The sequence below is a fragment of the Scyliorhinus canicula genome, chromosome 1 (genome assembly GCF_902713615.1).
Source record: "Scyliorhinus canicula chromosome 1, sScyCan1.1, whole genome shotgun sequence".
Taxonomy (NCBI): domain Eukaryota; kingdom Metazoa; phylum Chordata; class Chondrichthyes; order Carcharhiniformes; family Scyliorhinidae; genus Scyliorhinus; species Scyliorhinus canicula.
Window position 1 is genome coordinate 48,072,482 of NC_052146.1, and position 116,493 is coordinate 48,188,974.

The 116,493-nt window shown below is 45.7% G+C and overlaps 2 protein-coding genes, 1 long non-coding RNA gene and 2 other non-coding genes across 7 annotated transcripts; 2 read left to right on the forward strand and 3 right to left on the reverse strand.

The window, feature by feature from the left end:
- Positions 1–761: 761 nt before the first annotated feature.
- On the reverse strand, positions 762–30,803 carry LOC119962317 (bri3 binding protein). Its single transcript, XM_038790302.1, has 3 exons — positions 30,569–30,803; positions 4,221–4,323; positions 762–3,383 (listed from the first exon to the last, which is right to left on the reverse strand). The coding sequence occupies exons 1-3, from the start codon at positions 30,764–30,766 to the stop codon at positions 2,971–2,973; spliced, it is 714 nt and encodes a 237-aa protein (XP_038646230.1). The 5' UTR covers positions 30,767–30,803; the 3' UTR covers positions 762–2,970.
- A 6,432-nt stretch (positions 30,804–37,235) lies between these two features.
- Positions 37,236–38,164, forward strand: LOC119977328. Its single transcript, XR_005463171.1, has 3 exons — positions 37,236–37,589; positions 37,682–37,757; positions 37,912–38,164. It is a non-coding gene; the product is annotated as an uncharacterized LOC119977328 (long non-coding RNA).
- Positions 38,165–47,963: 9,799 nt separating this feature from the next.
- Positions 47,964–102,575, forward strand: dhx37 (DEAH (Asp-Glu-Ala-His) box polypeptide 37). Of its 3 annotated transcripts, none has more exons than XM_038790309.1 (28): positions 47,964–48,109; positions 48,445–48,571; positions 55,492–55,661; positions 60,411–60,523; positions 61,554–61,926; positions 63,074–63,222; positions 64,383–64,475; positions 65,240–65,336; positions 67,908–68,021; positions 69,727–69,828; positions 69,974–70,088; positions 70,871–70,969; positions 74,243–74,310; positions 76,123–76,264; positions 76,533–76,609; positions 81,539–81,771; positions 82,737–82,848; positions 83,027–83,133; positions 83,271–83,459; positions 85,099–85,223; positions 86,817–86,933; positions 87,294–87,466; positions 88,289–88,403; positions 97,148–97,285; positions 97,536–97,630; positions 99,050–99,123; positions 99,751–99,848; positions 101,795–102,575. In XM_038790309.1, exons 2-28 carry the CDS (start codon positions 48,460–48,462, stop codon positions 101,875–101,877), a joined length of 3,483 nt encoding a protein of 1,160 aa, XP_038646237.1. In that variant the 5' UTR covers positions 47,964–48,109; positions 48,445–48,459; the 3' UTR covers positions 101,878–102,575. The 3 variants fall into 3 exon arrangements, with proteins under 3 accessions (XP_038646237.1, XP_038646246.1, XP_038646254.1); XM_038790318.1 differs by having other exon boundaries at positions 47,991–48,135; XM_038790326.1 differs by lacking the exon at positions 47,964–48,109 and adding an exon at positions 48,240–48,263.
- Positions 102,576–109,829: 7,254 nt separating this feature from the next.
- trnaa-ugc lies at positions 109,830–109,901 on the reverse strand. The gene has a single exon. It is a non-coding gene; the product is annotated as a tRNA-Ala (tRNA).
- A 412-nt stretch (positions 109,902–110,313) lies between these two features.
- Positions 110,314–110,385, reverse strand: trnad-guc. Its single transcript has one exon. It is a non-coding gene; the product is annotated as a tRNA-Asp (tRNA).
- Between the last annotated feature and the right edge of the window lie 6,108 nt (positions 110,386–116,493).

Sequence of the window (116,493 nt, forward strand, 5' to 3'; positions counted from 1 at the left end):
GGGCATCTGAAACGTTGCCTGACAGGGATGTGAAACAGAGCATGTGGTGACTATTTGGCCCCATAATGTCTGCCAGCTGAAAAAGTTATCCAGGCGCATCCCATTTTCCAGCTCTTCGACTGTAGCCTTGGTTATGCGCTTCAATGCCACGAACAAGCATTTCTATTTTAAACTGTAATGAGGGTTTCTGCCTTTTGGTGAATTCCAGACTTATGTTAAGCTGGGTGAAATCAAAATCCTCAACTCTCCTCCGAGCACTTTAGCTTTTCCTCACCTGAGGTTCACCCTCAGACTCTTTGCAAACACTCCCACCTAAAACATGTCACTACACAATTATAAACGTGAGAGCATTCAAAAAAGTTCATGTCATGCGGACATTGTTGTCAAGGCTGGTATTTATTTCCCCATCCCCAATTACTCTCAAGAAGGTGGGAGTGAACAGCCTTTTGAATTGCGATTGTCTGTATAGTGTAGTTCCTTCTACAACAGGTAGAATTTGATTCAGTGGAAGAAGCAGAGATGTTGTGTGACTTGAAGAGAAACTTAAGGTAGTGGTGTTTCCATGCGCCTGTTCATGTCATTCTAGGTGGTCACAGTAACAGGTTTTTGAAAAAGGTCCTGAAGAAGCCTTGGCAAATTGTTGCAAGTGGATCTTGCCAATGCTACAATGTGTTTGTGGTTGGGGGGGGGGGGGTGAATTCATGCTCAAAATGATGTTCGTCAAGTTTGTGTTGTATGAAATTTTAAAACCAAAATGCTAATTAGTATTGCATGGTTTTATCTTTATTAACATATACAGTAACATTGTGCTTAACATATTCTACTATCCATTTCTTAGTTAAAACTTACATCTTGAGTTTGAACATAGAATCCAAATAATACTTAGCAGCAGCAATATGTAAATATACAAACAGAAAAATTACCAATGCATAAAATTACTTAATGCAAATTTGGAAATATCAAAAATTGCAGTCAAAAGGGGCAGCACGGTGGCACAGTGGTTAGCACTGCTGCCTCATGACACCAAGGTCCCAGGTTCGATCCCGGCTTTGGGTCACTGTCCATGTGGAGTTTGCACATTCTCCCCGTGTTTGCGTGGGTCTCACCCCCACAACCCAAAGATGTGTAGGGTAGGTGGATTGGCCATGCTAAATTGCCTCTTAATTGGAAAAAATGAATTGGGTACTTTAAATTTTTTTTTTTTTAAATTGCAATCAAAAAGGCAGTTCAAATAAGTGCATTTTGTAACATTAACAAAAAGGTACAACAAAAATAATTTCTTCTTAATGCCGAACTGTCAAAAGTAGTGTGATCACAATGTCCTTGCAGAAATACTTAAAGTCAGCAGAAATTATACTTTTAAATCATTAAAAGTTTTATCATTGCAATCCATAAATTTCATTGTTAATTAGGTTCAAATGAGCTCAAATGCAGTTATCAGCACAATTTAAATCATATCAAAGGTAAAATATAATCCAATAGGCTGTTTATTCTGTACCTGTCATAAGAAGAATTCCCATTATTTACACTCTTCTTAGGGTAGAGAAATCAAAAACATGGTCTGAGAGAACAAACATTTTCAGCTTTTATTTTGCCTTCAGGCATTCATTTCCAAACAAGTTCCATCACATATAGCATCATATACTCCCAAAAGGCACATCATCTGGAACCAAAGCTAATGAACACAATCTGTTGTTACTTTATAGTAATGGAGTTAGTTCCACGTGTCATTGATTGTAGAGCTGCAACAATTCCAACATTTAAAAATCCCCATCTCATTGTTTTCTTACATGATCAGGGTAAAGAGAGAGCCAAGAAACTTCATCACAAAATTGATTGAGTTGGATCCATCAGCTCGAAGACTCACTTAACTACCCCCATTCATTCACAATACCATTCTTGTAAGCGCTATAACCCACTCAGGTCTAATACTTTCATACTAAAATCTACCTTGTTTGTAGATTACCTCTCGGAAAGCAGAATCATAGAAACACAAATTTGTGGGAGCAACATTACAGATGATGTTATCTACTAATTTCATTGAGCTCTATTAGAAACTAAAGGTGGGACAGAAAATCTTTCAGTCATTAATCTTTTGTAGATTGGAACATATTTTCACATTTATTTTTCAGGATGTTTCTTATGAATTTGGCTCACCATCACATGCCATAATTAAACTATAGAAATAACCTAATAATTAATTATTTCATTACATTTACAAACATGCCATATTAATGGTCCATGGTCTACAAACCATTGGCAAATCTGCAGTTTGCAAAAGATTTACACATACACATTTCTATATTTTTTTGTCACATGAAATTTGCCCACAAAACTAAGGGGGGAAACACCAAGTGGGGGTGCACAATAGATATGTATTTTTATTTCACTACAGCACATTGCAAATAGAATACCAACACAAATTGATCTCTACATACATAATTTGGAGTCCAATAAAGTTGCTGCACTGAAAGGGACAAAGGGGAAACTGGTGCAAAGGTTATAAAGAAGTTTAATTTAGAACTTACCTCATGATTGTTTCACAAACTATACTAAAGCTAAAAATAAAACTATTCTTCTCATTCAGAGTACTAACACCATCACAATAGTGCAAAATTACCGAACACAAATATATTCTTTTCCTCCAATAAGGTAAAATTTGAGAACAAAAATGTTCCTTTGTTTGGTGTTTTTATGGAGTGTAACAGATTCCGTTTGCGCTAATGAACATTTGACCAAACACATTTAGGACAAAAGAAAGGGAATTAATAAGATAAAAATTATTCCCATTTATAGTATTGACTGATGAATACAAAGTAGGCAAGTATAAAAATAAAAAGTGGTTAAGATGATTGAGAGAAACTTAGGAAATTAAATCCTTGAAAAGGGGTTACTCACACTTGTTAAACAAGTGCTTCACTATCCATTAACAGTGCTGGTGATGAACAATAAATAGCATTCCTTCCAACACTAAACAGTGCTTTGGTCTAGTTTTTCCAATACCCTACTGAGACGAATGTTCATGAGCCTGATTTGGCCATCAAGATGATCGAGCTTTTCCTCTACATGACTAACACTCCTCCTCCAATAAAAGCCAACTGGACCAGTAGTAATGTATGTTAAAACTACAATGCAAAGTGGGAGCACAGCACCTTCAGGGTCACCTTCAGATTTCTGCAAAATGTATATGCAAGCAAGGGCATAAAAAACAATCCTAGCGATCCAGAAAAAGCAACCAAATAACGTGCGTAAAGTATAAAATATAAACCCTATAAACATTGACAAAGAACAATAGGCTATAAGCACAGCAACGACTAACAGGAGAACTTGAGTTGGGTGGTTTATAGCTGTCGACGGGTTCAGGTACTGATTCAGGTTTGATCCTGCAAGAAAAAATGGAGAATTAAATTTTGCTTGTCATAACAAAATCAACACAACTTTAATTAGCTGGTCACTATGGAGATTTTTTTTGAGTTGCAGAAATGAACAGTGGAAATTGTTCAGCTTTTCAAGCCAAACATTAGTGCCTAGATGCAGAATAAAGTGTGCTTCAGCCTGAAAAGCAAATATCCACCATTGACTCCTGTTAGAGAGCATCACACAGAACAATGGGGTTTGTCTTCTTTTCAAGATGCACCACGATGTTCTTTGGTCTGGAACACAGTTGTAATATACAGCTGCCAAACTGGCATAGTTTTTACGGCTACTGCTCTAAGTTGGTAAACCCAAGTAATCTGAGTAACTTAAAACTGCTGAGCTGTTAAAACCACACTTTCAAGTCATAAATGACAGCCTTGTATTTTCTAACAAAGTACAATCTGGAGTGAAATTGACCGTTCTAGATCCCCTACAAAAAAAAACAATGCAAGTCCTGTGGCTGAAAGCTATTAGGTGCCACTACCAAAGCTATTCTTGACCATACAAATAGGATAATGAAAATGCCTCCGAGAGATGGCATAGTCCATTGATAAAATGTAGAACACTATGTAGAGCACTATGGTTCGCTACAAATAAAATCACAAACTCAAGGAAGTGCAGTTCTTTTCTAACACCCATGTGGTGCCTAAAGAACAGCTTCTCATGGTGAATTATCCTAAAATGTAGATATTTGACAACAGTGAAGCAGGCTGTGAAAAGCATAAAGACCCAAGCACTTTACATTAGAAAGCTCCTTTACACAACATTCTCCTTAAAATCAGCATATATAAAAATACATTTACCATCAATCCCAAGAACATCCAGGAGGTCTGTCCATATTTTCCATACTGTGTGCACCAACACATCCATGCCAAACACAAACTGCTCCGTAATCCTGGAGAAGAACTGAAAGAATTTTTCCCATTAGACAATGAATTTTAACTGAAAATTAGAAAAAGGCCTCTCAAGCCTGCTTCCCAGATCAATATGATTATGAATGACCTCGACACCACTTTCCTGCTCAATATCCCTCGATTTCCCCCGAGTGCAAAATCTATACCTCAGTCTTCAACATATGCAGCAACTGAACATAATAATAATAGTAATCTTTATTGTCACAAGTAGGCTTACATGAACACTGCAATGAAGTTACTGTGAAAAACCCCTAGTTGCCACATTCCGGTGCCTGTTCAGGTACACGGAGGGAGAATTCACAATGTCCAAATTACCTAACAGCACATCAGGACTTGTGTGAGGAACCCGGAGGAAAATCAAGCAGACACGGGGAGAACGTGCAGACTCCGCACAGACAGTGCCCAAGCCGGGAATCGAACACCGGTCCCTGAAGCTGTTAAGCAACAGTGCTACCCTCTGGGGAGGAGAATTCCAAAGATTGACAAACCTATGAGCATAGAAATTTCTCATGTCAGTTCTAAACTTTAATTTAATATAGACCTGATGGTTGGAGCACAGCTGTCAAATTTAGCTCCAAGGCAAGAAATCCTGACAAGTGTCTCTGGAAAATCTGTATTAAAAAATCAAAATGGGCTTCTTTCCCCTCCCTCCCATTATTTTCCCTCTCCAAAGAAAAGACAGACATGCTACTTTATATATATATATATATATATATATAAATAAAACAGACCAAAATCAAATATCAAGACAATTGCTCATTTTTTATATTTCATTCAATAGAGCTTCAAAGTTTACTAAAACTAAGCCATTAACCTTTAAATTAAAAGGGTACACTTCCTATACAGAACACCACATTGTAGCTTTTCCTGCAGCCATGCAAACCATAACCACTAGGTGATGCTTTTCACAAGAGGAAAAGGAGTGCCATCTCATGAAAATAAGGCAAGCATACTCTGCAAACACTAAAAGACAGTTCTTGTTACAATCCCAGCTTAAGTTACTGCTGACAGTCAGGTCGCAGAATAGACCCCTGGCTCAACAGACCATAATTTTTTTTTTGTTTAGAGAAGTGGATGAACAGTCACAGGACTGCCAACTAACTTCTAAAAAGGAATTTTTAAAAAAACATTCAAACATGAAAAGATGGACTATAATACAATACTCCTTCACCCCACCTATATCTTCACAGATGTACACAGATTTTTAGGATAACAAGCCATAAATATATCTTACACTAAAATGTTCTCGATAAGTACACAGTCCACGTAAATTAACAGCCACTGGAATCTGACTTCCACAATGTTTCCAAACTCATCTTGGGAAAAACACAACTTAGAATCTTCTCACAAACGTTTTCACTTGTGTCCCTTCCCCAAGGATCCATTTCCAGGAATTCCATCTCCCCTGTCAATGTTCCTCCACTTTGGATTGCCATGTGTATTGAAGCTTCCACACAATTTCTTAAGTATGCAGCCATGCCAACCGAACACTACTGCTCCTCAGCCTGCAGGGGCTGGTTTAGCTCACTGGGCTAAATCGCTGGCTTTTAAAGCAGACCAAGCAGGCCAGCAGCACGGTTCGATTCCCATACCAGCCTCCCCGGACGGCGCCGGAATGTGGCGACTAGGGACTTTTCACAGTAACTTCATTGAAACCTACTCGTGACAATAAGCGATTTTCATTTCATTTTCATTATCACCAACAAACCTTTGATTTACTTTGGATATCTGGCTTCTCACTTTTAAATCTTTGTCCAGCTGGCTCTTTAACTCCGAGCACTTTCTTTGCTTTTTACTTTACCCAATAGGAACTTCTTGTTCTTTGTTCCTTCAACTGAACTGTCTTCCAGGGTAGCACGGTGGCGCAGTGGGTTAGCCCTGCTGCCTCTCGGCGCCAAAGTCCCAGGTTCAATCCCGGGTCTGGGTCACTGTCCGTGTGGAGTTTGCACATTCTCCCCCGTGTCTGCGTGGGTTTCACCCCACAACCCAAAAATGTGCAGGGTAGGTGGATTGGCTATGCTAAATTGCCCCTTAATTGGAAAAAAATAATTGGGTACTCTAAATTTTTTTTAAAAACTTAACTGTCTTCCTAAGACAGTTTCTGGATTTTATTCTTTTGGGTAATCTGGTCCGTTGCCCTGTTCAGCCTCTACAGGGTCCAGCTTAAAACTAAACTAATTATTTTTTAAACCTAGGGTGACCCCTGGTTGCTAAGCGACAGCTAAGTCTTTCTTTAAAACTGGTTTGTTTTTACGCCTCACGCTGCAAACTCATTGGTATGCATGTATCTAAACAAATGGAAGGCATCAATCTTTTCAAATACAGAACCACAAAATTAGATTGTGCCGTCTTTCAAGACCCACAAATACAAACATCGATTACTTAAAACTACCTCAGTTTCCTGACATTGTGTAAATAATGCCACACAAAAGCAGATTTCCCAAACTACCAGAACGCTTTCATTTTGAAATTTGACTTTCAATATCACCAGATCAACTTTAGCTGCTGAGATTGTGGAACTCGTTACGACAGGGGATTTATGACGGCAACAGTTGGTTAGACAAGCAGGACGGAGAAGCAAATGAAGGGTAATGCTAAAAGAACTAGTTGAGGAATCACACTGGCATAAACAAATTGGAACAAATGCTCCATTTTGGTGTTGTATATCTAACATTACACAGCACATCTTGAAAGTCCACTTTTGGGGGCGTTTCTCGGTGGTTGTGGTGCTGAGAAACACCCTGTTATTCAACGGGAATTTGCCTTTTTTTGGTCTCGGCGAGGAACACCCTGTTGAGGCCACACTTATATAATTTCCTGCACTGACAAGCTCAGCTTCCCAGTGTAAGAAGAGTACCCGCGGATCAGCGGCGCCATTTCCAAAAACAGCCCTAATCTTTCAAGTCCCCTCAGCGACCCCAATGTGGCCTCGGAACCCCACCACACCCAAATTACCTCTTCCGGGGTTCTCAAGCACTCTCCCCGCCCCCCTCCCCCCCACTGCCTCGTAAGGGAAAAGCACCCCGGGCCTGACACCTGCCATGGGCAACCTTGGCACTGCCAGGGTACCTAGGTGGCAGTGCCATGGTTTCCAGGTGCCAGCGGGAGTCCCAGGGTGCCATGCTGCCCTGTCCCTGACCACCTGGGTCTCAAACGGCCTGGGGGACCCCCACCCCTAGGTGCAGTTACAACTGGTTCAAGTTTTTGTGAACCAGTACTAAATTGTGCCCAGTCGAGGACTCGCTGTTTCCAAGTCCCAGCAGAAGACAGCGCAGACGGCCTCGTCGCATCACAGAGTTGGGCGCAACAAGTAAATCACATCCAGGATCGAGGTGGGGTTACTGGTTTATGGGGATAGCGTGGAGGTCTGGGCTTAAGTGGGTGCTCTTTCCAAGAGCTGGTGCAGACTCGATAGGCCGAATGGCCTCCTTCTGCACTGTAAATTCTATGATTCTATATATTTATTTGTGGGAGACACTTTCGTGGTGACGACGATGTGCTGAGCAGTTGTATGTCAGGTGGCTCTCCTTCCGCGGACCTGTAAAATAACTACTTTTTATCAAAAAATCATCAGAAAACTCAGCAACGGGCGGCACGGTGGCACAGTGGTTAGCATTGCTGCCTACGGCGCTGAGGACCCGGGTTCGAATCCCGGCCCTGGGTCACTGTCTGTGAGGAGTTTGCACATTCTCCCCGTGTCTGCGTGGGTTTCACCCCCACAACCCAAAGATGTGCAGGTTAGGTGGATTGGCCACGTTAAATTGCCCCTTAATTGGAAAAAATGAATTGGATATTCTAAATTTAAAAAAGAAAAAAAAAGAAAACTCAGCAACTCGTTCCCCCAACCTTAGTAAAAGAGGGGGAGAAAGAAAGGAGAAAAATGCCTGAAAAAAGTGTCCAGGGACCGAGCAGAGACCAGGAGTGGAAGGAGCCTGGAACAGAGACAATCGGACGAGCTGATCAGCGCACGAGGTGGAGCAACGCAAGCTTCGCTAAGGGAACACAGCCAAGAGACGAAAATGGATATCCAGGATGCGGTGAAGGACGCAGTGGCCGAAGCCCTGGCACAGATAAAGCTCACCCTGGACAAAGTGGAAAAGAGTCTAGAGGCCCAAGAAGCAACGATCAAAGACCTGGAGAGGAGCACAACTGACCAGAGCAACTGGATCATGGCACTGAAGAGAGTGGCATGGTTGGTTGTGACACAGGGTAGTCCGAGGGGAAAAGTTGAGGACCAGGAGAACCGTTCGAGAAGGCAAAACCTGCTGATTGTGGGCCTACCGGAGGGAAGTGAGGGTAGGGACCCCACAAACTATAAGGCCCAGATGCTGGGGAACCTAGTGGGAAGGGAGACTTTCCCCAACACACCACAAATAGACAGGGCACACCGGTCACTGTGACAGAAGCCCAAGGCCAGGGACCAAACAAGGACAGTAATAGCAAAATTGTACCTGTACCAGGACCGGGAGAGAATCTCGTGCTGGGTCCGCCAGTCCAAGAACTGCAGTTGGGAAGGACACAAAATAAGAATATACCAGGGTATTGGGTACCCAGTCAAGCTCTGGGTCACGTACCAGGGCAAGGAACAATCCTTCACAGTCCTGGCCCGGGCAGACAGGTTCGGCGCAGAGTGTGGGCTGGAGCAGTGAAACAGAAAGCCCCACCTGAGAGACCGCTTTACGTGGAGGAACATGACCTTGGTCGATACAACAAAGTTAGTGACAGGGGAAGGCGGAGTGGCAATCATGAGAAGTGCAGGGTAAGACGGGGAAAAGAGTGGGCAGGAACTCCAGGGAACAGGCGAGGAAAAAAAAGGACAGTAATTCCCAGGAGGGAGGTCACCATACTTGCCGGATAGCTTGCGCCGGGAGCATGTAACAGACAGTGGCCTGGCGCTCCCCCAACAGGAGTGACAAGCAACAGGGATGGGAGGGGCAAATGAGAAAAGCAGCTGGAAAGGGGATGGGAAGGGAACACGGGGAAAGAGAAACAGATAAGGGCTGAAAGAGAACTGCATCATGGGTACAATGGGCCACAGCTGGGGGCCTGGAACAAAGAAGCACGGTAAGGAACCACCTAGAATGGTCACTGAACAAAGGGAGACATCAGAGTGCAGGGGCATGTCCACATGATGGATGCACAGTTGTTGGCCATGTTGGGTGCCCCTGGACAAAGGGAAACCCCGTAGCGCAGGGGCCCGGCCGCATGGGGAGAACAGTGACTGCGGCCAGTTTGGACAGCCCCCTAACAAAGGGAAACCATGGAATGCAGGGGCGTATTCACAGAGAAGTATGTTTTTTTTATAAATACATTTTAGAGTGCCCAATTTTCTTTCCAATTATGGGGCAATTTATCGTGGTCAATCCACCTAACCGGCACATCTTTGGGTTGTGGAGGTGAAACACATGTAGGCACAGGGAGAATGTACAAACTCCACACGGACAGTGATCCTGGGCCAGGATTCGAACCTGGGTCTTCAGCGCCATAGTCGCCATGCTAACCACTGCACCACGTGCGCCCTCAGGTAACTATGGTTAATGGGCACCAAAACCCCCCATCAGGATAGTCACCTGGAATGTCAGAAGACTTAACAGCCCAGTGAAAAGATCCCGGATCCTCGACGCCGTGACCTTTGTGACCCGCTGCAGTGTTTCTACAAAATAATAATAATTGCTTATTGTCACAAGTAGGCTTCAATGAAGTTACAGTGAAAAGCCCCGAGTCACCACATTCCGGCGCCTGTTCGGGGAGGTCGGTACGGGAATCGAACCTGCGCTGCTGGCATTGTTCTGCATTACAAGCCAGCTGTTTAGCCCACTGTGCTAAACCAGCCCATTATAGGACATACTGCAGCCATAATACACTGATGGCAATGAGTTGATGGAGAGTGAATCAAACACACTGCTTTCCCCTGAATCTTGTTGAAACTCATGACTATTGTTGCATCCACCTGAGCAAGTAGGGAATATTCAACATCTGTTGGCTGTTAGACAGTACAGAAGCTTTGGAAATCAGGAGATAAACCTCTTTCTGCCGAATACCCAGCCTCTACCAGCTCTAGTAGCCACAGGATTTATGTGATTGGCTCAGTTCACTTTCTGGTCAAATGGTGAGCCATTCTCAGGATGTGAATGACGTTGGATTCAGCAATGGTAATGCCATTGAACAAAGGAAGGCGATTAGACTCTTATCGGAGGTTACTACCTGCCACTCATGAAATGAATCTTGCCATTTATCAGCCCACGTCTAGATGTTTTGCTGCTTGTAAGGATGGACTAGCATGACAGGAGCTACTGGATCACACTACACCCCCTCTTCCTTCCCCCTTCCCCCCCCCCCCCCCCCCCTTCCCCAAAAAGGGCCATGAGTCTGTGGAATTAGCTTCCCCAGGAAGCAATGAAGGCTGGGTAAATTCAGAATTAGATTTTTGATAGACATGGGAATCAAGGGTTACGAGTGGACAGACAGTAAAGTGGAGAGAGACCACAATCAGACCAGCCATGATCTGGTTGAATGAAGGAATGGGCTCAAAGAGTCATGCTCCTTCATCTTATATTCCGACAATAAACCAGGAAACTGCAGGTCATTCAGTAAATCAGTAATGGGAACACAATGAACCATTATCATGGACAAAAACCTTCATCTCAATGGCTGTGCATTAATCAAGAGACAACATGGATTTCTTTCAGCAAAAATTGATTTGGACCAACTTGATTCAATTATTTTGAGGCAAGAGAGAAGATTGATCCAAAAAAGGTAAACCGGGGCAGCATGTGGCACAATGGTTAGCATTGCTGCCTCCGGCGCTCAGGACCCGGGTTCAAATCCTGACCTTGGGACACTGTCCATGTGGAGTTTGAACATTCTCCCCGTGTCTGTGGAGGTTTCACCCCCACAACCCAAAAGATGTGCATGTTAGGTGGATTGACCATGCTAAATTGCCCCTTAATTGGAAAAAATAATTAGGTACTCTAAATTATCAAAACAAAAGGTAAACCGCTAAGTGTGGTATCATGTTTTCCACACTGGCAAGTTGTCCCAGTGATGTTACTTCAAGGGCCAATATTGGGTCCATATTCTTATTAGTTTGTATAATAACAGGCATAGGGAGCAGCAATATATTTTTTTGATACGATACAGTAATGAGAATAGTTACAGCATCTCAGATAGGATAGTAAAGTGGGCAGGAGCATCACAGAAGGAATTCAAAGTGCAGAAGTGATGTATTTTGGGAGAACTAATATTGAAAGTTATCGGTTGTGGGTAAAATGTTGGAAAAGGTTATAAGAGATAGGGTTTATAATCATCTTGAAAAGAACAAATTGATTAGCGATAGTCAACACGGTTTTGTGAAGGGTAGGTCATGCCTCACAAACCTTATTGAGTTTTTTGAGAAGGTGACCAAACAGATGGATCAGGGTAAAGCGGTTGATGTGGTGTATATGGATTTCAGTAAGGCGTTTGATAAGGTTCCCCACGGTAGGCTATTGCAGAAAATAAGGAAGTATGGGATTGAAGGTGATTTAGCGGTTTGGATCAGTAATTGGCTAGCTGAAAGAAGAGAGGGTGGTGGTTGATGGCAAATGTTCATCCTGGAGTTCAGTTATTAGTGGTGTACCGCAAGGATCTGTTTTGGGGCCACTGCGGTTTGTCATTTTTATAAATGACCTGGAAGAGGGTGTAGAAGGATGGGTTAGTAAATTTGCAGATGACACGAAGGTCGGTGGAGTTGTGGATAGTGCTGAAGGATGTTATAGGATACAGAGGGACATAGATAAGCTGCAGAGCTGGGCTGAGAGGTGGCAGATGGAGTTTAATGCGGAAAAGTGTGAGGTGGTTCATTTTGGAAGGAGTAACAGGAGTGCAGAGTACTGGGCTAATGGCAAGATTCTTGGTAGTGTAGATGAACAGAGAGATCTCGGCATCCAGGTACATAAATCCCTGAAAGTTGCCACCCAGGTTAATAGGGCTGTTAAGAAGGCATATGGTGTGCTAGCCTTTATCAGCAGGGGGATCGAGTTTCGGAGCCACAAGGTCATGCTGCAGCTGTACATAACTCTGGTGCGGCCGCACCTGGAGTACTGCGTGCAGTTCTGGTCACCACATTATAGGAAGGATGTGGAAGCTTTGGAAAGGGTTCAGAGGAGATTTACTAGGATGTTGCCTGGTATGGAGGGAAGGTCTTATGAGGAAAGGCTCAGGGACTTAAGGTTGTTTTCATTAGAGAGGAGAAGGCGGAGAGGTGACTTAATAGAGACATATAAGATAGCCAGAGGGTTAGATAGGGTGGACAGTGAGAGTCTTTTTCCTCGGATGGTGATGACCAACACGAGGGGACATAGCTTTAAATTGAGGGGTGATAGATATAGGACAGATGTCAGAGGCAGTTTCTTTACTCAGAGAGTAGTAGGGGTGTGGAACGCCCTGCCTGCAACAGTAGTAGACTCGCCAACTTTAAGGGCATTTAAGTGGTCACTGGATAGACATATGGATGAAAATGGAATAGTGTAGGTCAGATAAGCTTCAGATGGTTTCACAGGTCGGCACAACATCGAGGGCCGAAGGGCCCGTACTGCGCTGTAGTGTTCTATGTTCTATGAAAGGCAGTACACTTTAAATGGCATCTTTTCGAAAGGTGTAGGTGAGCAGAGACACCTTGGTGCCCATGCACACAAACTTTAAATGTGGCAGGACAAGTTGATGACGATGGTTAATAAAAATATATGGGTTACTTGAGAAAATATAAAATCAATTAGATCATTTTAAAACTTATAAATCACCTACCGGTATTTAACCTCAGTTTAAGGACAAAACAGCACAGAGGTGTTTTACCGGGTGGGAGGGAGAGGTTGAAAAGGTTTGGAAGATTAAAAGGTGACATAATGCAGGCTTTCATGATGAGACATTATGATAGAAATAAACTTCTCTCTCATACAAGTGGATCAAATATCAAGTTGCAGTTAAAAGTATTATTGGCAAGAGGTCTAAAGGGAATTGAAGAGTCCACCCCCCCCCCCCCCCCCCCCCCCCCCCCGAACCAACCCAAGTTATCAGGATCTGGAACCCTACTCAATAGTTATGGAGCTTAATCAGGCAATCAAGATTGCCTGCATATTATTTATAATAATATTTATTAGTGTCACAAGTAGGCTTATATTAACATTGGAATGAAGTTACTGTGGAAAGCCTAGTCATCACATTCCTGCGCCTGTTCGGGTACACGGAGGGAGAATTCCGAACGTCCAATTCACCTAACAAGCACGTCTTTCGGGACTTGTGGAAGGAGACCGGAGCACCCGGCGGAAACCCACACAGGCACAGGGAGAACGTGCAGACGCCGCACAGTGACCCAAGCGGACATTGAACCTGGGACCCTGGCACTGTGAAGCAACAGTGCTAACCACTGTGCTACCGTGCCACCCAGGAACGTTTTACACAGGAACACAGAATTTACACACGAACATCAGCCAGCAATAATCATGTTATATGCTGGGATCTGGTTTGAAGTCAATTGCACCATTTTATGTCACAGTCATATTCACTGAAGATCCTTCAGCAATACAAAAAAGTGGAAGTGCACTAATTATACAAGGCCCACACGCTGGATGTTAGTACAGCAGGAAGTTACATAAAAATGCATTTGGGCCTTTTTCAAAATAAAAAGGGAAGTTAAAGAAGCAATTCAAACATTTTAAGAAAATAGCAGACAAGACTCAGGCACAGAAATGTTGGTGGCATACATTTGCCATCACCACCACACACCCAGCTCCATGCGCAAGGGCATACATAACCCTTCTCAAGCATGCTCAGTGTGTTCAAACATGGGATGGCAAAAACGCATCTAAAGTTTATAAGTAATGTTCATAACAAGGCTCAACAGAAATGAAATGAAAAAGATAAAGGAGCTATAAATCAAATAAAATGATATGCACAAACTTATATAAAAGGAAGTACAGAGCAAGATTGTCAGCAGCTTAAAGACAAATTAACATTCCCGGTTGCATCAATGATCAGCCTAAGTTGAAATATTGACACCCACTCCTACTGCACTAAAACAGCCCAATCAAAAGCTACAAACAAATATTCTCTGTGACTGTGAGCCCTAATGCATTATCCCTCCTGATCTTCCTTGCAGTTTTCAGCTGGATCAACACACCATCTTTCCCAGAACTAAAGTGCTGTCCAGTTCAAAGAAACTGAAGGAATAGGAATAGAGCATTAGCCCCTCAAGCTTGTTCCACCACTCAGTGACACCATGGATCTGTGGCTTAATACAATTGAGTTCAGGGAGACTACCATTTGAATCCTCTCTTGGGTACATAACCATTGCATCTCCAATAATGACGATCTCCTCATTTCTGCAGCTACACCTGAACGCTCTCCAGGCCATCTGTGACCACTGCCGTTTCCTTACCAAACCATCACCTGAGGGCACACAATCAGCTTCTACACATGGACCACATTCAGCTGTACTACTGCCCTAATTTCCGCCCCTTCGTTGCCGCTATGTTGTTGTACTGCTTATCTGACACCCACTCTTGGACAAGTTTTTTCCTTAAGTTAGACACTGGAAAACCCAAAGCCATCACCACCCACAGAGCTATGGTTAGCAACTTAATTCTTGATCGTCATCACTGTCTCAGGCAGAACTAAGTCATTCACAACTCAGCAAGTCAAACACAGTTCTCAACTCCATAATATCTCCATCATAAAACAATTATCTATACTTTCATCACCACCAGACCAGACTATTCCAATACTCCCCTCTATTAGCCAGTCTTGCATCCTCCATAACTTTCAGTTTACACACTGCTGAATGAATCCTATCCTAAGCCCCACTTGCTCATCAACCCTGTTCTCACCTACATGGAAGATCTTGGTCCCTACAACACCTAATTTAAAAACTCAACATTTAAGTTCTTCAAGGTTTCACTCCGCCACTCTACAAACTATGCAAGCCCCACAACTACAATAAAACAATGAAGAAAGATTGACTACACTGGGTCTCACTCCTTAAATAGATTAACCTGAGGGGATGATAAAAGTATTCATAATTATATGGTTTGGATAAATTGCAAATAAATTTTGCGCACAGCAGAGAAGTTAAAATACAATTGTCATATTGGCAAATTGTGAACAGGCCATTCAAGAAGACTTTTTTAAACTAAAGGATGGTCATACGTGGAATAGATTGCTGATATGGGAAGTCGAACATGAATGGAAAAGAGACCATGCAGACAAGTCAACTCTCTCCAACATAATCCCCTTATGTTACATCCTGTAGCCAATGATTTGCCCTAAAAACAGGGATGACAGTGGGTGAAGACAAAAAGGTCTACATTCTTTTTTTGTAATACTTTAATCACACACACGTTATAAATACAAAGCAGCAGTCACTGCAGCATAAAGGGCCATAAAATTATAGCACTTATGTTCCGCAGTGAGATGCAAATGCTTCCAGACCACTTCAAAGGATAGTAAGAAGTCTTACAACACCAGGTTAAAGTCCAAGAGGTTTGTTTCAAACACGAGCTTTCGGAGCGCAGCTCCTTCCTCAGGTGAAAGGAGCTGCGCTCCGAAAGCTCGTGTTTGAAACAAACCTGTTGGACTTTAACCTGGTTGTAAGACTTCTTACTGTGCTCACCCCAGTCCAACGCCGGCATCTCCACATCATGACTTCAAAGGATGGAGTTATTAGACTTCAACTGTGTAGAAACATTACTTTTCCCATTATCACCTTTGCCTTTAATTACCATAAAGACTGTGGGCCAATGCATTTGTATGTAATTGCCAAAGTGCTCTTAGCATTTCAATATTCAGTGTTTAATGAAGTCAGTACAAGTGAAACAAGACAAAGGAAATACTAAAACCAGAATGTGACCTTGCTGGATTATGTACATGTGAAGCAAAGCAAATGGTTACAAGAGAAGGGAAGGCGGAGGTTGAAAAAACATGAAGGCAGAATTCCATTAAAAAAGGTAGAAATTTTCCATCCCTGTAAACCAAAAGGGATATGGTAGCACACCTCAGTCCAGAGATGCCTTGAAATGTAACTTGTACCACTTGTTTCACAGCACGAACATTCAGCCTGCTCCACCATTCAATAGGCTCGCAGCTAATCATCACAGCCATGTTTTTTCCCCCACACTATCCCTATATCCCTTCTGCTGTTGACAGATTTCCAAATACCAATCTCTGCTTTAAACATACTCCATGACAGCTTCCACAGACCCTGGTGTAAAGAATTCCAAAGATTCACAATCCCGAGTAAAACAATTCTTCTAACCAGTATTCTACAGATTAAGTGAATCTATGGACGAACAAATGGCCCCATTAATCACTGGTTTGAAAGAATATTGCTGACATGCAGGCAGGCTTTGGACAAACCTGCTCATTTCAAATCATAAAAAATCCACAGGGAGGAGCACCCTCAGCTGTAAGACAAAACAAATGAGGGCACAAATCGATTATACAGGGTCCCCTCCTCCCAAAAATAATTATGGGATCTGTGGGCGTTGCCCTGCATTGGAATAATAACATTCTGACTATAGCTGGTGCAGGTCTGGTTTCAATGTTACAAAACATGAACGGGTGGTAACTAGGTGCTGGGATTTTGTGAAGACCCCCCCCCCCCCCCCCCAAAGATCACACTGCAGGGATTTTGAAAATAATCCAGCAAAAAAGAGCTGTGCATATTTTGATTTCTCCCAACAGAAAATCATCAAGCCTCAGGTGCAGGAAAGTTTCTTCCAGAAGATCATGGCTACCTCTCTCCTTATAGCTCCGTGTATCTCTGGTATGCTGTGTACAGTATAGTTGCACCACCTCTCCTACTCTGCATCCAACCTATCCGACAGCCCCACAAAAATCAAATCTGCATGGGATGTCGGTATCAAGATAACATCTATGCCACAAAAGTGCAACGGAATGACAATGTTCAACAAGTGAGAAGCTAACCATTACCCCTTACCATCCATAGAACATAGAACAGTACAGCACAGAACAGGCCCTTCGGCCCTCAATGTTGTGCCGAGCCATGATCACCCTACTCAAAACCACGTATCCACCCTATACCCGTAACCCAACAACCCCCCCCACTTAACCTTACTTTTATTAGGACACTACGGGCAATTTAGCATGGCCAATCCACCTAACCCACACATCTTTGGACTGTGGGAGGAAACCGGAGCACCCGGAGGAAACCCACGCACACAGGGGGAGGACGTGCAGACTCCACACAGACAGTGACCCAGCCGGGAATCGAACCTGGGACCCTGGAGCTGTGAAGCATTTATGCTAACCACCATGCTACCCTGCTGCCCACTGGCTAATCCACTGGCATTACTATAGCTAAATCCCCCCATCAACATCCAGTGGGTTACCATTGGCCAGAATTTGAACCGGAGTAGCCATATAAATCCTGTGGCTACAAGAACAGGTCGGAAGCTGGGGATTCTGTGTAGTAACTCATCTCCAGACTCCCAAAAGCTTGACAACCATCTACTACAAGGCACAGGTCAGTAAATAGTGTGATGGAATACACTCCACTTGCCCAGATGAGTGAAGCTCCAACAACATTAAGATGCTCAACACCATCCACGACAAGGCAGCACGCTTGAATGGCTCCCAATCCACCACCGACGCAGAGTGACAGCAGTGTATACGATCTACAAGATACACTGCAGTAACTCACCAAGGCCCCTTCAGTAGATAGCTCCTTCCAAATCTGCATCTGCACCATCCAGAAGGAAAAGGGCAGCAGATGCATGGAAATACCTTCAACTGGAAGTTCACCTCCAAGCCACCCAACGTCTGGACTTGGAATTATAATCACCATTTCTTCAGTCACTGGGTCAAAATCCTGGAACTCACTTCCAAACAGCACAATGGCTGTACCTACATCACATGGAGTGCAGAAATTCAAGAGGGTAGCTTACCACCACCCTTTCAAGGGAAATTAGGGAAGGGAAATAAATGCTGGCCTCCAACATCACCTACATTCTGTCAACAATTTATTTTTAAATGAGCCAAATGACAGCCACCTTTACTTGATCACATTTATTTGGAAACCATCAAACATTTAGCTGTAATTAACCAAGTAAAATAAGATGCATCTATATTTCTAAAAAGTACCTCTGGTGAGGTATCACAACTGGACTAATAAACAATGCCAGAGCATGCAGTCAGGGGATGAGTGGCATAAATTGGCAACAAGACAGGAAGCAGAAAGCAGAGGTGAAGTGTATTTGTTCAGAGTCGCAGAAGGTGGAAAATTAGGGCCCGTCAAAGATGAGTGCTGGGACTATTGTTGTTAACAATTTATATTCACTAGATTTCAGAATCAAAAAAACAATTTCTAAATTTGCAAACAACACCAAGTTGGGAGGCATAGTCAACACGGAGGAGCACTAATGAAATACAAGACCAGCATGGATAAACTTGCAGATGATTGACACATTAGTGTCAATGTGCAAGAGAGAGACATTGCATTTTAGCAAGAACATTACTTGGAAAACAATCTAAATGGGTGCAGGAGCAAAGAGATTGGAGAGTAAAATATAGCAACACAGTTGATAAATAAACACTGGGTATATTTCACAAGAGACATGATGCACGATCAATCACTACTGAAGCGAGATTGTAGTCCAATTGAAGGCTTTAATGAACAAGTAGTTACCCCAGCACCTCCGGTAGAGAATTACTGCTGTGGGTGAAACACAGACTCTTATGCTCCGCCTGCTGGGCCGAACCAGCAGGCAGGTTCTACCACTTATACTACAGTATAAGGTACATCCCACCTAGGTGCCGCGATACCCCTAATATAGCCTACCGCAGGGGTCTGGCAGGGGTGGTGGCCTTGCTTTTACAATGGTAGAGGTTATAGCGGTACCCTTCGGTGCCTTTACATGCAATACACATATTTACAGACAATTATTTACAAGTTCATTTTACAATGAGACTATCAGCCGATCGGGGGCCCTGGTCATCCTCTGCGATCGTTGTGGGCCCGTACGTGTTTGCGGAGTAGGACAGGTCCGGGGGCTGTCAGCCATGTTGGGAGCGAGGTCCCCGAGGAGGACTTCCTAAGAATGGCAAGGAGACGTTCATGAGGTGTTTTGTTGGTCGTAGTGCGCAGTAGTGATCGGGTGGAGTGAAGTGCATCGGGGGGGACCTCCTGCCATCGGGACACTGGGACATTCTTAGACCGTAGGGCCAGTAGGACGGCCTTCCAGACCGTTCCGTTCTCCTTCTCTACCTGCCTGTTTCCCAGGGGGTTGTAACTGGTCATCCTGCTGGAGGCAATGCCCTTGCTGAGCAGGAATTGACGCAGCTCGTCGCTCATGAAGGAGGACCCCCTATCGCTATGGATGTAGGCGGGGAAACCAAACAAGATAAAGATGCTGTGGAGGGCTTTAATTACGGTGGCAGCCGTCATGTCGGGATAGGGGATGACAAAAGGGAACCGGGAGTACTCATCAATCACGTTTAAGAAATACGTGTTGCGGTCAGCGGAGGGAAGGGGCCCTATGAAATCCACACTGAGGCGTTCAAAGGGGCGGGAAGCCTTCACCAGATGCGCTTTCTCTGGCCTGTAGAAGTGCGGCTTGCACTCTGCGCAGATTTGGCAGTTTCTGGTTACGGCCCTGACCTCGATGGAGTAGGGCAGATTGCGGGTTTTAACAAAGTGGAAGAACCGGGTGACCCCCGGGTGGCAGGGTTGTCGTGGAGGGTCCAGAGTTGGTCTACTTGTACACTGGCACAAATGCCGCGGGACAGGGCATCAGGAGGCTCATTGAGCTTCCCGAGACGATACAAGATCTCGTAATTATAGGTGGAGAGCTCGATCCTCCACCGCAATATCATATCATTCTTAATTTTGCCCCGCTGTGCATTGTCAAACATGAAGGCTACCGACCGTTGGTCAGTGAGGAGAGTGAATCTCCTGCCGGCCTGGTAATGCCTCCAATGCCGCACAGCTTTGACGATGGCTTAGGCCTCCTTCTCGACGGAGGAATGGCGGATTTCTGATACATGGAGGGTGCGTGAAAAGAAGGCCACGGGTCTGCCCGCCTGATTGAGGGTGGCAGCCAGAGCTACGTCTAATGCGTCGCTCTCGACCTGGAAGGGGAGGGACTCATCGATTGTGCGCATCGCCGCCCTGGAGATGTCTGCTTTGACGCGACTGAAAGCCTGGCGGGTCTCTGCCGATAGGGGAAAAACCGTGGACTGGATTAGTGGATGGGCCTTGTCCGCATAATTGGGGACCCACTGGGTGCAAAAGAAAAGAAGCCCAGGCAACGTTTCAGGGCCTTGGGGCAGTGGGGGAGGGGAACTCCATGAGGGGGTGCATGCGTTCGGGATCTGGGCCTATCATGACTCCATCATGCACTACGTAGCCGAGGATGGCTAGGCGATCGGTGCTAAACACGCATTTGTCCTTGTTATAGGTTAAGTTAAGGATTTTTGCGGCATGGAGGAATTTGCGGAGGTTGGTGTCGTGGTCCTGCTGGTCATGGCCGCAGGTGGTGACATTGTCGAGGTATGGGAACGTGGGCCACAGACCGTACCGGTTCATCTCCCGTTGGAAGACCGAGACCCCATTTGTGACACCAAAGGGAATCCTTATAAAGTGGTAGAGCTGCCCTTCTGCTTCAAATGCAGTGTACTTGCGGTCGTCCGGGCGAATGGGGAGCTGGTAGTAGGCTGATTTAAGGTCTACTGTGGAGAAAACCTTGTATTGCGCTATCTGGTTGACCATTTCAAACATGCGGGGAGGGGGTACGCGTCAAGCTGCATATACCCGTTGATGGTCTGGCTGTAGTCTATGACCATCCTATGTTTCTCCCCGGTCTTTACAACCACCACCTGAGCTCTCCAGGGGCTGTTGCTGGCCTCGATAATGCCTTCCTTTAGTACCGTTGGACTTCCGACCTAATGAAGGTCCTGTCCTGGGCACTGTACCGTCTACTCCTGGTGGCGACGGGTTTACAAAGCGGGGGAAAGGTTTGCAAACAGGGAAGGCGGGTCGACCTCGAGGGTCGCGAGGCTGCAGACAGTGAGAGGGGGGTATGGGGCCGCCGAATTTGAACATTAAACTTTGCAGGTTACACTTGGCAGGTTACACTGGAAGTCCAGTCCCAGGAGTGTGGCAGCACAGAGATGGGGAAGGACGTAGAGTCGGAAGTTATTAAACTCCACGCCCTGGACCGTGAGGTTGGCTATGCAGTACCCCCCGGATCTCCACAGAGTGGGATCCAGAGGCCAGGGAGATCTTTTGTTTAATCGGGTGTACAGCGAGGGAGCAGTGTCTTACTGGATGGATGAAGTTCTCCATGCTCCCAGAGTCGATCAAGTAGGATATCTTGTGCCCATTGATGAGTACCGACGTTGTAGCGGTTGAAAGTGTTCGGGGCGGTGTCACTGAGGTGAGTCGTGGCAGATGCTGAGAGATCTCGTCGGGCGATACATGGCCACCCAAGTCGGGGTCCTGAGACGTCATCCAAGATGGCTGCCCCCATAAAATGCACATGGCCGGCTGGGAGATCTCATCAGGCGAGACATGGCTAGCCGAGTCGGGGTCCTGAGACGTCATGCAAGTTGGCTGCCCCCATGAATCCCACATGGCCTGTGAGGAGAGTAATGGCAGCGGACCCGGTTCGCCTGTGGAGACAACGGCAGCCGACCGTGCCCAGCATATTGCCACGAGGTGCCCCATCTTCCCGCAGCCCTTGCAGATTGGGCCAGGCAGCATTGCCGGGGGTGTTTGTTTTGCCCACAAAAATAGCATTTGCCCCCCCCCCCCCCCCCCCCGGGGTTTCCTGGCTGCCGCACTGCACAAGCTTGTGGGGAATTTAGGGGTGCTTTGGAATCGGCCACGGTCCACCCTGTCCATGCAGGTACTGCGCGTCGGGAACGTAGGCCTGGGCGTTGCAGGATTGCGCAAGTTTCCGTGCCTCTTTAAGCCCTAGCGTGTCGTTTTCCAGCAGTCGCTGGCGGACTTTAGAGGATAGCATGCCTGCAACAAAAGCATCCCGTATTAGGAGTTCGGTGTGGTCATTGGCTGAGACTTGTGGACAGTTACAGTTCCTAACACTAACAATGCGCGGTAAAAATCGTCTCATGATTCCCCTGGGATATGCCGTCTGGTAGCTAAAAGATGCCGAGCGTATACCTGATTCACAGTGCGGACGTAGTGTTATTTTAACAAAGTCATTGCGTCCTCGAAACCTTCCGCATCTTCAATAGGCGTGTAGATTTCTGGGCTCACCCTTGAGTGGAGGACTTGTATTTTACTGTTCCTCCGTGGGGGTAGTCGGGGCCGTCCTGATGTACCCGTTGAAACATGCCAGCCAATGTTTAAAAGTTGCTGCTGCATTTGCCGCATGGAGGTTGATTTGTAGACACTCTGGCTTGATGCGGAGAGCAGCCATTCTTCAATTATGTTCAATAAATTGATGCACGATCAATCACTACTGAAGCAAGATTGTAGTCCAATTGAAGGCTTTAATGAACAAGTAGTTACCCCAGTAGCTGCGGTACAGAATGACTGCTGTGGGTGAAACACAGACTCTTATGCTCCGCCTGCTGGGCCGAACCAGCAGGCAGGTTCTACCACTCAAACTACAGTATAAGGTACATCCCACCTAGGTACCACGATACCCCTAATATAGCCTACCACAAGACAAAATTAAAATGTAGAGAAGTGATGCAAATATACCAAACGTTGGTTAGATCATGCTTGAGAGTTCTGTGTACAATTAAGACATCTACAAGGATCATACCAATCAAGGTTACATTTATGATGGAAAGGCAAGGATGAACAAGTTAGATCTCTCTTCATTTGAAGCGAGAAGATTGAGAGGCGAGAGATCTTTATAAAGATGTACTCATTCAAAACCACAGGGAGTGTTTTCACCTGGGGAAGAGCCAAATCAGAGACAGCAATCCAAGATAGGCATCATTAAAAAAAACAGGAATGGGGGGGGATTGGGCTATTTTCTATTTAGGGTAGGTGGGATTTGTTAGGGCTGGAGATGGTTTATGCTCTGTTTATATTTGTATTTGTACTATTTAGTGTTATTATTATAAAATTATAAATATCTTAAAACATTTTACAAAAAAAAAAACAGGAATGCAGGAGAAACGTTTTCACCCAAGAGGGAAGTGGTGAGAAAGTGAAACAACTGTGGAGAGCAGTGTAAAATGCATTTTAGGGAAGGCTTGATAAACATGAGAGAAGGGAATAGATGATTATATAGATAGCATTAGATGGTGAAGGATGGGGTGAGGAAACACAGCACAGATCAGTTGGGCCAAGTGACCTTTCTCTGTGCTGTATATTCAGTGTAAAAAACGATATGAGGGAAAGCCACTTAAAAGATGAACAGCTTCTACCTAGAAGGATCTCTTATGAACTATCAGACAAAGTTTGCCCAGACAGGCACTAAGATTTCAAGTACACTACGAGGATTGGTTTAAAACACAACAAGTCTAGATAATGGTGGATACAGTCCCAGGAAAGCAAATAACATACTTAATTAAAATACATACAGTATTACCAAACGTTGGAATGAACAAAGCACAATTATATACATGCAAATTCAGGGACTGAACCAAGAGCAACCAATTCTTTGCTGTATAAATTTAGTCCCACCAATCAGATCAATGTCTCAAATATGCAAAATGGTGCAACCCATTTCTTAACGGAGGCACAGTCTACAGTACAGCACATAAGTGGCAGACTCAGTTAAGGATTATTAAAACTGTCACTGATTTACAAGATGTTTTTTAAGATCAGGGTAAATCACACTGGTCGATATCATGTAATTTTCTCGTGTTACACTTTGCTGTGTTTTCCAACCCTCCCCCTTCCAAAAATTATTCATTTAAGTCCTAAATTATTTCAACACGTGATCAGTGACACCATTAACATATTTATCTTGCACCTTTAACATAATGTCAGAAGACATTTCACGGGTGCATTGTGAACCAAAATATGACATCGAACCACATACGGGGATATTAGCTCAGATGACCAAAAAGCTCAGTCAAATAAATTCACATGACTGCACTGTATTGAAAACCCTCGATTCAAATCATAGCTAAAACCATGACTAATAGAGACATTAATCCGTTAATAAAAGCACATCCAACACAACCCCCCCCCCAACACACACTCATGCAGTGTGCAATCCCAAATGTACCCAGCCCCCTCAGAGCCCCTACTCCTCTCTCCCCACCCCATTCCCCTCACACATGCCATCAATTTCCCCATTGCCCTCAAATATCCCACCCCATTCACCCTCAGGCATCCCACCCCATTCACCCTCAGGCGCCCCACCCCATTCGCCCTAACATGTCCCGCCTCATTCGCCCGCACACGTCCCACCCCATCCGCCCGCACACGTCCCACCCCATCCCCCCTCACGCGTCCCGCCCCATCCCCCCTCACACGTCCCGCCCCATCCCCCTCACGCGTCCCGCCCCATCCCCCCTCACGCGACCCGCCCCATCCCCCCTCACGCGACCCGCCCCATCCCCCCTCACGCGACCCGCCCCATCCCCCCTCACGCGACCCGCCCCATCCCCCCTCAGGCGACCCGCCCCATCCCCTCACGCGTCCCGCCCCATCCCCCCTCACGCGTTCCGCCCCATCCCCCCTCACGCGTCCCGCCCCATCCCCCCTCACGCGTCCCGCCCCATCCCCCCTCACGCATTCCGCCCCATCCCTCCTCACGCGTCCCGCCCCATCCCCCCTCACGCGTCCCGCCCCAACTCCCCTCACGCGTCCCGCCCCATCCCCCTCACGCGTCCCGCCCCATCCCCCTCACGCGTTCCGCCCCATCCCCCTCACGCGTCCCGCCCCATCCCCCTCACGCGTCCCGCCCCATCCCCCTCACGCGTCCCGCCCCATCTCCCTCACGCGTCCCGCCCCATCTCCCTCACGCGTCCCGCCCCATCCTCCCTCACACGTCCCACCCCATTCCCCCTCTCAGGTCCCGCCCCATCCCCCCTCACACGTCCCGCCCCATCACCCATCAAACATCTCGCCCCATCACCCCTCAAACGTCCCACCCCATTCCCCCGCAAAACACACCGCCCCATCACCCCTCAAACGTCCCGCCCCATCACCCCTCAAACGTCCCGCCCCATCACCCCTCAAACGTCCCGCTCCATTACCCCTCACACGTCCCGCCCCACCCCCCCTCACACATTCCGCCCCATCCCCCCTCACACATCCCGCCCCATCCCCCTCACACATCCCACCCCATGCCCCTCACACGTTCCGCCCCATTCCCCTCACACGTTCCGCACCATTCCCCTCACACGTTCCGCCCCATTCCCCACACGTTCCGCCCCATTCCCCTCACACGTTCCGCCCCATCCCCCTCAAACGTCCCCCTCCATCCCCCCGCAAAACACACCGCCCCATCACCCCTCAAACGTCCCGCCCCATCACCCCTCAAACGTCCCGCTCCATCACCCCTCAAACGTCCCGCCCCATCACCCCTCAAACGTCCCGCCCCATTACACCTCAAACGTCCCGCTCCATTACCCCTCAAGCGTCCCGCCCCATCCCTCCTCACACGTCCCGCCCCACCCCCCCTCACACGTTCCGCCCCATCCCCCCCTCACACATCCCGCCCCATCCCCCACACACATCCCACCCCATGCCCCCTCACACATCCCAGCCCATCCCCCTCACACATCCCAGCCCATCCCCCTCACACATCACACCCCATTCCCCTCACACATCCCAGCCCCATTCCCCTCACACGTCCCGCCCCATTCCCCTCAAACGTCCCGCCCCATTACCCCTCAAACGTCCCGCCCCATTACCCCTCAAAAGTCCCGCCCCATTACCCCTCAAACGTCCCGCCCCATTACCCCTCAAACGTCCCTCCCCATTACGCCTCAAATGTCCGCCCCATTACCCCTCAAACGTCCCGCCCCATCCCTCCTCACAAGTCCCGCCCCATCCCCCTCACACGTTCCGCCCCATTCCCCTCACACGTTCCCCTCCATCCCCCTCACACGTTCCCCTCCACCCCCCCTCACACGTCCCGCCCCATTCCCCTCACACATTCCATCAATTTCCCCATTCGCCCTCACACATTCCGCCCCATTCGCCCTCACACATTCCGCCCCATTCGCCCTCACACGTTCCGCCCCATTCCCCTCACAGGTTCCGCCCCATTCCCCTCACAGGTTCCGCCCCATTCCCCTCACACGTCCCGCCCCATCCCCCTCAAACGCCCCGCTCCATTCCCCTCACACATCCCGCACCATTCCCCTCACACATTCCATCAATTTCACCATTCGCACTCACACGTCCCGCCCCATTCCCCTCACACGTTCCGCCCCATTCCCCTCACACGTTTCGCCCCATTCCCCTCACACGTTCCGCCCCATTCCCCTCACATGTTCCGCCCCATTCCCCTCACACGTTCCGCCCCATTCCCCACACGTTCCGCCCCATTCCCCACACGTTCCGCCCCATCCCCCTCAAACGTCCCGCTCCATCCCCCTCACACATCCCATCAATTTCCCCATTCTCCCTCACACGTCCCGCCCCATTCCCCCTCACACGTTCCGCCCCATTCCCCCTCACACGTTCCGCCCCATCCTCCTCACACATCCCATCAATTTCCCCATTCCCCCTCACACGTTCCGCCCCATGCCACTCACACGTTCCGTCCCATGCCACTCACACGTTCCGCCCCATGCCACTCACACGTTCCGCCCCATGCCACTCACACGTTCCGCCCCATTCCCCACACGTTCCGCCCCATTCCCCACACGTTCCGCCCCATCCCCCTCAAACGTCCCGCTCCATCCCCCTCACACATCCCATCAATTTCCCCATTCTCCCTCACACGTCCCGCCCCATTCCCCCTCACACGTTCCGCCCCATTCCCCCTCACACGTTCCGCCCCATCCTCCTCACACATCCCATCAATTTCCCCATTCTCCCTCACACGTCCCGCCCCATTCCCCCTCACACGTTCCGCCCCATTCCCCTCACACGTTCCACCCCATTCCCCCTCACACATCCCAGCCCATTCCCCTCGCACATCCCAGCCCATTCCCCTCACACATCCCAGCCCATTCCCCTCGCACATCCCAGAACATCCCCCTCGCACATCCCAGACATCCCCCTCGCACATCCCAGACATCCCCCTCGCACATCCCAGCCCCATCCCCCTCACACATCCCAGCTTATTCCCCTCACACATCCCAGCCCATTCCCCTCACACATCCCAGCCCATTCCCCCTACACATCCCAGCCCATTCCCCCTACACATCCCAGCCCATTCCCCTCACACATCCCATCCCCCCTCACACATCCCAGCCCATTTCCCTCACACATCCCAGCCCCATTCCCCTCACACATCCCAACCCATCCCCCTCGCACATCCCAGCCCATTCCCCTCACACATCCCAGCCCAATCCCCTCGCACATCCCAGAACACCCCCCTCGCACATCCCAGACATCCCCCTCGCACATCCCAGACATCCCCCTCGCACATCCCAGCCCCATCGCCCTCGCACATCCCAGCCCCATCCCCCTCACACATCCCAGCTTATTCCCCTCACACATCCCAGCCCCATTCCCCTCACACATCCCAGCCCCATTCCCCTCACACATCCCAGCCCATTCCCCCTACACATCCCAGCCCATTCCCCTCACACATCCCATCCCCCCTCACACATCCCATTTCCCTCACACATCCCAGCCCCATTCCCCTCACACATCCCAGCCCCATTCCCCTCACACATCCCAGCCCCATTCCCCTCACACATCCCAGCCCCATTCCCCTCACACATCCCAGCCCCATTCCCCTCACACATCCCAGCCCCATTCCCCTCACACATCCCAGCCCCATTCCCCTCACACATCCCAGCCCCATTCCCCTCGCACATCCCAACCCATCCCCCTCGCACATCCCAGCCCATTCCCCTCACACATCCCAGCCCCATTCCCCTCACACATCCCAGCCCCATTCCCCCTCGCAAATCCCAGCCCCATTCCCCTCACACATCCCAGCCCATTCCCCTCACACATCCCAGCCCCATTCCCCTCACACATCCCAGCCCCATTCCCCTCACACATCCCAGCCCCATTCCCCTCACACATCCCAGCCCCATTCCCCTCACACATCCCAGCTTATTCCCCTCACACATCCCAGCCCATTCCCCCTACACATCCCAGCCCATTCCCCTCACACATCCCATCCCCATTCCCCTCACACATCCCAGCCCATTTCCCTCACACATCCCAGCCCATTCCCCTCACACATCCCAGCCCATTCCCCCTACACATCCCAGCCCATTCCCCTCACACATCCCATCCCCATTCCCCTCACACATCCCAGCCCATTTCCCTCACACATCCCAGCCCCATTCCCCTCACACATCCCAACCCATCCCCCTCGCACATCCCAGCCCATTCCCCTCACACATCCCAGCCCCATTCCCCTCACACATCCCAGCCCCATTCCCCTCACACATCCCAGCCCCATTCCCCTCACACATCCCAGCCCCATTCCCCTCACACATCCCAGCCCCATTCCCGTCACACATCCCAGCCCCATTCCCCTCACACATCCCAGCCCCATTCCCCTCACACATCCCAGCCCCATTCCCCTCACACATCCCAGCCCCATTCCCCTCACACATCCCAGCCCCATTCCCCTCACACATCCCAGCCCATTCCCCCTACACATCCCAGCCCATTCCCCTCACACATCCCATCCCCCCTCACACATCCCATTTCCCTCACACATCCCAGCCCCATTCCCCTCACACATCCCAGCCCCATTCCCCTCACACATCCCAGCCCCATTCCCCTCACACATCCCAGCCCCATTCCCCTCACACATCCCAGCCCCATTCCACTCACACATCCCAGCCCCATTCCCCTCACACATCCCAGCCCCATTCCCCTCACACATCCCAGCTTATTCCCCTCACACATCCCAGCCCATTCCCCTCACACATCCCAGCCCATTCCCCCTACACATCCCAGCCCATTCCCCTCACACATCCCATCCCCCCTCACACATCCCAGCCCATTTCCCTCACACATCCCAGCCCCATTCCCCTCACACATCCCAGCCCCATTCCCCTCACACATCCCAGCCCCATTCCCCTCACACATCCCAGCCCCATTCCCCTCACACATCCCAGCCCCATTCCCCTCACACATCCCAACCCACCCCCCCTCGCACATCCCAGCCCATTCCCCTCACACATCCCAGCCCATTCCCCCTCACACATCCCAGCCCCATTCCCCGCACACATCCCAGCCCCATTCCCCTCACACATCCCAGCCCATTCCCCCTCACATATCCCAGCCCCATTCCCCCTCACACATCCCAGCCCCATTCCCCCTCACACATCCCAGCCCCATTCCCGTCACACATCCCAGCCCCATTCCCCTCACACATCCCAGCCCCATTCCCCTCACACATCCCAGCCCCATTCCCCTCACACATCCCAGCCCATTCCCCCTCACACATCCCAGCCCCATTCCCCTCACACATCCCAGCCCCATTCCCCTCGCACATCCCAGCCCCATTCCCCTCGCACATCCCAGCCCATTCCCCCTACACATCCCAGCCCATTCCCCCTCACACATCCCAGCCCCATTCCCCTCACACATCCCAGCCCATTCCCCCTCACACATCCCAGCCCATTCCCCTCACACATCCCAGCCCCATTCCCGTCACACATCCCAGCCCCATTCCCCTCACACATCCCAGCCCATTCCCCCTCACACATCCCAGCCCCATTCCCCTCACACATCCCAGCCCCATTCCCCTCACACATCCCAGCCCCATTCCCCTCACACATCCCAGCCCCATTCCCCTCACACATCCCAGCCCATTCCCCCTCACACATCCCAGCCCCATTCCCCTCACACATCCCAGCCCCATTCCCCTCACACATCCCAGCCCCATTCCCCTCACACATCCCAGCGCCATTCCCCTCACACATCCCAGCGCCATTCCCCTCACACATCCCAGCTTATTCCCCTCACACATCCCAGCCCATTCCCCTCACACATCCCAGCCCATTCCCCCTACACATCCCAGCCCATTCCCCTCACACATCCCATCCCCCCTCACACATCCCAGCCCATTCCCCTCACACATCCCAGCCCATTCCCCCTACACATCCCAGCCCATTCCCCTCACACATCCCATCCCCCCTCACACATCCCAGCACGCCACCTTTTGCACCGCCTCCACATTCTCCTCTCCGAACACGGCAGCGAGGCTCCAGTAAACGTTGATCGCCGTCTGCCTGAAAAAGTTATGTTGCTTTTCGTATCCGGTCTGCCGGCGAGATTTCACCGAGTCCACAGACACGAAGCCAGCCAGCAGCAGCAGCCCCGCGGCCGCCAGCACCATCACCCTAACCGCCGCCATCGCCAAACAGCTGCAGCCCAACTGATACCCAGCCCCGCCCCCCCGGCTGGTGCAGCTCAGAAACGCCTCCGGTCCCAGCGCCCGGAACCAACCTGCCTGTGCAACCGGAAAGCCCGTCCCTCCCCCACTCAGCAGCCTCCAGAGGAAGAGTGTGCTACCTGAGTCTCAGAAAGGCTGCCCTGGCTGGCATCTGTGACTTTGTGCAGTCACAACTGCAACCTCACAGCAAGCCCAACGGCTGCCTGCTTTGGGGGAAATTAATGTGTTGTGAACAGCACGATCCCCATGGCTGTTCTTTTGAGGGTAGCCATGATGTGGAGATGTCGGCGTTGGACTGGGGTGAGCACAAGAAGAAGTCTTACAACACCAGGTTAAAGTCCAACAGGTTTATACTGAGGAAGGAGCAGTGCTCCGAAAGCTAGTGTCTGAAACAAACATGTTGGACTTTAAGACTTACTGTTCTTTTGATGAGCAGGGGTTAGCAGACTTTGCGGCCTTCATGTTTAAGTCCCCATTGCCTTACAATTCAAACTTCTACTGAAATGTGTATTCACAGGAATTACTCCATGGTGCACAGCTTTTCCATTTCAAAATATGGAGATTTATCAGACCTTGTCCATCCCACAATGAGCGTGAGTGCTCTACCTATGTTGTGCTTGAAATTTTCCCTTCCTTTACTCTGGAAAGCAGCTAGTTTCTCTCTGACAGCCCCACACCTCAATTACTTGACATGTTTCCTGTACTGACCATGTAAGGAGTTGTAAAGTCACGTTGACTATAATGGCTGAGAAGATTGAAGTGCCAAATTTAGTATTTTATTCCTTTCTTATTCCTTTGCCTGTCGGCAGACTTCATCATGCCACTAAAACTGTCCTGTCACATAATCTGTTACTCTGAACGAGTTAACAGCAGTAGTACAAATGTGCAATGAACAATTTCTTTTAAGTATAAACTAAACTTACTTAATACCAGGTTTTGGTTACTTCACAGTCCCTGGATACTCATCCTGCAAATCTCTCTTGTACTTTTCCACCAGGATACATCTGTCAATCTGCAACAATATATATTTCATAAACACGTTTGTTAGCCTTTGCGGAGTACCAAGCTTCAACTGATTCTGTTCTAGAGATGAATGGATATTGAAAAATAATTAGAAGCAGCAATTTAGCATAAGGATTCAAACAATGCCATGCATGGTTTGAGCCAGTACTGTATCCTAAATGTAGCCTCTCAAGTACTAGCTGATCTTCCATGGTATTGCTCATTGGCTGAGAAGGAGCTGAGCCTGTCGGCCTAGATGTGAAGGACATAGGTTACATTGCAGAGTGGAGACCAGGGCTGAGGCCAAGGGCGAGTGTGGATACTGTGCTGAACTTTCAGGTGAAGGTGGGTTGACATTTGGTTGATTAGAGATCTGGGTACATTTACAATGAAAATGAAATTAAACAAAAAATTAAGATCTGGGATAGAGCAACAGATGAGTCCAGAAAAGGGGCACAGCGAAGTCTGGACAGTACAAGTGGAGGGACTTAACTCTTTAAATCGAATCTGAGAAAGGCAAAAGACAAGGGGCGGGATTCTCCGTGGGCCGACTCCAAAATCGGAAAAAGCGATTGGGTGGAGTATCGGTTGTGAACCCAAAATCGTGGCGGGCACCGGCCGCTGTTGGCCTGGTCAGCACGCATGGTCAGCACCACCTCCTGCTCCTGCAGGCAGTTCAACTCCTCCAACTAACATGCCAACCAAGGTGAGTGTCTCAGGATGTTGCAGGGTGTTGGAGATAGTTGTGACAGAAAGTCTGTGTCATCTCCAGACTGGTGATCCGGGCGTCTCCAGCTGCGGGTCAAGGGCTCCTGTTCGTGTCCTCCTGCTCCTCGCTGCTCTCCTGCGGTTGTGGTTGGGGTCAGTGTCGGGGGACACTAGAAGGGCCCGCCTCATTGCCAGGTGATCTTGCAAGACACAAGACAAGACGCATGATTGGACCATGGGTGGTGGTGAACAGGACAGTGTGGAGGGGATGTGGGGGTGGAGGGGGCAGTGTGCGGGACACAGGTGCCATGGGGAACCGCAATTCAGCGGGGTCCCACTTGCTTGCAGTCCAGTGGTGAGGGCCTTCCGGTTTTCTCTTGCTCCCGGCAGTTGTGTGCCATCTTCTCCTGGGGAACGGGGGTGGGAGACAGAAAACACACAGTGTTAGACAGTCAGATGCATGCAGCACAGGGGGTGGGTAGCTGGTGGCCTTTGTGGCCAGGGCACCCTGGATACTAGTAGGGGGTCTGGTCGCCTCCCAGGGAGGGGGGTTACGGGTGTGTGGGATGGGATTGGTGCCAGGGGCACCGTGCTGCCTACTCACCTTGGCTGCCCTGAGGAAGTCATGTAGTTTCGTGCTGCACTACTGGCCGGTCCTGGTGGTGTTGCGCATGACCTCTCCCACCTCTGCCCTACCTCCCCACCCCGGGGTACAGGGTGGCCCGCCTCTCCTCCACTGCATCTAGTAGGGTCTCCTGCTCAGTGTTGGTGAACCGTAGTGCCGCTGTTCTTGCTGCCATCTTGTTGGCTGAGGAGTGGAGTGCTAATATGCGGCTGCAGCTTGTCAGCCTCTCGAGTGCCAGTCCCGCATCTGACGAATCAGACACCGTTTTTCATTGGAATCAGTCGTGTTCCACGTGGCACCGTTGCTAGCCCCTGAACGGTCGGTGGATTGATCTGTGAAAGGCGCCAATTTTGTTGTCGTGGAACACCACAGATTCATTCCCAGATTCAGCACTTAGTTTCTGGTGTGGAGAATTCCGCTGCCAGTATTTCAACAACAATGTGCCCTGGATGGTGTTGCCATTTTGAGCAGTTAGTCTTGAAGCCACTTTATTCCTATGTGCACACATGATAATGCACTCTCTTCAGATTTCAAAATATTTAAAGCAACATTATTAGCAAAACCATTTCACTCAGTCATGGCTTGGATGGGCAATGACATTTTGGTTCGGAAACATTTTATTTTGCTGCTAGTTAAGTGGGTATATCTTTTGCTAATGTGGTAATTTGAGAGAAAACTGAAACTGGAAATGTTTTGGGTAATAACATGAGAATGACTAAAGTAGAAACTAACCAAAATAACCTTCAGAGAAAGGAATAACATGTATAACCAATAATAATCCAGAAAAGCACCTAACCAATGAGGAAGAAGTAATGAGAAGTACAGACTGGGAAATCATGAAGGAGGAGACTGACGTTTTCATCACTTCTGGGAGTGCCCTGACAGCTTCACTAAATGTTATAATAATACGAAAGTTAGTGCAGGTGCAGACTTCTATTTTTCACACTAGGAATCTGACTGCTTGTCATCTAAATCAGATATTTCAGGTTGCTGGTTGCTAGGTTGTCTCTTGACCGTAAATCAGCACTCAAGGGACAGCTGCCATTTCATGGAATTTGAGTTTTGAAGGTTATAGAAACAGATTGTTTGCGATTTTTTTTTGTTTGTTTGACCTTTTCTGTCCTCACTTCATTTCAGACTGTTTTGAAGGAATTTTAACTACATCCGTGTGGCAGAAACCTGTCTAAATGGAAATTAAAATCCAAAGACTACTCAAAGGGATTATTTTTGCCTGTTTTAACACTGCTGAATTGGCTTGGGCAGGCAAGGCGTTGTCCCTACCAGCAAAATAGCTTAATAGTAACTTCATCTCAACAGATGTGCATTTCGGGGTCCCATCTGGATCCCAATGCAATTTTAACTGCGGAGCAGAGTGTCTGCTGTGGACTCTCCATTCAGTAAAATCAGGCAGAAACCCAGTGCATGTTCTCTCAATGTGAAATCTATGCTTGCAGGGCCCAGAGGAGCAACAGTGTAGCTTTGAGTCGCACAACAGCAAAACCCTCTAAATATCCTTCCCCCAGCTAAACTTGACCATGATCATCGCACACACACCGGCACTGTCAGTGGTGGTCACCACTGCTGTTAACATTTATACTTTAACTCATTGAAGTTGCCACAAGGGACATCAGATTTATCACGTACTGCAAGCAGTGACCATTAACCTCATACAATGCTCGTTTCTCTACATTAACTTGCTAATCACTGTCAAACAGTATTCAATCCATCAATTAAAATGCTTTAACTTGCTCTCATACACTTAGCCTCACATCCCCCAACTCACAGCTTACACTGTGTCTCATTCACTCAGGATGTGTCTCCTTCACTTGCGCAAAGCTTATTGAGTGCGCTTTCTGTCTGTCTTTTATACAAACCTCAGCTAACCAGGCTGACTTACACTACTTAAGCTTCAAACAAAAGAATACAATGTACACCCTAGTGCCACTAAACAGGCCTCAGATGACTGACAGATAACTGCCTCTCAGCAATTAGGCTGGGGGCAGCTTCAGCCTATCAGACACTAAGCTACACACTGCACTTTTAACTGCAAAACAGCAAAATTAGACTTTCCACTTAACTTTCCTGGTTACTTCACTGCACCAAATTACCAAGTTCCAATTCCCACTCTGGATGTGTCTCACTCACTCAGGATGTGTCTCCTTCACTTGCGCAAAGCTCTGCTCCCAAGTTCGATCCCGGCTCTGGGTCATTGTCCGTGTGGAGTTTGCACATTCTTCCCGTGTTTGACTGGGTTTCACCCCCCCACCCCCAACACAAAAAGATGTGCAGGGTAGGTGAATCGTCATGCAAAATTGCCGCTTAATTGGGAAAAAAGGAATCAGGTACTCTAAAGTTTAAAAAAAGGTTATACCAATTACTAACATTTAATGTTGGCATAATAGCCCCTCCCTACTCCACTTGTATTTAATACCAGTCTCACAAAGTGAAGCTGCTGGTTTTCCTTCTTTGCTTAAAGAAGGCAGGTCCAATTTGCGTAAAAAGAGTGTAACTATCCCCCCCACCACCAACAACCCCACTCCTCTCAACCTCATGCAGCGGTGAAGAATCAACCAATTTATATCTGTAGATCTTTGGAATTGGGGCTCTGTCATTTAGTGCAGGACCAGCTGAATAGTAGCCATTCTTATTTGTTCACACTGACTATTCCACGTCATTGGTGATCAAATGTTTTGCCAGAGGGTCATGTTTCGTTAGGGCCGGGGCAATCTGTGTAATATTAGCCAGGCAGGAGCAAGGGGGTTTATTTATTGCCCGGTCACCCATGTGCTTTACAGGAGAGCGGACAGGTTACTTTTATTTGTTGTCACAGCAAAGCAACAGAAAGATAGAGCCATTCACTTTTATTTATTTTTATTTTTTAAAATGTTTTTTTAAGGGGCAATTTAGTGTGGCCAATCCTTCTACCCTGCACATCTTTTGGATTGTGGGGGCTAAACCCACGCAAACGGGGATAGGGTGGAAGTGAGTTGGTGCAGACTCGATGGGCCAAATGGCCTCCTTCTGCACTGTATGTTCTATGTTCTAATGTGTAAACTCCACATGGACAATGATCCAGAGCCGGAATCGAACCTGGGACCTCGGCGCCATGAGGCAGCAGAGTTAACCACTGCGCCGCTGTGCTGCCGCCATTCACTTTTATAAGGTTACTGGCTTTTCTAAAGTCCAGGGCAATCGATTGAACCCACGTTTTCTTTCCATATTCCCACTGAATAGGCCCAGCTTCTGGTTGAAAATATCTAGCCCCTGCACCCACAGTTGATGAACCAAGCAATAGTAAAGTCGCCATAGTCCCACATGACATTGACTGCTTTCCCCTTTGAGGGGAGAACTAACTGGTGGTAATTTAACCTGGGAATCACCACACCTCAAGGGGCAATATTGAGAAGGTGGGCCTTCTGAATAACCTCAGCTAATACCAGAATTGAACCCATACTGTTGGTCTCGCTCTGAGCCAGCTGTCCAGCCAACTGAACTAAACTGGCTCCAGAGACCATCAAGAAAACAAGATTGAGAATCAAGAGTGTTGAAGGTTACCATCACCACTGTCGAGAGACTGACTGAAGCAGTGATAATTATGTTCCAGGGACAATTCTGATGAGTGAAGAGGGCATTGAACAATGAAATCTTCTTCAGTGATCACTTGCTAACGAGTATGATTTTCCACCTAAGAAACTCCAGTCACTGGTCATGGGTTGTGTGGTACCTTGCGTGGCTGATGAGTCCGATCCTGCATCTCCAACCACACAATTGACAGGTGTCTTCGGAAGGTGGGATTGGTCCTTGTTCTCGAGACCACTGGTATTCCTTTCTCAGGCTCCTTTGCCAGATCTCTGCTTGCCATTGTGAGTTCTCGAAGAATTGTCTCACTTCAATCAGGAGGTTCCTCCAACATAGGGCTCTTCTGAGCAAGAGTCTCCCAGGCATTGATGTCTATGTTGCATTTCTTGAGGTAAGCCTTCAGGGTGTCTTTAAAGTGTTTCCTTTGACCTCCTATTTTTCAAGAGCCTTCCTTGAGCTGGGTGAAGAAGATTTGCTTTGGCAGTCAAGACGCTGGTATCCTAAGCACATGGCCGGCCCAGCGGAGTTGGTTTCAGATTATCATGGCCTCGATGCTGGTGCTCTTGGCTCCTTCAAGGACACTGATGTTAGTATGCCTGTCCTGCCAACTGATGCGGAGAATCTGTTTCAGACAGCGTTGCTGGCACCTCTCCATGGGCTTGACATGGCGTCTGTACATCGTCCAGGTTTCTGAGCCATGTAGAAGATTGGGAGAATGACTGCCTTGTACACGAAGATCTTGGTTTCAGCACAGATGTCACAATCATCGAAGATTCATGTCCTCAGGTGTCCAAAGGCAGCGTTTGTGGATTGGATATGATGCTGCATATCTGCATCGATGTCAGCCTTAGAGGAGAGGTGGCTCCCCAGGTAGGTGGAAATGTTCCACGTTTGGGATGGTTTCTCTATTGATCTATATTTTTTTTAAATTTAGAATACCCAATTAATTTTTTCCAATTTAGGGGCAATTTAGCGTGACCAATCCACCCAAGCCATGGAGACACAGCCGCTAACCTGCGCATTGCACTTGATGGCAAGGTAATTAACCTTAAATGATTGTCAGAGCATCACTGGAATTGTGGCTCCAACTGTTTGTACATGTAGATCAATATGACAGGCTTTCATTGTGCCAATTTACCACTGAATCTCAATAACTTAATCAATTTAAATGTGATATTTTCCTTTTTTTCAGATACGGGATACCGATCTGTCCCTGATTCTACCTACACCGTGGTTGGGATCAAGGTTTCAAAGCGATTCTGGAATTCTGCCCACAGCCAAAGGATAAATACTTTTATTTGTCAAATGCCTGCCTGTTAATCTGGGGCTCCAAGGTGCTCTTGGAGACGTTGGTCCGCAGAAGAGCATGCCAACAGTCTGTGAATAATGAGGTGCTGAAAAGCCAGAGCTTTCGCCAATTGGATTGGATTTGATTTGTTTATTGTCACGTGTACTGAGGTACAGTGAAAAGTATTTTTCTGCAAGCAGCTCAACAGATCATTCAGTACATGGAAGAAAAGGGAATTAAACAAAATTCAAGAAAATACATGAGAATACATAATAGGGCAACACAAGATATACAATGTAACTACATTGGCATTGGCATCGGTTGAAGCATACAGGGTGTAGTGTTAATGAGGTCAGTCAATAAGAGGGTCATTTAGGAGTCTGGTGACAGTGGGGAAGAAGCTGTTTTTGAGTCTGTTCGTCCGTGTTCTCAGACTTCTGAATCTCTTGCCCGATGGAAGAAGTTGGAAAAGTGAGTAAGCCGGGTGGGAGGGATCCTTGATTATGCTGCCTGCTTTCCCCCGGCAGCGGGAGGTGTAGATGGAATCAATGGATGGGAGGCAGGTTCGTGTGATGGACTGGGCGGTATTCACGACTCTGAAGTTCCTTGCGGTCCTGGGCCGAGTAGTTGCCATACCAGGCTGTGATGCAGCCCGATAGGATGCTTTCTATAGTGCATCTGTAAAAGTTGGTAAGGGTTAATGTGGACATGCCGAATTTCCTTAGTTTCCTGAGGTGCTGTTGTGCTTTCTTGGTGATAGCGTCGACGTGAGTGGACCAGGATAGATTTTTGGTGATGTGCACCCCTAGGAATTTGAAACTGCTAACCATCTCCACCTCGGCTCCGTTGATGCTGACAAGGGTGTGTACCGTACTTTGCTTCCTGAAGTCGATGACCAGCTCTTTAGTTTTGCTGGCATTGAGGGAAAGATTGTTGTCATTACACCACTCCACTAGGTTCTCTATCTCCCTCCTGTATTCGGACTCGTCGTTATTCGAGATCCGGCCCACTATGGCCGTATTGTCAGCAAACTTGTAGATGGAGTTGGAACCCAGTTTTGCCATGTAGTCATGTGTGTACAGGGAGTAGAGTAGGGGGCTAAGTACGCAGCCTTGCGGGGCACCGGTATTGAAGACTACAGTAGTCCCCCGTTATACCGCGCTCCGCGGTTCGCGATATACCGCGGGGGGGCTTATGGACCCCAACTGTCAGTTGTGTCAATTTCAGCGGCCGGCTAACTTTGATCCGGAGAGAGAAGCTGCTCTCTCACTGAAACAATCAGCCGGCCGCTGAAATTGACACTGCCGGCTGCTCTCTTCCTCCAATCAGAAACATTAAAACTTAAAAGTTGGATTGGAGGGAGAGAGCAGCGGGCAGTGTCAATTTCAGCGGCCGGCTGATTGTTTCAGTGAGAGAGCAGCTTCCCTCTCCGGATCAAAGTGAGCCGGCCGCTGAAATTGACACTGCCCGCTGCTCTCTCCCTCCAATCCAACTTTTAAGTTTTAATGTTTCTGATTGGAGGGAGAGAGCAGCCGGCAGTGTCAATTTCAGCGGCCAGCTCACTTTGATCCGGAGAGGGAAGCTGCTCTCTCACTGAAGCAATCAGCCGGCCGCTGAAATTGACACTGCCCGCTGCTCTCTCCCTCCAATCAGTACCCCAGCAGCCACGGCCTGCACCCCAGCAGCCACGGCCTGCACCCCAGCAGCCACAGTACCCCAGCAGCCACAGCCTGAAGCCCAGCAGCCACGGCCTGTACCCCAGGAGCCACAGCCTGAACCCCAGCTACAGAGGGGAGGGGCGATGTGAGACCATGCTGGTCTTGCAGAGGCCCGTATGACCTCCTCCTGTGTTCTCTGCTCTCTCCCTCCAATCAGCCGGCAGTGTCAATTTCAGCGGCCGGCTCACTTTGATCCGGAGAGGGAAGCTGCTCTCTCACTGAAACAATCAGCCGGCCGCTGAAATTGACACTGCCGGCTGCTCTCTCCCTCCAATCAGAAACATTAAAACTTAAAAGTTGGATTGGAGGGAGAGAGCAGCGGGCAGTGTCAATTTCAGCGGCCGGCTCACTTTGATCCGGAGAGGGAAGCTGCTCTCTCACTGAAACAATCAGCCGGCCGCTGAAATTGACACTGCCCGCTGCTCTCTCCCTCCAATCCAACTTTTAAGTTTTAATGTTTCTGATTGGAGGGAGAGAGCAGCCGGCAGTGTCAATTTCAGCGGCCGGCTGATTGTTTCAGTGAGAGAGCAGCTTCCCTCTCCGGATCAAAGTGAGCCGGCCGCTGAAATTGACACTGTTTTAATTAGATCCACGATGGGGGTTTTAAATTTATTTAAAAATCTATGCTAGCGCTTCCCATTGTGAGTCTACGGGGGTCTGACCTCTCCCCCCGCCCCCCGTAGACTCTCAATGGGAAGCGCATGCATAGATTTTAAAATAAATTTAAAACCCCCATCGTGGATATCCGCGGCTCGGTTGCAACGCGGGTGGCTGTCTTGGACCCCAACACCCGCGTTATAAAGGGGGACTACTGTATTGTGGAGGAGGTGTTGGTGTTCATTCTTACTGACTGTGGTCTGTTGGTCAGAAAGTCAAGGATCCAGTTGCATAGTGGAGAGCCAAGTCCTAGGTTTTGGAGCTTTGATATGAGCTTGGCTGGGATTATGGTGTTGAAGGCAGAGCTGTAGTCAATAAATAGGAGTCTGATGTAGGAGTCCTTGTTTTCGAGATGCTCTAAGGATGAGTGTAGGGCCAGGGAAATGGCATCTGATGTGGACCGGTTGCAACGGTATGCAAATTGAAGTGGGTCAAGGCGTTCCGGGAGTATGGAGGTGATGTGCTTCATGATCAGCCTCTCGAAGCACTTCATTACAACTGACGTCAGGGTCACCGGGCGGTAGTCATTGAGGCATGTTGCCTGGTTCTTCTTTGGTACCGGTATGATGGTGGTCTTCTTGAAGCAGGTGGGGACCTCGGAGTGGAGTAGGGATAGGTTAAAGATGTCTGTGAATACCTCTGCCAGCTGGTATGCGCAGGCTCTGAGTGCACGACCAGTGATCCCGTCCGGGCCCATCGCCTTCCGTGGGTTCACTTTCAGGAAGGCCGATCTGACTTCGGAAACTGTGATGGTGGGTATGGGTGAATTATGGGCTGCTGGGGCACTCGACAGTGGATTGTTGGTTACCTGCTCAAACCGAGCATAGAATGCATTAGGTTCATTGGGGAGGGGTGCGCTGCTGCCAGAGATACTGCTCGGCTTCGCTTTGTAGCCCGTTATGTTGTTTAGTCCTTGCCACAACCGCCGAGAGTCTGTCTGTGACTCTAGCTTAGTTTGATATTCTCTCTTGGCATCTCGGATGGCTTTGCGGAGGTCATACCTGGATTTCTTGTATAGGGCAGGGTCATCTGCCTTGAACGCCACAGATCTGTCCTTCAGTAGGGAGTCGATCTCGCGCTTGAGCCATGGTTTCCGGTTGGGGAACGTACGTACTGCTTTCTTTGGCACACAGTCGTCCACACATTTGCTGATGAAGTCTGTGATGGTGGTGGCATACTCATTTAAGTTAATCGCTGAGTTCTTAAATATGGACCAATCCACTGTCTCTAAGCAGTCACGTGAGAGCTCTTCTGTCTCCTCGGACCAGCACTGCACAACCTTCTTAGCTGGATTCTCCCGCTTGAGTTTCTGCTTGTAAGCCGGGAGAAGGCGGGAGACAGTCTGTTGTCGCCTTCTTTGTTGTGTCTCTGATCTTGCCTGTCAGTCCATTTTGTGCTGTGACTAAAGGCATAAAGAAATCCTTGCTTACTTCTCTCTACCCACATACTTTCCCATCACCTCTACATCGCTGTAACAAGAGGTTGATATGAACAATAATGTGCAAGGTTTTAACTAGAAGCAACATTTCCTGGAGATCAATTAGGTGCATGTGGATATTGTAAATAACATTTTCTGTGATGTTTTACCAATAAATGGTTGAAACTTATAGCTGCGTTCAGTGTCTTTCAACGTCATTACTTTTCCATAATTACACACATCATTATGCAGATGGGCAAATTATAGGGGTGAGATATCCCAGAGCAAGGATAATCAAGAAAAAAACATCAGGTGTCAACGAAAAAGCCGACCAGTGTTGACTGTTCCCAAGCCAACGGCAGCACCAGCTGGTTTCAACCAGGGAAAGCCAACTGCCCGGCAACCAGGCCTGGTTCCCATTGGTCCCAATTCGTGGTTGCCACCTGTTTCAGCCGGGGCTGGTTAGATTGCTTTTCTCTGGGACATTTTCTTCTTCTCAATCATTTTAGAGCATTTTGTCAGTCTGCCCTATTCAAGTTGAATATGCTGTATTGTTCTCTGTGTACACGTATGGCGAGGTCTTTGTTGTTGAAGTGATCAGAGAACATAGGGCTCTGTATATGAGCAGAACTGTTTATTAATTAACTAAAACATCAAAGGGTTTCTATGACATCTACTAAGATTACTTTTGGATATTACGGCTAAATACAAACAACCATATTTGACTATTGTTAATCACCGTTGACTCAGGAGCTGCTCGATATGCGACTGTACTCTGTGCCTGCTGTCCAGGTTCTCCCCATGTCTCTGTGCTATCCAGAATACATCCTGTCTCCCATGTGGATGTCTTCCAGTGACCTACTCCAGTCGCCACGCCACCTGTGGTCGGATGCTACAATGCCTCCTGTCTCACCATGTGGTGTCTTCAGGTGACACTCTCCTTTTGCCACGCCATCTGTGGTTAGATGCTAGAATACTAATCTATATATACAGGCACAATGAGTGCAGCCTCACAGACTACCATGGCGCATGAATTAAGACGCTTGGAAAATGCACTCTGCAGTTTGGTAATTATGTTGTATACAGAGATGATAGCCATGTTGTGGAGATGCTGGCGCTGGACTGGGGTGGGCACAGTAAGAAGTCTTACAACACCAGGTTAAAGTCCAACAGGGTTGTTTCGAATCACTAGCTTTCGGAGCGCAGCTCCTTCATCAGGTGAAAGGAGCTGCTTCACCTGATGAAGGCGCTGTGCTCCAAAAGCTAGTGATTTAAAACAAGCCTGTTGGACTTTAACTTGGTGTTGTAAGACTTCTTACATAGATGATAGTTCACATATCATCACATCCTCCTCTTTTTCACAATTATTGTTAAATCATTTACATCACATATAAGCTAGTTACAGATACATGAATTTTAAATGGGTCAAATTGAATGTATACAAATTTTAAATGTCCATCATTTTAAGAAGTTTGTATCAATCTCTTAGCTGATTCTGCTGTTTCACCACCTTCGATGTGCAGGGTGTTCTTTGCCTTGAGCGGTGGTGTTTAAATATCTTACCGTCTTTTGCTGCCAGCTCAACTTCCTGATTAAGTTTTGAAGGAAGTGGCTCTGTTTTATTTGGCTTCAGGGATTTCCTTGCTATACTGGGCTCATCGTCGTGCTGTTCAATATCGGCTGGTTTCCATGTGCTGCAAGGGCAGTTGAATTTCGAAGAGGGTACAAAAGAGCTGTGCATCCCGCAACCGAGCAAAATTTGTATCATCATAAAGATGCGAACCACAGGGCTCAACCACAATCTCGGAGGGCATTGTGCCTGTATATGGCTCCTCTTTGGCTGTGTGTCCTTGATGCTGTGCTGCAGGGCACTCATCTCAACGTTTTGCTGCTTTGTGATTAACTGATTGTTTTCTATGATTCTTTCATTTTGGTTTAGTTGTTCATGCAGCTCCTGAGATACACGTTGCATTGTGTTTATTTCATTTGATTCACAGTTTTCGTCGCTGTGTTGGTGCACACTCTCGGAGGCAACCCTGACTTCTAGGCCCACCATGCGTTCAGTAGCAGTTTGGCAGTGCTTCTTTCTGAGCAGAGCTGCGGCCTGAGCTTTGAATTTGTTTTGCGGCATCTGTTGTCTTGTCGTCTATGTCTGCCATGGGTGCCATCAGTATGCAGTTGGTGTCTGTGTCTTGAATTTCTGTGAATTTCGATTGCATTGTCGCTGAGCAATTTGTCGAGTTCAAAGAAATCGGTGTCTTGATCGTACAGTCGCTGGATTAGTTGTAGGGCCTTACATGCTATTGTGCCTAGCAGTGATCTCTTATCCACCTCAACAACCACAAATTTCACCAAGTATGACTTTGTTAACCTCTACTTGCAGAGTGCTTTTTCCAAGCATCTAAATTTGTGCGCTGTGGTAGTCTGTGAGACTGCACTCATTGGCTGGCTGAATGCACATCTTCTTGAGGTCTGCCTCATTTATTAAATTTACTCTGGCACCAGTGTCCATTTTGATGAATATGCTGGTTTGATTTATCATTAGCTGAATTGTCCAATTTTCTACATGGACGGTTCCCGTTTCCTCCATCTCATAGAATTGTTTTATGTCTTCCTCGATGGTATCGATGAACAATGAATCTTAGTCACGATCTGGTGCACTGGTGTCCTCATCTTGCCTACTCCGGCCAGCATTTTGCTGTGAAGAAGCATTGTTTCTTGTTTAATTTACATGGTGGATGCTCCTCGGCACCTATGTTCATTCCATGGACTGGCATTGCTGGGCAAAATGGTTGTGCTTTGAGCATCTGAAAATGAAAATCGCTTATTGTCACGAGTAGGCTTCAATTAAGTTACTGTGAAAAGCCCCTAGTCGCCACATTCCGGCGCCTGTCCGGGGAGGCTGGTACGGGAATCGAACCGTGCTGCTGGCCTGCTTTAAAAGCCAGCGATTTAGCCTGGTGAGCTAAACCAGCCCACATGTTTTGCCATATGCAGGGCACTTATGCAGGCTGTACGTTCTGCCGCACCTCTGACACAAATCGACGTGTGTTGCAAAACTTCACTGATCTTGCATATCTGTATTACATCAAGTAAAGGGCAGCACGGTAGCATTGTGGATAGCACAATTGCTTCATAGCTCCAGGGTCCCAGGTTCGATTCCGGCTTGGGTCACTGTCTGTGCGGAGTCTGCACATCCTCCCTGTGTGTGTGTGGGTTTCCTCCGGGTGCTCCGGTTTCCTCCCACAGTCCAAAGATGTGCAGGTTAGGTGGATTGGCCATGATAAATTGCCCTTAGTGTTGGGTGGGGTTACTGGGTTATGGGGATAGGGTGGAGGCGTTGACCTTGGGTAGGGTGCTCTTTCCATGAGCCGGTGCAGACTCGATGGGCTGAATGGCCTCCTTCTGCACTGTAAATTCTATGATAAAGTCAAATCTCGTTCACGCAGCAATCAGTTGCGTAACGTGTCGCTTTTAATTCCATAAACAATTTGGTCCCTGATTAGAGAGTCTTGCAGGTCTACAAAATTGCAGGATTGCGCTATAAGACGCAAGTCTGCTACAAAAGAGTCGACTGCTTCGCCCGATTTTTGTAAGCGCCTATGAAAGACATATCGCTCAAATATTTCACTTTTCTGCAGATGGCAGTAGTCATCGAAGCATTCAATTATTTCATCGTAGCTTTTCCTGTCGTCCTCCAATGCAAACTGGAGCGTATTATATAAGTTAATTGCCTGGGGACCTGCTACAGTCAGCAGTAGGGCTATTTTCCTCTGATCTGAGGCCTCCTGGAGACCCCGGACCTCCAAGTAAAAAGTAAGTTGTTGTTTAAAAGCACGCCAGTTGGCGTCTATGTTACCAGTCGTGAGGAGTGGGTTGGGAGTCCTGAGTGCTTCTATCCCGCTTCACCAGGCTGTCTTGAGTTCCGCAGCTGATCTCTTTCTTCTCGAGCATCCGATTGCCCTTCTCGATTTTTCTAGCCTTATCTAGTTTTTCCTAACTGCATTCATTGGACATTCACTCCGTGGTACCATGTAATGTTCTCTGTATGCATGGAAGGCGAGGTCTTTGTAGTTGAAGTGATCAGAAAACATACGACTTTGTATATAAACAAAACTGTTTATTAATTAACTAAAACACGAAAGGGTTTCTATGATGGTTTCTAAGATTACAGTTGGATATTACGGCTAAATACAAACAACTATGATTGACTATTGTTAATCACCGTTGACTCAGGAGCTGCTCGATATGTGACTGTACTCTGTGCTTGCTGTCCAGATTCTCCATCTGTGTCTCTGTGCTGTCCAAAATACATCCTGTCTCACCATGTGGCGTCTTCCAGTAACACTCTCCTGCCACACCACCTGTGGTCAGATGATAAAATACTAATCTCTATATACGGGCACTAATGTTTACATACGGTTTGGTAATCATGTTATATACATAGATGATAGTTCACATACCATCACATAGGTTTGGTCTGAAAAGAAAAGAACTCGCCTTTATATGGCACATATTATTATATCCTCTAAGTACCTTGCATCCAATTAATTATTTTTTTTAACCAGTTACTACATTGTCTCGTATAGGCAACTTCACCTTAGCTAGGTGCCATCAATGGCAAATAAGATAAATAGCCAGTTAATTTGTTTTTGGTGGTGTTGCTTGTGGAGAATATTAGAACATAGAACAGTACAGCACAGAACAGGCCCTCGATGTTGTGCCGAGCAATGATCACCCTACTCAAGTCAACGTATCCACCCTATACCAGTAACCCAACAACGCCCCCCCCCCCCAAAACCCCAACCTTATTTTTTAGGACACTAAGGGCAATTTAGCATAGCCAATCCACCTAACCCGCTCATCTTTGGACTGTGGGAGGAAACCGGAGCACCCGGAGGAAACCCACGCACACACAGGGAGGACGTGCAGACTCCGCACAGACAGTGACCCAGCCGGGAATCGAACCTGGGACCCTGGAGCTGTGAAGCATTTATGCTAACCACCATGCTACCCAAGTAGCTTTCCTTATTCAGATTAACATAATGATAGTAGAAAAAAAGGATGGAGCTATTTGCAAGACAAAACAGAATCCATATGAGAAAATATAATAAATAATAAAGGACCAATTACACTAATGTGGTCTACAGGCTACCCAGTAGCGGAAGGGAGGTGGGGGAAAGGAATCTGCAGATAAATTAGGGAAACAAGTTAAAAACAATAATAATAGAGGATTTGAATAGAAGAGGTAGGTTTGGAGATACAGCAATGGAGTTCCTATGATGTATACAGGTCTCCTTTCTAATCTAATGCGTAAATAGCCCACAATGTGTAGTACCAGAGGACTGGTGGATTGCATATGTAATTTCTATGAAGGGACAGATTTGTTGCCCACTCCTAACTGATTTTGAACTGAGTGGTTTGCTATGCTATTTCAGAGGACAATCAATAATCAACCACATTGCTGTTAGTCTTGTAGGTCATATGCAGTCCAGACTAGGTAAGGATGGCGCATTTCTTTTCCTGAAGGACATAAGTGAACCAGATGGGCTTTTGCAATTTGTGTTGGTTTTATGGTCATCATTACTGAGACTAGCTTTATATTCCAGATTTATTAATTGAATTCAAATGCCACCAGCTGTCATGATGGGATGTAAATCCATATCCCCAAAACATTAGCTTGGGTTTCTGGATTACTGGTCAATTACACCACGCTCAACGTGGTAGAAAGTGATGTTCCACAAGGATCTGAGCATGAACCATTGCTGTTCACAATTTACATTAATCATTTCAACTTTGGAATCAAAATTGCAATTTCTAAATTTGCAGATGACACCAGGTCAGGGCCAATACGGAGGGGGACTTCATTAAATTGCAGGAGGATATTTATAAACTTGCAGAATGTGCAAATAAGGGTCAATGCAAATAGATTTGAGATCTTTTATTTTATTGGGAAGAATAGTGAGGTCACCTGTTCATTGGAAATCCAAATCTAATTGGAGTAGTTGACACCAAGTTATTAAAATTTCCAAGTATCTAAAGTTGAACGTGGTTTTATCTGGTGAAAGGGGCCCATTCATTCTGTCATTTTTCTTCAAATTTTACAGTTGTGCAAAAACGTTCAAGCCGTCCTTTGACCAAATGTCTTCGATCGGAGCAGATTGCAAATGATTTGTTGTCCCTGTTGGCCCTGCTTGTGCCGGAACTCTCCCCGCGGCGCCGGATTCCAGCCGGAATCATTTTGCAAGGTGCCCGCGGACACTTCCGGTGGAGACATGCGTGTGAAATGAGCGAACGCTGAGATTGGCAGGTGAGCCGGTGCTCGAGGAAAAGGCGGTGAGTTCGCTCCACAACTGGACCGGACGGAGGATTTCTGGGGTCAGACCGACTGCGAACTCCCCCCCTCGGTGAATGCCACTTGTTCACCGTTGCGAGTTCCCCTACATCACCTGCAATTTGTTCTTGTAAATGCGCCTACTTTGCCCTGCAATTCTCCCCAGCTTCTCCCTGTGAATGCACCGACTAACTCCCCCAATGTAGTTACCCCCTTTGCCTCCTGAAAATGCCCCCTCCTCCCCTCTATTTCATCCTCCATTGCCCTGTTTCCCCTCCTCCAGTTATCACATGTTTACGACTCTGTTGCAGGTTGGCGATTTGAGAATGGGTAGATTGCGGAAAAGACACAACTGGAAAGCACGACTTCAGGTCAAGAGTGTGGAAAAGTCTTCAGAACAATCCAGCAATGAGGTTAAAGTTGAGATTGAACTGGAAGGTGTGCATAAAAATGGACTTACTCAACCCTATCCTTTGTCTCAATGCTTTCAATATGATCTGTAGACTGTGTGAAAACAAATGGAGTAATAGAATTAAATCTCATTGCAGTCTGCTGCCTCAGAAAAATCATTTTAGTTGGTTTGACCCTCTTTAATTTGTAAGATACGGTAGGTACATTAAGTTCTGGATCCTGAGAATAAGGCAAACTGGTGCATTTCAATATTTCTATCACCGTGCTTCTAGTCATATCAATAGAGACTATTTCCAGCACTTATTCTATGATGAACCAAGTTTATCCAATCTCACCATAGTAAATGTATGGGTGTAATCTGATTATAGAAAGATATAAAATTGATGGCACAGAAGGAGGCGAATCTGCAATAATCATGGGTGACTTTAATCTGCATGTATATTGGGTAAATCAGATCAGCAAAGGGAGCCTGGAAAATGTGTTCATAGAGTGTATGATGATTTCTTAGAGCCATGCATTTACAGCCAACCAGGAAACCGACTATTATAAGAACTAGGAGCAGGAGTAGGCCATCTGGCCCCTCGAGCCTGCTCCGCCAGTCAATTAGATCATGGCTGATCTTTTGTGGACTCAGCTCCACTTTCCGGCCCGAACACCATAACCCTTAATCCCTTTATTCTTCAAAAAACTATCTATCTTTACCTTAAAAACATGTAATGAAGGAGCCTCAACTGCTTCACTGGGCAAGGAATTCCATAGATTCACAACCCTTTGGGTGAAGAAGTTCCTCCTAAACTCAGTCCTAAATCTACTTCCCCTTACTTTGAGGCTATGTCCCCTAGTTCTGCTGTCACCCGCCAGTGGAAACAACCTGCCCGCATCTATTCTATCTATTCCCTTCATAATTTTAAATGTTTCTATAAGATCCCCCCATATCCTTCTAAATTCCAACGAGTTCAATCCCAGTCTACTCAACCTCTCCTCATAATCCAACCCCTTCAGCTCTGGGATTAACCTAGTGAATCTCCTCTGCACACCCTCCAGCGCCAGTACGTCCTTTCTCAAGTAAGGAGACCAAAACTGAACACAATACTCCAGGTGTGGCCGCACTAACACCTTATACAATTGCAACATAACCTCCCTAGTCTTAAACTCCATCCCTCTAGCAATGAAGGACAAAATTCCATTTGCCTTCTTAATCACCTGTTGCACTTGTAAACCAACCTTCTGTGACTCATGAACTAGCACACCCAAGTCTCTCTGAACAGCGGCATGCTTTAATATTTTATCGTTTAAATAATAATCCCGTTTGCTGTTATTCCTACCAAAATGGATAACCTCACATTTGTCAACATTGTATTCCATCTGCCAGACCCTAGCCCATTCACTTAACCTATCCAAATCCCTCTGCAGACTTCCAGTATCCTCTGCACTTTTCGCTTTACCACTCATCTTAGTGTCACCTGCAAACTTGGACACATATGCCCTTGGTCCCCAACTCCAAATCATCTATGTGGGCAGCACGGTAGCATAGTGGTTAGCATAAATGCTTCACAGCTCCAGGGTCCCAGGTTCGATTCCCGGCTGGGTCACTGTCTGTGTGGAGTCTGCACGTCCTCCCCGTGTGTGCGTGGGTTTCCTCCGGGTGCTCCGGTTTCCTCCCACAGTCCAAAGATGTGCGGGTTAGGTGGATTGGCCATGCTAAATTATCCGTAGTCTCCTAAAAAGTAAGGTTAAGGGGGGTGTTGTTGGGTTACGGGTATAGGGTGGATACGTGGGTTTGAGTAGGGTGATCATTGCTCGGCACAACATCGAGGGCCGAAGGGCCTGTTATGTGCTGTACTGTTCTATGTTCTATGTAAATTGTGAACAATTGTGGGCCCAACACGGATCCCTGAGGGACACCACTAGCTACTGATTGCCAACCAGAGAAACACCCATTTATCTCAACTCTTTGCTTTCTATTAATTAACCAATCCTCTATCCATGCTACTACTTTACCCTTAATGCCATGCATCTTTATCTTATGCAGCAACCTTTTGTGTGGCACCTTGTCAAAGGCTTTCTGGAAATCCAGATATACCACATCCATCGGCTCCCCGTTATCTACTGCACTGGTAATGTCCTCAAAAAATTCCACTAAATTAGTTAGGCATGACCTGCCCTTTACGAACCCATACTGCGTCTGCCCAATGGGACAATTTCTATCCAGATGCCTCGCAATTTCTTCCTTGATGATAGATTCCAGCATCTTCCCTACTACCGAAGTTAAGCTCACTGGCCTATAATTTCCTGCTTTCTGCCTACCTCCTTTTTTAAACAGTGGCGTCACGTTTGCTAATTTCCAATCCACCGGGACCACCCCAGAGTCTAGTGAATTTCGGTAAATTATCACTATTCTGGACCTAGTAATGAGCAATGAGTCAGGGTAATCAATAACCTCATGGCAAAAGAGACTGTAAAGGACAGTGATCATAGCATGATAAGAGTTTCATGTTCAGTTTGAAGGTGTGAAGTGTGATCGAAAATTAGTGTTTTAAACCTGAATAAAGGTAATTATAAGGGTACGTAAGCAGATTTAACTGAAGTGAATTGGTCGACTTTTGGAGATATTTAATAATTCTTAGCAAAGGTTTATCCAAGTGTGAGAGATTCATTATCCATGGCTGAATGAAGTTAAGGATAGCATCAAATTGAGGGAAATGCTGCACAAATCTGCAGCAGTTAGTGGAAGGTCAGAAGATTGATCAGATTTTAAGAACCAGCAAAGAATGACAAAAAAAAGGAAAAGTTGAGAATAAACCGGTAATATAAAAACAGATAGTAAGAGATTCTACAAGTATTTAAATGGGAAAAGAGCAACTAAAGTTACTGTTGGTCTGCTCGTGAGTGAGTTTAGTGAATTGATAATGGAAAACAAGGAAATAGTAGAGGCATTGAACAGGTCTGTCTTCATTGTAGAATAGTTAAACTTCCCAAAAATACTTGGAAAATCAACAGCTGAACAGGAGGAAGGAATATAAAACAATCACCATCACTAGAGAAAATGTACTGGTAAAACTATTAGACATAAATGCTAACAAGAGGGTGATAGGTTACAGGAAGATATAGATGGGTTGGTCAGCTGGGCAGAGCAGTAGCAGGTGGTATTTAATCCTGATAAGTGCACGGTGATGCACTTCGGAAGAAGAAAGAGGACAAGGGAGTATGTACGGCATGGCTGGACACTCGGAAGCTCAGAGGAACAGATGGATCTTGGGGTACTTGTTCACAGATCCCTGAAGGTGGCAGAGCAAGTGAATAGTGTCGATAAGGTATATAGGACATGCTTTCATCAGTCATGGCATAGCATATAAGAGCAAGGAAGTTATGTTGGAGTTGGACAGAACATTGGTTAGACCACAGCTGGAGTACTGTGTGTAGTTCTGGTCACCTCACTATAGGAAGGAGGTGATTGCACTAGAGGGAGCAAAGAGGGGATTCACCGGATGTTGCCTGGGGTGGGGCATCTAAGTTATAAGGAGAGACTGGGCAGGTCTGGATTGTTTTCTTTAGAGCAGAGAAGGCTTAGGGGGGATATGAATGAGGTTTATAAGATTATGAGGGGTTTGGACGGGGTAAAAAGGAAGCAGCTGTTCCCCTTGGTTGAGGGGTCAATCACAAAGGGGCATAGTTTTAGGGGGAGGGACAGGGGATTTGAGAAAAATAATTTTCACTCGGAGGTGGTGAAAATCTGGAATGCACTGCCTGGGAAGGCAATGCAGTCTGGAAACCTCACAACCTTTCAAAAGCACTTGGATAAGCACTTGAAACACCAACACATTAAAGGCCATGAGACAAGTGGTGGTAAGTGGGATTAGCGTGAGTTCAAGGGTAGTTATTGTCGGTGCAGACTTGATGGGCCAAAGAGCCTTATCTGTGCTGTAAAGTCCCCCAAGACCAGACGGCCTACATCCTTGGGTCTTAAAAGAAGTGGCTGTAGTGACAGTAGACACATTGGTTCTAATCTGCCAGAATTCCTTAGATTCTAGAAAGGTCCCAGTGGATTGGAAAATAGCTAATGTGACATCTTCATTCATGAAAGGAGGGAGACAGAGAGCAGGAAATTACAAACCAGTTAGCCTAACATAGAAAAGTTGCTAGAATCCACTATTAAGGGAGTTAGAATCCATAGAACCCCTACAGTGCAGAAGGAGGCCATCCAGCCTATCGAGTCTGCACCGACCCACCGCAAGACAACTTTACTTAGGCCCACTCCCCTGCCCTATTCCCGTAACCCCATGCATTGATCATGGCCATTCCACCTAACCTGCCAGAATCTCACCCGGGATTCTGCCGCTGTGAGACACTGTGCCGCCCTAGTAGGATACTTACAAAACCATAATTTAATCAGAATCAACATGGGTATGTTTATTAGAGTTTTTTGAAGAAGTAACATGCAAGGTGGATAAAGGGGGGAACCTGTAGATGTTGTGCATGTCGATTTCCAGAAGGCATTTGATAAGGTGTCACATCAAGTTACTACACTTGATAAGATTACATGGTGTATGGGGTAACATATTAGCATGGATGAAGGACTGGTTAACTAACAGGAAACAGTAGGGATAAATGGGTCTGTTTTGAGCGAGCAAAAGTACATGGGGATCAGTGCTGGGCGCTCAACTGTTTGCAATCTACTTCAGTGATTTGGATGACTACCCTGTCTGTGGAGTTTGTACATTCTCCCCGTGTCTGCGTGAGTCTCGCCCCACAACCCAAAGATGTGCAGGGTAGGCGAATTGGTCATGCTAAATTGCCCTTAAAAATGATCTGGATGATGGGGCCAAATGAATGGTAGCTAAATTTGCCAGTTACATCAATATAGGTAGGAAATTAAGTTGCCATGCGTACTGAGGTACAGTGAAAAGTATTGTTCTGCATGCAGTCCAGGCAGATCGTTCCATACATGAAAAACATAGGACATACGATAAATACACAATGTAACTACATAGACATGGACATCGGGTGAAGCATATGGAATATGATGCTACAACTGTAGAGAAAATGTGCAGAGAGATCAACTCTGTCTGTAAGAGGACCATTCAGGAGTCTGGTAACAGTGTGGACGAAACGTTTTGAATCTGTTGGTACGTGTTTTCAGACTTCTGTATCTTCTGCCTGATGAAAGAAGTAGGAAGAGAGAATAACCTGGGTGGGAGGGGTCCTTGGTTATGCTGCCCACTTTACCAAGGCAGCTAGAGATGTAGACCAAGTCAATGAAGAAGGCAGAAAGTCTGCAAAGACAGGTTAAGTGAGTGGGCAAAGATTTGGCAGATGGTGTATAATATGGGAACATGTATAATATGGGAACATGGAAAAGCAGTACACTATTTAAATGGAGAGAGGTTGCAGAATTCAGTAGGACAGAGAGCTGGGTGTTTTGGTACATGAATTGCATAAAGTTAGTATGCAAATGATTAGGAAGGCAAATGGAATGTAGGCGTTTATTGCAAGGGCAATGGAATATTAAAGTAGGGACGTTTTACTGCGGCTGTCCAGGGCATTGGTGAGACCACATCTGGAATACTGTGTATAGTTTTGGTCTCCTTTTTTGAAAAAAATGTATTATTGCATTCAAAGCAGTTCAGAGAAGGTTCACTTGACTCATTCCTGGGATGAAAGCTTAGCTTGTGAAGAAATGTTGGACAGATTGTGTGTGTGTGTGCGCGTGCGTGCGTGCAGCCCACTGGTTAGTAAATGCTTTGTTGTGGGAAATAGGTTTTCTTATGCACTGTATCTAGGCCCTCCATAATATTATGCATCTGAATTAAATTTCCACTCGACATTCTCTAAATATCAAGGTGTGATTGGGAGTAGTTACCATATTGGATGTGTGAATTTCATAAATGTGGGGGAAAAAACAATTGGATGGTCGAATACTCTGTCGTTCTTGGCTGCAATAATTTAAAAGAACTCAGCGAACCAAGAATTGTAATGTTGTATATGCTAGAAAAAATAGCTTGGAAATCGCATGGCACAACTTTATTCAGGTAAAAAATACAATTTCCATGCATATTGAATCACAAAAGGTAAATGTTGAAATCTGTTTTATTTTGCAGATAATCCCTGGCTGTTCTCTGTATCTCCATTAGTCTTCATAGAATCCCTACAGTGCAGGAGGCCATTTGGCCCATCACATCTGCACCTGCCCTCTGACAGAGCACTCTACCCAGGTCCACTCCACCGCCACCCAACCTGTAACCTAACCTGCACATCCCTGGTCTCTCGGAAGCAATTTAGCATGGTTAATCTACCTAACCTGCACGTCTTTGGACTGTGGGAGGAAACCGGAACATCCGGAGGAAACCCACGCATACACTGGGGAAAAGTGCAAACTCCACACAGACAACCAAGGCCAGAATTGAGCCCGGGTCCCTGGCACTGAGACAGCAGTCCTAACCACTGTGGGTTTTTTTTAATAGAAATTTGGTGCACCCAATTCATTTTCCAATTATTAAGGGGCAATTTAGCGTGGCCAATCCACCTACCGTATGCCTCTTTGGGTTGTGAGGGCGAAACCCACACAAACATGAGGAGAATGTGCAAACTCCACACGGACAGCGTCCCAGAGCCGGGATCAAACCTGGGACCTCGGTGCTATGAGGCATCAGGGCTAACCCACTGCACCACCATGCTGCCCCCTAATGAAATGAAAATGAAAATCGCTTATTGTCACGAGTAGACTTCAATGAAGGTACTGTGAAAAGCCCCTAGTCGCCACATTCCGGCGCCTGTCCGGGGAGGCTGTGTTGAGGGAAATAACTCTTTATTTCTCTCAACAAAGAGGTTACTAACCAGTGGGCTCCAGAGAGTGGTGGGGTGTGGAAATTACTGCTTGGTTTCTCAACTAAATTTCTTGATGTTGAACAAATTTTAATGAAGTTTTAAAATCACTTGCTCTGTTCCAGATGGAGTTATACTAAAAGGTGTTGATCAGAGTAATGCATTGGTTCTACCAGCAAAAAGGGCAAAAAGAAAAAAAGTGAACGAAGTTGCGAGACAATCGAAGCAACCTCTGAGTAAGAAGCAGAGGAAACAGCTGGAAAAAATACTAGAACAGAAAGAGAAGAAAATTCAGGTGAACTATGAGGCTCACTTATTACTGATATATATAGGCAAAGCCCAGTTTAAATAAGGAATTTTAACACTGGTATCACTTTAATTGTGCTTGGTTTTGATGGTAGATTGTTTATATTAATGTTGGTGGATTCTTAAAGGGCTTGATAGAATAGATGCTGGGAGATTGTTCCTGCTGATCGGGGAATGGGGGAGGCAGTGGCTTAGTGGTACTGTCACTGGACTAGTAATCCAGAGACCCAGAGTCATGCTCTGGAGTCCCTGTTTTGAATTCTGCCATGGCAGATGGTGAAATCTGAATTCAAGAAAGAAATCTGAAATTAAAATTCTAAAGTTGACCATGAAACCATTGTCAATTGTCGTAAAAGCCCACCTGGTTCTCTAATGCCCTTTAAGGAAGGAAATCTGTCGTCCTCACCTGGTCTGGTCTACATGTGACTCTTGTTGACTCTTCAGTGCCCTCAGGGATGGGGAATAATAATCTTTATTGGTGTCATAAGTAGGCTTACATTTACACTACAATGAATTTACTGTGAAAATCCCCTAATCGCCACTCTCTGGTGTCACTTTGGGTACACTGAGGGAGAATTCAGATTGTCCAATTCACCTAACAAGCATGTCTTTTGGGACTTGTGGGAGGAAACCGGAGCACCCCGAGGAAACCCACGCAGACAGGGGGAGAACGTGCAGATTCTGTACTTGGTGTGACCCAAGCTGGGAATCGAACCCGGGTCCCTGGCATTGTAAAGCAACAGTGCCAACCACTGTGCTGCCATAAATGCTGGACCAACCAGCAACGCTCACATCCCATGAATGAATAAAAAAAAGAATCTTAAACACAGCATCAGACTAAGGGCCTGATCCTTTAGGATTGAGGTGAAGAGAAATTACTTAATTCAAAAGGTTTTGAACCTTTGATATTCTCTATCCCAGAGGGTTGTGAATGTACCATAGTTGAATACATTTAAGGCTGGGATGGAGACATTTTTGATCTAGGGATAAAGTGAACAGGCACGCAAGTGTAGTTGAAACCCTGGGGCACGATGCTGAGGACCCGGGTTTGATCCCAGCCCCGGGCCACTGTCCATGTGGAGCTTGAACATTCTCTCCGTGTCTGCGTGGGTCTCAACCCCCACAACCCAAAGATGTGCAGTGCAGGTGGACTGCTATGCTAAATTGCCCCTTAATTGGGGGGGAAAAAAAAGAATTGGGTACCCAAGATCAGTCATGACAGATGGGCCATGGGGTCTATTCCTGTGCCTATTTCTTGTGTCCTTGTGAAACCAGTGTTCAATGAAAACACTGAGCCTTTGAAACTGCATTGCAGATCGAGCACCTGCCTAATGCAGATAGCCATTGACTTGTCTGATTTTCACAGGCAACGCGAATGTCTGGTGGCATTGTGAAGCCTCAAGGCCAACAAAGACATACATATTTGCAACAAAAACAAAATAGTCTAGTGAAACTTAGCCTATCTGGCAGCTTTGTGGAGAAAGAAACAGTTAATGTTTGAGTCCAATGAGACTCTACTTTGGAATATTTTGAGTTTTTCTAGCTTTCTGCTTTTACTTCACATCTCCCAGCATTCGCAGTATTTTGCATTTATTATACATATTTGGAGCGGAACGGTGGCGTACTGGTTAGCACTGCTGCCTCACGGCGCTGAGGACCCCGGTTCGATCCCAGGCCCGGGTCACTGTCCATGCGCAGTTTGCACATTCTGCCCGTGTCTGCATGGGTCTCACCCCCACAACCCAAAAAGATGTTGGGGTAGGTGAATTGGCCACGCTAAATTGCCCCTTAATTGGGAAAAAACAAATTGGGTACTTGAAATTAATTTTTTTAAAATTATACATATTTGCAAGTTGAACAAAGGGCAGGAATAGTCACCTTTAACAGCATGACTATTTTGACAAAGCTCGCACCGTTCTTAATGATGGATATAAATTTGTATCCATTGGACCGCTGCCAAGCATGACTGTACACCCCTGCTTGAAAACCAGTTTCATATACGTTTGTTAGACTTGCATACGAGTAAAGAGCTGCATAGTGGTGTATATGATTGGATTTGTCCTCATGTTTCACTATACCCACATATCTATGGGTTTCCCAAGACTCTCAAAAGTGACGTCCCATTACGCCCTATCTGCGACTCATTCTGGAATTGACCAAATGGTTGAATGAGTTGCTACAACCGATCAGTGTAGGATTCAATAATAATAATCTTTATTATTGTCACAAGTAGTCTTACATTAACACTGCAATGAAGTTACGGTGAAAATCTCCGAGTCGCCACTCTCCAGCGCCTGTTTGGGTACACTGAGGGAGAATTCAGAATGTCCAAATTACCTAACAGCATGTCTTTTGGGACGTCTGGGAGGAAACCCACGCAGACACTGGGCGAACGTGCAGACTCTGCACAGACAGTGACCCAAGCTGGGAATCGAACCTGGGATCCTGGTGCAGTGAAACAACAGTGCTAACTACTGTGCTGCCGTGCCACCCATATCCATCACTCTCAAAGACTATACGCAGCCTTTATAGCGACAACAATGTTATGCCTATGTGCTTGTTCAACATCGCTAGCCTATTCAATAATGTACGGTTCAAGGAAGCCACAGACATTTGTGCAGTGTCACTCTAATATGGCAGCCATCTGCACCACTATGTTCTGAATCTATTGAACTAATGAACAGAGCAACATGAATTCTGTTTTAATGCCATCATATGCCCATGGATTTACCTCTGGGGCCAGTCATCGCAACTGTTTTCATTAGTTTCCATAACAAAGAAAGTTTTTTTTTTACAAATTTAAAACGCCCAATTCTTTATTTGTTCCAATTCAGGGCCAATTTAGCATGGCTAATCCACCTACCCTGCATATCTTTAGGGTTGTGGGAGTGAAACCCACGCATTCACAGGGAGAATGTGCAAACTCCACACAGACAGTGACCCAGGGCCGGGAATTAAACATGGAACCTCAGCACCGTGTGGCAGCAGTGCTAACCACTGTGCCATCCTGAGAAAGACATTTTTGATGGAATGCCCCCCTAATCTCTTATCCCTTTCATATTTCCAATATGTAGATGATATGTTTGCTATATTTGAATTTGCATGTGTTCCATCCCGTGCTCAAATTCGCTGTTGAAATGGAGCAAGCACACTTTCCTTAATGTGCTGTTTGAGAAACCTGTGAATGGGATCTTGGCTGCAGTCTACCCCAAACATGCCTTCGCTGGTCACTTTACACGTTGCGATTCCTACAACCCCCAAGAATTACAACACTGGAAATTTTGTAAATAGGGCCCATGCCCGTTGCTCATCGTGCAAGCTTGACACCGAAATAGGGTGCATCACAGATATCCTGCGGGATTCTGGCAACTCCGATCAGATAATTGCTTGTGGTATATCGCACATATTCATGAATGGACCTAAGGTCACAACTTTCAGAAAAATGTCCGTCTACCTCAAATTAACCTGGAAGATTGAAGTATCTCAAGCATCTGAGCAATAGGTGAAGCTACTTGTTCCACGCTGGTATTAAAATAAAAGTAAAGTCACCATAGTCCCAGTTGACCATGAGCTTTGAGGAGAGCTGACTGGTGGTGATTTAACCTGAGGATCACCACATCAGACGAGGGGCAAGGTTGAGAAGGCGGGATTTCATGAATAACCTCAGCCGGTACAGGAATTGAACCCACATTGTTGGCCTTGCTTTGCATCACAAGTCAACTGTTCTGCCAACTGAGCTAAACCAGCCCCCCTCGATATGCAGTAGCAGCACAAATGGTGTTTTCCACTAATCGGACACTGCCAAGTAGATACACTGCCTATCACAAAAATGAGTAACATAGTTTATGAATTTCAATATTGGTATGATATAATGTACATGAGTCGTACATCCCAATGACTGGCGGGTCGTATCAAGCAGCGCATCCTTTCGGCTGTTCACAATTGGCAGAGTATTGACCGTGCTCAACCAAGCCATGAGTGCAAATCTCTGAACATAATGTCTAACGTTAGATGTGGATCCACGATTGGACAACATTTGCTGAACATCCTGAGTGTGTTAAGCATTACTCTAACAATCAATTCACCATTAACAATCAGGCTGGCTATTCCGTTGTTAAAGTTACATATATTCATATGTAGGAACTTGCCCTCTGTAGGAAAAAGGAAAGTGGCCAGATAATGCACGTGTTTTGAATAATAAGCATGGGTACAATAGCTGCCTGTTGCATTCACCATGGCAATGTCTCAACCAATCAGAGCTGACTTAGCAACCCAATCAGCACCTCTTTTCTCATGCAGTATAAATTCTTGTTCCATTTGAAATTTGGCGTTCTTGCATCTGACCTGATGAATGCAAAGTGAAAACCTTGCTGGCATGTCTTTTGTATTTAGCAATGCTCAAGATAAGTGCTACCAAGCGACTGTTTGGAAAATGATTGGAAGTGCACCCTAGCTTTGCCTTGGTACAGACTGGAAATTTAAAGAAGTTTAGCCCCAAAGTTTATTTTTTAAATGTTCTTGAATGAACTGTCCAAAAATATCCTGTTTTCTAAATGGTTGAATATTTATCTTAATAAAGCATACAATTCAAAAACAGCATTACAGAGATCGCTTGCTGATAGTAATGAGATGGTCAAGGCATTGATAAGAGTACGAAGGGCAATAAGGTTTTACCTGTCTTTAACACAATTTACATATTTTGTGTTATAATTAAATGTTTTTCAATTTTCCATCGTAGAGAAAAGATATTCTAAATAAATTGGCAGAATGCCAGGTTTCCGAGTCCGAAATGAAGCTTTTCTACACCACCTCAAAAATTGGCACTGGAAAACGTTTGTACCAGCCGAAACTGTATGTCATTTTCTTATCTTTCATCAGAGAATTGTTTAATGAATTACGGCTCCATGGTTAGAATGTGCACTGAATGCTTTACATTCCCCTCAAGTGCACTATAGAAAGATTCTGATGGTTGTAAAACTGGAGGTTGTTGTTCATGTGCACCATGCTTTTAAAAAAAATTAAAAGTACCCAATTCTATTTTTCTCCAATTAAAGCACAGTTTAGCATGGCCAGTCCAACTACCTTGCACATCTTTGGGTTTGTGGGGATGAGATCCACGCAGACGCGGGGACAATGTGCAAACTCCACTCCACACAGACAGTGACCTGGGGCCGGGATCAAACCCAGGTCCTCTGGGCCGTGAGGCAGCAGTGCTAACCACTGTACCACTCATCATGCTTTATCTAGATTAGAATATATAAAAATTTCAAAATAGCAATTTTGTCCTTTTTTAAAATTTACAAACTCTGACTCTATAACTTAAGTTGCAATCTGTTGTCAAACTTGTGCGAGCATATCTTCGTGAAATGTTTGAAGGAACCTTCCAATTTGGGGAATGTTAGGTGTAAAGAAACTGGCATTTAGACGCAGCATTTGTCATATGCTCCGTGTTCTGCGATGACAAGAGCCATCACAATGCAATGTCATTTACTTATGCCACACAGTTTGTACTTTGGTGTGAGCAAAGATCAACTTGAGTGTCTGTTGTGATTGAAACATTTTTATTTTGAGGATGAAAGTAGAAAGAATGGAGACCCAAGGATATTCATACTACTTGGGAGGTGGCTATTTTACATCAGGAAAAATATTTCTGTATTTTCCCTTGAACCATTTTTGGCCAAGATATCTCAGAGGAGCATGTAATAGATATCATATATTCAGTTGCTGAAAACTATTCCTTCCATGCAGGATGGCTGATAACTTGGTGACGTTTTATCAGTTTTACATTTTCCTTTACTCTTTGAAAATACTGCATTAATTCGTATTCAGTATCATTTTTGTTAAATTGATAGAAAGGTTTGCCATCATTTTTGTATTTTAGGTCTGGACAGGAGGTTAACAGTGAGTGCCGAATCAGTAGTGTTAGCGGGGTCAATAGGAAAAGACGCAGAAGAAACTCTGAGGTTGTGGAGGAAGCACCAGAGTCTGAGACTAGTACATCTTCAGACAGTTCGGATGAGGAAGAACAAGTGGACGATGCAGAGAATACAAAAAGTGACAGCATACGGTCAAGTGAAGAAGAGAAAAATGTCAACAACAGTGAACAAATTCAGAACTCAAGTAATGCAGAGACAACGACTGAGAAAGCAACAGCATTGGTGTCCATTAATAAGAAAACCAATCAAAACCTGATGCCGCAACCTTCTGCAGAACCTGCTATTTTCATTCCAGTGGACAGAAGCCCAAAAATTCAGGTGCTCAATTGTGGTCAACTGTAAAATTTGTTTTCATTTAAAATTTTAATTTGGTCTCTTTTTAGGGTCATCATTCAATCCCTACAGTGCAGAAGGAGGTCATTCGGCCCTTCGAGTCTGCACCGACCCTCTGAAAGGGTCAGGCCCCTACCCTAACTCCATCACCCAGTAGATGGGGTATCTAACCTTTTAGACACTAAGGGGCAATTGGTCATGGCTAATCCACCTAACCTGCACATCTTTGACCTGTGGAAGGAAACCGGAGTATCTGGAGGAAACCCACGCAGACAAGGGGAGACAGTGCAAACTCCACACACAGTCACCCAAAGCTGGAACAACCCGGGTCCCTGGCTCTATGAGGCAGTAATGTTATCCATTTTGCCACCGTGCCGTGTCAATTCATATTGACTGGTTTTGGTGTTTTTAAAATGCACTTGTCATGTTATTATAATTTTCCAATGACCAATATCATACTGTGGATGGCAGAAATCATGCCATGCTGCCATCTTGTGTACAGAAAATGGAGATTGGTTGTTAATGACTATATTAATATGGGAGCAGCACAAACTCTATGTACTGAGGTGATGGTATGACTTGGGTTCCCCAATAATTACGACAGTGGAAATGTAACACATTGGTCAGAATGTTTATTTTTTTTAATGTTATCTGCCTTTTTTCAAGTGTTAAGTATTTCCACAATAATTTCTAGCCTTGATATTGCTGCAAGTATCAAATGGAACTGTATGAAGTTAATTTGTTTGAAAAAGAGGGATTTATGGTAGGATACTGTCTGCCGGTGGTACCAACCTCAATGATACCTTTCAATCTTGTTAACATTTTAATGTTGCCTATGCCGCGCACTTACCTAGATTTGAATGAACCCAGGCAGTGTGACCTGAAGAATTTAGCTCTGAATTAGAAAGCTACAAATTTGCCCGTGGAGTTTCTGTCTAGTAGTGAATTTCAGCGACTCTTGATACAAGCCATCTGAGTTGGGTCATCAATGGAGAGGGGTGCAATGAAAAACGTCAATTTATTTAAAATATTTCAGGAGACTCATTTCTATCCCTGTTTATGTTGATTTACTCGTGTCTTTATAACTATGTCAGTTAACCGTCTTGATAGGAGATGTTCTCTGTTCTTTCAGGAAGCTCGTCTGAAGTTACCAATTCTAGCTGAAGAGCAAATTATCATGGAGGCCATTAAACATAACCCTGTGGTAGTTGTTTGTGGTGAGACGGGCAGTGGTAAAACTACACAGGTGCCCCAGTTTCTCTACGAAGCTGGATATGCCAGGTAAAATAAACGTGGGCTTAAAATGGAGCATCTAGTTGCTAAGATGTCTAAAATATATTCAGTGGTTTTTAAGAAAACATATTTAGCATAAGATATTTGCAAATTCTGTTTTTCCCATTTTGCATACTGATCAAAATGTTTTGTTTCAGTACAAACATCAAATTTTACACTGCAATCTGCGTATTAGCGATTTGTAAGAAACTCTTTTCGATGATTGTCAGTCTCCAGTACAGTTCTTAAAATTATTAATGGGACGTGTCACTGGCACATTTATAGCCCATCCTGAACTGCCCGTGAAAAGGTGTTAAGGAATTACCTTTTTAAATGCCATTGAATTGGTTTGCTATTAAGTCATTACTGAGGATTGGGAATCATATATGATTCCCAGTTCGGGAATCGAACCGTGCTGCTGGCCTGCTTGGTCTGCTTTCAAAGCCAGCGATTTAGCCCTGTGCTGGAGTGGATGAGATTCTATTATCTTTTTGTACCAATTGTATGAGTATTGTTTAAAATAAAAGGCATTGCAAGGTTTGTTTATGTAAAGGAAATCTTCAGGCACATGATTAGTTATATTTTTGCATTATTCCTAGTATAACGTGTCATCACACAAACTGACAACTTTTTTTTGCAATTTAGCGTGGCCAATCCACCCACCCTGCACATCTTCGGGCTGTGGGGGTGAGACCCACGCAGCCACTGGGAGAATGTGAAAACTTGACAGCACAATGACCCGGGGCCAGGATCGGACCTGGGTCCTCGGCGCCGTGAAGGCTGCAGTGCTGACCACTGTTCCGCCGTGCCGCCCTAACTGAATAGACTTGTTATATTTTGATGCTTATGGCTGAGCATCAATAGATAGCTCACTTGCTTGTTTTTAATATGGTCTAGACTATTGCCTTTATTCAAAAAAACCCTCTGGTTTCATGATTCATATTAATATTTATCAAGGGTAATGAAGTTTAGCCATGAGTTCAAAACAGCCCAGCGACCTCCCTTTTTGCAGCTGAAATCACATTTTATTTTGAGCAGTCCAAATGTTTAGTCACTGAATTCAGTCCATGGTTATTTCTAATTATTGTTCGGAAAAACATTATCTAAAGTGTGAAAGTACTTTGCTTTAAGCATCAAACAATAACCAACTCTCTGGTCATTGTCCACAGTGTTAATGGAATCATTGGCATAACAGAGCCCAGGCGGGTAGCAGCTATAAGCATGTCCCAGCGAGTTGCAACAGAAATGAATCTTTCACACAGGTAAGAATATTTCGGAATGGAAACTGAAGTATGCTCGTACTTAACATCATAGGGATTGGGTGGGTGGGTGGGTGGTGCGGGCAGGTGAATAGGGGGTGGTGTCAACTAGTCAGGCAGTGTTCAGGATTTTGCCTAAGCAACCGACATATATGCAGATGAAGGAGCTTTTGAGACATATATAAAGTTTAAATTCATCCTTGCATTAATCTGGGTATACCTCATGTTGATGATCCAAACTGATTTTCCTATGCTGATTGGGGTTTATCCATCATTCAAGTAACTGTTCAAAAAGAAATGTCACTCTGCGAAACTTCAGGTCCCCAGCGTTCAATTAAACAAGGCAACATATATGGCCTCAAAGCCCTTATCCATTTGTAGCCAGGACAATAAAATATCGACATACTGATCGTTTGTTTATTGTAATCTTGTTGCGTTAATGCTTTCCATCTGGTAGAATTGCTTATCAAAGGGTAAATTTTAGTCATTTTTAAAACTGGAAATGCGGTGGTGCTCTCTGTAGTGGTCTTCTGTCTGGGCAGAGACCATTACTCCGGGCATTTGCTAGGCTCAGTGTCACGCAAGTTGGTAAGCTATAGGTAAGAGTGGTGAAGGTATAACTAACCTAATTTTTGTTTTAGTTCTCTCCCCATCGTTTATGTTTTTATCTGATACACACACAATTTTTCAGTGCGGGCCATCTGTTGACAAGTAGCTGATTTTGCCTGGTACTGCAGCAATACTGAATATTTAACTTGTATCTGTAGGATAGTTTCATATCAAATACGATATGAAGGAAATACAACAGAAGACACAAAAATAAAATTTATGACTGATGGTGTGCTTCTAAAGGAAGTACAGAGGGTGAGTTGGACTCCTTTATTGAATGTATGTTGAGTTCAAAACGTAATTGATTGTAGTGGATCGATTTATGTTTCAAAAAACTATTTTCCATGATTTTTCTGTAACTACTCCAAAAGCATTGCTGGCTTTAATATAATAGAATGAGTTCAGGATAATGCAGACAAGAGCTGTTGTTGTATTGGTAGGATGGTGTGACGTTGTTTGCCTACACATTGTTGTAATACATAGAAAATTGTGGATCATGCACAGCCACGCGTAATATAATTAAGTTACACTCAACAAGAACAGAAAATACTGGGCAATCTCAGCAGGTCTAACAGCATCTGTGGAGAGGGAAGGGAGCTCGAGTTTTGAGTCTGGATGACACTTTGTCAACGCAGCAGAAAGGGCAGCATGGTAGTTCAGTGGTTAGCACTGTGGCTTCACAGCACCTGGGGTCCCAGATTCGATTCCCCTCTGGGTCACTGTCTGTGCGGAGTTTGCACGTTCTCCCCGTGTCTGTGTGGGTTTCCTCCGGATGCTCCGGTTTCCTCCCACAAGTCCCAAAGGACGTGCATATTAGGTGAATTGGACATTCTGAATTCTCCCTCTGTGTACCCAAACAGGCGCCGGAGAGTGGCGACTCAGGGATTTTCACCGTAACTTAATTGCAGTGTTAATGTAAGCCTACTTGTGACACTAATAAAGATTATTATTATAACAACGAACGTGCAGTAACAGGTTACCCCCAAGAACGACAAAATCATCAAAGTCAGGGCAGAGACTTTTATACTTATTTTTGTGTCCATCGGCTATAAACATATTAATTTAGCAGAATATCCAGAATCTAGTATAAAAATATTGTGGGTACGGGCTACAGATGATCGGTTCACGATTCGCGGTTGACCAAGTTGGATTTCTTTTCCCACAATGAAATAGCTGAGGACCAACAGATGGGTTTCACTCGGGTGCTCCAGTTTCCTCCCACAACCCAGTGGAGATTAGGTGGATTGGACATGCTAAATTGCCCTTAGTGTCCAAAAAGGTTAGATGGGGTTATTGGGTTACGGGGGTAGGGTGGAATTGAGGGCTTATGGTGGGTCGGTGCAGACTCGATGGGCCGAATGGCCTCCTTCGGCACTGTTTGCACAGTAATTTCTGTTTTTTTTTCAGATTCTAGCATCCGCAGTTATTTGCTTTTATATAATACACTCTCTGCAGGTTCTTAATATATTGGTAATGTTTGCAAAAGTATAATGTACTTTGTAACGCCCAATAAAGAGCACCCCCTCCCCATTGCTCCAAGAAATGTTTTTAATTTCATAAGAAATGCAGCCAGAGTTACAGAGTTGGAATCCATTGATGTGATACTCTAGTAATGTGCTACACTTTAATGCTGTACTGCAAGCTTTGACAATACAAACAAGTAAACAGCTAGGTGAAGTCCTGGAAGGAGTAAGCAATACATCAAAATGCCTAAATTTTGATAATTTGTTAATAGTTGGCTGGTTTTCAATTACACTATATTCTGTTGTTTGGCAATTAAATGGTAACTGTGTACTGTATATAACTAACTGTGATTATAGTTAACTAACTGTCATAGATGTTTACAGCATGGAAACAGGCCCTTCGGTCCAGCTTGTCCACGCCGCCCAGTTTCTATCACTAAGCTAGTTCCACTTGCCCGCAGTTGACCCATATCCCTCTATACCCACCCTGCCCATGTAACTGCCTAACTGCTTTTTAAAGGAAAGAATTGTACCCGCTTCTACCACTGCCTCTGGCAACCTGTTTCAGATGCTCACCACCCTCTGTGTGAAAGAATTTCCCCTCTGGTCTCTTTTGTATCTCTCCTCTCTCACCTTAAACTTAGGCCCTCTAGTTCTAGACTCATCTACCTTTGGGAAAATATGTCGACTATCTACCTTATCGATGCTCCTCGTTATTTTATAGACCTCTATAAGATCACCACTATGCCTCCAACGCTCCAGGTAAAAAGGTCCCAGCCTCTCCTTATAACTCAAACTATCAAGTCCTGGTAACATCCTTGTAAATCTCTTCTGCACTCTTTCTAGTTTAACAATATCCTTCCTATAATAGGGTGACCAGAACTGAACACTATTCCATGTGTGGTCTTGCCAATGTCTTGTACAACTTGAACAAGACGTCCCAACTCCTGTATTCAATATTCTGACCAATAAAACCTAGCACGCTGAATGCCTTCTTCACCACCCTGTCCACCTGCAACTCCACCTTCATGGAGCTATGAATCTGTACCTCTTGATCTCTTTGTTCTGTAACTCTCCCCATCTCCCTAACAGGGTCCTGCCCTGATTTGATCTACCAAAATGCATCACCTCACATTTATCCAAATTAAACTCCCATCTGCCATGTACAACTGGAAAATGTTGTACACAGCCAGTAATATAATATAATAATAATTGCTTATTGTCACAAGTAGGCTTCAATGAAGTTATTGTGAAAAGCCAAAGTTGAGCTTTGGTTATTCATCAGTTTTGTTAATCTTCCTGGGCCATGTTGGCTGCAGTTAACTGGAAATTATTTGGTGAAAAGTGTTTTTTAATCTCCCAGGACTTTCTACTCACAAAATACAAAGTGGTTATTATAGATGAAGCTCATGAACGGAGTGTATATACAGACATCCTGATTGGCCTGCTATCTCGTATTGTTCCTCTGCGAGAGAAGGTAAATAGTATTTCTGCCTGTTACTGGCATTTTGTTTAGATATGATTAAATGTAATATACCAATACTAACATTTTCGATTCACTGGACTTCCAAAATAAAATCACACTCCAGTTGGCATATTTCTAGGAGGAATAATGAGGATTCACTGACTTAGTTACAACTTAAATGTTTAAGTCAAAGAACAAGAGAGAAGTTCACCATGCTCCACAAAAGATCAGCCATGATCTCATTGAATGGCGGAGCAGGCTCAAGGGGCCAGATGGCCTACTCCTGCTCCTAGTTCTTATTTCTTATGTTACTCATCTTAGCTGTAATAACATGTGGTAGGAAGCAAATACCAGGCACCTCCCTACATGAAGCAAAATACCTTATGTCAAGTTAGGAGTGTAACGGAATACTTTCCACTTGCCTGGATGAGTGCAACTCCCACAAGACTCAAGAATCTCGGCACCATCCAGGACAAAGCAGCCCGCTTGATTGCTGCCCCGCCTCAAACATTCAAACCCTCCACCACTGACAAACAGTGGCAGCCGTGTGTACCATCTCCAAGATGCACTGCTGTAACTCACCAAGGTTCCTTCGACAACACCTTCCAGAAGTACAAGAGCAATACCTGCGAACCCCATCACCTGGAGGTTCCCCTCCAAGTCACTCACCATCCTGACTTGGAAATATATTGCTGCTTCTTCACTGTCACGGGGGCAAAATCCTGGAACTCCCTCCCTATCAGCATGGTGGGTGTATCTGCACCTTGAGGACCACAGAGGTTCAAGAAGGCAACTCACCACCACCTTGTGAAGGGCAACTAGGGATGGGCAATAAATGCTGACCTAACTAGCGATGCCCACATCGTGTAAATGAATTTTTAAAAACAGTAGTTAGCACTGTTGCTTCACAGCACCAAGGATTCGGGTTTGATTCCTGACTTGGGTCATTGTCTGTGCGGAGTCTGCACGTTCTCCCCGTGTCTGCGTGCGTTTCCTCCCGGTGGTCCGATTTCCTCCCACAAGTCCCAAAATACGTGCTTGTTAGGTGAATTGGACATTCTGAATTCTCCCTCTGTGTACCCGAACAGGCGCCAGAGTGTGGCAACTAGGGGCTTTTCAGAGTAACTTCATTGCAGTGTTAATGTAAGCCTACTTGTGACACTAATAAAGATTATTATTAATTTTACCTTCCCGAACCAAAAACAAAAGATCTGGGAATAAATCTCTATTCCTGTGAGGGATGTCCGAATGATTTCTGACATTGCAAAGCTACAAAAGTGGAGAAATACAAATACCTTTTTGATGTAAAATACACACAGCCCACACCCCGCCACATTTGTGATATATGCATTCATAAGGTAGGAAAGTGGGGATTCTGTTGATGATGAAAAATAATAGATACTGGACATAATATTTTGCATGCAAAATTCAAGGAAGATATTCTGCCTGAATGTATGGCTTATATTCAACATTTATCACCGAGAACAGTGTTGAAGGATCTTGTGTGCTTTATAGTAGGTTAAAATATTCAAAGATCGTGGCATTGGAAAAATGTTACTGAAGAAAACATGTACATTCCACATAACTCTGTTTTTGATCTGGTTTTATCAGCATAATATTAGAGTGGTGTTAAATTCCCCAAGTGGATACTTTGCACTTGTAATCATTTGACTGTTCTTACGGAATGTACCCAGTAATTCTTAGCTTGTTCCAACAGAAAGGGCAGCCAATGAAACTGATTATAATGTCTGCCACCCTACGTGTGGAGGATTTCACAGCGAACAAGAGGCTCTTTCCAACTCCTCCCCCTGTTGTCCAGGTAACCTCACCATGTTACTGTACAGCAGAAAAGTTCACATTGGAATGCCATTTTATGAAATATCTTGTAAGAAACATTGTGGCTGAGATGCTCATGCACACTTGAGAGCCTTACTTCCATCTATTAAAACTGATTATTCTTTAAGGTGGATGCCAGGCAGTTTCCTGTCATTGTTCACTTTAACAAGCGCACTCCACTTGATGACTACGCTGGAGAGACTTTTAGGAAAGTGAGCAAAATCCATCGGATGTTACCTCCAGGTAACAAAATTACCATAATTACTGTTCTTTCCTTTCACATGTAACTGCTTTTCATTGTAAATTAGTTCCATCTTGGTTCTTGATTTTTATTTTTGCAGAGGATAGCTAGAATTCTCTAAATCTTGGGCTGTTTGTATGCAAATTGTGCTCAGCTTGTTGGCACCCACATGAATGCATACATTTACCATTTAAAACATCATAGAATCCCCACAGTGTAGAAGGAGGCCATTTCGCCCATCGGATCTACACCGACCCTCTGAAAGAGCACCCCAATGACGTCCACTCCCCCACCCTATCCCTGTAACCCACCTATCCTTTGGACACTAAGGGCAATTCAACATGATCAATCCACCTAACCTGCACATCTTTGGACTGTGGGAGGAAACCGGAGCACCCGGAGGAAACCCACGCAGATGCTGGGAGAATGTACAAATGCCACACAGTCATCTGAGGCTGAAATTTAACTCTGTCCCTGAGGTAGCAGTGCTAACCTCTGTGCCACCATACCGCACTTCGAAGCAAATGTTAATTTGGCCACTCAGACCGTTTACACATTGTCTTAGTTGTAAACCTATCCAAATTTTTGCAACACTTGAAACATTTATTTGCACAGGATTTGAGCCCAAGCATTAGATTAATCTGATGTGGTTTGGACTTTTGCAATTAGGACTAAATTTCTGTTGACTTTTTTCCCTCCCTAAAAATCATATGTTGCTACATAAACATTTAGATGCATTCTTCTGGAGTTTAATTTTGATTTGTGATTATTTATTTCCCATTAGGAGGTATCTTGGTGTTTCTGACAGGACAGGCTGAGGTACATTCTATGTGTCGAAGGTTGAGAAGAGCCTTTCCTTACAGACCTAACAGCAGTGTAAAAGGTAAACGTTTTACACTACCATACTGAAACATCTACTTTAAATGCCATTGCATGATTTTTGTCAAATATGTGCAACTTTGAGGTTGGCTGATGGTGTGGTGAAGAACATTTTTGAAGGACCCTATAACTATTGAATTGAGATGCGTCAATGTGAGCATCTCTGTTAGCTGTTGGGCAATATGCTCTGGATAGCACAGGAGCTAAATCTGACATTACTGTAAATGGATGGCATCCGTTAACATGTAAAGTATCACCAGCCTAATAATATGATATGGTAACATAATTTAACAACTCATCCTTTTTTTCCCAAATCCCTCCATGGCCTTACCCCTTCCGATATCTGTAAATCTCACAACTCTCTGAGATATCTCACCTAATTCTGGCCTGGGGGCCCCTCCAATTTTAATTGCTCCACTGTGTCTTCAGCTGCCTAGGTCCCATGCTCTGGAATTTGCAACAAAATACTAAATGTGCTTGTAAAGGCTGTGTTCGCAATTTTGCTACAAATAAATTAAGGAAATATTTGGACCTCCTATCAAATTTTGGTGCTGTCCAGTTTAGGGGACTCATCTGTTGATTGTTTCAGTAGGCTTTGCCAAATTCTAACCAGTATATTTGACTATCTATAGCAGTGTATCCGAAACTTTCCCCTCTGTGACCCCATTTTAATGATTGCAAGTTGTTGCATCCCCAGAGTAAGGGTGTGGGCGGTAAGGGTCGCAGCCAATAGTCTTGCCCACAAACATTCTGAAGACTCTGGGGCCTCGGGGAGAAGAATCATGCACCCGTATGTATTGGAGCCTTAGCGCCAATCCCAGGACTGTCCCATCAGTGTCTACGCTCGCTCGTCCCCATTGAATTATTTGAGCACACAACCCCAAATGATTGTTGCATGAGCCTGACTGGGGGTGTGACCCACAGTTTTGGAACCCCACGTCTGCAACAAAATATTTCAGATTTCATGCAAAGATTCCAACCTCCATTCCTAAAATGTTTCCCAAAAAAGTAGCCTCTTTGTCAGACCTTCTTGGTGTGAGCAGCTGTAAGTATTTGACTTTTCATAAGCAATTTGAGATGTTAAGTTTGTTTAATTCATTTACGGAATGTGGGCATTGCTGCCTAGGCCAGCATTTATTGCCCATCCCTAGTTGCACAAAGAAGGTGGCGGTGAGCTGCCTTCTTGAACCGCTGCAGTCCCTGGTGGAAGGTGGAACAACCTTCATCTATCTTTGGTGGGTAGGATTCAAACTATTAAAATGAATGTACTCCCAAGGATTTAGTTGTTCTTTCAATGTCTTCCCATTTTTCTGCTCAAATCCTTTTTTATCAAGGTTAACAAATTGATACCTTTTGTTTGGATGGGTAAGAATCCCAGCGTTCTGCTCCAAAGGGATAGGCAGTCAAGGGGCTTGGCCCTCTCTAATTTGCTGTTTTATTACTGGGCCGCTAACATTCAAAAAACATTTGTTGTGGATCAGTGGCCCCAATTCTATTTGGGTACAAATGGAGACTTGCTCCTATACTACTTCTATTCTTCTTGCCTTAGTCACTGCACCATTTCCCTTTATTCCCCCACTAGATTCTCCTCTAACCCAGTGATGGTCTCCTCTCTCAAAATTTGGAAACACTTTATACTGCATTTTAAGTTTCTTTCCCTGTCTTCACTAGCTCCTATTTGTAACAATCACCTTTTCCCACCTTCCGGTATAGACCCAACAGTTAAATCTTGGAAAGTGAAGAATCTGGAGTGCTTTGGGGTCCTGTTCATGGAGGGGAGGTTTGCAAGCTTTAGGGAGTTAGCTGATAAATTTCAGCTATCCAGCCCTTTTAGATACTTTCAAGTTTGCGACTTCTCGGGTAAGACTTGTCCTTCCTTTTCTTTGGCGCCAACCTCTTCCTCGATGAAGAGGATTCTGTCATTGGTTCGGCCAGGTGAGGGTCTATTTCGGACTTGTATATGGCCATGTTCTCTCATCAGATTCTGCTTTGCTACGCAGTGTGAGGGTGAAACGGGAATTGAATTGGGACCTATACTTCTGAGGTTTGGAGTGAGGCCCTTCACAAAGTCATCTCTAATCCCCGTGTGCTCGATTAAGCCTAATTCGGGTGTTACACAGGACACATTTGCCTCGGGCAAGGATGACTGGGTTTTCCCTAAATGATTTTTATACCCAATTATTTTTTCCAATTAAGGGACAATTTAGCATGGCCAATCCACCTATCCTGCATATCTTTGGGTTGTTGAGCAGCATAATGGTGCAGTGGTTAGCACTGCTGCCTCGCGGTGCCGAGGCCCCAGATTTGATCCCTGTCCTGGGTCACTGTCCATGTGGAGTTTGCACATTTTCCCCGTGTTTGCGTGGGTTTCACCCCCACAACCCAAAGATGTACAGGATATGTGGATTTGCCACGCTAAACTGCCCCTGAGTTGGAAAAAATTAATTGGGTACTCTAAATTTATATATTTTTTAAATCTTTGTGTTGTGGGGTGAGGGCCATGCAGTCACAGGGAGAATATGCAAACTCCACGCAATGACCCGGGGCTGGGATTGAACTTGGGTCCGCGACGCCGTAAGTGTTAACCACTGCGCCGCGGTGCCGCTCTGCCCAAATATTGAGGATAGATGTGATCGCTGTTCTCTTGGCCTGGCTAGCCACACGCATATGTTCTGGTCGTGCCCTCCACTTGTAAGCTTTTGGGGTTCCAAAAGAGATGCTCCATGTGGGTTTAGACCCATATCTGCTGGTGGCCATATTTGGGGTTTCGAATTCGCTGGTGACTGGGGTAGAGGCGGATGTTGTTGTCGTTGCCTCATGCGGATGTTGTTTGTATTTGCCCGTGGGTGAATATTGCTTGTTTGGGGGTCTCCCACTCTACCCAATGCTTCTGTTTGGTTGGATGACTTAATGTTATTGCTGCACTAGGGGAAAGTTAAATTCACCATCAGGGAGTCAGTGAAGAGATTTTACCTAAGCTGGCAACTATTTATTTCCTTTTTTAATGAATTAGTCATTGTCAGTTGTTACAAGGTTTTGGCTAGTTTTATTAAGTTAATTATGTGGGGGTTTTTTACTTCATATTTGCTTACGATTTTTTGTAATCTTTTGCTCTGGTTTGTGTTGGTTATCATGAAAAAACTCTAATAAATATTTTCTTTAGAACGTGGTCTCCGGTGTAAAATTATGTTAGAAATCGGGTGTGCGAATTCCTGCAGTTCAACCAAGAGTCCCAGTGTTTCTTCCGTACTAATGTTTGTTTTCCTTCAAATTATAGAAGCTGTTGCTGCTGCAGATGATTCAGTTGAAGCGATTAAGAAGTTTAAAAAGGCCAAACCTAAATCTGTAGGTGCCCTGGTGTTTTATTTCGCTCATTAAATACAGTAGCATGATATTCAGACTTGCAGAATCTGCATCATTTTGCTCAATATAGTGTTTAGAAGAAGAAAATGCATTGTTGAAGCTCCGTCTATATTGCTGAATTCACTTGAGAAGCAAACGTCTGAGGATCTTGATGCTGTAAAATTTCCCTCTGTTCATTTAGTTTGTGTGGTGGGATTCAATGGTACCTGAAACAGAAAAAACAACTATTTGGTTTCAGACAGTAATTTACCACTGTTCTAACTGCTCAATAAGGTAGACGTTGAGCCACTTGGGTTGGTAGTAGCTCAAAAATGCATTCCATCTTCACTGTTTTCATTGCCTCAGGTAGAGTCTGCCTCTGGAAACACCTGCAGGATGAATGACTCTCGAGAAACAGCACAAATACCTAATTTCAAGTCTTTTGGTAGTACAGAGCACGTCTCTTTTTACCGCAGATACCTCATTCATGTTGCTGCACTTTAGGTTTCCGTTTTCTTCTTTCATTTAACTTTTTCTTTATGGCAAATTTGATACTGTTGGTTAGAGCTGTTTTATATTTTCGGTGTCCTAATTGGTTCTTGTCTCTTGCTGGGAGACAAAAAGAAGGATCTTTTATTCTGCCCACAGTATTCAATTGATTGTTTTGTGACTCAACAGCTAGAAGCTAGCCCAATTATTGGTTGCCGACTTATTTTCTCGGGTTCTGTTTTGAATTGCAGAACCTATCGCAGTCTCACTTCGAGCAGGTAACTGCTCTGACCAGACAAGCCACACCTATAGAATTCCAAAAGAACATGACACCGAGCAAGAAGTATAAGTAAAAATTGACGTGTATCTGCACTTCCATGGATTGACACCAAGCACAAGCATTTTTCAAATTTGGTACCATTGGCAAAGCCAGCATTTACCACCTGTCCCTAAATCTTTTGAGAAGGCTGAGGTGAGCTGCCTTCATGTACCACTGCAGTCTGTGATGAGGTATTCCCGCAGTACTTTTGGGTGGGGAGTTCCAGAGAATCCCTACAGTGCAGAAGCAGGCCATTCGGCCATCAAGACTGCACCAACCTGAGCACTCTGCCTAGGACCACTCCCCTGGCTATCCCAGTAACCCCACACATTAATCATTTTTTTAAAAAATCACAATTTTAGAGTACCCAATTCTTTTTTTCCAATTGAGGAGCAATTTAGCATGTCCAATCCACCTACCCTGCACATCTTTTTAGGTTGTGGGGGTGAGACCCACGCAGTCACAGGAAGAATGCACATTAATCATGACCAATCCACCTGACTTGCACATCTCTGGACACTTGGGGGCAAATTAGCATGGCCAGTCCACGTAACCTGCACATCTTTTGGACTGTGGGAGGAAATCGGAGCACCAAGAGGAAACCTGCACAGACATTGGGAAAGTGTGCAAACTGCACATAGACAGTTCCAGGATTTGAGCCCAGTGGTGATGAACAGCTCTATATTTCCAATTCTGTGGTGTGGAAGGGAAATTGCAGCTGTTAGTGTTCCCATATACCTGCTGTGCTTTTTCTTCTAGGTAGTAATGTTCACTTTTCACCTAAAAGATAACTCCAGCAACTGCCTTTTGCTGTCGCCGTGCACCCGTCTGGTTACTGCATAAAATAGTGTAATTTCTTTCAAATTCTAAAATCGTTTCCACCCCCATGGCTGGTTGGGTCTCTGAAAGCTATATCGTCATGGCACCTGACAGTGATATGAGGTGATTGATAATCTTGTCTGACTATAATAACATATGCCAACTTTTGGTTTTATTTCTTTTTGCAGAATTTGCCAAGGATTAACCTCGATAATTACTCTGCCATGCCAGTGGATGAGGGAGACGAAGATCGCGAGGCAGGGATTGATGATGAGGATGGAGTTGGTTCTGATCTAGATCTGGATTTGGGGGATGATGATTCTGAAGAAGGTATATGGTTTTATGCCCCCACAAACACACACACACGCAACTGTCATGTACTGGAGAATTTCACAGCAAATTTGAATAACGTCACTGTGTTTATATTTGGATTATAATACTATTTCATTGAATGCACTTGAATATTGTACGGGCATCATTTTTGAATTGTCAAAAGGGCATAAAATGGGATTTACAGAAGATCTTGTACTGTTTTCCTTTAGTAGAAGTATGCGGTTATTATAAAATCAACCTTGTATCTACTTTTTTGTGTACACAGTTACGAAGTTTGATCCTTCTATTCCACTATATGTTCTTCCACTTTATTCATTGCTGGCAGCGGATAAACAGGCAAAGGTGAGCTTATTCCTTCCTGATCTCTGGTTTAAATACTGAGACATGTAGTGCTAGAGAAGCGCATATATGCTCTCCATTTGCAGCTATGTTGACTTATTGCAGCACTTTAAATAAAAAATTTTTTTTAGAGTACCCAATTATGTTTTCCAATTAAGGGGCAATTTAGAGTGGCCAATCTACCTACCCTTCACATCTTTGGGTTGTGGGGGTGAAACCCACGCAGACACGGGGGGGGGAATGTGCAAACTCCACACGGACAGTGACCCAGGGCCGGGATTCGAGCCTGGGTCCTCAGCGCCGTGGGCAGCAATGCTAACCACTGTGCCACCGTGCTGCCCTTATTGCAGCACATTTGTACGGGACCAATTATGTTTATTGTCTGTGCGGAGTATGCACGTTCTCCCCGTGTTTCCGTGGGTTGCCTCCAGGTGCTCTGGTTTCCTCCCACAGTCCAAAGATGTGCAGGTTAAGTGGATTGGCTATGCTAAATTGCCCTCAGTGTCCAAAAAAGGTTAGGTGGGGTTAGGGGGATAGGGTGGAGGTGTGGAGGTATGGCCTTAGTTAGGGTGCTCTTTCCAAAGACCAGTGCAGACTCGATGGGCCGAATGGACTCCTTCTGCATTGTAAATTCTATGACTCTATGAATATTAATCATGAATTTTTTTTAACTATAGGACAGGAACTGCAATTAAAATGTGGAATGTTTTTATTTCACTGACTTCATGCTGAACTGCAGAATTATGTATTTTGACTTGACTTTTAAGTTTAATATTTTTGAGGAAGAAGTAAGCATACATATGTTTGTAAATGCACATTGATGAGAGCAAATTGAATAACCAGGTGGAACAATATTCTTGTTTAAGCTTCACTGTCTCAAAATGTTAAGTAAAGGAAATACATATTTAAATTGCACAAAGTTAATGTCTGGATGTACTCCATGGTGCTTCGTTCAGACAAGTCTATGCAGTTATTTCCAATGTTGTCCCAATCTTGACAATACTTGAATAAAGAGCAGGAGTAGGCCATTTGGCCCCTTAGCCCTTCTCCTCCATTTAATAAGATCATGGCTGACCTGATAGCGACCTCCAACCTGCATCCCGCCTATCCCAAACTACCCCCTTCTTTACCAAGAACTATCCATCTCTGCCTTTAAAAATATTCAAAGACTCTGGTTCCAGAGAGTTCCAAGGACTTATGACCCTCTGAGAGAACAAATGTCAACTTATCTCGATTTTAAATGGGTAACCCCTTATCCGACGAACTGCCCCCAAGTATCCAGGAAGCCTTCCTCTGACCCTCGGATGGCATACTTAATCTTCTCCAGTAAGAAGTCTTACAACACCAGGTTAAAGTCCAACAAGCTAGTGTTTGAAACAAACACGTTGGACTTTAACCCAGTGTTGTAAGACTTCTTACTGTGCTCACCCTAGTCCAACGCCGCCATCTCCACATCATAATCTTCTCCAGGTGGAGAAATTCTGAGAGGTCAGCGAGCCAGTCTGCAGCTTTGGGTGGTGCTGCCGATCGCCAGCCGAGCAGGATTCTCCAGCATGCGATTAGGGAAGCGAAAGCAAGGGCGTTGGCCCCCTTCCCCATGTGTAACTCTGGCTGCTCCGATACCCTGAAGGTTGCCACTATTGGGCATGGCTTCACCCTCACCCCCACAACTTTGGACATTGCCTCAGAGAAGGCTGCTCAGAACCCAGCAAGCTTGGGGCAAGCCCAGAACATGTGTGTGTGGTTGGCTGGGCCACTCTGGCACCTCTCATATTTGTCCTCCACCTCGGGAAGAACCTGCTCATTCGGGTTCTGGTCACGTGCGCTCTGTGCACCACTTTGAGCTGCATTAGGCAGCCCCTTCATTAGGCAGCTCCTTGCGCAGGAGGAGGTGGAGTTCACCCTGCTCAGCGCTTCGCTCCAGAGTCCCTATCCCACCTCTGTCCCCAGTTCATCCTCCCATTTTTGTCTGGTCCCGTCCAGTGGTGTTTGGGCTCTGTCCAGTAGCTGTCCTTGTATTTTCCCACATAGCCCCCTCCTTCTCGCTGCTTGTGCCTATCAGGTCCTCTAGTGGTGCAATTTCTGGGGCCCCGGGATACCCTATTGTCTCTTTGCGGAGGAAGTGCTTTATTTGGAGATGTCTCAATTCCTGTCCTCTTGCTAGTTTCCACTTCCTCGTCAGTTCGTCCAGTGTCGCCAGTCTGCGCCCTACGTAGAAGTTGCCGACCGTCAGTGTGCCCCTGTCACGCCTCCATCTTTTGAAGGTGGTACCAACATGGCTGGGGGGAATTTGTAATTGCCACAGATGCGGGCCATGGGGGACATTTTGGTTATCCCAAAATGCTGTCTCAACTGGGTCCACGTTCTCAGCGTGGCCGCTATCACTCGGCTCGTTGTGTACCTTGTTGAGGAGAATGGGAGTGCAGCTGTGGCCAGGGCCCGGAGGGTCATTCCTTTACAGGTTGCCTCCTCCATTTGTACCCAATCTGTGTCGGGTTATTGTACCCATCCCCTCATTTTTTTCTGCCGTTGCTGCCCAGTGGTGGTATTGTAGGTTCGGTAAAGCCAGGCCCCCTCTGACTTTCCCTCTTAGCAGTGTCGGTTTCGGAATTCTTGGGTTCTTACCCCACCCCACACACTCACACAAACGCCATGATTAGCCTGTTTTATGTTTTGGAAAAAGGCCTTTGGGATGAAGATCAGGATGGATTTAAACAGGAAGAGGAACCTTGGCATTATGTTCATCTTGATCGTCTGCACTCTCCCCGCCAGGGAGAGTGGGAGTGAGCCCCACCGTTGAAGGTTTTTCTTACTTCCTCCACCGGGCTGGTCAGGTTCCACTTGTGGATCTGTGTCCAGTCTCTGGCTATTTGGATCCCCAGGTAACGGAATCTGTTCTGGGTTGTTTTGAACGGGAGCCCCTTCAGCTCTGTCCCTCCCCCTTTTGGGTTCACTGGGAATGCCTCGCTTTTGCCCAGGTTACGTTTGTAGCCAGAGAAGGTTCCAAACTCTTTCAGTATTTGCAGTATTGCCTTCAGTCCCTCCTGTGGCTTCAAGACATAGAGGAGCAGGTCATCTGCATAGAGTGAGGCTCTGTGCTCTCTGTCTCCTCTCCGGATTCCATTCCAGCTTTTTGTGTCCTGCAGGGCTATCGCCAGGGGTTCGATCGCTAGTGGGAACAAGAGTGCGGACAGGGGGCAGCCCTGTCTTGTTCCCCTCTGTAGCTGGAAGTATTCAGAGTCGGTGGTGTTAGTTCGGACACTCGCTTTCGGAGCATTGTACAGGAGCCTCATCCAGGTGGTGAATCCCGCTCCTAGCCCAAACCGTTCCAGTACCTCTAGGAGGTAGCTCCATTCAACTCTGTCAAAGCCTTTTCTGCGGCCAGGGAGATGATCATCTCTGGTGTTCTCTCCCTGGGCCACCCCTTACTTTTAACAGTGACCCTGTAGTTATATATTCTCACACAAGAGAAAATATCCTCGCTACATCGACCCTGTCAAGACACCTCAAGATTGGGCAGCACGGTGGCGCAGTGTTTAGCATTGCTGCCTCACTGCATCGAGATCCCAGGTTCAATCCCAGCTCTGGGTCACTGTCTGTGTGGAGTTTGCACATTCATCCGTGTTTGCGTGGGTTTCGCCCCCACAACCCATAGATGTGTAGAGTCGGTGGATTGGCCACGCTAAATTGCTCCTTAAAGTGAATTGGGTACTCTAAATTTATAAAAATGCTTCAATCCAGTTGCCTCTTACTCTTCTAAACCCAAGACTTCCTCTCTTAGCTGAGCGTAAGATTGCAAGAAATAAGAGCAGGAGTAGGTCCCTCAAGTCTGCTCTGTCATTCATAATAATAATCTTTATTATTGTCACAAGTAGGCTTACATTAACACTGCAATTAAGTTACTGTGAAAATCCCCTCGTCGCCACATTCTGTCGCCTGTTCAGGTGCACAGAGGGAGAATTCAGAATGTCCAATTGAATGTCTAATTCACATAATAAGCACTTCATTCTGGACTTGTGGGAGGAAACCGGAACACCCGGAGGAAACCCACACAGACACGGAGAAAACGTGCACAATCCGCACAGGCAGTGACCCAAGCCGGCAATTGAACCCGTTTCCCAGGTGCTGTGAAGCAACAATGCTAACCACTGTGCAACCGGGATCTGACTGACATTACTTTGGCATTTGCTTCACTGTCCTCGACTTCCCGATGGACCAAAAATCTGTCTAACTTAGCCTTAACTAAATTCAATTACCAAGTCTCCACTGCTGTCGGTGGAGCAATAGGATGTCGGCTCCATTCCTTCACATGTAAAGCTGTACAGAACTCACTATGACTGGGAGTGTTCGGTTTATGTGCAAATTTGAATGTATGTCGTTTTGCTGCACTTTCTGCAAGCCTGAAGCAAATATGATGAGGGCAGTAGTTTTCATAACCATAATTTTGGCTTGTTATCTATAGCGTATTGTGAAGTTTGCTGTAGATTTCAACAGGCCATTCCAATAATTTTTTAAATAAGCAATTGGAAGATTTGAGAACACTGGTTTTCAATTTTTCCTGTACATGGGACTCTACTCGTGTTGTGTCACATCATGGGGAACCCCTACATTATTTTCGAAAATGTATGTTAACTAGCCAAAGGAAGTAGGGTTTTTATTGCACAAATCATTTGAAATTAATATGGCAGCAGCAATAAAGTGTTACAAATTCAACCAACACAATATGCAAAATAATGTACTTGTAGCAAGCTATGTGCACCTAGTCGGAGAAAATGTGGATAATCATTGTACATTTCTGGGGTTATGCACTTTCTGGGATCCATTAACCATAACTGGATTAATATATTTGTGTACAAAATGTCACTTTGGCTTATTCAGAAATAAGGGAGTTAGAAATTCATATTCTGAAAATGTAAATTCTCTATTATTTAGGTATTTCGACCTCCTCCAAATTGTACTCGGTTGTGTGTGGTCGCAACGAACGTAGCTGAAACCTCCCTTACTATCCCAAACATTAAATATGTGGTGGAATGTGGAAAGGTGAAGAAACGCTTTTACGATAAAGTTACTGGAGTCTCGTCATTCAAAATCACCTGGATATCTCAGGCTTCAGCCAATCAAAGAGCAGGTCGGGCTGGTCGCACAGAACCGGGTCACTGTTACAGGTCAGTAACTAGACTTACCAGTAAATAGTTTTTAAAGCCAGACCAACATCGTGGACCAGCATTCTGTCCCTTGGGCTGGAGCAATTGATTTTGAGCTCAGATCTGGAATTCTGCACCCTGTGAGTCCTAATTTCTCTGGACTGACAGGAAGTGAGTGAGGTCAAACACCTCCCCACTAGCACAGCCAGGGGGATAAATTGTTGGGTGGGTCTCTCATACATTGTTCCGAATGGATCTACATTGGTCAAGATTTTGGGAGGTGGCAGTTAGTGAATGGTGTGGATCACTGGGTGAACCTACAAACGGGAGAAAAACATCATTTATTTCAAAAGTAAAAAGAATGTTAACTTGGTTTTGCTTAAATTATCTTTTTCTTACTAAACAAGTTTTTGAACAGGTCAATCGACTATTTCTAGTTAGTGGAGGGTGCTGCATATTTACCCATTTTGCATAGAGTGTTCAGTGGCAGAAACTGATGCTATGGTGTAATCCTAACAAGGTGCATACGTTTTTAGATCTTAAAGCCTGAATATTGCATCAGGCATGCTATTAGCCCTGAAGCTTTGTAAAAGCCTTTAAAATCCCAAATGGCGAAGCTAGGTTATTCCTTCCAGGCAATGAGCTTTATTTATAATTAATAATCTACGGAATAATCTGTTCATCACAAGCTCCCTGAATGGAGTCAGATATTAGGGCGTACGACCCTGAGATAATGCTGCAAAGTTGTTGCCCTAATTCTGGTCCCTGTTTGAAGGTCAGGAACATGGAATCACCTCCAGATTTATTTTAACAGTTGTAGTGAGGTAAGTATTTACATCTTAACAAATTGTCTAAAAAAATTAATTTGTGTCTCGGAATACAATATTGTGTGCAGATTCAGTGGTAAAGGTGCTTTTGTTGTCTGTCAAATCTGTAATATTAGAATTTGTGGTGTGGTATTAAATGCAATAAATGTTTGTGTGCAGGCTCTATTCCTCGGCGGTTTTTGCTGACTTTGAGAAATTCTCTGCAGCTGAGATCACAAGAAGGCCGGTGGATGATCTCGTTCTGCAGATGAAAGACTTGAACATTGAAAAAGTATGTTTGTTGATGATTTATTTTCTGATTTTCTTTGCTTGACTGCATTGTGATCATGTAATTTGGGTTTTAGTTCAGATTGAGGATCTCTCCAGTGTTAAATAACTCCGGATGCAAAAGGCCAACAATATTGTGCGCACGTGAAAGATGCACAATTAATTTGATTCTTTTTGGACAGGTGATCAATTTTCCGTTTCCAACGTCTCCGTCACCTGAGTCGTTGATAGCGGCTGAGGAGCTTCTTATTTCTCTTGGCGCTTTGGAGGAACCACCAAAACATGGAAGGTAAGAGAAGGACTAGATTTCTTTCATTTGCGTTTTCAAATAATGTTGCTGATTTAAAGGATCTCACATTGGATTTCCTCTAGCCTAGTGCAGATCAGTTATGGATTTATTGAAGAACTTATTTCTTGTCCTTGCAGGTTCAAGGAACTAGAACGGGCAAAGCTGACATGTCCTATCACACCTTTGGGTAAAGCTATGGCTTCTTTTCCTGTGGCACCTCGATATGCGAAGATGCTTGCTTTAAGCAAACAACATGACTGTATGCCATATGCCATTATCATAGTTTCTGCTATGACTGTAAGGGAACTGTTTGAGCAGCTTGACAGGTAACATTTGCATTTGTATATATGTATTTACATCCTCTGTGATTATCCACCTACTTTGCTATCAGTGAGATTTTTCATGGGGAATGGTTGACAAGTGAGTCTTTTTATAGCATTTTCATTTCAGCAGCAAAATGCTGCTACTGCAACAGTTGTGTCGATCCAGAGGAAGATAGCAGCAGGAGTGGGCCATTCAGCCCATTGAGCCTGCTCGTCCATTCAAACAGGTCAGGGCTGATCATCTATCTCTATGCTATTTTCTCCCACCATCCCCATATTTCTGGAATAGTTTCAGCCACTGGGCCCTGAGGGAGGTTCAAAACAATTGACAGACAAACACACCCTAACTCTGAACATGAGCTCCACCTATAGAGTGAGCACTAAATAGTGTGTACAATGGCCTCCAGCAATCCCATTAGCAGTATCAGGAGCACTGGTCTTAGTAAGGCTATAGACCGAAAAACCAAAACAACGATGCCTGTTTCTCAGCAATACAGGTTTAAACTCTGAATTGATATCAAAATTAGTCACTCTGCTGAGTTAATTGCAATGGAAACTACCAATCAGTTGATTTGATGCTAACATGCACACCCTTTAGCATTCACCTTAGAATTGGAGGATTGCTGGCTGTAGGGATTTATAAACCCATTTATGAGCTGTTGCAGTTTTGGGCAGCATGGTAGCATAGTGGTTAGCACAATTGCTTCACAGCTCCAGGGTCCCAGGTTCGATTCCTGGCTTGGATCACTGTCTGTGCGGAGCCTGCACGTTCTCCCCGTGTGTGCGTGGGTTTCCTCCGGGTGCTCCGGTTTCCACCAAAGTCCAGGTCCAGTGTACAGGTTAGGTGGATTGACCATGCTAAATTGCCCTTAGTGTCCAAAATTACCCTTAGTGTTGGGTGGGGTTACTGGGTTATGGGGATAGGGTGGAGGTGTGGGCTTGGGTAGGGTGCTCTTTCCAAGAGCCGGTGCAGACATGATGGGCCGAAAGGCCTCCTTCTGCACTGTGAATTCTATAAATTCTATGAAATTGATGCAGTTGATCCTGAGAGAATTCAAGGTACTAGGTGGGGTGGTGGCAGTCTTCCATCTCGTGAGGCAATGGTTTGCTTCATGGTGGTCAGCTGTGTGTTAAGCATTGCTTCAGGTGGCTCATGGGCCTCGCTCTGCCATGGCAGTCTCTGCTGTATTTGCTGCAGCAGAAACAGGAGCTGAGAAGATGCAGTTTTCACTGGCCTCTGGGCCCTCTTCTCAGACAGCTGAACTTTTGTTCCTGTTTGCCTCTTCCAATGCCCTTCCCTTCAAACTGTCAGCTTCCAGAGGCAAGGTATTGGAATTGATTGCTCGTACAAGGGCCCTTTAGGTTCTAAAAACAAAGCCTGTAATTTTCACCGAAAGGTTTAAATATGTTTTCCTCTCTTCACTGGCCTTTTTAAAAAAAATTTTTTAAAAATTGTGTATAATTATTTAAAAATTTAAAGTACCCAATTCCTTTTTTCCCCATTAAGGGGCAATTGTAGCGTGACCAATTCACCCACCCTGCACATCTTTTTGGGTTGTGGGGGAAATCATGCTATATAATACTGCTTTTCTGTGTTGCCTTTTTAAAAATAATTTTGTCTCACATTTTTGGCTTATTTCAGACCAGCAGTAAGTGATGAGGAGACTGAAAAACTGAAACGGAAAAAGGCTAGAATCTCTCAAAAGAAGTGGATCTGGGCTGGGCAGGGTCCATCTCTTAAACTTGGAGACATCATGGTCATGCTTGGTAAATCAGCATTATTTAAATCGCAGGCAGCTAAAATCTCTGACTTGCAATTGTGTGTCAGATTCTCAAACAGTGTGACTTTAATTCAACTCTGTCCCAAGTGATTTTTGTGCGCTGGCTCCCATTTTGTGAAAGGGCAATAGAAGGAAGACAACGCTAGAATAGAATGTTCCACCAAAGGGGTTAAAGAGATACCTGCAGACAGTGGAATGGTTGTTCTATTTCAGAGAAGCGCACAAACACAGGTCACTAATGAGCCTCAGTGTGAAGTAATTTTGTGAAACTTTTTTGAGGAACATGCCACTATGCGCTTAGTGCTAAATGGAGTAGCCCCTTTCTTTCTCCCCTCCCATCTATTTCCGGGGATATATATTGCAAGTGAAATTGCATTGAGCTGCACAGACCAAAACATATATTTTCATTCTTCCCTCCTGATCACCCTTGATCTCACCCTCCATATATACTCCCCAAATTTTCAGCCACCCATACCTTTTTAACTTTCCAAATCTGATGACTTCTGCATCCTGGGATCCCTTCCTGTCATCAGTAGCAGCTGTGGCTCTGGAAATCTGTCCGTAAACCCCCCCCCTATTTGTTTTTCACTTTTCTCTCTTCCTTTGACTGAGCTTTTTCATCATCGACTGCTGTCTGATGCTTTGGTTCTGCGACTTTTGTTCAATTTGCTCCAGTGAAGCGTGTCCAGATATTTTTGTACTTTAATGGCACTCGATCAGTAGTAAGCCAGCTAAAACTTTCTGTGAAAGCTCATGTATGTAAAACAATGCAAACAACATATTTATATAAAATGCCTTTATGAAATGTCGCTTCACAAGAGCATTATAAAAGAGAGTATGATACCGAGCCCCATAAGGAGATATTAGGTGAGATGGTCAGAGATTGATTTTAAGAAGTATCTTAAAGGAGGAAAGCAAGGGCAGCACGGTGGCGCAGTGGGTTAGCCCTGCTGCCTCACGGCACCGAGGTCCCAGGTTCGATCCCGGCTCTGGTTCACTGTCCGTGTGGAGTTTGCACATTCTCCCCGTGTCTGCGTGGGTTTCGCCCCCACAACCCAAAGATGTGCAGGGTAGGTCAATTGGCCACATTAAATTGTCCCTTAATTGGAGAAAATGAATTGGGTACTCTAAATTATTAAAAAAAAAAGGAGGAAAGCAAGGGGGAGAGGGAATTTCACAGCTTGGAGCTTAGGCAACAGAAAACGAGCCCATCGTTTGTTGGATAAAAAGTCTCGACACCCAAGATCTGGAGAGCTAACCCAACATTTTCAGGAAAGAAGTGGGTACAAGGACAAATTGGGAAAATGTTAGTTTCATTACGTTGGAAGAAAATTGTATTGAATTAATGTTCAAGGTGGTGAAGGAGTAAAATGGCTTAATTTCACAATGTTTTAAGAATACTTCAAAACATCAAGAAATCATTAGTGATTGAATTGATTTTAAAAATTCCAGAATAAATAGTGTTTATTCACTGGCAAAAATAGTGACAATATTACAACACAGACTTTAAAATGACAAAAGCTTGCACATTCATTACCATGTAATTATCTTTATTTCTGCACATTGCTGTATATTTCAGGTGCTGTTGGTGCTAATGAGTATGCAGGATGTACAACTCGCTTCTGTACAGAAAATGGACTTCGACATAAGGCAATGATTGAAATCAGACGTTTACGAGGGCAGCTTACTAATGTTGGTAAGAATTGATGGACAACCTATAATATGAAAAAGGTTCCAAAGTATGATATACAATAGAATTTAAGTCGGCCTTGTGACATGGGTTGGTTAATTAGTTTGGCAGTGATAAAATAGTATCAAAGTAATAAACCTTGCACTTAAGTTATACAAATGCAATAGACCTTTTTTGTATCACTATATATACATTATAAATTTCTTTGCTGAGGAAACAGCAAGCCATTCCTTCGTTTAAACAAAAGCTTACCTTATCTGAAGTGCATGGTCTCGTTATCGTACAGCTGTTCATTATAATACCCCTGTGATTAATTTTAATATGGTTATTTTCTGAGTGGTTATTGCCTTTTCTGCTCTTCTCCAGTGAATGCTGTCTTCCCAGAAGCAAGCTTGTTTGTTGATCCCAAGATGAAACCGCCAACAGAAACACAGGTCATGTACTTAAGACAGATTGTAATGGCTGGCCTTGGGGACCACATTGCCAGAAAAATCCAGTCAGAAGAGCTGCTGGATGAAAAATGGAGAAATGCCTATAAGGTGAGTGAATTGAAGTTGAATACTTAGATTTGATATTTGGGTAGTGAGGCTTTCCACTCGATGTTCTGGAATCTAAATTAATGATTGGGCCTGAAGGATTAGCAGTGGGTTGTCACAATCAGGGACGTTTGAGTGTCACATATTTCAGTGCTACAGGATTATCATCGAATGAAAAGTTGAAAAAGAAAAACCCTTCACACTGAAAAATGTGGGCAAAAGCTTTACTGTGCTGTGACCTTCAGATTAGATTAAAGAATTGCTTCAGCAAACACTTCCATGTTTTTGTTTAATTGTCTTAAAGGAAAATATGTTTCTTAAACTCTCATTCTTTGTAGATTAAAACGAAACATGCCTTAAATATCTTTAACTCTTTGTTTTAAAAGGTCAGCTTTCTTGTTGCAATGTGAATTCCAAAGTAGGTTTTCCCTTGTTATGTAACTCTGTAACGGAAACAACTTTATGTAGTTTTATGTACATTTATGTTCTCTGGTGATATTGGTTGCATCACAGATTTTGAGGTGTAACTTCAAAGCAGCAGAGGAACTCCCAGCCCCTGGAAACAGCACTGCAGGATCGAAAAACAAATTATTCTGCCAATAGCAGGGTTTGGCATATCTGGAGGTCTCTGTCCATTTGAAACCACATCTCGCCATATTTATAATAGAGGCATTCAGGGACATGCAAATGTTCTCTGCAATTGGTGCCACCAGTTTGGGCTAGCTGTAAATGAGACCCTATACACAGGTATCAATGTAACATAACGTTAAAACCTGATTTACTGTGTAATTCTTTTTAATATTAAACATTGTATGTGTTCCACAGACCCCACTCATTGATGAGCCAGTGTTTATCCATCCAAATTCAGTGCTGTTCAAACATCTTCCTGAGTTTGTGGTTTATCAAGAAATAGTGGAGTCTTCCAAGATGTACATGAAAGGTAGGAAGGAACTAACTCTCTCCAAATTACAATTTTTTTCAGATGTTTAAACAATTAACATCACAAATATTTTTCTGATTTATAAATGGAAGGCACTGCAACATTGAGATGTTGAATCATGTTTTATATCTTATCACTTTTCCTCTTAGTTTGCAAAATTTCTCAATTTGCAAATAGGAAATTTGAGCGATAAAGGAGCTGCATTCTATGCCAAGTACACTATGGCTTTGTTATTGTTGAGAGTAAAGTACGGTGGCATGTGGCGCAGTGGTTAGCACTGGGAGTGCGGCGCTGAGGACCCAGGTTCAAATCCCGGCCCTGGGTCACTGTCCGTGTGGATTTTGCACATTCTCCCCATGTCTGCGTGGGTTTAACCCCCACAACCTAAAGATGTGCAGGTTAAGTGGATTGGCCACGCTAAATTGCCCCTTAATTGGAAAAAAAATAATTGGTTCTTCTAAATATATTTTTTAAAAGAGTAACGTCCAACTGGAATCCTGGTTTCCAAAAATTGAATCTAAATTTAAATCAAAATAACTTGTATGATTGTATTTTGATCTCATTCACATGAATAATTATCACCTATGTGAGGGTTTTAAATAGCTTTCTTAAAAATACTTTGCATGACTGAAGAAAGCATTATTATCTGCACCTAAAATGTTGCCATGTGAAATGAGCTGATTCAGCTCTGTAATTGTAAAGACTCCTAATCAACTAGCACCAATTTAAAAATTAAAACTAGTATCCCGATTCCTCTTGCCAGGTTATATAATGCTTTGCAAATTTGCTAGTTTTTAATTTCATTTAATGCCAGAAATCATGCCTTTCCCAATCACTGTTTTATTTCTGCGTTGCATCTGCAATCAGGAACGTGACATATTTCAAAAGTGAAATATTCCTAACTGCACATTTAGGGGGGGGGGGGGATTTTTTAGTGATAAAGAGTACAACTGAATTTCATATATGTGAGTGGCTTCAACAGACATTTATCCTGCGTATCTATATTGGAAATATGTTAATATTGAAAATGCTTTAGCTACAGCTGCACACTTATCAAATTCCTTTAACAGAAGATGGCAACATTTAAATTTCTATCAGGTGGAATACAATATCAAATGTAACATTTGAGAAAATTCTGGTATGGCTATATTTATCATGTTTCTAAACATGAACGTGACATGAAAGAGTGATTTTCAAACACAGCAGCTGATACAGATATTAATGCCATGCTTCTGGGAGATTACAATGAAGCAAAAACAATTTATTTCTTTATCACTTCTCTCTCTCTCCTCTGTCATGGTGAAACTATTTGAAGAAGTAACTTTATCTGGTTTTCTTCAATTGGTGCTGGTCTTACAATAGGATGGAACAGTGTCTGAATCCATGTGTCGCAACAATGAGTTGGCAGCATGTCATGAAATCACTTTGCAGTCAGAACAATAATTATTGAGAAAGCTGTAACATTGTCTGTTTATTCTGCAACCGCAGACCAATATGGAGGTGAATGTTTTCAATTAAAAGCATTCATCTTACTTATCAGTGGCCCTAAGCGAGATGTGGAACGTGTTATGATCTCAGTAGAGACCAGTAACTTAAAAAGAAATTTGAACTGAAAGAATTACACTGCAAGATTTTGTGTTTTAAACCAAAACCTTCACTGTACAATAGTTTGACAAATCAATAACTAACAACTCAACGTTTTATTGTGTAAACACTTAGGGCGAGATTCTCCGCACTCACGCCGGTTGGGAGAATAGCGGGCCGCGCAAATTTTCACGGCGACGCTGGTCCGACGCCCTCCCACTATTCTCCGAACCCCGCACAAACTACACGTCGGCATTTCCGGCAAAGGCCTCGAACGCGCCCCCGACATGACCAGAATCGCTACTTATTGGCCCCCCGCTATTCTCCGGCCCGGATGGGCCGAAGTCCCGACGTCATCACGCAATGTTTTCACGCCGGCCAACACACCTGCTTTTCAAGTTCGTCAACCAGTCGTGCTGGCTGACGAGAGCTTCAAGGAGGTGAGCGCACCGCTCAGCGCACTGCTGGAGTCTGGCCACAACGGGGAAGGCATCCCCGAGAATGGGGGGGGGGGGAAGAGACGGAGGGGTGGGAGTGGGGGGGGGGGGTAGGGAGAGAGTGATGGAGTAACCCGTCCAACCCCGGTTACAAAATGTTTGCCACCATGCCATGGCGTACCGGTCCCGAGTACACGGCCGCTGGTTGCCCTGTGGCTTCCGGACACAGGCCACTGACGCACCAGTGAAGAGGACGTAGTTAACTGCCCGTTGGATGCAGAAAGTGACCTGGGGTTAGGCTGCCCGCGTGTCAGCGCGACCAGGCCACCGGGACACACAGGTATCCCGTGGCAGGCGGCTGCCGAGGTGTCGACTAACCTCCGTCTAACATGTCCCGTTTCTCTGCCCCCCCCCCACCACCCTTCTGTAGGTTAGCACAATGTCTGCGAACCGAACGGCTATGTTCTGCGCAGTGGTTGGGGCCGCTGCACTACATTTGGAGATGCAGCAGCATCCACAGCCACAACCCGCAGTGGATGCAGGGCCAGCTGCAGCAGCAGAGGGAAGGGCCGAGGAATTGCCAGTCGTCGAGCAGCATGGGGGGGGAGGAGGAGGAGGGGGAGGAGGAGAGAGTGAGGGTGCAGCCACAGCACCAGAGGCGACGACCAAGGCCGAGGGTGTACCGTGCCCGGATCTCTTTCCTAACAATGACGGACATCACCTGCAGGAGGAGACTCCGGCTGCGTAGGCGGACGGTGATACATATCTGTCACCTCGTGGCGCACCTCGCCCCACGTGGAACGGGGGAGGACACGCGATCCCGGTTGCCATCAAGGTGACAGTCGCTCTTAACTTCTATGCGACTGGCTCCTTCCAGTCTCCGAGCGGGGACCTCTCTGGGATCTCCCAGTCATCGGTCCACAGGTGTATCCGGGATGTGACCGACACCCTCTATGCCATCGCGGACCGCTACATCACCTTTCCCGAGGACCGAGCAAGTCAAGACTCACAAGCTCGTGGATTTGCCAGCGTGGCCGGGATACCGATGCTGCAGGGGGCAATCGATTGTGTTCACGTCCCCATGCGCCCGCCTGCAGGGGACAGGGAGGTGTTCACAAACAGATGGGGGACATACTCCATGAATATCCAGGTGGCGTGCGACCCCCACATGAGGATCATGAACGTCTGTGCAAGGTTCCCAGGGAGTGTGCATGACTCCTACATACTGGCGCAGTCGTACATCCCTGCGATGTTTGAGGGGCGTCCCCCCCCGGCTAAGGGGCTGGTTGCTAGGCGACAGGGGTTATCCGCTGAGGTCTTGGCTGATGACGCCTATACGGAGGCCTCAGGCCAATGCAGAAACACGATACAACGAGGCCCATGCAGCAACCAGGGGTGTGGTGGAGCGCTGCCTTGGCCTCCTGAAGATGAGATTCAGGTGCCTGGACCGCTCCGGAGGGGCTCTGCAGTACCAGCCCGACAGGGTCGCTCGCATTGTTGTGGTCTGCTGTGCGCTGCACAACATCGCGATGCAGAGGGGAGATGACCTGCTGCAGGAGGCGGAGGGAGAAGCCAGTGGCAGTGGTGCCAGCACAGAGGAGGAGGAGGAGGGGGAGAGGGAGGAGGAGGAGGCTGGCGGAGTGGCGGGTGCAGCACGCAGACACGAACCAGGTGCTGGTGATGTCCAGGAGGCGGCATAACGGACCTGGCGAGGACGGCGGGCACGCGACGCCTTGGTGGCAGCACGGTTCACGCGTCGCATGTGAAGTCCCCGCTGAACACCAAACCACTACCTGCATCGCTAGTCGTGCAGAGGGTCAACACACAACTGCCACCACCACAGCCCCCCCCACCCCCTCTCAGTGTACACTGCTCCACTTAGACATCACCCTTACCACTGGGTCCAGATGGTATGGTACAACATCGATGGCTGTGTCAGCGGGTGTAATCAGTGCCATGTGGAATGATGACAGCCCGCTCTGCAAAGAGCTGTGAGCTCAGAATCGTTAGAGAGAGTCTGACCCATGGCAATAGCTGAACCATTCACCTTGGTGGCTGCTGAGATCGTCACGGACACTCTGTCACGTGCCCGCGTGGGCTAGTTGTGGGAAGGGGTGGGGGGGAAGGGACTGCACACCCGGCACCGAAGTTTCACCGCTCGTCAACCCCAGCGACACTCGGTCACCATCACGAATCCTGTGGCTGTGGAACAATCACACGGTATTACAAGTAAGGTGGAACAGTGCGTTTAATGTGAACAAACATTTACAGGTGCCCTAGCCCCTACAACTAAACTGTGCCCTTCACCCGTGCCAACTTACTCAGTGTCTCACTTTGTTGCCTTACGGGCCCTACCACTACGTCTAAGTGATTCTCCAGATGATACAGCAGGAGTGGAGGAGGACTGCTGCGAATCGCCCCCTTCGACTAGTTTCTCCTTCGGCAAGCGTTTCCTGAGGCGACCCGGCCTTGATGGGCCAGGCTGCTCTGCGGGCGTCTCGGGTGACGTTGTGCCACCCTGCTCTGCCTGCTGCCCACCCGATGCACCAGGGATGGGACGGGGGGAGGCCGAGAATTCCGGGACGTCCCGTGATGGAGTTAATGGGACGGACCCCGAAACCACCTCCTCCCTCGAGGAGCCCGGTGGCCCCCGGGCCTCACTTTGGGACAGAGGTGCGAGCGGGGAGGTGCCCCGTCGCGCCACCGACACCTGGCGCTGCCAGTCCTGGAGGCCTGCAACGGTATCCACCAGGATCCGAAGGTTTGCAGAGACGGAGTCCAGGGAGTTAGACATTCCCGCCAGGGACTGTGCGACCTCAACCTGTGCGTGCACGACGCCATCCAGCACGTGTGTCAGGCGGTTGATGCTCTCCGCGACTGACTGCTGTGACTGGGCCATGACCTGCTGAGACTCGGCCAAGGCCTGCAGCGCGCCGACAATGTTGTTTTGGCTCTGGCGCATTGCTGCCTGTGAGAGGGCAACCCTGTCCAGGGCCGAGGATGACGCCTGCACGTGAATCCCAACGTCTTGCATAACCTGACCCATGGCCGAAACCGTTTCACCCATTGCCTCCACCGCGGATGCCACCCGTGCGGTGTCGGCCTGGGTTTCTGCCATGAGCGGCACCACTCCCTGCTCGTGGACGCGGTTCGACTCCTCTAACAGCGTCTGCAGAGTCTGGAAGACAGCCCTCATCCCGTCATTGTGTCCCTGGGTTTCTTGATGCATCGGCTGTGTGGGTGGGTTGAGAAAGTCCAGGAACTCTGAAAACGTTTGGGAGCCAGCTGCATGCTGGGCCTGGCCTGGCCTCCGCCAGTCTGGGCCCTCGGCTGCTCCGACCTCCACCTGCTGTACCTGCTCAGCTGTGATGTGCGAACCAGACTGTGACCCAGGAGCCTCATGACTAAATAGGCCAGCCGGGGTGAGTGTCTCTGGGATGGTGGATGGTGTGGGAGAAAGCTGTGCCGCAATCTCGAGGTCGTCTTGGGTGGACGCCGCCTCGATGTCATCGGCCCGCTGAGAGGCCGCAGGGCGTTCGCTGGCCATTTCTTTATCTAGCGGTGTCGCCGCCCTCTGGGCGTCCTGCTCACAGATTCTGTTGGGGAGGATGGGACTCCCCGCTGATCAGGCACCCTCTGTTGTGCGGCCCCGGGTGAGGTGGGGGCAGATGCCTGTGTCTGTCTGGAGCCAGACGGCCCTGGTCGTTCGGCATCACGTCCTAGGGAAGAGAATGAAACGGGTTATTTAGAGACGCTCGGCCAGGCACTGGACGGTCCCAGTGGGAAGAGTGTGAAGGGACAGAGGATGGGGGAGGTGTTCCAGTGGGCAGGGTGTGTGAAGGGGCAGAGGATGGGGGAGGTATCCCAGTGGGCAGGGTGTATGATGGGACAGAGGATGGGGGAGGTGTTCCAGTGGGCAGGGTGTGTGAAGGGACAGAGGAGGGGGAGGTATCCCAGTGGGCAGGGTGAGTGGTGGGACAGAGGATGGGGGAGGTGTCCAAGTGGGCAGGGTGTGTGAAGGGACAGAGGATGGGGGAGGTGTCCAAGTGGGCAGGGTGTGTGAAGGGACAGAGGATGGGGGAGGTATCCCAGTGGGCAGGGTGTGTGAAGGGACAGAGGATGGGGGAGGGGGGGTGTTTGCCATGCAGGGTTGTCTCACTTGTTGCAGCTCCGCCAACCTCGCATTGCGCGATCTCCCGAGTAGCAGATCCGCCAACAAGGTCCAGGGCCCTCTGCTCAAAAGTGGTGAGGGGCCGCAGGATGGACGAGCCCCCTCCCGTCTTGTTCCGCTCACGGGTGTTGTGAGCGGTCTTGTCCTGTTGGGGGAGGGGGCATAGGTAGATTATTACAATACGGCAGGTATCAGCAGTCCGTTCAGATACTGGTACAGTTTGGGGGTCAAGTTGTAATAAGACGATTGCATCTCTCCACGGGGGCCAGAGCGCTGGGTCTGTGACAGCTTTGTGAACCACCCTCAACTCACTGCCACAATCCCCCTCCACCCCCCGTGCCAGGGGGGGGAGGTGGGTGATTAAGTAAAGGGGGGGAGGGATGGTTGTGACCCGGGGGCACCATCTTGGCACTTACCCTGGCAGCCCTGGTGAGGTCGTGCATCGTCTTCCGACACTGGTCAGCTGAACAAGGGGTCTGCCCCACAGCACTGACGGCAGCAGCAACCTCACGCCAGGCCTGGCGCACCGTGCTGGCAGGGTGGCGATGCCCTCTACGCGGGCAGATGATGCCCCTCCTCTGCTCGATGGAATCGAGCAGCATCTCCACATCAGCCTCCACAAATCGCGGGGCTGCTCTCCTCAGCTCCGACATCCTGGCCTACAGTTTCTGTGCTCGCCCGCGCCTTTTTACGGCGTCGGGCGGCGTCACGTGGGCGTGCTCGTAGCGTCGCCGCATTCCGCCGTCATCGCGCACGTGATTGACGCGGCCCCGTTCCTAGCCCATTTCCCGGACGTGAATACCTCGGGAAATGGGTCGTGTCGGGCCGTCGCAAAACTCGGCCGTTTTCACGGCCAACTTCGCGATTTTCCGTGGGTGCGGAGAATTGCGCCCTTATTCTTTAAACTCAAAAATCATAAAAGAATTCCTCTTTCTATATTTATTTCCACCCAAGAGTTCCCCTATACTTTACAGAATAGTGAGGGGAATCAGGGGTTATGGTGAAAAAGCAAGAGAATGGGTTTGAGAAACATATCAGCCATGATTGAATGGTGGAGCAGACTCAATGGGCCCAATGGCCTAATTCTGCTCCTGTGTTTTATAGTTCCTTCACTTCTCCTGTGACCAAACCAAAGTGTGCTACCTCTTTCAGGAATTCATCCTGATTCTTCTCTGTTCCAGCTATTCTCCAAGGTGAGATTTCTTTGGGTCCTTCCACTAGCATCTGACTGGGTAACCCTCTAACTCCCCTTATGTACCTCATGATAATGGACACCCCAACTCAAATATGGGCCCTCAGTGCATTCTTGTTAAGTGATTCCAAATCAAAAAACACCCTTTGTCCCTGCTACTGGTCTGCAGCTTCTGGCAGTCTCTCTCTGCTTGTCTCAAAGCTGCTTCCAGGCTGACTTCAGCTGTCTAACGCAGAGGAAACTAAACCAAACACAATGCCTCCTACTAGATAAAGATTTTAATTAATCAATTTTTCCTTCTGCAATCAACAGGAATAATTTTATATCTCTAATGGAAACAACTGCAGTCTTACCAGACTCACTGGCTCCATTATGAAGTTAAGTGGCACAGTGGTTAGACTGTCTGTGTGGAGTCTGCACGTTCTCTTTGTGTCTGCATGGGTTTCCTCCGGTGCTCCAGTTTCCTCCCACGGTCCAAAGATGTGCAGGTTAGGTAGATTGGTCATACTAAATTGAACCTTAGGGTGGAGTTGCAGGAATAGGGCTGGGGATTGGGCATAGGTATGGTGGTCTTTCGAAGGGTTGGTGCAGACTCGATGGACCGAATGGCCTCCTCCTGCCCTGTATGGATTTTATAATTCTATAAAAAATTCTAAAAGAGAGGATCAGCTGTTTATTACTTTCACATCTGTAACTGTAACCTTTGTAAGTAGACATGGGCCATTCTTTGAATTGTAATTATCTTAAGGGTGTTTACCAGCTTTAGATTCATAGAATTTACAGTGCAGAAGGAGGCCATTCGGCCCATCAAGTCTGCACCAGTCCTTGTAAAGAGCACCCCACTTAAGCCCACGCCTTCACCCCATCCCCGTAAACCAGTAACCCCAGCTAACCTAAGGGAAATTGATCATGGTCAATCTACCTAACCTGCACATCTTTGGACTGTGGGAGGAAACCAGAGCACCTGCAGGAAACCCACGCATACACGGGGAGAACGTGCAGCACCGCACAGTGATCCAAGCCGGGATTCGAACCTGGGACCCTGGAGCTGTGAAGCAACAGTGCCAACCACTGTGCTACCGTGCTGCCCAAACTAGGTGCTTCTATTCAGCTTGCAATTGAAATAAATAATTACCAAACTAAAAATTATAAAACATGAAATTGAATATTCATCACAAAGGATCAAATTGGGTTGGAGCACTCTTTTGAATGAGGAGCTGCTTAGCAGGCTGAATGAAATTGCAAAATGTGTCGCATTTTGATTCTGATCCTTGTTATAAACATTTTATTCGTTACATACTAGATTTTTCTACTCATTTTATGCAAATTTAAAAATTGTGAAATCAAATCCTATTAACAGGACTGACTTCGATTGAATCCGAATGGATCCCTCTTCTCCTCCCCCAATACAGTCACTTTGGAAAACCTCTGGATACACCACCTCCTCGTTACTGCCCAGAGACTGGCCGGGTTAAGTGTCACAGAACAAGTACCTTCTGTAAGTTAATGTGTTAATCATTGAATAACACATTCCACGCATGAAACATGTATTTATTTTTTAACCTAGTTAACTAATTTAACTCCAAGGGAGGGTTTCTTACTAAGCAGTAAAAGATAAGGACCACAAAATGTGGGGAGAAGGAGTTTAAATTTACACAATTTAGAGAGGGCAGCAAAAATTTTCTGAGACTTTATTTTGGTGTAGATTTGGTAAGCAAATCAGTTTGTTTCTCTTTGATTGATTATAGTCAGAATTGGTTGGCAACTTCCTGCCGTGGAAGTGGACTACCCAGAAGGACTGGATCGATACAAATATTTTGCAAAGTTTTTGTTGGAAGGAGCGGTGAGTGCTTCCCATGCTAAAAGTGTTAAATTTGTGTTGTCAATTTTGCACCCAAAAGATTCCCATTTTGTTTTGTTATTGCAACCTTTTCACTTAAATTATTAATGGGATGAATTCTTAGGGGCTGGTTTAGCACACTGGGCTAAATCGCTGGCTTTTAAAGCAGACCAAGGCAGACCAGCATCACAGTTCAATTTCCGTACCAGCCTCCCGAACAGGTGCTGGAATGTGGCGACTAGGGGCTTTTCACACTAACTTCATTGAAGCCTACTCGTGACAATAAGCGATTTTCATTTCATTTCATTTCTACCCCCAAGAATTGGCAAAACATGTTAATACGAATAATATTGTGACATGGTAACTTCTCTGAGGGCAGTATTTAATTGTTGCCCTGCCAGTTTTCTTTGCTGTTGTTCCTCTGTTGGAGCTATTGATTACTTGGATACAGATCCCAAGATGCCACGTCTATACTTGGTATTTCCTGAATAAATGGTCTTCATTAGTGGCCTGGGTGATAAGTGGTGTTGTGCTATTCAGTTGCATGGACCATCACAGTTTTGGGTGCCTTTACCAGATATCCATACTTTTCTTTTTAATTCCCTCCATAACCAAAGGGCGCTGAGGCCGATTTTGGCACTCTGATGCCATGCAGCTGACTCAACACAGAAAATCTGGGTCACCTTGTCTGTACCTCTGAGCCACTTGAAATCTGAGCCTGGTATGGCTACGTTGCTGCAAAATAATGTGCTATTCTCAAGTCTTGGACTAACTTTGCTGCACTTATGGTGCTTTCAGCCATTGAAGATTGAAGAATTATTTCCAAAATCATTGCATAAAGTTTTCAGTGTGAAGGAATTAACTCGGAACATTCTAAACATGAATTGTTCCCAAAAAAAAGTGTAAAGGACAAGATGTTGGTGCTGTAATCAAATCAAATGGATCTTAATTTCATACTTGTTCAATATATGCATGATGATGTTACAGTACCAGTGGAAAGAATCACTCAAAGCAGCATGAGAAGTACTAATATGCAAATGGAAAGAGCATTTTATGTTACATTTATTTAATGCTGTCCGTCGATGGATACTTCTCCATGATTGAAATATTCATGGTTGAGTTATCCCTGGGTTAAGCTAATATATTTTAACAGCTGAAAATAGTGATATTGGCAGAAGCTTCAGAGAATTATGTGTGGTCAGAGAAATTTAGTTTGGGCTGTGTTGGGAGGAAGCTTGGGGGCAAATGGAAGAAAATAAGGCGACTCTGGTAGTTACTGTTTGGGTTGGAAGGTGAAAGGACAGTTCCTACTCCATTGAGTTGTAGATTAAATTAAGATGCCTGTGAAGTTTGCTGAACATTAATAATACAAAATCTGTTGTGGAAATAATGTTTTATTTATTTTTATACCCTACACTGAAGGTCATTAAAAAATTTGGTTCTTACGTCAAGTGTCTACTTTCCAGTCCATCAACTATGTTGAAGACATGGGCTAAGTAAGTTTGTAGCTTTTTCATCATCAACCAGACTTGAACTTAGTAAATGCAAATATCTGTTGATTTGGCTAGAGTTTCCAGCGTTTGAGAGAAAATCGATCTTTTGGTGGATTTGTCTAAAGCATGCTTTGTAACCCGTAACTCTCTTTCTCTCTCCTCCCTCCTCCTCATGCCCCCCCCCCCCCCCCCCCCTCAATAAAGGTGCTTTTTTAATGTGTTTTTGGTCTTTTTTTAGAATAAATTTAAATTCCCCAATTTCTTTTTCCAATTTAAGGGGCAATTTAGAGTGGCCAATTCACCTATGATGCACATATTTTTGGGTTGTGGGGGTGAGACCTACGCAGACACGGGGAGAAAGTTAAAACTCCACAAGGACAGTGACCCAGGGCTGGCATTGAACCCAGGTCCTCGGCGCCATGAAACAGCAGTGCTCAGCACTGAGCCACAGTGCTGCCCATTTTTTGGTCTTTAAGTAACAATAGTCAATGTAGATGTAAAACATTTTTCTTGTGCCGTACAAATTTACTTGGCAACATGGTTTAGATATTTATTTTGGGCAGATTGTTAAAGTGATTTTGTTTGCAATGTTACTTGTTGATTGGTAATCATAAATTTTCTCTTTCGCAGGCTGCAGCCCAGGACAGATGCATTGTTGGGAGCTCTGGTTTCTGAAAATGTGGATAATCGTGATGCATTACTTGCTGCCTGGAAGAAAAATAATAAATGTGAGGATGCTATTATGTTGGTATCTTGTGTTCACCAGGGCCACGAAATCAGCTTCCACAACTCGAGTTCATTCATGAGATTAGAAATGCTGCAGTGAAAATATGAGATGCTTTTGTTTCCAGTTTGTTTTGCAATGACCTAAAACTGTTCAAATGTGTTCAAATGTATCAGCTGAAGTTCTTTAAAATTTGTGCCATATGCACTTTAAAAAAAAATCCTCGGGCATATGCTTCCTGAAAATTCATCATTTTGTTTTTGGGAGCTATCGGGGAGAAATTGGATGTTTTGCTGGTTTAGTACATTGTCCTTTCACTCATAAAGCTGTTGCACTGCCAGGTGAAAGTTTAGGGAGCTCCTGGTTCTTTCAATGGATAACAAAAAGATCTTGCATTTATGCAGTTCCGCTTTACAGCATCGAGGTGGCCCAAAGCATTTTACAGACAAGAAAGTGTGAAGATATGCGGGTAACAGTTGTAAACTGGAAATTAAACTGTTAAATTGCCCAAAGATAATGATGGGTTAAGGCATTGCAAATGGGTCTTTTATTTACATCAGCATGGTAGCACAGTGGGTAGCACTGTTGCTTTACAGCTCCAGGGTCCAGGTTCAATTCCCAGCTTGGGTCATTGTCTGTGCAGTCTGCACGTTCACCCCTTGTGTGCGTGGGTTTCCTCCGGGTGCTCCGGTTTCCTCCCACAAGTCCCGAAAGACGTGCTGTTAGGTAATTTGGACATTCCGAATTCTCCCTCTGTGTACCCAAACAGGCGCCGGAATGTGGCGACTAGGGGCTTTTCACAGTAACTTCATAGCGATGTTAATGTTAGCCTACTTATATTATTTTCAGCTTAATTTCGAGTAGTTAAAGGGATTGGAGTTTTCAGCTGTTTCTGTCATGACTGCTATAGTTGAAATATCTATTAAATACCCACCTAATTGAACATAATCAGCTAATTGAGAGTGGGCTTGTGCATTATGTTGTCATATCTATTTCATTTATACTGTTGGTCATCGAATTAAAACCTATTTTTGAGGAGGGAGACTTGGTGGAAATGTGACTCCAAATGCTTTCAGACTTGCGCTCTCGTTTGACTCCAGTCAAGAGAAATGGAATAAAAGTCTCTGTTTTAAGAGCGCTGTGGCATTCATGGCAAATCTCACCCAGTTCCTGATGAGGTCTGGCCAGCATTTAAACCACTGCTCACAATTTTGTACAGTTGGTCAGTCTCTTTAGGGGACCACATCGGGCAGCACGTAGCACGGTGATTAGCACTGTTGCTTCACAGGGGACCCGGGTTCGATTCTCTGCTTGGGTCACTCTCTGTGCAGGATCTGCACGTTCTCCCCATGTCTGCTTGGGTTTGCTCTGGTTTCCTCCCACAAGTCCCGAGAGACGTGCTTGTTAGGTGAATTGGACATTCTGAATTCTCCCTCAGTGTACCTGAACAGGCGCCAGAGTGTGGCGACTGGGGGTTTTCGCAGTGACTTCATAGCTTCATAAGCCTACTTGTGACACTAATAAAGATTATTATGATTACAAGGTTACTGTGGAAAATCAAATATCATGCATTACGTCAAGGGACAAATTGAGGCCCTTAAGCATGCTTTACTTTTTAAAAAATAAATTTAGAGTACCCAATTTTTTTCCAAGTAAGGGCCAATTTAACATGGCCAATCCACCTATTCTGCACATCCTTTTGGATTGTGGGGGTGAGACCCACGCAGACATGGGGAGAATGTGCAAACTCCACACAAACAGTGATCCGGGACTGGGATCAAACCCAGATCCTCGGTGTGTGAGGCGGCAATGCTAACCACTCCACCACCATGCTGCCCTTTAAGCAAGCTTTACACTGATAATTATTTTCTGTTCAGAGTCTTGGTTAAATTATTTCTTCCATTCTGTGATAGCTAACCTTCTACTGTTACTTCCATTTTTTTTTATCAGATCTGTTGTTAGCGTATTGCCAGTGGCTTCCTGAGGCAATGCAAGCTGATGTTTCACAGCACTGGCCTCCAACGCAAGTATAACGTGCAATTTAATAATTCCCAGTTGAGGGAAATTATATTCATCAGCAACTATGAACTCTGAAATACTGACCATCAATGGAATTTATGTTTGCGCATCTGATCAAAAATTGACTGCTTTGAAGAAAGTATGAAATATAACTCAAAAAGGTGTGGAAGTGAAATGATATTCTGCTCAAGTTAAAGACTGAAAAAGTGTTGGAACTACTCAGCAAGCCTGGCAGCATCCGTGTGGAGAAGAACAGGGTTAAGCTTTAGTCATACCTGGAAAGGGATAAGTTGATGTATTTGACTGAGAAAAAACATAATTTAGATTTATTTGGTAGCTTTGCATTGGAATAATCTGCATTACAGCTGAACCCTTGTAATGAATGAACCACAAGAGCTTCATTCGATATCTTATGAAACGTTTTTCTCTGTTGCAAACACAGAATTTTGAAAAATAAATGCTTAGAGCATTTTTCATTGAACCTGTACTCTAAATTTACTGTAGCAGTAAAAGTACTTGTGTACAGTGCAATTGCAATGTACAGTAAGACTTGTGGTCTTTATAAGACCTGGGGGGAACGCTTGAGTGTACCAAGAGGAGAAAAATTCATCAAACACTGTTTAAAAAATATATAAATAAAGATGTCTGTACAGCCATCTTGGGTGGTTGCACTTACAAAAACTGATTAAACATTTATAGTTTTCAAATGTGAGCTATGCTTGATGTTTGAGTGTTGCGATTCCTTTCTGACACATTGAACATTTATTTTGAAAACCGGTACAGATAACGTGAGCATCAACAGTTCTGTTTAATAAACTGATACAAATTGCTTGCCTAAAGATTACTGTGAAAATTCTGATCCTTGTTAGCTTTGTTTTCGTATAAAGAGGTAATTCTTGAACGCAGTGAAATTTAGAACATACTTGTCAGGAATGTTTGAGTATTCACTTATTTTGGAACTTGCCACTATAAGGTGTGCTGCAACCTCTGAGGTTGAAAGTAAACATGCCAAGTGAAGAGAAAAATTTCTTTGCAGATTTTGCAAAGCAAGTTTGAATAATTTATTGGCCTGGAGTTTGCAGTTAGCTGCAAAGCAGGAGTGCTTGCACTGACCTCGAAGAAAACTTCCCCTGAAGCTCTAGTAGTTTTCCTTTTCCCGATCTCTCATCATGTCAATGGAATCTCCAGCAATAATATCGGCAAACAAGGTAAACAGCCAATCACATTGTATTATTCTCATCCAGCAAGCCAGAAAGATAAAATCACCCAATATCCTTCAATTTTAAATTTTCTGACAATAAAATAAACGATTGATTGGATGAAGATAGAAGATAAAATAAAGGTGATGAACTTTTTAAAAATTGAAACAATGTGGAATATGAACCCATACCAAAACAGCCTGCTCCTATCAACCGTAGCACCGAGATCCACCATCTAAACATGCGCCAATGCAAAATTTCACCACAAGTAGCTCGGGAGAAAACCAGGTGCAGAGTTAGGGACACAATGGAAGTACACCTCCGGGTGTAGATTGCAGCATGCAATTAAAAAGGCAAATGGAATGTCAGCGTTTATTGCAAAAGGACGAGTATAAAAGTAGAGACGTGTTGTTGCAATTGTATAGGGTGTTGGTGAGACCACATATGGAGTATTGTGTCCAGTTTTTGTCTCCTTATTTGAGGAAGGCTATGGTGGCATTGGAGACCGTTCAGAGAAGGTTCACCAGATTGATTCTGGGGGTGAAAGGGTTACATAGAAGATAGGAACAGGAGGATGCCTTTTGACCCTTCGAGCCTGCTCTGCCATTCATCACAATCATGGCTGATCATCTAACTCAAAAGACTAATGCTGCTTTCTCCCCATAACCTTTGATCCCATTCACCCCAAGTGCTATATCTAGCCACCTCTTGAATATATTCAATGTTTTAGCATCAACTATTTCCTGTGGTAATGAGTTCCACAGGCTCACCACTCTTTAGGTGAAGAAATGTCTAATCTCTGTCCAAAATGGTTTATCCTGAATCCTCAGACTGTGACCCCTGGTTCTGGACACAACCACCGTTGGGAACATCTTCCCTGCATCTACCCTCTCTAATTAGAATTTTATAAGTCTCTATGAGATCCCCCCTCATTCTTCTGAACTCCAGCGAGAACAATCCTAACCTAGTCAATCTCTCCTCGTATGATAGTTCCGCCATCTTTGGAATCAGTCTGATAAACCTTACACTCCCTCGAGAGCAAGAACATCTTTCTTCAGAAAAGGGGACCAAAACTGTGCACACTATTCCAGGTGTCGCCTTACCAAGGCCCTATATAATTGCAACAACACATCCCTGCTCCTGTGCTTCTCGCAATGAAGGCAAACATACCATTTGCCTTCTTCACCGCCTGCTGCACCTGCATGCTTACCTTCAGCAATTGGTGCACAAGGACACCCAGGTCCCACTGCACACTCCCCTCCCAATTTACAACCGTTCTGGTAGTAATCTGCCTACTTTTGTTTCCAAAGAGAATACCTCACACTTCTCCAAATTATACTGCATCTGCCATTGATTTTCCCACTCTCCCAACCTGTCCAGATCATGCTGTAGGATCTCTGCATCCTCATCATGGTTCACCCTCCCACCCAATGATCTGCAAACTTTGAGATGTTACATTTTGTTCCCTCTTCCAAATCATTGATACATATTGTGAATAGCTGGGGTCCCAGCACTCCCTTCATTAGTCTACCTGGCCAAACTTCCTGTCAATATGCCCTTTCCCTTTCCCTGAACTCTCATCTTTCATTTCACTTCTGTACCCCCTCGTGCCCTCTCTGAGACTTGCCCCCTGCTCTCTCAAACCTTCTAAACTGCTGACCACCCAACACCACTTTGTGGTCCCCATATCCCAGAACTCCATGTTTGAATCCGTGCATTTAGGTTTCTGTCCCTACCATAGTACTGGAATTGTTAGGGACCCAGACCAGAACTCCTTTTGTTATGGGATCCGGATGAGAACTCAACTCTTTACTTGGGAGTGGGTTAGCACTGTGGCCTCACGGCGCTGAGGTCCCAGGTTCGATCCCGGCTCTGGGTCACTGTCCATGTGGAGTTTGTACATTCTCCTCGTGTTTGCATGGGTTGCGCCCCCACAACCCAAAAATGTGCAAGCTAGGTGGATTGGCCATGCTAAATTGCCCCTTAATTGAAAAAAAATGAATTGGGTATCCTAAATTTATATTTAAAAACTATTTACTTTCAAAAATTATGAGGGAATGTTATTGCGCCAAACGTGTAATAACACTGACACCTTTTATGGTAAAACAAACTTTAATTTAGATACAGAATTTTTACAATATTAGCAATAAGGAAATAGCTTGCATTTATCAGTTATAATATAATACTTGCTTTCTAACCCTGCCTCTATGTTTTTTCCAATTAAGCAAACCAACATATCTTGAATACCACTCATGGATAAAGTCAGCAACAAGGTTTCCACTTGTTAATATTGGTACAAAGTCTTAGAGAGAGAGAGAGTCCATTAAGAGCAAACTGAACCCTGTCAGTCCAGCTTAGTGTTCCAGAAGCAACTGACAAGTCTGGCCCCTCCCATTAATATGTCATCTGCAATCCACATTCTAGTATCTTGTTATGAATGGTTACATTGCCCCTGCAAAAATCAATGATTCTCTCCTTTTGTAATCACAGCAAAAATACTAAGTGCAAACTTAAAATCTGAAAATGTCTCCCGTTCGTCACAAAATAAAGTCACAAATGCAGTCCTCTGTGGCTGTGAGAACAAAGATAAACATTCTCTCCTGCTGGACCTGTCTGCAGTCTTTGACACCATCGTTTTCACACATCCCAGCCTCAGCTCATCTGCTGATGAAACCTTCATCCTTGTAATTGGAGGCTTAGAGCTTTACGCACAGAAAGAGGTCCTTCGGAGCATGATGTCTGCGGGGCCATCAAGCACCTATCTGTTATAATCCCATTTTCAGCACTTGGTCCATAGCCTTGTGTGCTTTCAAGTGCTCATCTAAATGTTTCTTGAATGTTGTGAGGGTTTCTGCCACCCTTACATTTAAAAAAATATATATTTTTATTCTCCTTTTTCACATTTTCATCATATTTACAACAATTACTTAATAACAACAAATACAACGGCAATCCCCTAGCTAACAGTTCCCTCATCCTTCCCACCCTCAAACAGCTCCCAACATTTTGAATACAAAACACCAATGAAAAAGAATCATCATTAACTGGTACATTCCCAACCGCTCCCCACGCAATGTTCGATGTCATCCAATTCATGAAAATGCAGGATGAACAAGGCCCATGAGTTGTAGAACCCTTCCATGCTCCCCCTCAACTCGAACTTTACTTTCTCGAGTGTTAGGAACTCCAGCAAGTCCCCCCGCCACGCCGAGGCACAGGGCGGAGAAGTCAACCTCCACCCCAACAGAATCCGCCTTCGGGCAATCAGCGAGGCAAAATCTAGGACATCTGCCTCCGCGTCTGCTTCCAACCCTGCCCAATCCTACACCCCGAATAGCTTCTCGGGGACCTGGTTCGAGTCTCACTTGCACCACCTTTGAGATTACCCTTAAGGCCTCCCTCCAATACCCCTCCAATTTTGGGCAGGACCAAAATATATGAACGTGATTTGCTTTCCCCCCCCCCCCCCAACAGCGTTCACAAACATCCTCCACTCTCTCAAAAAGTCGGCTCATCCTCACCCTTGTGAGGTGTGCCGTATATACCATCTTCAAATGTATCAACCCCAACCTCGCGCACAAAGTTGACGCATTCACTCTCCATGGCACCTCACACCACAACCCCTTGTCCATGTCCTCCACAAGCCTTCCTCCCACCTTGCCTTAATCCCATCCAGTGATTCCTTATCTTCTCCCAGAATAACTCCATAAATCGCCGTCAACACCCCTTTCTCCAATGCCCCCACCGTCAGTATCTCTTCAAACAGTGTGGTGGTCGGTTCAATCGGAAAACTGTACCTCATGCCTGGCAAAGGTTCGGACCTGCATATACCTAAACATCTCCCCCTGCCCCAACCCATATTTCTCCCCCAGCTCCTCCAACTTCGCAAACTAGGCTGCCAGAAACAAATCCTTTAATACACTAACTCCCATCTCTGAAATTCCCATCCCACCTCAAATCTATAATTCCCTCAAATCAGCATTTCCCTTGACCCTGCCCACAACCTAAAATGCTGGTGCAACTGCCTCCAGACCTTGAGCGTTGCCACTACCACCAGACTCCCTGAATATTTCCCTGGGGCCATCGGGAGCGGCAATGTTGCCAACGCCCTCAACTTCGACCCCCTGCATAAACTCTCTACCATTCTAACCCATTGGGAGTCCCCCCCCCTCTAACCCAGCTCCACACCTTCTCAGCATTCGCAGCCCAGTAATAATACAATAAATTTAGGAGACCAACCCCCCTGACTGCTGTCCTCTCTGAAACAGCACCTTCTTAATCCTAGCCACTTCACCCCCAAATAAACGAGGTAATCATCTTCTCTGGTTCCTTAAAAAACGCCTTTGATAAAAAGATTGGTACGCACTGGAAAATGAACAAAAACCGTGAAAATACATTCATCTTAATTGCCTACACCGACCTGCCTGCGGTAGAGGAAGACAATCCCATCTTGCCAAATCCGCTTTCACCCTCCCCACCAAACTAGTAATGTTATATCTACAGAGGACCCCCCCCCCCCCCCCATCTTGTGCCACCTGCACCTCCAGGTATATAAAGTGGGTTACTGCTCTATGGAATGGCAGCCCCCCCCCCCCCCCCCCCCCCCCGCCCCCGCCCGCTCCACCCCTGCTCCTACCCCCGGCCAGGACACCACAAAATATTTGCTTTTGTCCAAATTTAGTTTATACCCCGAAAAAGACCAAAACACTCGAAGCAGCGCCAGTATACCACCCATCGACGCACTTGGTGCCAACACATGCAGTAGCAAGTCGTCTGCACACAAAGATACTAGATGCTCCCCCCCCCCCCCCCCCCGAACTATCCCCCTCCACACCCTCGAACTTGTCAACACAATGGCCAAAGGCTCAATCGCAAGCACAAACAATAGGGATGGACAAAGGACACCCCTGCCTGGTCCCCCGATGTAGAGCAAAATACTCAGAATTCATATTATTCGTGCGGACACTCACCCTCAGCTCCCTGTAAAGTAATTTCACATAATCCACAAATCGCAGTCCAATCCCAAATCGCTCCAAAACTGCCATCAAATACCTCTACTCTATCCAGTAAAATGCCTTTTCGGCATCCAGCACCATTCTGCCACCTTTTCAAGCAGTGAATTCCACATTTCCACCACCCTCTGGGCGAAAAGATTTTCTCAAATTCCCTCTAAGTCTTCTGCCCCTTACCTTAAGCCTATGCCTCCTTGTTATTGACCTCTTCATAAAAGGGGAAAGATTCTTCCTATCCACCCAACTATGTCTCTCATAATTTTGTACACCTCAATCAGGTCCCCCCTCAGTCTTCTCCGCTCTAACCAGCCTCTCTTATAGCTGAAATGCTCAAGCCAGCTCAGACAAAATCATGGTGAATCTCCTCTGCACCCTTTATTACCTCTGGACTAACGTTTACCCTCTCATTCTACCCGCTGTAAATTTGATGTCATTCAAACGCTCTGCTTCCAGTATCTTAGCTCATAGCAAGTCCAGTTCACCTACCACCCCTTGTTCACTAGCCTACATTAACTCTTGGCTGAACACCATCTTGATTTTAAAATTCTCATCTTTGTTTCCACATTAATAAAGTTCCACTTGAGGACACTCAAGTTATGCGAAGATATTAGGGCAGCACGGTGGGGCAAGTTAGCAAGCCTCACTGCGCCGAGGTCCCAGGTTCGATCCTGGCTCTGGGTCACTGTCTGTGTGGAGTTTGCACATACTGCGTGGGTTTTGCCCCCACAATCCAAAGATGTGCAGGGTGGTAGATTGGCCACGCTAAATTGTCCCTAAATTGAAAAAATGAATTGGACACACTAAAATTAAAAAAGAAAGTTATGTGAAGATATTAAAGAATTCCTATAAAGTTCTATCATTTCTATTGTATTATTCATTATGGTGTAAGATGAATGGTTCTATGGTTACCTAGGTCAGCTGAGTTCACTTTTTAAATATAGATATTACATTGGCTCATCAGTCAATCCAGTTCAAAGATCATCAGTCATCAATCCAAAAATGTACAGATTATGTAGATTGGCCATGCTAAAAAAATGCCCCTAAGTGTCCAAAGGTTTGCAGGTTAGGTAGGGCTACGGGATAGGGTGGGGTAGTGGGCCTAGATAAGGTGCGCTTTCATAGGGTTGGTGCAGATTCGATGGGTCCGATGGTCTTGTTCTGCACTGAAGGGATTCAAAGATTCTATGAAAATATCCATCGGTGTCAGGAAAGCCACCCAGTTTATGGAGGAAATTTCTGGCATAAGAGTATGTGCTTCATAGATAATTAGATATTATGGAGAGAAAGGGATAAAGCCATTGACACAGAATTTAACACCAACTGTTTTTCAAAACCAAAATTAACATCAAGAAATGCTGAAATTGTCACAACTCATCAGTCACACTGAGCTACCAAATGACCTCCCCCTGTGCTAATGGGTTAAAGTGAAGAAACCAGTTGGTATGGGGAGCTGGCAGGAAGGTGAAGCTGAGGCCCAGATGAGATCAGCCACTGATTCTTATTGAATGGCCGGGCAGGCTCGAGGGGCTGAATGGCCTGCTGCTGTCCTTGCTCCTTATGTTCTAACCTGGTGAATTGGCTCTGCACTTCCCACACTTGCAATTCTTTCTGTCAGCTCCCCGGAATTTATTCCACAAAAAAAAACTAAAATAACTTGCGCACGATTATTGTTTTGTGCTGACAGACAAAATGTCGAATATTTTTCGCAATGCGATATCACTATCGAGGTGGGGGAAAGGAAAAAAAAAACAACTGTGGAGATGCCGGGGATTGAACCCGGGGCCTCATACATGCAAAGCATGCGCTCTACCACTGAGCTACATCCCCTACAGTGATCGAATGGTGGAAATACAGCTCTAAATACTTTAAAGCGAAAGTCGTGCTTCAACCGAATGGTTTTCTGTCTACATTAAGTGCTTTTTCCTCCCACCCCTTCTGTTAGGTTTACGGGTGCAACGACTCTATTTTCATACATAAATGTTGCTTTGGAGGGTCTCCCTACCCTTCCACCCACTTTCCAGTGAGGTGGAAACTCTTCGCCCTGTGAATGGACTGAAAACTGGGAGCCTCACCGCCCAAAATCAATCTCCGTCAGCTGGAGAACCCTGCACCGTATTAATGTATGTCGGTCAATTCGCCTCAAGGGTAATCAAACATGGGTGTATATTGATGAATGCACATCCCCGCTGGCTGAAACAAAGAAGAATTAAAGAAGTACTTTAAAAAAAAATTAATGTTTCTCCCCGTCGGGGAATTGAACCCCGGTCTCCCGCGTGACAGGCGGGGATACTGACCACTATACTAACGAGGACTGAACACGTTGGCTGACTTCACTGCTGCCACCCTTATAATTAGACGAGGCCGCCAGTGGCGAAGTGGGGTGGAAGGTTGACTTGCAGAGTCTCGCAGGCATTCAAATTCCATCTCCAGGGCATAGATCTGGAGAAAGATTATAAGGACGTTTGCAAAAAAAGACCGTTTGGGATTTTCTCATTTTTATTTGAACATTTCTCTTTCCCAGGTATCAAAGTATCGAAATAGGGAAGGGGGAATAAAGGCTCTCAGGCGGGCAATGAAGCAATATCCAATTGGGTCACGAGTCATTTTGTTTGGCATATAGGAAGCAGCACCTCCCATAGGTGGATGTAGTTGGCTGACTGATGGCTGGAGGGTGGAGAGCAAAGTCACGTGGTGGGTGAAACTTTCAGGAATACTTTAAAAAAATATATATTTTATTACAAACATGTATCAAAACCGGTACAGCAAATGAACACCTGGGAAACATACTTCCCAACAATCAACTATACAGCCTGTACAGATTTTACTCCTTTTTCACACTTGCCTGCGATGAAAAGCCCCTCAAAGACGGTCACAAACATCCCCCACCTTTCCTCAACCCCTCCTGAAGAGCCCATTGCAGCAGGAACAGCCAGCTAAGTTCAAGACCAACGATCGCTACCTGATGGATGAGCCACTTTCTTAAAACCAGCCAAGTGAAATCCAGATAAAGGCCTTTATCCATTTGCACAGTGCTGGTCGCCCTGAAGTTAAGTATAGGCTATTGTAGCTGATAGGTGTAGTTTAGCTTGTAGTAGATATTGTGTTTGCATGTTGAGATAACTCTTGTGTATGTAAATAAACCATCTTTTGAACTAACTAACTGGTTGTGTTGTCATTTGATCGACATAAGGGAAAGGCTTGTGGTTCACCGAGATAAATAAATAGAGCAACATTATTGGCGAACTCTGACGGGACTCGATTAGAAGTGACTTTGTCACTCTGGGAGAACCCACAAACGTTGAATCCAATTGCGAGAAAGAGAAAGAACCACAAGTGCAAGTCCCATATCAACCAAATAACCAATTTTCAGAAGTGTGTACTAACCCGCATGCGTACCCAACAGGAAGAGTAAGGTAAACTTGTTAGAATTGTGCACAACTATCGAGGGATTGTGAGCCGGAAAATAGCTTAAGCCATATCCGCTGTTCAAATCGCCGCCTTATTCCCCTGTCCCGAATTAAAAGTAGAGAAAGAGATAGGGAAGTAATGGCCACTAAAGCAATAGAAAGATTAATGAATCCACAGGAACCCGAGGTCGCAGCGACCAACAGAGCAGAGCAACGCCCCATATGGGAGAAAGAGTTGAGGAAATACTTAAAGGGGAAAGGATGGCCAATAAAGCAATTCAATTTGGTTGAATTTTTGCGCTAATGATGAGTCAGGTCCAGGAAAGATAGGACACACTTGATGGGAGGACCTAAGCGAGGTTCACAAGAAAAACGTAGGGAAAGTCAGAAAGCCAATGGCAATAGTGTCCTGTTTGGCATAGTTGCGAGGCACAGAGGAGGTCGTGAAGACGCTCCGTAGGCAGTTAATTGAGAAGGAAGAAAGGAACGGAGGAAACAGTAACAAAAGCGAGAAGATAATTGAGCAACTCCAGGAAGTTAGCAGCTAAGGACAAGGAAATAGCCGATGTAAAACGCGCATATCAATCTTGTCTCGTTCACCTTAGCAGCTTCCAGACCCAGTATGATAAAGCCTACTAAGGTACACAGCGCGCAGTCCTGGTAAGAGAGGAAACAGAACAACAGGTCGCCCAGCTAACTAGCAAATGCGCAGATTTAAAAGCAGCTTTGAGAGCGCTCCACAACTCCACTAAGGAACAGAGGCAGAGTACCGTTGACCATGCGAAATGCCGACAGAAGATACAAAAGTTACAGTCGCTACTCTCGGTGCAGAATGGCTTCAGGTACACTTTCGGGCAGGATTTAGATGAGGAAGATGCTCCCGATTTGCAAGAGTTAAACAAAAGCGGCCAAAAATACATAGAGGACACGGGAAATCAAAATCGAACCCCCCACGCTCCAAAAAGGAAAAGCATCCGCAGCACTGTCTGCACGGGCAGCACACACCCCCACTCACAATTCGACCCCCATGAATCCGGATACCACAGAATGCAGGTCATCGGATCACGAGGAGCCTGATATCGTCAGGAAATGAAAAGAGCCATATTTGATGCCTTCGGGTATAACACAGGAGATCCAGTCGAGTGTTTAACTCACTGCAAGCAAAAGAAGGGAGAACACCCGACCGTGTTTGCTGATTTTCTATGGATTCATTTCGTAGCAGTATACGGACAATTGAACCGCGCACACCTAAATGAGGAGGACACCGCTAAATGGTCCCGCACCTTAGTCTCGCATGCCACAGACGCAGTCAAAAGGCTTGTGTAAACTACGACCCCGCAGACCATACACACACGCAATGAGGTTTGGGTACTTAAACGACTTTCTAGAGCATGGGAACAAATCCTACACTGACGGACAGATCAGGATGACATAGAAGCAAACATGCACCCAATTAGGACTAGCCAGGACCCAGCATGGATAAATGAGGGTAGATATGAGGAATAGCACCCCAGAGCACAGGCACCATGAGGTTGTTACAATTGTGGCCACGTAGGAAATTATGCCCGCAATTGCCGAAAAAAAAACCCCGAACCATCAACGATACCCACAACCAAAACCCCACCTAGGAACAATGTTAGGCCCATGCATAATGTTAGCGCTCGTTCAGACGACTTAGCGTTTAACTCCCTAGATTGATGGTGTTCGGACTCCCCAACTTGGGTCTGTGACACACGCTTTGACAAAGCAGGCAGACCAGTAGCTAGAGGTACAGTCCGGGGACATACAGTCAATTTTCTTTGGGACACAGGAGGATCCCGCACCACTCCACCATGTTTCAACAGGACAAATGGCCCACCACAGACACCATCACCCTGAGTGGATTCACAGGCCACATGCAACAAGGATATATCACAGCTCCCGTACCCATCCAGATAGGGAACATTAGCACCAAACACCCCATTGTTTTAGTTGACTTACCCCAAACTGCAGAACACATCTTAGGCGTTGACTTTATGAACTCCCATAACCTTTCGCTTGACCCAGGAAACAAATTTGTCTGGCGAATGGCTAAAACAGCTAGGGCTCCAGCTACGCTCACAGTAGGGGATTATGAAAACAGGATTTGCTCAGTAGGGGACTATGGTTTAATCCGCAATCCTAAATCACAAAGCTTCATTCGCACAACACAAACACGATTGTGGGAAGATCATAGGTACAATGAAGATTTCAGGTCTTGATCCAAATCCTCAAAAGCAATACGGTTTCCCACAGCAAGCCGAGGGTGAGATTTCAAAGGTTACTAACAGTTTGTTAGACCAAGGAGTTATTCAACCCGTAGCTTCCACAAATAATGGCCCAATTTGACCCGTAAAGAAGCCCGATGGTTCATGGTGACTAACGATCGTCTACCGAGAACTTAATAAGGTAACCCCTCTAGCAGCCCCCACTGTTGCCACGAGTCCCGCGACCATGCTCAAACAGGGAGTACAGGCAAAGTATTTCACAGTACAGGACATCAGCAATGGCTTTTGATCCATCCCGTTAGATAGGGCCTGCCAGTATAAATTCACAGTTACGTTTCAAGGGCAGCAGAACACGTGGACATGCCTCCCACAAGGATCCCATAACACCCCCTCCATTTTCCACCGACAATTGGCCAACGGACTTTCTAAATTTTCCCGACCTGAATGCCTAATACAATATGTAGACGATCTGCTCTTGCAAACGGACACAAAAGAGGAACACGTAGAGCTCTTATCTGAATTACGAGGCCTACAACATTAGATTGGATGTAAGGTAAACCCCAAAAAGGCCCAGATGTTAACGGGAAAGGTTCTTTATTTAGGCACCATCATCACCCACGGGAACAGAGAAATTGAGCAAAAACGGATTGAATCCATCGTTAAATTGCCCCTGCCCCAAAATGTCACTGCACTCCGGCCATTCCTAGGTTTGGTAGGATATTGCATAAATTATATAGATGGTTTTGCCACCAAAGCAGCCCCACTCTCAGACCCCCTTAAAAAGAATGCCCCATGGGAATGGCTTCCGCAGCACATAGACACCATTGATGATTTAAAATGCACCCTAGGCACAGCCCCGCTTTTCAAGTTCCAGACCCAGAATTGCCCTATGCCATAGAAGTAGCAACCACTGACCTAACCCTATCAGCAGGGCTCCTGCAAGAACGACACAATAACTTAGGACCCGTAGCCTATGCCTCAAGGGTATTAGACTCCATAGAACAAGGATTCTCAGCTTGCGAACGGTACTTGGGTATGGTGGATCCATGGCACTTTCAGAATCCAGGGGGAAGGGAGTTTTCATTCTTTTCACACGTATATAAGGTGTATTTGAGGATTGACTACTTTGTAGTGAATCGGGAGATTTCGGTTGGGGTGGAGGAGGCAGAGTATGCAGAGATAGTTATCCCGGACCATGTGCCCCACTGGCTGGAGATTCGGTTTAGATCGGGACAAGAGCGAAGGCCTGGGTGGAGGTTTGTCTCCAGGTTGTTGGCGGATGGAAGTTTTTGTGATAAGGTGCGGGCAGCGATTAAGGAGTATGTGGAGTTGAATCAGAATAGGGAGGTGTCGGCGGACATTTTTTGGGAAGCACTGAAGGCAGTGAACTGGGGAAAATTAATTTGTTTGAGGCTTGTGTGGATAGGGAATGGAACATGACTGTCTAGTGAGCGAGATAGTGGAGGTGGACAGGGAGTATTTGAGGGTGACAACTTTGGAGGGATTGGCGAGGAGGAAAAGGTTGCATTGGCAGTTTGACAGGCTGACAATGGGAGGGCAGTAGGGCAACTGCATAGGGCAAGAGGGGTGCAATATGAATATGGGGAGAAGGCGAGCTGCATGCTGGCACTCCAACTGTGGAGGTAGGCCAAGTCCAGGTGGAGGAAGCAAACAAGCAGGCGTTGGAGGAGCCCCTTGGGGGTTGAGGGAGGTGCTGGATAGTGTCAGGGGTATGAAGTCGGGGAAGGCCCCTGGACCAGATAGGTATCCAGCAGTGTTTTAGAAGGAATTTACGACGGACCTGGCACCACATCTGTTGGGGGCGCTTAATGAAGCACTGGAGAAGGGGAGTTGCTGGAGACGATGACGCAGGCAGTAATCACACGAATCCTGAAAAAGGGGAAGGACCCGGTGGAATGTGGGTCGTATAGGCCCATATCACTATTGAACGCAGACAGTATTGGCTAAGTTGTTGGCGGGGAAGATGGAGGATTGTGTCCCTGTCTGTGAGCATTCAGGACTGTGACCGTCCCGTGCTTGCCATTTTAACACAAGACACTGCTCCCATGCCCACATGTCTGTCCTAGGCCTGCTGCAATGTTCCATGAAGCTCAACGCAAACTGAAGGAACAGCATCTCATCTGCCGGTTAGGCACGCTAGAGCAGGGGTGGGCAAACTTTTCCGTGCAAGGGCCACATTCAGAAATTCACAATTTTAAAGGGCCGCATAGTATATTAAGTAAAATAATTACTTCACCCGGTTATGATTCTGGACGCCTCATACAGAACATAGAACAGTACAGCACAGAACAGGCCCTTCGGCCCTCGACGTTGTGCCGAGCAATGATCACCCTACTCAAGTCAACGTATCCACCCTATACCAGTAAGTAACCCAACAGCCCCCCCCCCATTAACCTTAAAAAAAAATTAAAAATTAAAAAAAAAAAATTTATTTAAAAAAATTTTTATTATTTTTTTTTAATGACTTGGTGGGCCGCATAAAGACCTTTGGCAGGCCGCATGTGGCCCGCGGGCCGTAGTTTGCCCACCCCTGCGCTAGAGCCTTCCGGTCTCAACAGTGAATTCAACAACTTCAGATAATTAGCACTACCCCACCTCGAACCCTTTGTTTTCATTCCATTTCATTTTTACTGTCTTTTATCTTTTATTTCTTTCTTGTATTTCTTTATATAGATTTCCCTCCCCACTCTTTCCCCATATCTTATGCCCCCATTCCTACCTTTTCTCCCCTTTGCTTCCCCCTCC

Excerpts from the sequence above, each read along its gene's own strand:
- LOC119962317 (XM_038790302.1), bottom strand. The coding sequence starts at position 30,766 with ATGGCGGCGGTTAGGGTGATGGTGCTGGCGGCCGCGGGGCTGCTGCTG. Across the intron at positions 4,324-30,568 it reads ATGTGGAGGCGGTGCAAAAG|TTCTTCTCCAGGATTACGGA; the intron begins GTGGCGTGCTGG and ends AAATTCTTTCAG. Across the intron at positions 3,384-4,220 it reads GGATGTTCTTGGGATTGATG|GATCAAACCTGAATCAGTAC; the intron begins GTAAATGTATTT and ends TTTTTCTTGCAG.
- dhx37 (XM_038790309.1), top strand. The coding sequence starts at position 48,460 with ATGGGTAGATTGCGGAAAAGACACAACTGGAAAGCACGACTTCAGGTC. Across the intron at positions 70,089-70,870 it reads CCATCGGATGTTACCTCCAG|GAGGTATCTTGGTGTTTCTG; the intron begins GTAACAAAATTA and ends ATTTCCCATTAG. Across the intron at positions 85,224-86,816 it reads AGACATCATGGTCATGCTTG|GTGCTGTTGGTGCTAATGAG; the intron begins GTAAATCAGCAT and ends TGTATATTTCAG.